This window comes from Pangasianodon hypophthalmus, chromosome 14 (genome assembly GCF_027358585.1).
Source record: "Pangasianodon hypophthalmus isolate fPanHyp1 chromosome 14, fPanHyp1.pri, whole genome shotgun sequence".
Lineage (NCBI taxonomy): Eukaryota > Metazoa > Chordata > Actinopteri > Siluriformes > Pangasiidae > Pangasianodon > Pangasianodon hypophthalmus.
Genome location: NC_069723.1, coordinates 17126594 through 17242591, shown reverse-complemented (window position 1 = coordinate 17242591; position 115998 = coordinate 17126594). Strand labels below are relative to the sequence as shown.

Genomic DNA, 115998 nt, shown 5'->3' with positions numbered 1-115998 from the left:
GCGTTCTCCCCGCACTTCGGGGTTTCCTCTGGGTACTCTGGTTTCCTCCCCAGTCCAAAGACATGTGTTGTAGGCTGATTGGCATTTCCCAACTGTCCGTAGTGTGTGAATGGGTGTGTGTGATTGTGTCTAGGGTGTCCCCTGCCTTGTGCCCGAGTCCCCTGGGATAGGCTCCAGGCCCTGCAACCCTGTGTAGGTACAGAGTGTAGGTATAAGTGGTACAGCGAATGGATGGATGGCATAATAATAATAATAAATTGGCTCAATAGACAAATCTATAACACCTTGTGTTTACTGAAGCTGTAAAACCATCAACTTTAATTTTCCACCTATATGACCCAGTTCCACTATTAAATTGCAGATTAGCAGCACTTTACCTAGTTTTATATCCACACACACACACACACACACACAGGCACGCTGAAAACATTACAAACATACATTCAAACACAGCAACAGTTGGGTGAATTTCGGATTTGAGCCCACCCTGAAATATTTTCCAGTTCCAAATGCTTCTTCCTGGATGGTTATCACAACACACATACAGCATAGTTTATTACATATACCTTTTACAAACATCATTAAACAACAGTTAGTTCCAGTCGACTAATTTGATTGGTCCTCAATTGGCGTTCCAAGAGTGCTTATATTCAGTATAACTTCACTAGGAGGTTTCACTGTGTGTGTCACTTCGCTCGCCTATCTTCATCATGTGAAATTCCACTTCCTATTTTGAAAAGGTTACGGGTCAGTCCAGCTCAAGTGGTCCAATAATTCTAAAATCGGTTGCTTGACCATTTTTCATTTCTCTGTTTTTTGAGTGATTACATCTATGTATCGGCATTGCAAAACCACCAGATTTTTTTTCCTACTTGGTTTAACCATGACGGCCACCTTTGTATCATGGCACAAAACAAAGTTTGGTTATGCAGCTGTTTACAGAAGCCTCAATATCTCGGCTCAAGGTGGTCTTAGCTTCTTGGAACAAAAACTGATCTCTAGAACATATTACAAGGTACATATATAAACATTTTGCTCATTTGTTCCTTAGACTTAGAACTTAAGTCCTAATGTAATGCTCAAGGTTTCTCACAGTTCCATTATTAGGGTCAATTTATAATGGGAAGGGTTCGAGTCTCAGTCTTAATTTTTTTAGGGGGTACCTAGGTAAGTATAGCGTTCATGCAGAACATTTCAGGTTTGTGACTTCTCTTTTTTTTATGGGGTGAGAAAGTGCAATTTTTAAAAAAAATTCCCCTCACTTTTGGGTTGAATATCTTTGTGATTGAAAAAGAAACATGTATGGAGCAGAGTGAGGACTATGTATTTACCAACTGTACATTCGTACCAACATGATAGAGCAGGGTTCTTCAAATCTGGCCCTCGAGGTCCACTGTCCTGAAGAGTTTAGCTCCAATTCTAATCAAACACACCTGAACAGTCTAACCAAGGTCTTCAGGATTACTAGAAAATTACAGGCAGGTACGTTTGGAGGTTGGAGCTAAACTCTGCCGATTTGAAGAACCCTGTGATAGATCATGCTTAACTGTTGCCAGTATCAAATGTAGTAAATTTTTAGACCTCATTGACAAGCATAAGCTATTGTATGTCAATCATAAACATAATTACTGTAAAATACTGTTAATTTTTATTATTTTTATGTTTGTATCTTGTACATCTGTTCATTTGTCAAAATGAATGAATAAAGTAGGCTTTTCCCCAGATTTGTACTAGCCTTAGCTCTGTAACCAGTGGAATCTCAAGCTCAAAATTTTTACAGCAGAATGACACTATAGAGGACTTATTTCTGTGAAAATTTCAGGTTTGTATCTGTAACATTTGTATAAAAGCAATATCGCACTCAAAACTGGGTGTTTATACTGAATATTAGCATGGCTGTGATAATTACTGCATTCGCCCTGTGTGCCGATATTCAGTATAAACACTCTCTTGGTCACAGGAGATTGGTTATTTATAAGATAATTACTTCGCAAAACAATGTTATTCAATGTCAGATAACATATTTTGTACAGGAACTGCTCTGTAATGATGTTCATAAACAGTTATCATTACCATTCCATATTTAACCACACCAGACGTCAAATGAACTCACACTTTAGTTTGATTAATCATATTTTATTGGCTAGCAGCTACTATGGTGAGAAACAGGATTGGCCAAATGTACACTAAATCATGCATTTCCCCCATTTTTGTTAGGAAATTAGACTGTGAGCATAACGATATTGAGATAACAGGAGTCATCATGAAGTACAAGAGGTTTACCGCAGGAGGAGAAAAAGAATTCCAGATCAGGTTTTATAAGATTAAATGTCATTTCCTCCCTATTATTAACATCTTATTGTAATAATTTTTCAGCAGAACTGTCATAAAGTTATTTTATGGCGACACTATAAATATGGCCGAAATACATCTGTGGGTCGGGCTGACCAATTTAGTTGTAAAGATCACACAATGGTTTTATTTAGTATATTACCTTATAGCCCACTTGCTGCACAGGAAGGAGTGTGTGTGTGTGTGTGTGTGTGTGTGTGTGTGTGCACTGCTCTGCTCTGTGGCAGAAAGACAAATAAGCATGGAGCTATTTCACTTCAGTAAACAGTAATTAGACAAAATGTGCCGAATGGATGACTTTTATTTTTGTTAAGTATCGGTATCGGGATATTAGCCTTGGTGTTTTCTTGGTATCGGATCGAAAAGATCGAAAAATTAGTGGTATCGCCCACTGCGTAGCGTCAACGTTTCTTGCGCGAGACCGCGCGTATGTACGCCGCGCGTGCGCGCACTTCTGCGCATGCGCGTTTCAGCTTCACGCCTCAACTTCTCATAGCGTTTTACAGTGGGATTAGACAGCAAACAAATCGTGCGTTCGCAAATATCAAGAATTAAAACGAAGGTAAGTACCGGGTGGAAAAGGCTTTGTTGATTTCAGCTGCCTAGATATATTGGTGATATATATCTACAACGCATTTTGTACAGGATATAGGCTCCGTGCTCTATAAATGGCTGAATGACGACGTTAAATAAATTGAATAATATCAGATCCAGTACAGAACTGAGGTAACACAGCTACAGCACCAGCTGGCAGCATTAGAGAGTCCCTGCATGCGCAGTGTGTGTTTTCTACTGTAAAGTACACTATGTCCTCATGCACGGTGGATCATAAACACCTCCAGTCTCATGTCAGCTGTGCTACACTGGCTGTGTTCAGCTTTTAGCCTTTACTTCACTGTTACTGTAAGATATGGTTCATATTTGCTTTGCTTTGCATTTATACTAAATGAGCATTTGTGCAAAGCTTTTCCTCTCCACAAGCTCGAGATAGGACCTGAAATATTATATAACACATATAACATATTATATAACGAGAGATATTGTCTGAAATTGCATGACTTATTTACTTTACCATCTCATTTCTGTGTGTTTGATATTTATCTGTGTATATTAGGTCACACTATCAGAAATAAAGTTACTAAGGAAAAGCTGCTTTGGTGCTACTATCAAAGGGACATGTTTTGCACCTTTAGTCCTAGCTTTAAGCTGGAAACATGAATATACTGTAGTGTGCATTTAAAAATCATTTAAGGTACATTATTGGACCTTGAGGACCAAGCATAAAACTTGACCACAAAAGCTATTATTATTATTATTATTATTATTATTTAAATAAATAAATAAGGGTCCCTGGAGGAGTACTGGTTAGGCCACAGTGCTCTCACTGCTGTGGCCCGGGTCCGATTCCCGGCCAGGGAACCAACCCCAGTCACAGTGCGCCTTCAGTACCGGTCCCAAGCCCGGATAAAAAAAAACTGGGGAGGGTTGCGTTAGGAAGGGCATCCGGCGTAAAAACTGTGCCAAAATCAAATACACAGACCAGCGATCTGCGGTGGCGACTTCTAACAGGAGCAGCCGAAAGAGGAACAGCATATATACATACACTGTATGGCCAAAAGTCAGTGGACACCTGACCGTCACACCCATATGTGAGCCTCCCCTAACTGTTCCCACAAAGTTGGAATCACACAGTTGTATAGAATGTTAATGCTGTAGCATTAGGATTTCACTTCACTAGAACTAAGGGGCCCAAGCCTTTTTCATCAAGACAATGCCCCTGTGCACAAAGCAAGATCAGTGAAGACATGGTTTGCCAAGGTTGGTGTGGAAGAACAAGTGGCCTGCACAGAGCCCTGAACTCAACCCCAGTGAATACTTTTGGGATGAACTGGAATGCAGACTGCACAACAGGCCTCCTCATGCAACACCAGTGCCTAATCTCACTAAAGCTCTTTTGGCTGTTTGGGCAAATCCCCACAACCATGCTCCAAAATCTAGTGGAAAGCTTTCCCACAAGAGTGGAGGTTAATATAACAGCAAAAGGGAACCAAACTCTATATTAATGCCCATGGTTTTGGAATGGGCACACATGGGTGTGATGGTCAGGTGTCCACATACTTTTGGCCATATAGTGTATATTGTTATTCTTTTTGCACTATCTGTTATATCTGACACTTTCATACTAGAACTGTGTACTGGTTGGCACTGCACTGTCTTTTACTGTGCTTATTGTCCTGGTTTTTTTTAATAGTTATTGTACTGTCTTGTGCTGTTTGCACACGTTTGCATGTGCACTTTATGTTGTAATGTGTAGTCTGCACCATGGTCGTTTCACTGTGTACCGTACCAGCTGTATATGGTTGAAATGACAATAAAGCCACTTGACTTGACTCGACTTGACATGACTAATGGTACAGCACATGCACCTTCTCAGGTAAAAGATACATACTCATTGTACACACGATGCATCCTAGATGGTACCACTCTGGTAACAAGCAAACAATTTTTTGCTTTATTTCAACCTTTATTCCTGAGAGTGCAGGACATTTCAGTGATTAATCTGTAAGATTTAAGATAATATTAACAATGATGTTTAATAATATTTCATAGGTGTTCAAAAAATAAAGGACATCTAAAAATTGTGACGTGATCAAGTACAAACTTCAGTTAAGCTAAAGAGAAAAAAAAAAGACAAATCCGTCATTCTTGCTTGAACATTTCGTTTGTTTTATGTCACATATGCTTTTTTGAGATATTCTAAAGCTGCACGTTTTCTCATATGAAAACAATTCTATCATTCATTTTATGACATTTCACAGATATTTACTGATGTCCTCTGCTTCAACAGTCTGTTTGTCTTTTCTCTTTTTCTCTCTCTGCAGTCATGGGCAAGTCAATTTTCTCTTTGCCAAAACAAAAAAGCGAGGGCCAGGAGAAACTGACACCTGATGATCCTGACTCTGAATCAGTAGCGGATAAGAATGATATATCGCAGTTCCCTTATGTTGAGTTCACAGGCAAGGACAGTGTCACCTGTCCCACTTGTCAAGGAACAGGAAGAATACCAAGAGGTAAAAAAAAGTGTCAGGATTTGCTTACTGTTAATTAGGAAACCAAATACTAATAAATGGGCTGTTTGTTTTTTTTTTTTTTTTTCCAAAAGATTACTTATTTATCCCTGGCAATTATATCAGGTTTAAATAGCTAGTGGTGCTTAAGCTAACTATGGTGCCTATTTTATTATGTTGATGTAATAATACTTGTATCAAAAGTTTGGAAACAGAGGGGTGTAAAGACATTTAATAAGTTATATCTAGCACCAGTTTATGTAAATCAGCAGCCAGTATTGAACATCAACACTGAAAAAAGACCTGACACTGTTAGACCAAAGTATCGCCAAAGTTTACTTTGGATCTCAAGTTCCTCAAGTGTCACTTAACACCCTTCTAGTTTCAAGCCTTCAGTATGGTGCACTGTAACCCTAGCCCTTAATATCCCATGAGCTTGGTTAGTGGCAAACGGAGAGGGTTTAAGCATAAGCAAATTAGCTCATGGTGTGTTTTCTCTCCTGCTCAGAACAAGAAAATCAGCTTGTTGCCTTGATACCATACAGTGACCAAAGACTGAGGCCAAGACGAACGTATGTTTCACCAGGACACTCCACAGATCTGTTAGCTTTTTAAGAAAAAGTCTGGTTAAAACAGTAAGGCCTTGTCATTTGTCATACCTTTTTTTTTTTGCAGAAGACTGGTCGAAGCAAATTCACTTTCATGAAAGTTTATTAAAATGTATTATTATATATTCCAAGATGCACACCTCACGGAAGCCCCTTTGATAGCAGAAATCTACTTATTACAATGTCATGCATATAACATTCTACTAACTCATTAACTCTTCCTGTACATTCATGCTGTGACTGGTTTCAAGAGATAAAACTGATTGCATTATTCTCTTATTACAGTGTAATCACCTGTAAGTGACTGTAATGAGCAAACCTGTGTGTTTACAGTAAGCTGTACGTGAGCTTGTCAGTGGTGCTTTGTCTCCTGCTTTCTGGCCTGGCTGTGTTTTTCCTCTTCCCCCGCACCATTGATGTTGCCTATGTCGGTGTGAAATCTACATATGTCCAGTTTGATACAGAGCAACGCATCGTCTATCTCAACATTACAGTGAGATCTTTTGTTTCTTCTGTTTCATTGATGGCTCGGGTCAACCTGTTAGTCGGGATATTATTTGTCGGTATATTTAATTATACTGCATAACATGCACCTGAAAGGCTTTTGGGTAGCAATTTTAAAGGATTCATAATGCATGCATTAACATTTAATAACATATTTACAGGCTAATATATAAGTGTATATGTATATGGGAAGCGTTTGTCAGTATCTGCAGGATAACATAAGATGTCAACGTTAGTGTTAATTAATAAATAAATAATATGTAATACCATAATATTACTAGGTTAATATTTAATAGTATACGTAATAGTTAATGCTTAATATTAACTAAAGAAATTTGGTGATCCGACTGTACTATTTTTATAGAATTTTTCAAATCCCTTATGAATCCCTTATGAATACTGTTCATGTTACTGTGTGAACAGTAAATGTGCTTTATTAAAGACAGTCTTGTACAATTATAGTAATGCTACTCAGAGTTTTTGCAAAATATTCTCATGCGTTCCCTGTAGATACTGAAATTCCACATGAATTGAAGTTAGCCTAAGTAATGTATTTTATTTGGATAAGTGATTTGTTCAGTTGCATCAAAATGCCAGTTGAGGGAATATCTTTTGGAAGAATGGTGTTCATTGCACAAGCACCGTTCCAGAGACTTGTAGAATCTTTGGCAGGGTGCACTGAAGCTGTTCTGGTGGTGTATGATGACCTTAGTAACAAACTTAATGTTGTTTTTTCCCCCCTTTAATTTGTCAACCATCTGATTAATTGTTTTTCTGTGCTATGAAGTTAATGTGAAGAGGGTGAGTGCCATTTTAAGCTGTTTGGAATCAATGAAGTCAATTGTTGTCTCATTTCAGAACACACTGAACATTACTAATAACAACTACTATCCGGTACAAGTGGCAAACATCACAGCGCAGGTGCAGTTCTATAAAACAGTGATCGGAAAGTCACTTGTGAGCAATTTGACAAGCGTAATGCCCCTGGATATGCAGCAGGTGCGTAGATTCTTCATTCGTGCCATGTTTTCAGCTTTAACGTTCACACTAGGTTTACTTTCACATCCACATGCAAATATGACCAGCCTCAAAGAGCGCTTCATGCTCTACAGGCTGTTGTTTAACCCTTGAAAGTCCAGCTTGTTATTCAGTTAATCATATTAAAGCATATTATTCAGTACAGTGAGACAGCTGCTGGGAGCTTGACGGGTTAGAGAGGCTGGTGCAGTGCTCACACGGCTCAAAGTGCAATACCTAAAAGGTGGAATATATAAAGGATTAACTTAATCCCTTAAAGTAGCAGCTTATTAGTCAGTTATTCATCTTAAATCATATATGAGGTGGGAAAACAGTCAGTCTGTGTAAATATGTGTAAACCCTTGCTAGGTAAATGTGATTTCCTTACATATTAAATGTCAGGCTTTGGTCAAGTTGTTGTCATAACATACCTAATCAATTCAGCTTGAATCAGATACAGGCTGTCAAAATGTCTACATCTTTAGTCTCCCTTTTCACTTATGGGGTAACCAGATTTTTAAAATGCTAGAACTTTATTTGTGGTAATTTTTAGAACTATATAGTAGAAAGTGTTAAAAAAAATCTCACTGTGTTGAGGGTTTTCCCTGGCCCCCACACATATTACAACTACTAGGACGGAGTGTCCTGTATCCGAAATGAAACAGCTAACAAGTGTGTAGTTACAAGGGTGAGGAATGCAAGTCTGGACCAGCTGACAGGTCTTCTGACTTTAAGATGTTAAATTATCCATCCAACTCACTGTATGCTTTAGGTTATGGGTGTTTTACTCTGCCTGTGGCTACAGTGATTGTGTCCTGTTGTCTGTTAGTCATCAGTTTAAGGAGTGCCTTTACATGTTGTTTTTTAGCTCCTGTTCAGAATGAGTCATCAACCCCATCATGAAATCAAGATAACAGTGGAATGTATATTCACAGACCTAGCAATGAGTCTACTGATGAGATTACAGGAATAAATACAATGTAGTGTATTCTGACGTGTACTTCCTCTCAGAGAGGTTTTACATTTTAAGTACTGAAATACTTTGAGTACATTTATTGTTCGTTTTTACAGCAAGCATCTGACCTTTTGCCTTTCCTTACACTCTTATTGCCTTAACATTGGCTATCTAATCAAATGGCTCAATGCTGTGTAAATACTGTAAGCACTGTTAACAGCTTGGTATTGACTGTGTCTGTTCCTGTTTAGGTCGATTTCTCTGTTTTCACAGTCATAGCCAATGAGATGAGCTACATTTAGTAAGTACTTTGAGTTTGGACATATGATTTTTTACCAAGGCGCATGCAGCATACATTACTTTGTTTGTGTGTGTGTGTGTGTGTGTGTGTGTGTGTGTGTTAGTTAACATTTTTCTTTGTCTTTCAGTGACTTTTGTACCATGCAGTCCATAAAAGTGCACAACATTGTGGTCATCATGCAGTAAGTACAGGTTGTTCTGATATATTTCCATAAAGACTAACTGCAGGGAGATCACTACTGGTCATTAGCAATCTTTATACCACAGTAATTTTCTATAACGTTAGCTCTGATAGTATTTCCAGCTCCAAGGCACATCACATGTTTATATTAACATGCTCATTCTAATAGATTATCAATTCTATAGTAACAAATTACAGAGGGACTTGTAAAGTGGAAGCTCTGCATAAACAGGTTAAAATTACTATTGTGAAGTTTTTGGGTGGAGACGTTCGTATAACGCTTATGGAAGGAGTCTGAAAAATGACAAGCTGTATTTTTTGTCTCTTTTCAAGAAAGAGAACAAGAGAGGTTGGTGAGGGAAGGATTGTTTATAGCTGTTATAATATAAGTGATAACAGGAAAGCACTTGTTCCATGGATGTTCCACAACAACAGATGTAACTAAAAATGGATTAAAAAGTATGCTTTTCTTTAATTAATGTAAAATTATAATAGTGGTATAAGAGGAATAAAACACTTCGGGATGTGCTGTTTAGGGAAAACAATAACTTTTGCGTCACAGCACTTTGTCGTTGATGACATTTCTAAGTGCAAGACTGTTGGGTTTTATTCCTTACATTAATTATTAGTGTCAGTCATTTACACCAGTTTTAACTTGTCTAATCATTATTGCAGTATGATCTTATTTTATGCAATAATGATATCACGGAAGCCTGGAATATAATAATGAGCAGTATTTATAAGCTATTTTTAATTAATAAACCAATTTTTTATTGTGTTCTATCCTGGCCAACCTTTAAAGGTTCATGATTAGCTTTGAGGGTGTTTTGATAAATGGTGGCAGGAAAAGCAGTAATTATGGTCAGATTAATGCAGGCACAAGTTTAACCGTGACACATCACAGGTTCACCATGCTTTAACGTATTATGCGTCATTACAAGTTCTAACATAATCACAATATGTAGCAAGATGCTGCAATGCTTTTTGGAAACTCAGCTTTGTACTTAAGCTTATTTTATACCTTCACCTTATGATGTGGTCTGTGTTCCTCAGGATGACTGTCACCACTGTGTACTTTGGCCACGCTGAACAGGTCTCTCAGGAGAGTTACCTGTACGTGGACTGCGGCTCAAACACCACCAGTCTCAACGGACACATGACAGTGATACAGTGACACTTTAGACCTTGAAACCCAGCTGCAGCATGCACTGTGGCCACACTGGAGGATATCAGCGAGTCTCCCTGATAAGTTTTATGTGCTGTGCATGGTCATGTCAGGAAGATGGCAAAGCTTCAGCCAGAATGTTCTCAGACTCGTTTATGGATGACTTTTGTAGATAGATGTACTTTAGAAGGAATTGTTTTGACATACGACTGCAGTGATTTTCTGGTCCACTGTGGTCTCACGTCTGTGAATACCTCCGTTTGTCCAGGAAGAGTTTGAGATGTAAAAGGAACACACCACACGTTAGCATCAATTACTTCTTATTGACTGCAGTCACATAAAGCTAGGTTCTATAGGTTTTATGAACCACTAACATTTTTTCCTTTCACTATTTATAATTTTTACATACAGAGCAGTAAGAATGGAGAGAAAATTATTTGCTGGATAGACATTCGTGTCTAGACAGAGACTTCTTATGAAAACTAAGCTGCCTTTTTATACATTTTACAAATATTTGTTTAATGGGAAAATGGGAAATTTAAAATTCAGTGTCATCAGTGATATGGGGGCGGCGGCTATTCGATACACCAACCAGATGTAAAATGATACAAAAAATTCTGCTGAGGTACCGTAAATACTATTACTGGAAATGTGCAACATGCTAAATTGTTATGTGAAGCTGGGATGTTTTGATTTTTTTTAATAATCAGTAAGGCTATTTTTTATTTTACCACTATAAAAGAAATCTAAGAAAAACACCGAACAGCTTGACAAATCTGACAAAGGATCCTTATTTCAACCAACATTTAATTTTTTTTGAGATGTCATTTTGCTTTTTTCTGTTTTAATTGATGTAAAATTATAAGAATGTTCTAGTGAAGAAATTGATTGTTCAATTTCCATGCTCAGATTATTTGACTGTTTACTTTCTATTCAGAGTTTGCAAACTGCAGAATAATTATATTTCAGAAAAACAATTATATCTCAGTCTATAGTTTGATTATATTAACAATTATTTAAAGCTGTTTATTTTTCCTGCTCTCCATTTTTGTTGTGATTAATCTCCATGGATACAGCATTGCCAGACATGAATATTAATAGGCATTGCACAGAATTGAGATGTGATTAAGACAGCATTGCAGGGGTAAACTGGACGGGATGGAATAAAAATCAGAAACGCTTTATAGTTGTGTTTAAAGGGATTGGGTTTGTTTTGGTGCTAGTGTGCAACATTAAACAGTACATCAAAACATACAGTGCAGTAGAAAAGTTGGGTAGAAAAGAATTGTAGAGGGGGTCTTCACATTTGAATATGTTACAGTTTTATGTAACACGTGTTATGTTTGGATAATATGTGATATATTACAGATAATGTGTGTTACATTCTAGACAGTAGTGAGTTTTGTGTGTGCATCCCTCATCCCCTCATTTACACCTTTCCCTATCCGCTTCTAAAAATAAATTACCTTCTTGACTGTAATTGATTTGAAAGATTTGGGTGGAAAAGAGCTAGTCTCTATTATTCCACTAGGGAGCAGAATATAGCAATAAACTCAGCTACTGACAAAATGTGCTAGTGATCAGTAATTCTTTAGCAAACTATTTTTTTATTATGTCTCTTTCCAAAAGTATACAATTTGGTGGTTTCACAGCATTATTAGGGCAATTATTATTACTTTTTTTTTTTAATTATGGGCTGTTTTCTGTAGATTCACGACATAAACTCCCATTTAAATCCATTTCAATGGGACAGTTCATATATTCACCAGGTTTTGGCTTTTTTTCTGATCTTATAAGATCAGCGTCATCTTCTAAAGGTTCTACCTTCTAGTCAGTCTGAGGGTGAGTCAGTTAGCACGTTTGACTCACACCTCCGGGGTTGGGGGTTCGAATCGCACCTCCACCTTGTGTGTGCGGAGTTTGCGCTTTCTCCCCATGCTTCGGGGGTTTCCTCCGGGTACTCCAGTTTCCTCCCCCAGTGCAAATACATGTGCTGTAGGTTGTCCGTAGTGTGTGAGCGTGTGTGTGTGATTGTGCCCTGCACATTCAGGGTGTCCCCCGCCTCGTGCTCTGAGTTCCCTGGGATAGGCTGCAGGTTCCTCCGCGACCCTGTGTAGGATAAGTGATATGGAAAATGGATGAAAGGATGGAGGTGTTGGAGGGGTGAAATAGAGCAATTGTTATGTATGAACACCGGATAACTGCCAGGGTTCCTTGTCACTTGGGTCCTAAGGGATTGTCAGTCATTACTAAGGGCAGTTTATAGTACAGTCACTACGTAACCTTGTGTCGAAGGTCTGGGCATGTGGGTGCACACAAGGCGGTCGTGCACCAGCGTTTGGCTTGGATCTGGTTGGTGCAGGTAAGCATTCGGGTGCAGCACACGCTGCACCTGAATGCTGCACAATCAAGATGTGATTTTTCAAGATGTGATTTTTTTCCACATCGCTGTGTGAAGTCTGAAAAGAGCTACATGAGAAAATACATAGTTATATGTATATAGCTGTCAGGGAAATGTGTATATTTATATAATGTAGTGGTTATAATGTACTAGATTAATGGTGTTTTCACATATACAGTAGTTCTTTTCAAATTCATGTCTAATCAAATGTTTTTTGATGCAAAACATGTGCATACGACACATGAGCACTAGATGGCACCATTTCTTCCATTTGAAACCTTTTCTTTTTGTGGGAATATACTTAAATAACAAATAATAAATGCACATTTTCTCTGTGTTCCTTAATAATTCTTGAATTGGTGTAACATGCCTGTGTTAGTAGACTATGTATAGTAGGTTGGTGTATGTTTAAAAGTATTTACACCCCCAAGCACAGTAAGGAAGAGGTCTCCTGAGGGAACAGCTATGGCATCTGTTACTGTCGTTAGAGAAATCTCTTGCTTCCTTCTTCACTTTCAGAAGAGGTGCCTGTTTTGGTTCCTGTAACAACACCTGAAAAAACAGCCGGTGTTCATAACCTACTAGCCAAAAGCCCAGGAAAAGTTCTTTATTAAGGAGCTTTTCTACATACTTGGACACAAGACCTGACACTGTATACAGAGAGCTTTGCCTGAGACATACCAGTATTAAAAGTTTTTTTTTTTTTTTTAAATCTACAATGTAAAAAAATATTAGTATAAACTGATGATGCTGATGGTTGTTTGTCTTGCAGTACTATAACTATGTACTATTATGGAATAATTATAGAATAGTAACTATGATATTGAAGACTTTCCCAAGATAATTTCAGTACAGGAATCATTATTAAAACATGAGCAGCATCAGAGTGACTTTATGAGAGTCACTTTCTGTGACAGTACGCTCATCTTACATGCAGATCATTTTTGTTTTGTTTGGGAGAAAGAAATACATCCACTCTGGTCTGAAAACATCAAGTTGTACTCGTCTTGAGGAGGGGGATCATTTGGCGCACATCTGGAAAAACCATTTCCTTACATCTGGGAATGTGATTTTTTCCAAATAGACCATGAAAATTTCATGAGAGCTTTTAACCATGTTTGTGGACTAAAGCTCATGGAGATATTGTTAGTGTATGTATGAGTGGAGAATGTCATTGGCATTTAATTATGTTTTTATACACAGATCATTACTACAATTTGATATGTTTAATGTTTTAATTTGTGATGAAATGCTTATCTGTAAAAATAAAGACCCAACACCATACTGACACATATTTTTAAAGTTTAGGAACCAGACTGGTGTAAATGAAATTTGGGGGGAAAAGTCATATCAAATAAAAGCTCATTAGAAGATCTATCACTGTCAAATACAAACCTTTATCAAAACTCAAAACTGTCATGTACGCTTATGTAATATATAGAGATCACACTCTCCACACTTTTTTTTGTCCTATTCCTTCCTCTCCATGGTTCAGTGTCATTCCTCCTCTCTCCTGCAGGTGTGCTGTAGAGCAGGGTGGCACATCCAGAGAGCTGGACACCATTCCCGGACCCTCACTCTTGCCTGTTCCTTGTGTGTGTGAGTGTTTGTGGATACAAGAATGGCAGGGTTTAATCAGTCATCTTCACTGCTCTGGACTTACCTCTGTGTGGCCATGCTGGCTCTTCTGGCTGGTGTGTGTCTGGGAGGATCTGATTCACCCCGTGGCGTCTCCTTACCTTTTGTGTTCGACCTGAAAGCAGTGTGTGATCCACCATGCAGACATGCTGGGATCTGTATCCGAAACAACACCTGCTTGTGCTCACGGGGCTACGAAGGAGAGACCTGCCAGTATGGTGATGTTTCCCTTTTTTACTCATTAAATGAGTGCGGGAGGCTGTGAAGAGTGTGTGTGAGAGTGTGAGTGTGTGTTTATGGGTGCACAAATGTATACAGCTTCTATTTTGGCTATTTAATACCATAAACAGAACTTTTCATTTAATTTTCTGCGTATTGAAACAGTTATATGCTTTATAATCTGAAGACATTAAATGTAATAGTATGATTTCAGCTAACTGCGAGCCAAAGTGTAAAAACGGGGGTGAATGTCTCCGACCTGGAAAGTGCAGATGTCCTCCAGGACTTGGTGGAAAATATTGTGAAAAAGGTATTTTGAAGGTTTCTACAGTAAGCTCTCACTGTTGTGATTTTAACCTCTGGGAGAATGAAATGTTTGAGGGTAAAGATTTCACATTTACAAGAGAAAAGGAGCAGAAAAGAAAAAAGAGGGACGTACTGAGATTTGGTTAAGGTGCAAATGGAGAAATTAAGAGAAATATAGAGAAATTAAGAAAGATGGATGGATAGCTAACCTTGGAGATTCTGTCTTTAACAGTTGCATGTGATGGTGGCTGCTGGAATGGTGGAGAATGCGTTGCAGTGAACGGGCAGGCCAAGTGCATCTGTCCCTCCAGCTGGACTGGATCCAAATGTCAAGAAGGTTGGTTGATTTTCTCTACTGATATTTCAAAATCAAAATTTATTTTCAATACCATGTGGGTTTTGTGGGAAATTAAGGAGTCCTGTTTCCTTCATGAGGAATGTGCCAATTCAAATTATGCCTTATAATTAAAAGTTCTCAAAACTTTTTCATGGGAATTTGATTATAACACATTTAAGATTTATATCTGGTTTTATCTTAAGGATGGAATTTAACAATCTACATTTTCAGGTCTTTGAAATTTTCGGTAATCCTTGTTTAGCAGTTTTGGCAGCAAAGTGATATGAGATAAATGATACTTTAAACTTTAAAGCTTTGAACTTTAATGATGAAATGAATAATTGTAGGGTTGAGGCCTATTTAGGATTGCAGGGATTTCTAAAAGAAACAGTAAAAGAAAAATACAGTATGAGAGCATCTAAGTGTGTGTTTCATGATCGAATGCCATTTTGAGTGTGCGTGCTTGTTCTGTTTCTACAGCAATCTGTCCTCAGGGTTGCCAGAATGGAGGCAGCTGTGTGGCTCCAGGAATCTGCAGCTGTCCAGAGGGATGGCTGGGGGGAGCCTGTCACATCGGTGAGCCAAACTACACACACAAACGCACACACACATCATGAAACCTCTTATATTGACTGTTCACATCAAGTTTTATATATATATATATATATATATATATATATATATATATATATATATATATATATATATACATATATATATATATATATATACATATATATATATGATAGATTGATATATATATAGATATAGATATACTGTATGTATATTAACATATATTGTGTCTTTGACACACTGGATAAAATATTTCAACATGCAATAGTTATATATTTCAACCTCTGGTGACTCTGTTAAATAATATTGCTGCACTGTACTCCTGTTGATGGGAGCTAGCCAGACTGTGAGCTTGTCTGCTTTCTTTGGTCTTTAGAAACTGCAATGCTGATCTCAGACCAGTTTCAGTTGAAGCAGCATGTTTGCAGTTATGAATATTGTATTCTCTCCACAGCTGTGTGTAAGAAGCCGTGTCTGAATGGTGGGAAATGCGTGTCTCCAGACAAATGTCGCTGTCGCACTCCGTTCTCCGGCCCTCAGTGCGAGGACAGAAAAAAACTCTTCTGATCTCAGCACTTACACTCCCTCAGAGCTGGAGACTTGGCCAACATGGTGCTATTCATTTAAGTTTGTTCATTCACTTGTACTTTTTACATTTGTAAACAAATTTATTACATTATGTTATATGTATGCTGTGTGATTTTATGACATTAAATAAATTAAAACACAAGTTCGTATGTGTGTGTGTGTGTGTGTGGTTGATTACTTGTGTGGGGTTGATTACTTGTGTGGGGTTGCTTTAAGATGTAATGAACATTCAATTTAATAGTATATCAACTCCACTGTTACTACTCCATTATTACTAAGTGTATCCACATTTTGCCCTAAATGTCATGCCAGTATTTGTTGAAATAGAAGTATATATAAGAAGTATATCTACGTATATATTTATTTACACCACAGCATTGTTGAATTCTCAGATTTAAAGGTATCATGAATTTCCTATAACAGCAGCTCTCACCGAAAGTATATATTAAACCTCTTAAACTGCTCATTCTAATATGTCATTTTTTCAGTAGTAACAACTCATTCAAAGGGACTTGCATGGTGGACAATCCACTAAGTCTAATAATAAACAGATTTTTTAAATGTGCTGTTATTAAACAAACAAACAAAAAAAAAATGTTGATATGTTGAATCTTTCTGTTAGGAGATTTATGGTGTCCAGTGTCAGCATTTTATAACATTTAGTATGTTTTCTGCTCAGGGAAATCTTCAGAACAAAGGGCTTTGCACCTTACAGTTTCTCTGTAACATGACAACATACATTTTTTTGATACATAACTGATTTAACTGAGCGTATTTGTGAATATTCAGCAACATTAAATGCAACTATAAATGGTTAAAAAGCATTACTTCATAAATTAAAAATAGAAATCATTGCCAAATCATTGTAAGGGGAATAAAACACTACTGTTATAGGAAAATAATCTAACCAGTATGGATTATATTCCTATACCAGCATGCGCTATCATGTTTTATTCTTTACATATGAAATACCTTTATATTTTAAAACCAATAAAAAAATTCACACAAAAACACCAAGATTACAAATGTACATTAACATTTATTATATTCCAATATAAAGTACATATACATCAAATAAACCTAAAACAGAATATATTTCTCTAAAACTAATGTTTTACAAAATAAAACAAATTTCACAGTAAAATAAAGATTGTTCCATTAATTTCTTTAAGAAATGTACCTGTATAAAGGAAAAGCTCATCAGTTTGTTACAGGTCACTGTTAGCTGTAAAAACACCGTGTGCTCTCACACATATACGTCCTTACGCTTCTCTTATACAGTGTGCATTATACGGCTTAAAAAACTGACGACTTTAACAGCTGAAAATGGAGAATAAGATAATACACTCAAGAGAAGTACACTTGGCAGACACACTTTGTTGAGTGCACTCACCTAGTGACAAAACAGAGCAGAGTAAATCTACAGAATTAGATGTGTGATCATAGCAAAAAGCAAAATTTCAAGTGTTAATCATTCTTTTCTTGGCTGCTGCCTGAGATACACATTCAGAAACATATAAACAGTTACATACACTTAAAGACATGGACTCTCTCTCTCACACACATATTCACTCCTGTGGACTTTGTCTGAGGTGGGTATAGACACTGTCTATAAAACCATCACCTCATATGTTTCTGGGATCCTGTTCTTCTTTCATCATCTGGTCTGGAAATACAGAGTTCAGACTTACTTTATGCTCCATGTTCATGATATAATATCGAAGTGTAGCCTGTAATAATAATAATAAGCTAGAAACAGTGAGGAAGTTGAAACTCGGCTTACTCTGGCAGCGCAGGTCGATCCTGTGTATCCTGGGCGACACTGACAGAAGTTTGGAAACACACACTTTCCTCCATTCTGGCACTTGTGCTTGCAGATGGCTGTAGTTAATGACACAATATGTCTCATCATTATGTGTCAGAAAATCATCAAAAGGCCCAAAAGTAAAAATCCAATACATGAGAGGTTAAAAATAAAATGTAATATATTACAGTTTAATGATCAGCAAGATATCAGTTAGACGTACGAGTCTGGCACTGTAAGCCTTCCCATCCAGCAGGGCAGTGACACGTGTTGGGTCCCACACACTCTCCTCCATTTTTACACTTCTGTAAGCAAACCGCTACATACAGAACAGAGATTATGCTTAATGTGTACGCTTGATATGTTGTAATGCTATCACAACCTACACTGTAAAACATTTTCTGTAGAGTACCGTACAGCAGACAGTAAGCTCCTTTAAAACTTACAGTAAATAATGATAAACATATCTACAGAGAACTGTAATATCCTCAGATAATTCCTGTTCTTTTTACAGTATATTACTGTATGTTTCCAGTAATATACTGTAAATTTCGCAAGTAAAACACTTGTAAATATAATTATAGTATAAAATAAAACACAATGCAGTATGTTTACTCATACGACTCATACAGGATACAACTCAGCAGAACGTTAAGGGTCTTCCTCAAGGATCTGACCATGACAGCCTCTGCTATACTGAGATTTAAACACACAACCTTCTGAACTTTAACGCAGAGCCTTAACCACTGAGCCAGCACTACAAGCTCAACAAGCTTGCACTGATTCAAGTTTTTACTAGCACATAAAGCTAAATTCAAGGTCAACACAAGAAGAATTTTTTCCATTCATACCCCTGCCAAAAACGATAGATATCCCACTATGCATTGCATTTTCTTGTATTTTATTGTAAATCAGTGCACTGTTTTAATTGCCTAATTGTTTAAAGTACAATCCTGTAAAATAATAAAACAGTAATTTGCTGTAAAATAAATACTGTAAATTTACAGCAATTTTTACATTATATTAAACATGTTAAAGACTAGAAGACGTGTCATATATATATATATATATATATATATATATATCACTTACGGACATCACAGATCTTCCCCCGCCAGCCAGAAGCACAGGAACAGGTGTTTGGACCCACACACTTTCCTTTATTCATGCACATTGGATCACACACACCTATGCGCAAACATGGGCGAGAGTGAATTTAAAAACAGTCCTAGGTAACCAGCTTTCTGACAAAAATAGAACTGTCGCATCCATATATAGCAGCATCTTATTATACAACATTGTGCACATAGATGAATGTAACTTAAAACTTAGCCTTTTGTGCTTTATGTCCATGTAGAACATTTACATTTAGGGCATTTGGCAGATGCCCGTATCCAGAGCAACTTTATATTTATCTCTTTTTTTTTTAATACAACTGAGCAGTTGAGGATTAAGGGCCTTGCTCAAGGGCCCAGCAACAGCAGCTTGGTGGTGCTTAGATTTGAACTCACGACCTTCTGCTTAGAAGTGCAACATCTTAACCACTGAGCTACCTCTGCCCACAGTGCTAGAATATAGCACTAACACATTCCTGGATCACAACTGTAGTGTTTACAAGGCCAAATCTGTGTGTGGCTTGTGAGCAAAGCAAAACCTCAATGCCATAATTCCAAAGAACACTTGTGGAATAATGTGGAACAGCAAGTGAAACAAAAAAGGCAGCACAAACTCTAACTGAATTACACACAAAGTCAGTGGAAGAATGGCTTAAAATGAACAGGAACTCGAAACACAGATGGAATTCTTACCTGACAGGATCGGCACTGTTTTTGAGGTATAACCAAGTAACAATTAACACATGCAGATATCTTTGTCTGGGGAGCTATATTATTATAATATAGACTATAATATAGTCATGTAACACTCACTCATTTGACATCTGTTGCCAGTGTAGCCTTCAGGACAGGAGCACACATTGTTCCTCATGCACTGACCGCGGTTTTTACAGGGAGGGTTGCACACAGCTACAACACAAAACACACCACACTGCATTATTCCTTTATTTGTATTATTCTGCAGAACAAATTATCCATTAGACAGACAAATTAAACAGGTAATAACACCTAATGACACATATAAGCAATAAATAATAATAATAATAATACAGTAATATGAGTAAATATTGGCGTCACAGTGGCAAAGCAGGTAGCATTGCCACTTCAGAGCTCCAAAGTCCCTGATTCGATCTTGAGCACAGTTAGAATCAGTGCAGAGTGTCTGTGCATGTTCTCTCCATCTGTGTGGGTTTCTGTTGGGTTCTCCAGTTTCCTCCCACCTCCGAAAAACACGCCAGTCGGTGGATTGGCTATGTTAAATTACCCCTAGATGTAAACACGTGTTCACGGTGTCCTGCAATGGACTGGCGTCCCATCCAGGGTGTTTTCCCGTCTCACACCCAGTGCTCCTGGGATAGACTTTTGTAAAAGTATCACAGGTATCAAGGATCACAAAACACTCTGGCAATGTACCTATCTGGCACTGTGATCCATAGAAGCCACTAGGACATGCACAGATGTTAGGCTTGATGCAGGTGCCACCATTCAGACACACAGGCTTACATTCAGCTGAAAGACAAACAGATTAGAAATTATTATTGAATAGTATTGAGACACGGGCTAGGTTGGTATTTAAGTCACCCTAAACATTATATAATATATTTTTACAATCATTTCAGAGGAATTGCTATGAGTGTGTAGAAATCTGGCACCAGGTTACCAGGGGAAGGTTGATGGCTACCTTTGAGAAAGAAAGTTTTGTGTGACATAAACTAAGCCTGATAATAAATGAAAAAAAAACTGCTGTTATTTAACAATGAAACAGAAAACGATTGATATGGTAAAGCTTTCTGTAAGGAGATTATTTAACATTTTTGTATTACTTCACATTATCTCTAGTGTAATAGTCAAAACTGTTTCCGCCATTGAATATTTTTCTATAACAACATTAATTCCTTACAACACACATGTACTAAAGGATAAGAGCAGGTACCTGAGTTACAAGTTGGTCCATACCAGCCAGGCTTGCACTTACACACTTCAGGAGATACACATTCCCCACCGTTCTCACAGTGCCGGGTACACACCACTGTCACAGACGAAATCAACGTGCAGTTTGTTAAACTGAGTGCAATAATCACAAAACTGGATCTTGGAGCTTCATTTGATCAAATCAAGACAAAAACAATCTCATCCAATGACGCATAAACTGAAAATATACAAGATTTTTAAGGGTAAAACACTGTTTTTTGAATGCACCACTTAAATAAATAAAATAAAATGAAACATCTGCTCACTAATTTCACACCGTGGCCCCACATAGCCATAGGAGCAGGTGCACAGGTTTCTGGACAAGCAGCTGCCTCCATTTTGACACGGCGGATCACATGTAGCTGGAAGACAAAGCAGAGAGAACACTGTGAAATACTTTCCGCTATACTGAACACACAGCAATGTACATGAAGCAGTGCAAAAAATTACATCCTAGCAAGTCAAGATATCTTAAATATCGTCAAATTTAGCTAGTATTTTCTATTATAAGAAGCCAAATTAATAATATAAGCCAAACATAAGAGTATTCAATTAATTTCTAGACATTTCTTTTTTACTAATTTCAAGTTTGAAATAGTCTTGTTCTATTCTTGTTCAATTTAGCTTATTTTAAGCATTTATTTCTAGAAAGAAGCAAAATTATCTACCCATAGAATAAGAAAATTTAAAGCCTGAATTTAGTAAAATGTCTAGAAATAGGTTTAATAATTTTATATTTGGTTTATTGTAATCTTATAATCGGAAATACTACATAAATTGGACTATATTCAAGATGTTTACTTAGATGCTATTTTTGCAGTGTGGAAACTATATTGTATTGTATAAATTCATTGTAAATTTCACTACAAAAACTAATGCATTAGAATGCCAATGATTGAGAGACAATAAAAAAATATCTAGCATGAAATCCCACCTTCCTCACAGGTTGGTCCACTGTAGCCTGTAGGACACTCGCACACGTTGGGCTTTACACACCTCCCTCTGTTCTTGCAGTCAGGACGACAAACAGCTGATAGAAAGAACAGATTTTGAGATTATGGTTTGATATGAGGATCGTGTGTTATGTGTGAAGCTTGCTGAAGATAGTATCTAATGGAAGAAACACAGCTCACCAATGTGGCAGTTATATCCAGTGTATCCTTCTTTACAGGTGCATGTGTTAGGCAGAGTGCACTCCATGTTCTGACCACACGGGTAACGACACATGGCTACACACAGAGCACAAAACCACAATCATGCATGTTATAACATTCTTATGAACTAAACCTGGGCATGTTGTGGAAAATAATCAACAATGGGATGGTGTGATGAAGTGTATTCCTATTACACAGCAATTTTCCAACGACTGCATTTTTTTGTTCATTATAGAATGATGTTATACTTTTTTCCATTTATTTTTATTTAATATTTATAGTTACATTTACATTTCCTTTTATCACTTATGTTATAGCAGTTACATTCCCTTGCCAGCCTCTCTTTTTTTCTCTCTCTTGAAGATAAAATGCAAAACGAAATGCAATTTTTATAGAGAACCCAGAAACTGTAAAGTCCTCTGTCCTGAAGACTTGCCTGTAGTGAAAAACCTACTGACCGTTACAAAGCACTGACACTGAAGACACTGCTAGACAAGGAAAATGAACATCACTCAAGCATATAGTCATCCACTGACTTTAATGGACTTAAAGGCCAATCATTAGGAGGAAGAGCTAACCTTTACAGGTGATTCCATCCCCCCTGTATCCGTTAGGACAGCGGCCACACCTGAAGTGTCCAGTGGCAGAAGGCTCACAAGGCACACCAGGAAAACAGGAAGTGTCATTGCAAGTCCTGCCATCTTCAACAACCACAGGCTCTGAGTCCTCCTCATGAAGCTGCCCTCCAGAACCAGAAACTGTTGCAGGACTGTTATCATGGTTAACAGGGCTTAAAGAAGTCTTTCTATCAATGAGTGATGGTGTCTTCTTGTTGGATAGAGGCCTCTCAGCTATAACAGAGGGTTCTGTGGATTTCTGAGATGAGGAGGAAGTGGAGAATGATGAAGAGAAAAGGACATCAGGTCTGTCCCCTTCGCTAGTGCCCGGTGTTAGCCCTGCAAAATGTTCTGAATGTCAGAAGGCCAAGCCTGAGGAGCTAAAATATTCAATATTAAAATCAATAACCTTGATCTGAATTATAAAGATAATTTCAAGGACACAATCTGTTTTTCACTGGTCTGTTTTCTGTGACATAGCCACCACAACCATGTCCTATTTTATCTTTCCTTACTGTTTTCTGGTCTTGATGTGCAGGTTTGTCCGTTGCCCTGGAGACCTGGAGGACAGGGACCACAGATATATCCAGCAGATGTATACACACTCTCAAAGCACAGGACTCCTGGGTAACAGGGTTGACTGGAACACAGGCTCTGAGCTACAGAAGAAAAATAATTGATATAGATGACACGCAAAATAAGAAAAAACTTTTTAAACGTATAACCAAATTTTCATTGCATTCCAATCAGAAGGCAGATGTACGGTATAGGCAGCATTTTTTTAGTAGTCAAACAATCCAGAGATGAATGCAAGTCTTATTTTGGCCAAATTGTTTGTTTTGCATTGAACACTCATATTGTTGATTGTATGTTTTAAATACCTTGGTTGAATATATCAGGTTATTTAGCATAAGCAACATGCTAATCCCTATCTCAGTAGCCACTAATGCTACCTTGTCATATAGCTAACAAACCTCTGAAGCAAGCTGTAATATAGTCTACAAGGTCTTAATATATACGTGAATCTACCAGACTTTCAGGTCTATGTTTGAATTAGCTCTCGTACCTGGGCTGAGGTTGGGTTTGAATTGTCTGAGGTTGACTCCTTGATCTTCTGTACGGTCTCTCTGTCTCGCTTTACCTTTCAAACCAGTAAAAGCAATTTCCATTAGAGGAGGTTCATCTACTACTACTATTACTACTACTAATAATAATAATAATGATAGTGATTTAGAAGTCATGATACTAGACAAATAATAATAATAATAATAATGATAATAATAATAATAATAATAATAATAATAATAAACTTTATTTTATATAGTGCCTTTAAAAGTAGCTTCTCAGGGCACTTTACATAAAAAACACAATCATGTATAAATACAAACCATAAAAAATAAGCATACATATCAACACTCAAAAAATGAATTCAGCAGTCAAGTAAAGGCTAACCTAAAAAAGTATGTTTTAAGATAAGATTTAAAAGTACCTAATGTCTGTGCATGTCTGATATCAGCTGTGAATTCCATAGTTTCGGAGAATAAGAAGAGAAAGCAATATCACCCATGGAGCGTAAATGAGCCTGAAGGACAACTAAAAGAGCAGACTGAGAAGAGCGAAGGTTGTGTTTTAGGGTGTATAGTGTTAAAAGCTCAGACAAATACCGGGGAGCCAGTCCATGCAGAGCTTTATATATAAGCATGAGAATTTTAAAATCGACTTGAAACCTGACGGGAAGTCATGAAAGGATTCCAAAATAGTAGTAATATGATCACTTGTCCTTGTCCTATATTGTAATTTGTTTAGTGTGGATTTATTTACCCCAGAAAGAAGTGCATTACAGTAATTGATGCGGGAGAAAAACGAAAGTATTAATCAGTGTTTCAGCCACAGAAATTGTTTTTTTTCACAGTCACTGAGCTTAAGTACAAATTGCTCAAAAGGGAATGTGAGACATTCGAGGTATGAACTCACGGATGCAGTTTTTCCCGTCCCCGGTGAAGTGATCAGGACAGGGTCCACACACAAATGACCCTAGTGTGTTTTTACAAGACACCCCAGGGAAGCATGGAGCTGACACACACTCATCAACGTCCTCCTCACACATCACACCTGCAGTAAACACAGCATCAGAAAGACCTAAACCAACCTTAACTACAATAGCAAATGTTTATCTCACTGATCAGTATGTCTTTCTATAATTATATCCACATAGAATAACAACTACAAAAGATTTGTAAGAATATGAGTATGTACCAGTAAAACCTGCTGGGCAGAGACATGTGAAAGTGTTCAGGCCATCCACACATTCACCCCTCTGACACGGGTTAGATTTGCAGTCATTCACATTAACCTGACATCTCTCTCCCTCCAGACCAGCTGGGCAGACACACAGATACTCGCCGCTGCCAGGAGGGAAGTTCATGTTGGTCACGCATGAGGCTCCGTGATAGCAGTCACAGTGGCGAACTGAGACCTGGGAAATGTGTATGTGCTGAAATTACTCAGATGCAGTACGAGCAGTCTCAACAGCACTATTTTTAATCTGAAGTTTAAGGCTAAAAATCACTGGCCTTAAGCTGTTGGTTATTTAGTTTCACTACTTTGACATAAGTGAAGTGAAGTGAAGTGACTTGTGGCCAAGTATGGTGACCCATACTCAGGATTTGTGCTCTGCATTTAACCCATCCAAGTGCACACACACAGTAGTGAACACACACACACTGTGAACACACACCCGGAGCAGTGGGCAGCCTTTTTTTTGCTGCGGCGCCCGGGGAGCAATTGGGGGTATGGTGCCTTGCTCAAGGGTCTCACCTCAGTCGTGGTATTGAGGGTGGGAGAGAGCGCTGGTCATTCACTCCCCCCACCTACAATCCCTGCCGGACCCGAGACTCGAACCCACAACCTTCAGGTTCACCTTCGGGTTGCAAGTCCGACTCTCTATCCATTAGGCCACGACTGCCCAGAAAGTTCCCTTATATTAGTCACAAAGATTATTGTAAAATATGGTATTCTTTTAATTCTCTTATTCTGTTGAACATCCTGCAGAAACCTGAGCTGGATATGCATATAAAATATAATATTGGTGAATTCACATTTTAGAAAGCCACTTGCCACCCTCTTGTGGTCATGATATGCACTAAAAAATGTTACGCATCACATGCAAGTATTCAGACATGCATTTATTTTTAATATGCAGCATATATAGAAAAATGTATTGTTTTGTTTAGTTTATTAGCTTCCCTGTGCTCTTGGAACAAATGCTCACAGAGTGTACCTTAACTGAGTGTGGGTTTGACAGTACACTATAAGTAAACTATACCTCACCTTTACAATAGCCTGTGTCTCTGCATTACAGTCATCTATCACAGCCAGTTCAAAGGTCACAGGGGAGGATGACAGGGCTTTCCAGATGAGCAGGCCGGCAGGAGAGAGAACAGCATCTTTGGGTCCAGACAGCAGCGTGAATAGAACAGCAGAACCTTCTGGATCAGTTGATACAAACTGATACACAAAGTTTTCCCCGTAAAATGTCTGCAGGTGGGTTTGCTCTGAATGAAACACGGGAGGTTTGTTTTCTGGAACACAGTGTGACAATCCAAAAGAAAAAACTTATATGCTCAGGTCTTGATAATGATTACATCACTTACAACAAAGAAGCATATGCGTCTTCACTTAAAGTGATTCCTACTCATTGTGTATAGTCATAAATATTGCATGACAGGAAGAACACAACATAAGAACATTATCGCAAGGTTACAATGACAGGAATGAGTGGTCTTTGAACACCAACATCAGCAATCACACAGATGACTCTTATTTAATCTAAACTGTATACAGTACAGTGTCTTACTCTCACTAATGGACCAGGTGTACTTGGAGAGATCAGGTCGACAGATGAGACAGGGGCTGCTGGGACTGCGCTCACTTTCTCCATAACACTGACCATCAATGCTACAGCTGCTGTTCTGAGAAGGCGGAATACACATCCAAATGCAAATATCATTAAGAATAAACAAAAGAAACGATACAAATTGAATTACAAAACTGAATCACTTTAATAAGCAGCTATAAATATTTTAATAAACTCCATTTTTATGATTTCTTCTGATTTTATTTACTCTCATTCTTGTATGTCTTTAAAATAATGTACTTTATAATTTCTTTGGTTTTTATTTACTCTTATTCTCGGTTTTCTCTGGTTATTTCTTAATGACTTATAGTTTATCAATTGCTGTCCATTTTATGTCCCTATGTGAAGCTTAGTATTCTCTTTTATCATCTTATTAATCTCCTTGTGAAGCATTTTGAGCTGCGTTTTCTACATAAATGGTGCTATACAAGTAAAGATCATTATTATCCTTTACCAGACTTGAAGATGCCATATGCAAATACAAAGAATATCATTAAAAATGTTTGGGGGTTTTTCAAAATCTTGTAACAAATACTGATAAAGAGAAGGAGAACCCTCTATTATATGCATACAGTATAGAAAAGAATAATGTGGTTATTATGTAACTGATCAGTGCAAAGACATGGGCCAAAAGGCACAAAGTGCTAAATTGTTTTCAAACACACATAATGGTTCAGAGGAATGCCTTTCAAGATTTTAAGTAACTGATGTGCAGTGAAGTAATTTTCCATGTTTAGTAATGATTGCAAGCAGGTGTGTGTGAGTGTGTATTGAAATAAATAATAATTGTTTAATGTCGCAGCTCCACAAAAATGTCATTAGACAACAAAATGTACAAAAGCATCCACACTTTTATACCATTCAAGAAATCCAGATTGTATGAATATGAAAGTTAGAACAGCCCCCTTATACATGGTCAACCCATGACCTGGTGAACCCGTGTTGCTTGGCCTACATTTGCGTAATCAAACATACAGCATACCAAATGCCAATATTTTACAATGCACAAATATTTGTCTGTGTTTAAGTAACTCAGATTTTCCAATGATGTTTTCAGATCACTTCTGCATATTTGACCAGTTTGCACAGTCAAATGTTTAACGTTGTAAGCTATAACAGTTTAGCAAAATGTATATCTTCAATATATCTACATTTCTACAAAGTCACTCTTCGCAACTCAATTTCCTGAGTTCCTTCCAGACCTATTTAAGAGCTATTACTACATGTAGCTTTAAATTAGGCCACTATAGACTGCCACAAAGACATACGACTAATACAATATAGCTAGCACTAAAGATCTTATTGTGTAGAAATCTTATTATGTAAATCTTACACTTACACACCTTTAAAGTGCACCGAACCCCACTGCTGAGTGTGCAATCTTGACACGTGCCATCAAACAGTGTGAATATCTTGGCATTACTGAAGCTGTAGCCATCATTAGAAACCTACACAAACCAGAAAGAAGACAAAATAGCTTGAAACAGGTTGATTGTTGCCCCTTTCAGTGTAAATACTATTCCCCTAGTCTCCTATACACAGAGTTACTAAAAGTTAGTGTGTGTAAGCACAGCTTGATAACACCTACAAAAACGTGCAAGCTGTGTCTTTCACATGAGCAAAATAGCATGATGTGTACGTTGTGTATGTGCCTTAATGAATACGCAATTTCAGGCATTTCCACTTTAATATGCAAAATACAGTGTGGTGTTAACATAAATCCATCACTTTTACATGTGTAATGTGCTTTAAGTTCAGGATAATTAAATTTGCAGGTGTCCTTTTTGTCAATTGAAGACAAAAGTCTTGATGAGTGAGTTTGTCTAATTTTAGATGCCTTAGTGTGTCAAAACAATGTTTCTTATTGTAAAAGGTTAATACATTATTGTCGCTGAAAAGCGGGCTTCATATTACACATTCACGACATGTTCACTCCTCTGATGCCAACAGCATATCAAACACAGACTTTCAACTTTTTCCAAGTCACAACGCAAACAATATAAGATGATTAAGTTAATATTAAAATGATTAAGTTAGAGGAGTGAGAACTGGAACCATCCATGTCTCTCAGAGTATAAAAGGTTTGACAGGCACCTTGATTTGCCAGCGAGTGACAGGTGGGTGATGGACACCAGCAGACTGCACATCTTCAACAGGGAGCTGGCACTGCAGGGCAGAGGAGCTGAGGAACAACGCAGGAACCATCAGAGGATCACCCAGTGACCACTCACCATCTATTGTCTGTACAAAAAGGAGACACTGTACACAGAGATACATCCAACTATATAAAGCATGAACCAAAAAAGAGTGGAGAATGACGTCACCTTCTCCTTCATGACTTCACATTTGAGCTCAGATGTGTTCCTAAAGCCTTTCCCAAGAACTTTGACATTGGAACAGGAGCTGTGTTTAACATCACAGAGTCCTCCACCTTCCAGTTCAGTGATCTCTGGGGTCTGATCTGCAAAAAGTTTGAAGATGTTACTGTTATTGTTTTCCAATAACAGCATCTACTGATGTGCTTTGTTCCTCTTATTCCACCATGACTCGTGACTTTTATCCATTTATAGTGACAATTAATGTTGTGGAACACCTGTGAGACAAGTTAGTTCCTGTTATCACTATAAACTGCTATAATTTTATAAATACTTAATTTAAATTTTTAAATTAAGCAATATCTTTTTATCAATCAGATCGAAGAATTCAATAGCGATGAGGTATCAATATACTATAATGATTGCATATAATATAATATGTAAATAATATAGCAGTATTTTGTGTGCTGTGGGAAATCATAGTATTTGTACTTGCTGGCCCGTTCTCCAAACATGTTTAAAGAATAGATTCTAATGCTAAAAACATTTACAGCAGACATTTTTTTCATACATGTTTACCCCTTCTGGACTCACCAGAGACCTGGCTGCAGTCATACGAGCCAAACCCAGGAAAACACATGCAGCCACGCTCGGTGCATTGTCCATTGCCACTGCAAAGATTCGGGCACCTAAGGAAGGCGAGTATGTCCCGGAGCTCATCCCTTCTCCCCTCTTCCTGTACCACTCTCCTCTCACACTCATTCTCCAGAAGGGGCACAGTGGCTCCCAGCCAGGCTCTTTCATCCTTCAGCTGCTGGTCTATCACACACATCTCCATTGCCTTCTCCATCACCTCATCCAACAGGCCAACACAGCCAAGCGCCACAGTGGAGTTACGCAAGGCATCACCACACAGTCGCCGGGCATCCGCCTCTGTCAGGCCAGACTCAGTAGGCCACGTTGGTGCTGGTAATTCAGGATGGGTGGATAGAACCTGATCTTCAGGGAAGAAATAGTTAAAGCCCTCTGGCTCTGACTGGCTTACACTCTGATAGGCATGGGACGACGGAGCTTGTTTGTGGTTCTGGCGCCTCCCTCGACTCCTATTGTTATTCTGGGTGCCAGTATCCTCTTGCTGCGCCTTGGGATGGTTTCTGGCACTATCTGTGAAATGCTTGATGGGTCTGATATACTCTGCTGTGACGTCCCGAGCAGGGATTATAGAAGGGGAGCGAAAATGGGACAAATGAGAGCAGGGGAAAGAGCTGGAGGGAAGACGAGCTCTAAGGTTTGATTGGCGTGGTTTTTTCTCACAGTGGCAGAAGTGGCGGATACTCATTCTGCTCTCATAGGCTGGGATTTTGTCAAAAAAGCTGCTGCTTGGTGCGAGCCTAGGGAACAAACACATGAACATCATTCCTTTAAAATTCCATTTTCACTGCATGGCACAGAATGATTTGTAATAAATGCCATTAAATACTGCTAATGACCAACAAGGCAGGAAGATCATATAAACAACTGGTTCTATAGAAAATATGCTTCTTAACACTATTCTTGCGTGATATAAAAAGTGATATTTTAATGTGATATAACATAACAGCGTAAAATATTCTAAAATGGTCAACAAAAGGCAGTGTGATCATGCTTGCAAATATGTAACAATTTAACTCAATTTAAATGTATAAAACATAATAAAAAGTACGATGATGGTTGGGACATGGTGTTTGTACCTTAACTTACCAGTTTATTACTGTGAATCAGACAAAACGGAAACCCAATCCTTGCACATTCAAATTTTTCATGAAAAATTTTTCATCAGGTTCATAAAAAGTGAATAAGAAGTCTTACCTCCATGTGTTAATAAAGGAAATGCTGTCTTCTAAAGTTTCCCCTCCTGCTCTGTGGTAGTCATTGAGTGGTTGTCCATCAAAGGTTCCACAAAGACCCTCAGTGTGGCTCCGATCAGAACCGGGGGCCATCACAGTCAGGCTCATGCCCCAGTCAGCTACATCCGCCCGCACAAACGCACCTGAAGAGAACGTCAGCTAGAGAAGAGAGAGTTTATAACGTATATATTCATACATCTACACAAGTGCTGCTCTTTCTGCTGCACAAGACCATATGACGTATTAAAACTGTAATACTGTATTAAGATAATTGAAAACTATAATGACTCTAGCAACCTAACAAAACACAAATTACAATATTGGAACTCACAATTGTATACAAGAGTTATTACTAGCACTACCCTATTTAATTTTTTAGTTTAGGTAACAGTGCCTTACAGTGACTTTGCGACCCTGATAAGACTCAGTGATGCGAATGCCGCTCTTTGCCAGGTCTCCATTCTTCACTACGAGGCGTGGCTTTGTTTCTCCAGCCAATCCGTTACACATGTCAAAGGAGATGACCTCGGCTCCATCCCTGGCTGCAAAGCCACACACACAGGACGTGGGGTGGGCTGTTATACTAGCACACTCCCACTGGCGCACGTGCACTTCGAACAGCCGATTTGTGCTCTTGTACAGCACAAATGTGCCTATATGGAAGTTATCATACCTCCTAGGAACAAGGAACAGGCAAGTGCTTACTGGTCAATGCTTCCAGTACCTTTTTAGATCCAAACCATGTGGATCTGGCTTTTTTTTAACTCGCTCACTTACTCACTTACTCATGCATGTTCTTGTCTTTTGTAATATGTTGTAGATGTATTACTGTACCTGCCATCAAACGTTATGATGTGAGGATCAGTGAAAATGTAACAATAAGCAGGTAGGATATCCTTTACGATGATCTAAAAAGAAAAAAAAAACATAAAAATATACATATATATATAAAAATAGATCATTATGTATATGAGCAATATCTTTTTTAATACCTGCACACTTTCTGGTGTATATCCATTCCAAAGGAAATCGGTGCTGACTATAGGTTTGACGGAAATCTCAGTGCTTCTGTCTCCATCCTTGCTGATATCGGTCACCGCGCTGTAGTGAAGCAGCACCTGGCTGCACACTCCCTCATGGCAGGGAGCATGAGACAGCTTCACCTCACAGGAGGACAGAACCAGATCAGGACCCAGCACTTCCTCATCTGAACAGAAAATAAATTAGAAATGGGCACTTCAAATTTAAACTTCAAAGCAGAAGCTTGTAAATGACTTTGTCCTTGTCAAAATAAACATTGTTTTCAAGAGATAATTAAATGCAATATGTTTATGTGGTTGCTAATTACACACCCCAAGCCATGCAACTTCTTTATAAATCTTTTTCAACCAGTGGACACGCTTCTTTCACTACATGATAAAGTTGATCCCACAGGTTACTGCAAGTGACTGTTATGGCTGAACATTTTCAGTACTACACTTTGTTTACACATGCTGTGTCGTGTGATGGCTTGGTTGCGATTTGCAATTTGGTTGCAAATTGTATTTGAAAGTTGCCTCCATATGTCTAGCTTGTGTACATAAGTGTACATTCATTGCCAATTCTTAGTGTGCACAGTAGAAACCATAACACATAACAGTGATTCAATTTGCTGTATTGGTCAATGCAGGTTTTATTTTAGTCACTGATGGTTTGAACATTGGTTATGCTGATACACACGGCTTGTTAACAATCTAGTAAATAATGTCAGTTTCGGTAACCTTATTGTAAAGTATTGTCTACTAATTTAAATGCCACATATGAGTGATTATCAAAAAGATCTCTACAACTCAACGGAATAAGCAGCAGAAACGGAATTTTCTGTAAAACACCATAGTTACAGTGAATGTATGGCAGTGTTATAGATATATGTACCTTGGCTGCTGGTGCTGAGCTGTAATGGAAGAGTACATGTCTCTGAACGACAGGGTACGGGAACAGTGCTCTCTATGACCAGCTCATGCTCCTTTCCATCCTCTAAGATGGAGGAAAGTTTGGGCTGCAGCTACAATCCAACCAAAGCAAAGAAGCTATGTAGTTACATGTTGTGATGAATAGTCTAACCACATGGCAATCAAGAAAAGAAAACAGGATGTCTGTGAACATACTCGAATCCCTGCAAAGAACTCCTCACTCTCCGCCGCATGACTCCGTCTGTCTGGGGCATCTAGAAAGAAACTGGAGCAACTGCAGTAGATCTGTACAAAATGACAGAAAATCTACGTCCATATACAACACGGTAAATAGGATAAATAATACTACTAATAATAAAAGGTATAAATGGGGTCATGTTTTATTTGTTGCAGTAGTAACTGGTAGCCTATTTTATTATTTATGCACCACTGTACATAGTATATGGGTGTATGTAATTAATATTATATAGCATATATTCACTTTGCTATGCTATGATATGATGCTATGTTATGATGTACTGTATGTAAACTGTATACGTTGTTCTATAAAATTGTCTACCCTGTCGCCAAGCCGTAGGTTGATACCATCCAGCTCGATAAAGGCTGAAGTCTGTAAGGTTGTCTCCTGCCTGAGTTCCTCTTTGTTTCCATTTGGGGAAAGACGCCACCATGTCACCACAAATCCTAGAGAGCTGTTCCCACTATGGCCATCAAACGTACACTTCAAAAGCACACTGGGGCCTGAGAGCTCAGCCACGATCTCTGGTACTGATAGAGATGGAGGTTGCTTATCTGTCGAGAGAAAAGGAGAGTTAGATGAATTAAGATGTGCCCCATCAAGTGCAAATAAAAATACATGTTAATGAATTTATATTATCTACACATATGGGAAAACCTGTCAGATGTCAGCTGAATTCTGGCAAACAGCCAAAAAAGAAAAAAATCATGTTTTGACCCATTTTTTTTAGTTTTAAAACTTGAATTTAAAGAAATCAGAAATATATTTCACCAAACCACCTGTGCTTTATTAAGGTGAAACCAATAATTGTAATTAAGAGTCCCTAGCTTGAGTCAAAACACAGGAGAGCAACATCAAACAGGTGTCATCTATAATCAAGGCTGCAACACAGGCGAAAGTGGAAAAACCATAATGCAGAAACAAGAAATAAGAAAATGAGGCTCATACTTTAAGATACAAATATGCATGACAAGACTTCACAACAAAACAAAGAAACAGCTGGATATAAATAGACAAACTACACCAAAACTGACACAAAACAGGTGGACACAATTGGGTAACAAGCCATTGACAGGACAGGGGTGGAGACAGGACTAGTACAGAAACAAAAACATAAACAGAAGGTGCTTGTCACCATGAAGGGGCAATCCATGACAACAACATGAAAATGTTTCATTTACTTTTAAATCTTCTCCAGATTATGTTCTTGCAAAGATCATGCTGGATAAGGAGGCAGTTTAACAAATGCGATGGTGAAAACAGTCAGTCTGCTTAAAGACGTCTAAAACCCTGCTAGCTAAGTGTGATTTACTCGTACAGTGATGTCACGCTTTCACCAAGCTGTTGGATAGCTATGAGCCGTTGTAAAATAGACATATGCATATTCAGTTTGTAATGAGATACCATCTGTCAAAATGTAGGAATAACTGTAATGTGATTAGGAAATATCTCCTATTATAATTGTAATTAAGTTACAGCCTCCATATTCACAAAACACAAAATAATGAGGAACTCAAAGTCATTGTGGAGAAGTTCTGCTTGTACAGTAAGTGAGAGACTCCACTGGGCCCCACTGATACCAGCTGAGTTATTACTCAATTCCAAGGATGCCATGGCAACATCGCAGGCTAACACACACAACACATAAACACATGTGCTAAGCTCATTAAGTAGACATTCTGCAGATTTGGCATCTTTGACCGTAATTATTTTGGCTTGCATGAAAAAGAACCTCTAGAAAACACAGTGCTTCTAAAAATTAAAATGTACACAAGAAATCATTAAACCATAAAAATTTATTTATAATACCATTCTCATTAAAAAAACAGGATAGTGCTAGAAAGATCAGCACTGAATTAGTGGACACATAAGTAACTGGGCTTGGTATAATGTCAAGGAATAATTTTTAATAGCATAAGAGAGACATTATTGCACAGTAAGTTATGATAAACTGGCATTGGGTTTACCGTTGCAACTTCCATCTCTGCTCCTGTGCTCTGGTTCACAGATTGGTTCAATGGAATCGGACATTTCTGTACAAATAAAATTCAGGGAAATGCAATAACAAACATATGTAAAGTACTAATAGTGAAAAATAATGCTCATTAATATACAGCATCTGTATAATTAGGAGGCAGGATGACTTGCCCTCAGCACAGTAGGCCATACATCCCTGAGTAGGCCGGAGCTGATACACATAGAATTGCCCGCAGTTACGCACGGAGACAGGCATTCGAAACAGACAGCACTCCTTACTGGGTCCACTGAACAACTGCCAGGTAGCACAAGCAGTTAGCTTCTTAACCTCCAGGGGGTGCGGGAGGGTCTCCCCTTCAGCTAGAGAGAGCCACACTGGAGCTTGGGTACCACAGTGATTCACCTAGGCAGATCATAGAAAGTTATAGCTTTTAAATATACACTATATGACCAAAGGTTTGTGGACACCTGACTATCACACCCAGATGTGCTTTTTGAACATCCTATTCCAGATTTAGTCCCCCTTTGCTGTTAGAATAGCGACCACTCTTCAGGCAAGCCTATCCACTAGATTTTGGAGCATGGCTGTGGGGATTTGATCACTCAGCCATAGGAGCATTAGTGAGGTTAGTAAAAACTAGGTTCTTGTGCTCTTGGCATAAAAGAATTACACCTATGATTTTGGATTTGTGTGAAAAGGAACAAAGGGACCAAAAAAGACTAAAAGCTTTACTGTTCTTTTTTGCTCATGTATCATTGTTACTTGGAAAATGGAAGCTCCACCTAAATAACTACAATGTACTTTAACTTTTAAGACAAGAACTCTAAAGAAATTTTCCAACGTCTGTATGTAAACATACAGCATGCCATGCTTCCGATCTTTGGTAAATGAAACATATTTACTGTACCTCCACACACTTGGTGGGCATTTGAGCTGGTTTATCAAAGATCTGGAACTTATACCAGCCAGGTGTCAGTGAGTGGTCACAGATGAGCTTCTCCTGCCGGCCAGACTGGGGAAGCTGCTGAGAGCTAAAGCTTGTGCTCCGGTACGGGTTCTGCAAAACCATGTGACCCCCTTGACTGCACTCAGGAGGTTCCACTGAGGACACACACACAGAAAAATCATAGCATCATATATTTATTCAGAAACATCATTCACTGTTTCCCACACATCTGACATAAATATAACCTAAGGACAGGAAACAGTGTTATTAATACAATGCAAAATCTGCAAGTGAATTTTGGATTTTTATGTTTACCTATGATTAAAAAAGCTAATTTATATGAATGTTCAAATGTGGTTTGAGATGATTTACAGATATCTGATGTATGAAAAAACAGAATGATTACCGAGAACAAAAAAGAAAGTGAAATGGAAAACATTTTCTTCCGTAATGTTACATACATACTGTATTGGTTGACATGATACTGATATTAATAATTGCTAAAATATTATTAATAATATTAATAATCAATGGTTATTTACCCATTAAAAATTTAGTTTTAAAAGTGATACTAATGACTTGTCCAAAATGTGACCAGAGATATGAACCAACAAAGGTAGAAAAATGTTTGATTTCAGGATTTTTAAAAATATGATTACAACTATTGAAATGGTCAGTGGAATTATTAACCCATAATTAAAGAAAAAGAAAGAACTGTTTCTGTTTGTGTTTTATTCCTATGTTTAACCCTTGGTGTTCTACTCAACATCAGAATTCCATGACAGTGTAGAATTTAAAATCAAATGTTTTGCATCAATCAAATAGTTCTGACAAAAAAAAAAAACAATTTTAACAACTAACAACTCTTGAAAAGTTGGACTGCATAAAATCTTCAAGATGAGCACTCAAAACCATGATGAAAACAATGACAGCCATTCAAATTCAGCACAAGGCAAGTGAAAAAAAGTAGGGGTTGGCATTATAGCAAAAATATTAAAGATATTTGCATAATACTTCAGTTTAAATATCGGACAAGGAACAAGAAATTAAAAACCAATGCCATCTAATGGAATTACTTAGTACTGTAAAAGCACCGATGACACCCGCAATACTCTCAGAATAGTGTGCAAAAATTTAATATATCATGATTTCAATATCATATTGTCATATTCCCCAGCTCTTGATAAAAGAACACTGCACAAATGTCCTTAAAAATGTTTTTAATATGTCATTTTTCAATGTAATGTGGTTCAAGATGACAGCGAGAAGACATATCTAGTATGGACCCATGATATGATTCAAGCAGCTAAACTGACTGTTTTGAAGTTAGATTTACACTGTTTGTACTTACATATGTATTATAAACTGTGCACTAAAGCTGAGACTGTTCTAACAGATCTAAACACCATTAACCTAGAAACATTTGCAGACATGGGTGAAGATGCAGTTCCTCGAAAGTCAAAGACGGTCTCCATTCCCAACACTTCTACCCCTACTTCCAAAAACATCTTACCTTCTTTCAACTCCTTTACAAAAAGCAGTGCTGAATCTCAACCACGAAGGAGAAGGAGGTCAACAAGTGACATCGATTCCAAAGACGTCCCTCAAGCATCTGCCAGAAGATGTGCTTCTCAAGAAAGCACTCCCACAAAGATGGTCCAGCTTCATACAGTATGTTGCCGTTCTAAGTCAGAATCATATGCCAGCCACAAGCCAGATTCATTGTGTGGTGGGATCACAGTCTTCCCCTGTCCTACTGAGGTCTCTAGACCTATTGTGATTTGGCAGCGAGAGGAGAGAGAGGAGATGAAGAGGATGGCCCAATGTAAGAGAGAACAGGCAGCTCGAGTCACTAAGTTGGGCCTGGACAGTAACGTACTAGCAAACCGAGAACAGTATTCACTGGAAAATTACCTCCAGTCTGTATCCTATTCAGTAATCCCATCTGAGCATATGTCACTTGGGAATATTGACCTGGAAGTGCCTAACAATGAGACAGCTTTGGAAATATCACAGAGCAAAAACACTGATTCATTCCTCTTAACAGAAGGTGATGTATCAGAAGTAAAAGATGAAGTCAGTGAAAATCTTAGGCCATTTGATCTATCTCTGAACAATGGAAGGGAAGGTGACCAACAAAATGGGGAAGATGTTCTTACAGATCTTAATACCAGTAATCTAGAAACATTTTCAGACATTGGTGAAGTCATAGTTTCCCCAAAGTCAGAGACTGTCTCCAATCCCAACACCTCTACCCCCACTTCTAAAAACATCTTACCTTCTTTCAGCTCCTTTATAAAAAGCAGTGCTGAATCTCAACCACGAAGGAGAAGGAGGTCAACAAGTGACATCGATTCCAAAGACGTCCCTCAAGCATCTGCCAGAAGATGTGCTTCTCAAGAAAGCACTCCCACAAAGATGGTCCAGCTTCATACAGTATGTCGCCGTTCTAAGTCAGAATCATATGCCAGCCACAAGCCAGATTCATTGTGTGATGGGATCACAGTCTTCCCCTGTCCTACTGAGGTCTCTAGACCTATTATGATTTGGCAGCGAGAGGAGAGAGAGGAGATGAAGAGGATGGCCCAACATGAGAGAGAACAGGCAGCTCGAGTCACTAAGTTGGGCCTGGACTGTAACATACTACCAAACAGAGAACAGTATTCACTGGAAAATTACCTCCAGTCTGTATCCTATTCAGTAATCCCATCTGAGCATATGTCACTTGGGAATACAGATCTGGAAGTATCTAACACTGTGGCAACTTTGGAACTGTCACAAAGCAAAAACACTGATTCATTCCACTTAACAGAAGGTGATGTATCAGAAATAAAAAATTGAAGTCAATGAAAATCTTAGGCCATGTGATCTATCTCTGAACAATGGAAGGGAAGGTGACCAACAAAATGGAGATGTTCTTACAGATCTTAATACCAGTAATCTAGAAACATTTTCAGACATCAGTGAAGTTATAGCTTCCCCAAATTCAGAGACTGTCTCCAATCCCAACATCTCTACCCCCACTTCTAAAAACATCTTACCTTCTTTCAGCTCCTTTATAAAAAGCAGTGCTGAATCTCAACCACGAAGGAGAAGGAGGTCAACAAGTGACATCGATTCCAAAGACGTCCCTCAAGCATCTGCCAGAAGCTGTGCTTCTCAAGAAAGCACTCCCACAAAGACGGTCCAGCTTCATAGAATATGTCACCGTTCTAAGTCAGAATCATATGCCAGCCACAAGCCAGATTCATTGTGTGGTGGGATCACAGTCTTCCCCTGTCCTACTGAGGTCTCTAGACCTATTATGATTTGGCAGCGAGAGGAGAGAGAGGAGATGAAGAGGATGGCCCAACATGAGAGAGAACAGGCAGCTCGAGTCACTAAGTTGGGCCTGGACTGTAACATACTACCAAACAGAGAACAGTATTCACTGGAAAATTACCTCCAGTCTGTATCCTATTCAGTAATCCCATCTGAGCATATGTCACTTGGGAATACAGATCTGGAAGTATCTAACACTGTGGCAACTTTGGAACTGTCACAAAGCAAAAACACTGATTCATTCCACTTAACAGAAGGTGATGTATCAGAAATAAAAAATTGAAGTCAATGAAAATCTTAGGCCATGTGATCTATCTCTGAACAATGGAAGGGAAGGTGACCAACAAAATGGGGAAGATGTTCTTACAGATCATAAGACTAGTAATCTAGAAACATTTTCAGACATCATTGAAGTTATAGCTTCCCCAAATTCAGAGACTGTCTCCAATCCGAGCACCTCTACCCCTACTTCTAAAAACATCTTACCTTCTTTCAACTCCTTTACAAAAAGCAGTGCTGAATCTCAACCAAGAAGGAGGTCAACAAGTGACATTGATTCCAAAGACGTCCCTCAAGCATCTGCCAGAAGCTGTGCTTCTCAAGAAAGCACTCCCACAAAGATGGTCCAGCTTCATAGAGCATGTCGCCGTTCTAAGTCATATACCAGCCACAAGCCAGACTCATTGTGTGGTGGGATCGCAGTCTTCCCCTGTCCTATTGAGGTCTCTAGACCTGTTATGATTTGGCAGCGAGAGGAGAGAGAGGAGATGAAGAGGATGGCCCAACATGAGAGAGAACAGGCGGCTCGAGTCACTAAGTTGGGCCTGGACTGTAACGTACTACCAAACAGAGAACAGCATTTACTGGAAAATTACCTCAGCACACCAACAAAGGAGAGCAAGGGGAGCAACTAGTGAGGACGTCTTGAAGCATGATAAAGATGTTTATAAAAAAGAAAATCAAATTGTGCATTATATTCATCTTGGTATTCTTTTGTTCCTCTTGGGTTAAAATCTTTTGTTATGCTGGTTGAATAATATTGACAACACTGATTCACCTTTTGCCTTGTATAGACAAAAGAACGCATAAATTAAACTATTCTACTGATTGAATTTCAAATATTTTTTTTAAAAATAAGCTATAGAAGGCAAAAACTGAGGTAATTACTAATTACAGGGATAATTTGTAAGGACAAGCAGTGATCTAGCTCCCAGAGAAAGGTTAACAATGGAAAATTCTTTTGCATAGGGGACAATGCAAACAGATTTCTTTTAATTCTACAGAACTTTTGATGAAATGAGATACAGAAAAAAGTAAAAACCAACATAAATAAATTAGTCTTAGTTAGGTACTGGTGGGATGAACATCATTTTCCCAAAACATATTCCCTCAGTTGATGTGCTGAACATGGTGGCGGAGAGCGTTGTCTAACAACGACCTATAGGTGCAAACAATGCCAGTAAAATAAATATCTCCCACAGTATAACACAGCCACTAGTTTTTCCTTTAATCTGTCACTCATTTGTATATGAAACTTGCGAAACGTAAATGTGACAGTTAAGGTTGAGGTTGGAGGTCCTTTTAATGATGACTGCAAAGATGGATCACATTACTTCTGTATCATATTGTAATGACCAGGCCTGCAGTTGGCTTGCCCACCAGAGGGAGACATGAGCAGTCTGCCAGTTAATTATTCTCAATCAGTCTCACCTGTCCCTGGCTCTATTTAAGGGAAGCTTGCCACTTGCTCGGTGCTTAGTCTTGATGTCATTTTCTGATGGCAAGACTAAGCTGGTATTGGTAATTTTGAAAACTAGAGCTGTACTCTAGCCTTTCCTCTGCGCCAGGTTGGCCTTGCCTTGTCAACCTAGCCACTCTCTCGATTTTTCAAGTTCCTTCTCTTGAGAACAACCCAAAAAAAAAAAATAAAAAATGCTTTCTACTTTTGAGTGCTGTCTTTCCCTTCAGCCTCTTTGAGGAGAGAAGGTGTTTGTTTTCTTTTTTTCTGTTGTTTGTCTTCAGTTTCACTAAGAGCTCTGTTTACTGTCCCACCTGCACTTTGGCACTGCAGTAGATAGCATGTTGGGTTCTGAGTGCTGAGGTCCTGGGTTTGTGTTCTGCTTTAGGCAGGCACGAACATTAAGCCAATAAAAATATATTTACTGGGTGATTAAAATATGACCAACTGAGTTAGATTTTCTACTAAAATTTCCTCTTGCACTCTGATCCATTAAGCCAACTCTGGCCAATTTTTCTGTCACTCCTGTGGGAGTGAGGTACTGTTGCACATATTTTTATGTGTGTGTATATGTGTGTGTGTGTGTGTATATATATATATATATATATATATATATATATATATATATATATATATATATATATATATATATATATATATATATATATATATATATATATAATATAATATAATATAATATAAAAATGTCTGAGTGTAACTGATGTAACAACATCCAGCAAATGCAATACATGTGATAATAAATTAAAAATGTAATTGTAGATTATTTCCTGGTGATTGATTGTGTGCATTGTCAACAGCTGAGTGCACTATAACATGCTTGAGGGTCTAAGCCTACTGAGTTCTCGCAGAACTCTGACATGGTCAAATACAGCACTATGACTGTAACACTTAAACCTGTATTGCATAAACAAGCAAAGCATATCTAGTAGCACGCCATATAATATTCAGAGGTAACATTTTCATATGCATTCCTGTATATAAACTGCATTCCTACAGAAGAGAGCTTTGGAGATGACTCATGTTAATGACCTTTGTGTTTTTGAAGGACATCTGTAGAAAACATAATTATGCAAGTTATGCAGATGAACAAAGTATACAGCATGTATTGTTTTAATGTATACATTTCTGAGGAAATAGCTTTTTTTCCCCAACTTTTCTTAACTTAATTAATTTGAAATGAATTTAATTACATCACTTTAATGTTTCAATCTGTACATAATTTTAAAAAATCAGGTTGTTTTACATAGTTAATTGCTATATAAAACAGGAATTAACTAAATGAAGATTTAAATGCCAGTTTAATTTATTTTTCCCCTTGCACTTTTAGTTTAATTTTTCCATGCAATTGTCAGCCATAACCAGGAATTGACACAAACAGTAATTTGAGACTGCTCTTTTCCTCCATTATAAGACTTATTAAATATCACTGCCGATGAAAAAGATGACACCTTATAATAATGTAAACCAGTGGGATACTGAGAGTGCCTTCAGAGCTCACCATAGCAGATGAAACATAGAGCAGATGCATTTTAAAGTGTAGAGGACATGTCTGAGTAGGCCTTACACATGGAAATAAATGTTAGCATATTCTCTGAAAACAGTCTCTCCTGTAATTGAGCTACACATGTTATTAGGTTTGGTCAGGTTAAAAAGAAAATTGGTTACAGACATCTGTCCAACATTATTGTGGCAGATTAAGAGCTGATGAGCTTTACCATGATCACTACAATTAGATATAACAGTAGACTCAAGACTTTTGCTCTCACAGGATAATCAATATATTCAGATATACAAAGTTTTACTCCTAAATGTTATAAGCCAAATAGTACTTCCTGCAGGTACACTATAAAATCCCATTAAAAAAAAAGTCCCCTTGTGGGGTGTTCCTGGTATGCAGTGGTTAGTATCTACCAAAAGTGGTTCAGGGAAGGACAACAGGTGAACCGATGACAGGGTCATGGGCACCCAAGACTCACTGATGCCTTTGGGGAGCGAAGGCTAGCCTGCCTGGTCAAATCCCACAGAAGAGCTACTGTAGCACAGATTGCTGGCTACAGCAGAAAGGTGTCGGAACACACAGTGCATTGTAGCTTGGTGTGTATTGTACTGTGTAGCCACAGACCAGTCAGAGTGCCCCTGCTGACCCCTGTCCACTGCTGAAAGTGCCCACACTGGGCACGAGTGCATCAGAACTGGACCATAGAGCAACAGAAGAAGGTGGCCTGGTCTGATGAATCACATTTTCTTTTACATCATGTGGACAGACAGTTGCATGTGTGTCGCTCACCTGCGGAAAAGATGGCACCAGCATGCACTATGGGAAGAAGGCAAGCCGGCAGAGGCAGAGTGATGGTCTGGGCAATGTTCTGCTGGGAAACATAGGGGTCCTGGCATTCATGTGGATGTAACATTGACATGTAGTGCCTACTTAAACATTGTTGTAGACCAAGTACACCCCTTCACGGCATCGGTATTCAGTAATGGCAGTGGCCTCTTTCAGCAGGATAATGTGCCTGCCATTACTACATGCACTGCAAATAACTGTTCAGGAATGGTTTGAGGAACATGACAAATTTCAAGGTGTTGACCTGGCCTCTAAATTCCCCAAATCTCAATCAGACTGAGCATCTGTGGGATGTGTCACAGATGTTCACCAAGCCCGCCTCCAGGATCTTAGGTGGCCCATATAGTGTCTATAACATGACTGACAGGAGGTGCATCCAAACACACACAAGCATTCCAGACCGGAAGTTCCAGCCTTTTTTTTTAATTTTTTAAATTAGGCTATGTTCTACATACGTAAAAGTATTGTTACTTGTAAAAGTAAAAAAATAAATAAATAAAAATAAAAAAACGACTACTGCACCTCTAAGGCTGCTTCTACTGTACGATTGTGGTCAGTATAATGCAGAGAGCAGACATGAATCGCAGATAGGGAATGAATTTCTAGGTCCTGGGGTAAAAGCAGTCGATTTACCAAGTCTGAGACCAAAGACGGACAACAAACAAGTTATGGCAGTCATGAGATCAGTGCAAGATTCATTTCCAGAACAAACTCCAACTCCTGTGGTGGAGCCAAGTCCACATAAAAGCTGAGAAGTAGCCTTCATGACTCAGAGCAGTTCAGAAGTGTGACATGAGAATGATCAGTTTCAGTGCGCAGATGACCATGTGCTGTCACGACATAACGGTACATAATCATAATCATGATCGTGCATTGCATCATTTTTATCCTGTTCTATCTACAGTAGAGTAGTACTGTGTTTAGACTTACCAGACCGCGCGCTGTCAGCGGTGTAAACAGCAGCAGCAGCCAGGCAGATAAATCCCAGCCAGATGGCTCTCATTGCTCTTCCTAGCAAAGTGGAGTGGAATGGCTGCTCTTTTCGACGCTTCGTCCCTCAGAAGCGGTGTTCAAGAAGCTCAAAGAACAGTCAAGTTTGTCCTCACTGGATATTCCTAAATCCGAACTAAAAAACCCCTCCTTATTTCGCTCCACCTCAGCAAAGCCGCTGTGGGTATCAGAGCGCGCGCAGCTCTTCATCTGCTCCCGTCCCGCGCGAGCGCCTGCGCCACTTCATCCCCGGCGCTGAGAGAACGGCGGAGGCGAACCTGGATGATGTGGGGCCCAGGCACAATAATAAATGCATGGGGCCCTTCTGTTATGTCTTCATGTTACCCCTAATTATGCATATAGCCTAATTATGCAATGCAGATTTAAAAGTGGTCAAAACACATCTAACAGAACATAAAGTATTTTTTACAGCTTCATGCTGTGTTCTAGAAATAGGAAATCAAACCTCAGTGAGGAAACAATGTCCATCTTCAACTATTTACAGTACGTTGTCACCTTAAAAATGCTGCTTACAAGCCTTAGCTAAAGCTAAAATTAGCTAAATTAGCTAAATGCTGCATTATTTTAGATTATTTCAGATTATTTAATAATAGTGATGATTATAATTAATATAGTGAAGGCAAGAGTGAAAGAAGGGGGGGGGGGGGGGGGGTTTCAATATACAGAGGTTTATTCAATTTGCAGAGGTAACTAGTATATGTGGTTTCATAAATGTTTTTGATGGAAAAAGGAATAAATATTTAACTTCCCCAAATTCCCAACAATTTTATAGCTAGAGATAGATTCTAGCACTCAGTATGAGACATTCGAGGTCATTTTTCATTAATAATCACTGGCTTCCACATCACTCACTAACATTCTCCACCTGTTTCACAACCTTCAAGAAACAGAATGTTTAAATGGCCAGTTTAATGTGTCTAACTTCCTTTTCTCTCCCTTGTGTCTCTTTAGTTGGACATCAAAACCTCTCACTACTGTGTAGTTAGGTTGTTTCTGAACGCTAGTGGTTCTCTTTTCGGCCTTTTGGTAGTGCTAGTACCATCTTTGAAAGTGACCTGGAGCAGTGACTCTTTCTGTCCTAACAAGCGGCAAAAGGATTATGAGGGTTTATAGTGTACCTCATGTCACTGAAGGGGCTCAGAGGTGTGTGATGTTTGTCCACCTGAGGCCACATTCTCAGGACAGGTTCACGCTGCACTACTTGTAATCACCTCGTCCTGATTATCCAAACAAACTGATTACCCCAACAACTGTGACTGTTTTCCCAAGGCCTTTCCTCCCCCACCTGGCTATTAACCCAATAAAAGCCAGGTGTGACCTTTGACCTATTGACAGAACGGCCTGTAAAGACACTAGTTGTGTTTTGGTTTTGCCCAACTCTTTATCTGCAGGTCTATATATTCAATATAGTATATTATCATCAGTAAATACCGAATAAAGATAAATGCAATGTAATTATTGTATAAGTGTTCTTTTTTTAGTGTAAAGAGAACACACACACACACACACATCTTGTGCTTCCCTCTGCTGGTTTAATTTTGTTCTACATTGTGCTTTTTCCATGTGAATTTGAGTGAATGGTGCATAGTAATGAAACGTTTTAAATGTCAATTTCCTGAGACTGCACTATTTTTATTGCATAATGAAATAGTTTCTTGTTTCTTCACTGTCTTCCATCATGACTTGTTTTCTGCACAAGGCTTCTAAACTAAAGCCTCCTAGCAACCTCTCTTTATTGTTCCAATGCTTAAAACTTGCACTCCAACACAGCAACCCGCTCTCCCTGCTGTGTCACACACATGGCTGACGAATGACTGAACTGGGAATGGTAGGATAAACGTTTTTGATTATTTTTAATATGCAAATTCAGTTTGGATAAAATGCAGTTATTGCACAGAAACATGTTTTTTGTTGCATTAACACGTCTGTCTGACGAGAACGAAAGTGTACTGTAAATATTATAACCACCTTTTAAAGCATTAGTATTACTGCAGTCTTTAAAGATATAAAACATCTTTAGTCACAGATCTGTACTGCATTGTATTTTATTTTTTATTAATGCATTAATGTGGGCTCATTAGTTACTATATTGCTAAGAACTTGTTCATTCTTGTATATACACTTTATATACAGTATACAACACAGTATGCCATAATACAACATCCTTTATGACAATTACTCTACAGAAACATTAAAAACCACACACAGACAGGTGACATTAAAGGGGAAATATGTTTGCTTTATGCTGTGTTTTGGGGTCATTTAAAATGGTGATAATTGTGATATCTAGTGATAACATATTTGATCTCAGGACAGGGTACATGCAGTGAAATCTACAGATATAATGGATTCAGAAACGTCGTTCACCTTCAGTAGAAAGCTCCTGTTCACTGCCAGTCAAAATTTAATCAAAAGCCGTAGTAGAAATCACACACTCATACTACCAACTGCAGCTGTCAGGCACACAGACTTGTGGGAAATAAAGCCACCTGACTTTAGCCCAAAACTGTACCGCACTCTAAGCTTGCCTCGGATCAAGAAAAAAACACTCGACCCAGCTATATTAAAAGAAGGATTAGAAGAATTATCTCAAAGCCTTCATATAATACCTACTGTCATGCGATCCAAACAAGAACAGAAGAGGAATATACCAGTGTTCATCACATCATACAAACCACCTGGACTACTGGAATTACAGCTACAGTTTGTGAAGTTGGGACAGTTTCCGTGTGGTCCCTACAAAAACCCGAAGCCTCATGATTTCAGACCTGTAAGTTTACACTGAGCATATCACTGTACATCTTGTATACTGTAGATCACTCACTGACCACTAACACCTGTACCCCTGCACATTCAGTTATCCAATCAACCAATCATGTGGCAGCAGATTCAATTTCATGCAGATACGTGCAGGTATTTTTTCTTGCATTGCACTGCTGCCACATGATTGGCTGATTGGATAATTACAAGAATGAGCAGGGGTAAACGTTTCCCCATTAAAGTGGCCTGTGTGTATATATACAATAGAAATATATTTATTGTATATCAAGTAATTATAGACTTTATGTTGGAAGTCTTTTAATAACATAATTCACTTTTTATAATATGATCCGGTGGCTTAGTGGTTAGCACATTTTGCCTATTACCTCTGGGGTTGGGGGTTTGACTCCTGCCTCTGCCCTGTGTGCCCAGAGTTTGCATGTTCTCCCCATGCTTCAGGGATTTTCTCTGGGTAGTCTGGTTTCCTCCCCCAGTCCAAAGGCATGCACTGTAGGCTGATTTGGCATGTCTAAATTGTCCGTAGTTTGGGGACGTGTGCGATTGTGACCTGTGACGGATTGGCACCCCATCCAAGGTGTCCCCCACCTTGTGTCCGGAGTCTCCTGGGATAGGCTCCAGGCTCCCTGTGACCCTGTGTAGGATAAGTGGTACAGAGAATGGATGGATAATTTGATCTGACTATTACTGTGTATTTTCTCGATGTAAAAAGTGCTGGTACTAAACATTAATCTAGAATGTTTTCATGTATGAAATGTACATATGTCATAACAGCAAGGACTATGACAAATTGTAATATGATAATATACGGGTAAGTATACAGTATTTGTGGTGTAGCACTAGATGGCAGTGTTTAAGAGGCCTTTGCTGTTTGTGTGCTACTGCAGTGTGATGAAAACTTGCCAGACATGGTGACTTCCATAGCAAAGGATCCTGGAAATTTGAACCTTAAGACTCCGTTCTTGGGAGCAAGTGAGCTTAATTTATTCCTATGTATTAATCTTTATTATTGTCATTAATACAGCACTGTTGGCAATGCTATACTCACCCCAATATTTGTAAAATGGCAGTCCTGTTCTTTTTTTATTTTCTGAGTAAAGATTAGACTGGTTAGAAATGGTTCCAACCTAAGATGCATCTAGTAAAACATGTAGGCAAAGATTGTGGTATGAGAATATAATAAGCATGTGTTTTATTTACAAATTTGTAATATTAAAAAAAAAATCTCAGGGATCCAGCCTGAGGCAAATCCTCCAAAAGGAGAGCCAGCCAGGAACATGATCACCTTCAAACCAGCAGAACCCAAATGGGATGCAGGACTCATACTACCGAAGTCCCCATGGCCACCCATGTCAGCTACTTACACAGTGAGTGGAAATGTGTAGCATGTTTGAGTGTTCACTGTTCATCAGCTAAATTTCAGTAAAATTGTTCATTTGAAGCTCACACAGTTATCAGTTAGAATGGAAGCATGAATGACTACATCTGGCCATACAGGGCAATCTGAACAATGGTTTGGATAAAATGGTTCCATTTACATCATAACTTATCATCTGCAATGTGCTTCTTTTGCTTTAAGCTAAATCTATGAAGCTAAGAGGTATTGGGAGTTAACCACCAATTGGCATCATGCAAACTTGCTAAAGTTTTCATATTCTTAAACTGTATTGAGAGAAATAGTGTCTTTTGTCCCTATACTTTACATGTATAGTGCAGTGCCAGACTTCTTAAATCCAGAATCACTCAATTTTGTTTTAATAATCTATCTATTTTACATATAGAATGTTTCTATTATTTTTTTTTTCTATTACTTAAATCCATTGTATGCCATCCATGTAGTGCCAGAGAAAAAACAAAATTCACTCGCTTTAGAATAATGTAAGAATGGTTATGAAATGTGAGTTTTTTTCTACCTTTTCCAGAGGCATCGGTGCAGGAGAGGGGTGTACAGTGCGTTTATGGACCGTGTGGAAGAGAAACTCACCAGATCTTGGATGAAATAAAATGTTCTAACAGTCAAATAGTACTTTGAGTGAAGGCAGAATAAACTGGTTTTCATCAAGTATTCCTGATGTGTTAACTAAACTGTGATTCACTGGTCTTACAGGATTTGTCAGGAAGTCCTTTCTACCAAATACATTTAAGGTGATGTTAGTATTTGTTTATGATTATGGATACAGTTATGCTCAACATTTAGATTTTACTTTTCAGCAAATACCCATCACCAATAAAACTCATGCCTGTATAGCATGCCTGTATGTTTTCTCTGTGCCTGCCTGGGTTTCCTCAGAGTTCTGATTTTTCCTCTCGCATCCCAAAAATATGCCAGTAAGTGAAATAGTAAATTTGTGTGTGCATTCCCACCTTACACGAAGTGTTCCTGGGATAGGCTCTAGACCCAACACCACCCAGACCAGGATAAAGCAGTTACTAAAGATGAATAAATAAATTTAAAAAACCACCCAAAAATATTGTAATATGTATTTATCTATATCTATTTATATCTTCATCCTTTCTATCTAGCTATCTACTGTATATGCTGAAAAGTATGTCCATGACCATCACACCCATATGTGCTTGCTGAACATCCCATTTCAGATTTAGTCCCCCTTTGTGGTTATAAAATAATAAAGAAGAGCATTCTGGGAATGCTTTTTACTAGATTTTGGAGCGTGATTGTGGGGATTTGCATTCAGCCCCATGAGCACGAGCGAGGTCAGGCACTGATGTCGGGTGAGGAGGCCTGGGGTGCAGGCAGCGTTCCAGTTCATCCCAAACCGTGTCTTCATGGAGCTCGCTTTGTGCAAAAAAAAAAAATACAGTGCATGGTGTCATTTTAAAGTGTTGGCATAAAAACATATTTTTGGCTTTGGTGTATAAATGAATAAATAAATGAATGTGTTAATAGCTCTCTGCGAAGGGTGTTTTTTTTTTTTTTTTTTAATTTTTTTACACAAATGAAAAATATAAAACATTGCTTTCACGCATCCTTTATTTCCACACTAATGCTTTAGATTTGAATCATTTTCATTCTTAATCACACAATGAGCTGCTCATCTGAAAGCCTCCACACTGCAGCTCTCTATGCAAAAGCGGCCTGAACTTGCACCTGCACATTGCGTCATGGTTTATGAAGCGCGTGCTTCTCAGCGACCAATCATTTCAAAGGTAAACAAATGAGGAGCTCGGTGCTAACTGCCCCAGCTCAGTGTGTACGTGAGCGCGCGCGCGTGTGTGTGAAGTGTCGCTGCGCAGTGGAGTTTGTCCGAGCGGCTGTGATGAAATAAAAGGAAAAAAAAAAGTTTGGTAAACAGTAAAGTCCGAGTGGTAAGTAGAAAAATATTGACCCCTGACTTTCTGAATTTGCTCAGTTTACTGTAGTATAAAGCTAAAAGTAGTGGGTGTAGTGGAAGGCTACATACATGAGGCTAGCTGGTCTTTCTGTGCTGTGTTATGAGTCAGGAAGATAACATTTTAATAAGAGATAAATGAATAAATCGGTGCTTTTTGCAAATATCACTTTTGCTCTCGCTTTAAAAGTGACCTGTAACATTTTGTAAACATTGCCAGCTATTTTATTTTATTCATTTATGTCACTTTGTATTATTTAAAAAAAAAAAAAAACATGGACTATCTTATGACAAGTATGACACTACACACTTGTTTTATAATCCATATATAAACTATTCCAGTATTAGAAACTTTGGGTTTTAAATATATATATGTATATGTATATAATATAGTGTGTGTGTGTATATAATGTATGTTTATTTACAATGGCCACCCTTATTTATTTTACTTCAACTTTCCACCAACAGTATGCAACCAGTTACACTGATAAACTGTGGATCTGAAACATTTTGTATATTAGCACTTTTCCATGTTTTATTAAAACTGTATTTAGATCCAGCTTGAGATCAGAAAGTAACCTTGGTATAAAATACTGAGAAAATGGAAAGTGCAACTGGCAGATCAAACTTCTCCAAGTCCTCCAAGACCTCTTCAGAATGACTCCTATAACTACAGTGAAATTAATAACTATAATAACGACTGTATGAGTAGCAGTTGATATCGACCATTTCTTTAAAAAACCAGACCTCATGGCCCTCACTTTGAGAACCACAGAGTTATATATTAGATGACATCATTGTTAGATTACTGGTTAGTTAGCTAGTTAACTAGCCAAGCTGGGGTTTGAGGATCCTCAGTCAACTCAGAAATCTGTTATATTACTAATATTAACCTTATGTTATCTGACCATTTGATCAGTTATTTATTAAAATCACTGGTGTATTTTTGTTTCTGTTCCTTCTTTTTCCTAAGAACCTTTGGGAGTAAAACCAGAAGTTCAGTTATGGATCTTTACTTTTGCCTTCTCTTAATCTGACTCCACACCACATGAAAATGGGAAACAGGATATCTGATCAATCCAGTATATTTTCTAATCTTCCTTTCTGGAAGTCTCTGCACATTACTATTTTGGGTCTGGACTCTGCAGGCAAAACCACTGTCCTGTACAGACTGCAGTTTAATGAGTTTGTGAACACGGTGCCTACTAAAGGATTTAATGCAGAGAAGGTCAAGGTGGCCCTCGGCCGCTCTGGGACGGTGACCTTTCACTTTTGGGATGTTGGTGGCCAGGAGAAGCTGCGTCCGCTCTGGAAGTCCTACACTCGCTGCACTGATGGCGTCGTGTTTGTGGTCGACTCGGTGGATGCTGAGCGGATGGACGAGGCCAGAACTGAACTTCACAAGCTTGCACACTCGATGGAGAGTCAAGGTGTTCCCATGCTTATTATAGCAAATAAGCAGGACCTGAGGAACTCTATGACCCTGGCAGAAATTGAGAAGATGCTGGCGCTGAGTGAACTCGGTGCCTCTACGCCATGGCACTTGCAGCCTTCGTGTGCTATAATCGGCGATGGTTTATTAGAAGGACTTGAAAGACTGTATGACATGATCCTCAAACAGAGGAAGAAGTTAAAGCAGCAGAAAAAGAAGTGATGGGAAATGTTCAGAACGAGAAAGCAATAGAAATTGGTTTAAACAGTGATCATGTGGAATGGCCCTCATTTGACCATGGTATTTATCAGCTGACTGAGTTTCATCAGTTTCATAGTCTAATGTTTTTTTTTTTTGTTTTTTTTCTAATCTTTTTTTTTTTTTAGTTAAAGCCCATGGCTTTAAAGAGATCTTTATTAGACCGTGAGTGGAGAATGGAAGAGACAGTTTTAAAATACTGTGCAGGCTGAACGTTTATTACTTGAAGTGTGTTGAAGGAACATGGATGAAGGAAGTATGAGTGTTGGGTGTGTGCTAGTCGTGAGAAGTGTACGTGTCATTTTTCAGGTTAATGTAGGACCGAGAACATGGGCATCAATTACTTCTAGGATTAACCATCAGCGATTCAGATTTTAATTTACTGTATTTTTATCTTTGAAAGTGGGTCTATAACACTGAACCCCGTTTATTTTCATGTGTGGTTGGGGTTTTCTTTTTTTCTTTTGGAGAAGAAACTTTTTGTCTTTCTCTAACTTTTTTGTATTGTTTACAAGCACTTTAGATGCCATACTTACTTTATGTAAATGTCTGAATATTTAGTGACTATTTTATTAAGCTAAATAAATATTCCTATTGTAAAAACGTCATTATTTTATGCCTGCGCTTTTTTTAAAATTTTTTTGTACTTTTTGTTCATAGCCCTCTAATACTACTGCAGTTTTGAACTGTCACTTCACACAGTAATGTTGACCGCTGCTCTATAGATGCTAATCAAGAATCCTTATTTCAGTTCTACTTTTGTTGGTTTTGTTTTCAGTTCATCACTGCTAACACTTGCAGCCAACTTCTTTCGAGAAGAACAGCCATACGATGTTAACAGAATCTAGCCTGATATTTTAATTTCATTTTCATTTAACTTGTTAATCTCGCAAAACATATGGTGGGCAATAGCTAATTTACAATGGTGTTGACCTATAAAGACAAAAATACAACCTTTAAACATTATATAATGCAGGTTTAGTAACACAAGGTTCTTAATAAAATTTTTAATATAAAAGCAAGTATAGTAAAAGGATTAATGAATTGAAGAACCTTATTGCACTACTATTATTCAATATGTACTGATCTTCTAAAGTAACTGAGTGATGAGCCATTCTGAAGAAGGAAGAATTGCATTATAAATACTAAATGGGAGTCTCTTTTTTTTTTTTTTTTTTTTTTTTTTCCACTCCCCATTACTAATAAACACTAGGTTTAAAGTTTCGGTTTAGCCTTGGACCACCCTAACAACGTACTATTCACAACTTTTGAACAATCTCTGGCAGAGGGCCAAAGGACACTGACTTTCCAGCATTGTGCCAGCCTGTCTATGAATCAGTCTTCACTTTTGTGCTTTAGCACAGGGCATGAGCGTAACTTCTGAACCAGAGGCTTATCTCAATTTCCAGTCAGCTATATCATCAGATCTCACTGCAGGTGAAACTGTCAGAGCCCTGATTTTAGCCCAGTGTCTCTCAAACCTTTAATGACCATTTCACATATTTCTTTTTTGGATAAATCAAAGTTAAGTTAAAACAGATAAAAGTTGAACTGATTTACAAACCAAAAATATTGTTCATGCCGCTTTAATCCGTTGAGGTTTGGGTATTGAAAGAAATTGACAATTTGTTCCGCATTTCATTTCTCACACTGCTGTTTGAAGGAAATGCTGTGTGTATGATGGATTTTGTGGTAATACATCGTGGGAACATTAGTATAGCAGGTGGAAGTTCTGTGCCGTAACCTAAACAAACAATCTGGGCAAGTCAAACTAGTCTGAGCTGGACTTTGTAACATGCCACTTTGCTTTAAATAAAGTTCATTTATAGTGCTATAGATAAGAATCTTAAAGCTTGACTAAAGAGATAAGGCTTAACAGCATGAAAAATATAGTTACTCAAGAATAAATGTGTCAATCTTTCATAAATAGCTTCCAAGAGTCATATTTTCTTTCGTCATCTATGTCAAGGCCAAATTACTTTTTACCATTTGTAAACCCTTATTAATAAAAGACCAAAATGCATTTGTTAAACAAGATTTTTTTTTTGTTGAAATTAAGTTTATTATATAAATAACCAAAGTATATCAACCTACTTGCTTGCTACTTCAGATTTATACTTCTCTATTTCCTCATCAAAACATACATAAAGGTAGAAATCCAAAGTCATTGTTTATAAAGTTTGTTTGACAGTAATAGTGTCAGAGAAAACACCAAACATGTCAGTCCAATGAGAAACAGACAGCTTTTTTTTTTTTTTTTTTTGGTCGTCCTGTTCAGGCAGGATAGATGAGAATTTTTACCCTTGCATTATCTTCTTTACAAGAGGGAGGAGGTGGTATGTGACAGGAACTGTGTCATGAGTTGATTTTCAGGTTTCTTGGGGAAAACTGCAAAACCCATATATAACCCATAGGTACTAAAGAATTTCCTGTGTAGTGAGCACAACTAAATTGTTTGGAAACAAAAATAAATAAAAGGTTCTCTGCACTTACAAAGCATAGATTAAGTAAGGAATAAAACATGATGGGGCATAATATAGGAAAATAATGACAAAGTTGGTGGTTTTCCAATAACAACACGTTTTCTTACACTAGTGATTTGCCAATTGATTAAAATTTTCATTAATTAATGAACACCACATAATATCTTTTATTCAACTGTAGTTGTTTAACTTTAACTTGTTTCATTACATTCGTTTCCACAACAGACATTTTTTGTCTGGAAATAATAAATTAAAAAAAAAAAAAACTGTTACAAAGCACTGACACTGGAGACTCCTTCCAAAAACGCTAAATGTCTCCTCACAGAAAACTTCATATCAAATGATTACATACATTAGACGTTTTTAAAATAGGGAAATGTGGAACATCCTTCATACAAGTCCCTGTATAATTTGTTACTATAGAGATAACGTGCTATGCTGTTATAGAAAATTAATCAACATCATCTGATCGATCATAATCAAGCATTCAACAGTGCTGTGGATAAATGTTTATGGACAACACAGCCCTTGAAGTTGTTTCTCTTCAGATAAAATCAAAATGAACTCCTTTCATTAAGGTCCAGCAAGGCAGACCTGGGTGTTGAGCACTTTAACAGTGAAGCTCTAATGGACTAAGCTGTAATCTTGGTGATAGCACTGACTTTATAACTTGCGTACGATTAGCAAATGGGCGAGGCTCCAAAAGGGGCGCAATAAACACTGAATTAATCATTGCCTAGAAGTCTTATTGGAGATAACCAAAGGCAAAGTGCAGCGATCATAACATTTGGTGCTTCACATCCTCGTCACTCTGTGTCCTTACTTGGTTTAAATTATTTAAAACAAGTGGTTACAATAAATGACAAAATGTGCATGGTGTGTGTGGGGTAAATGAATAGGTGGGAGCTTACAGAGAACAGCCAACATCCTGTATAATCAGCCAGCTGCTATATGGACAGATGGCAAGCGGAGAGCAGTCAGCTGTTTAATGCTAACAAACTAATTTTCTTCTTCCTCTCTCACATTTGAAATTTGAGCTCATTAGAGAGCAAATAACTAGTGTCCATGACAAAATAAATGATGTGCAGGCTTACTGTGAAAATAATAAAAATCTTTATATTAATAAAAACCTTCCAAGTAAACCAAGAACCACTGTACAAGTATCTGGCAGAATACTAACTAAACTAAAAAAATTATGGGAGAAATAAAAGTAAAGTGCAAAACTAATTCAGAGTAATGTTTGTTTTTGAAACAAGTACATAAAGTACCTTTTTTTTGAATAGGTTATGAAACTGGCCATTTTAGTTACCGTTTCTAAACTTATGTACAAAGATTCATTTTTTCATATATATAATATATATTATTTATATTTTTGGCCATTAGGGACTTTAGGCTTGCAGAGGAAAATTTATCTGGTTCACTCTTGTGGTCCTAATTTTATTTATTTTTGTTTATGGTTTTGTCTAGACTGAGTTGAGTCATGAGTTAGTCAAAGTTTCACTCCAATCCAAAGCCCTTGAGTTGCCATCTCTGTGTAGCTGCGCTCAGGTCTGGAGTGGGTACAAACCCCTGCAGCTCATATTGCAACATGTTTATCCACCTGACAGAGAGTCCGTAAAGAACACTGTTGCAATCTAGATGTGAGAAAAGCATGAACAATGAGTGTCTATTACAAAATAGGAAACAGTAATGATGAAACTGACAGCAAGCTGGCTTTAATTAGAAAATCGAGTGACTAAGGAATTGAATGCGACACTAAGATTTCTAACCCGGGGTGAATAGGATGTAATAAAGTCATAGGCAGTTGGTGTAGAGTTTTAGATTTGTCAGTGTTGAGCCTCAGGATGTTCTAATGGAGACCTTTTTATCAGAACAGGACAGGGCATTGTGTGTGAGGAATTTTTGTTTTACTTTTCCAGTGAGCCAGGTGTTTCCTTGTGCACATGCCAGACTTGTCTCGGTGTATTGTGTGTCCTCGGCACCTCAGCAGATGGATAATCACGAGCAGGAATCTTGCCTAGCTGGGTAGAAGTCTTCCTGCTAGTCTCGGTATAAAATTTCCTCTTACCAGATCTAATTTATAGAAGAGTTGTGCTGAATCAGCAGTGTGAGAGAACACAATGATCTAATACTTAAGAGACAAACAGTACGTAATGGATAATTGGACAGGAATGTTGCTCTGCTGGTGTGAAACAGTGTACCTCTGTCTGTCTTTGTCCATTTAGAATAAAGCAGACCTTAGTTCTTCAGTTTCATCCAACTACCATTAACTGTAATTCAGTAACCCTCCATGGCTTATCCTTAGATTTTGGTCTACACATTTGCATTACTTAAGCCTCCAAACTGCCATGTAAGGATTCATAATGTATATAAAGCTTGTCTACTCTGTATATTAGTGCTAATACTAATATACTGTATCATTTGTTTTTGTCAGATTGACAGCCTAGCGTGAAGATTACAAATGTGTAAGGTCACTGTGGTTGGCTTTGCAGCTGTCTGCTGACAAAATTCTTTTAATCCAAGAGCTCAGGGAATCTGTTTGACATCAAGAGCCAGATTTCACACCAATTAAATTTTACTGACCATTGGAGATCTCCTGAAACTTTTTCTAGTCTAAAGAAGTGTGAAAAACGCTTGAGGCAGAGTTTCAATAGCTGCCAGAAAGTTTTAAAAAAAGCCTTTTCCTCACAGAAATGATATCACATTACTCATTTTCACATTTACTTGTTGGACATTCATGTCTAAATTCATTCATCTGCTGTTTTAGCACAAAAGCAGCTTATTAAAGGAAAAATCCACACTGAATGACATGCATATTAATCTTTATGATTAACATGTGATCTTCAGTGGCATCCAAGATTAACTTTGTAGTGAAATTGTAGTGAGTTGACGTTTTCATTATTTTTAATGTCTCTTCTCAACAGGTTGGTCTATTTTCACTTTGGTTAATGGTTTCCTACATTACCCACAATGCTGCTTGACTAATTGCTGATAGTGACACCAGTAGAAATTAGTAGCCCTTGCTTCATCTCTACGTAAAGAGAGCACTGCAGCAGCGCTTTAGTCTGTCCAGCTCTGTCCTGTCATCTGTACACTCTTCTCAAACAGGTCAGCTTCCAAAGCTTCTAGTTTCATGCTAATGCTGCTATCAGTATGTTTTTTTCATCCTGTAGATTGCTAACTAGCCGAGCCAAGTCTTTGCTGTAACTTTACACAGATGATTCATATAGCTGCACTGCATTCTGGAACGTTTGCTGTGTCCACTACTTCTACGCTGCATCTCTCATTAATATGACATTGAACATCGCTGGAAAATGGTGAGAGAAGCAGCTCTTGCTCTTTTGTTTTTAGGAGCTAACAGCGAAACCTGTGTTTTTTTTTTTTTTCTCTCATATTAAATACATTGTAGCTATGCTAGCAGTGTCTCCCTGTGATGTGAGAGCAGCACAAGACTGCTAATAATAACACATCACCAGCCAAGAAATTAATATTAATAACTGCAGTGAAACAAACAAGAAATCTATGTAGTTACAAGAATAATGTCCATCCAGACCAGCCAACAGATCAACCTTTGTAGCTTAATCTGTATGAAAAAATGTTTTTCCCATTTACTCTCATACTGTACCTCAGGAAAAAAAACACTTAACTATGTCACCCAGATGTAATTAGACATGCACACAGATGCTGTTTGGGTTGCATTAAAGGTAAAGTGGTTTGGCTGTGTCATGTCCTGAACTAGTCCCATATTTCTGTTTGTGCTGCACAAGTTCAATGTTCAGACTGCACCCTCCTTCACTTTTCCTTTTTACGAAGAGAGGATGCAGGTGTGTGCTGCTTCCTCTCACTAATAATGTCCAACATTATGGAAAAGTGCAATTCAGCATGGTTATTGAGAGTTGTCAACAGTATTCATTTGTATGCCTTCTGATCTGAAATAAAAAAAATAGCTGAATAGACTGTGACTGTGGAGATGAATTTAGGCTACTAGATTTTTTTTTTTTTTTTAGATCAATCATTTACCCAATCATTTTTTTCACATCACTAAATATAATGTGCATATTTTGCAGAACTACTTGACAGAACACCTGCCATCTAAAAGAGCATGTTACTGGAAGTCTTGTGCTTAGCATATGACTCAGACCGGTATTAAATTTTCTACAGACCTACCTTTTCTTGGAAATGCTTGTTAATTTACCCCCGGTCATGTAGATAGGAGGTCTGGATCTGCCTGAATTCAGTACAGGGTTTTCTGTTTACATTTTCACTCTGTTGATTTATAAGGGACTGCTTTGGAGATATAGGCACTAAAGGTTTCATTAAGCAGTAAACAAAAATTATAAGTCAGACTTTTCATTAGCAATGCAATTACTATTTAGTCATTTTAAAAGTTTCCGAGGATTTTAGGGAGTAAAATGAGTTACGTCAAATCCCTTAACTTTCAGTTAAAGATGTTACACAAACCCCCCATCCCCTATATAAGTTGCATTTTCCCCGGTAGTCCATCATGTTTGAGTTTATCTGTTTAAAAGCCAGTAAAAAGTTCAATATAAACACAGGTATGACTCAGTCCAAAACCAGAGTTCCCTCAGTCTGACTCAGTAGTGGGTGGTTCGGTCTGATGTCTCTGGTCATTTTTAGGGTTTAAGAGACATGTAAGAGGAAACAGTGTGTCCATTTGTGTTAATAATGTTGATTAACAGCAACAGTAAAACCTAAAGTACATAATTTTCCAGAATATAATTAACAAAACTGAGAACTGAATAACTAATTAATCCAAGATTAATACTACTTTTTCCCTGTAAAACTGCTTTGTGACAATGTCCATAGTTAAAAGTGCTCTATAAATAAAACTGAATTGGATTGAAGTAGGTACATACCTGTACTTTTAGGTATGCAGCTACTGATTGCATACTGTCTGTTTTAAAGCAGCTTTTTTTTTTTTTTTTTTATGAAAAATGTCCACCAGAGGGCCACTGCTGACCAGATATACAGTAATTTGAATGGTGGCTCATTCTGAGCAAAGCCATGACACTGACAGGTACAGCAGTGTTGCTCTGGTTTTAAACACCTCAGTGTCACTGTTATGTTGAGAAACAGTTGCCAGACATGAATACCAAGCCACCAGCACTGCTGTGGTCAGAGACTGCCACTAATGAAGTTAATTAGCATCTAACTGTACACCTACAAAGTGGATTAACATAGTATATGTTCTGATACGTTGTAAGTGTAGACTGAGATGGTGCAACGGGTAGTGTTGCTTCCTCCTCACCGCTCCAGGGTCCCCCAGTACAATCCTGAGCTCAGGTTACTGTCTGTGTGGAGCTAAGCGACCATGTTCTCCCCATGTTCACCTAGGCTTCCTCGGAGTTCTCTAATTTTCTTCCAAAAATATGCTGGTAAGTAGATTCACTGCTTTATTGCCCATATAGTGTTCTATGATGGATTGGCGTCCCATTAAGTGTGTATTCGTGCCTCATACCCAGTGTTCCTTAGGTAGGCTCCGGATCCACCGTGACCCTGACCAGGATGAAGTGTTTACTGAAGATGAAAGGTGAAAGAATGATATTAATTACATTAATGCTCTAGCTTTATTCAGCTAGAATGGTTTGCTAATACACCAACGCATTAACCTATTCCACTTACATAAATCATATATATTACATATTGTAAAATTTAACTGGTCTAGGTATCTGTAGTAAAATGTTGACATTTGAGTTGACAGTGAACATACTGTATGCCCTTTTAGAAAATAAAATACCATTGTACACACAGCATTATAGTTAAAACGATGAACTTAAATTTCTTCCAGTAGATGGGGCCATTGTATCTTGTTAGAAAATATTAGCGACAATTCACTAACATGCATTGAAGGGCACAGCAGGAGTTTTTGAAAACTTTTTATACCATCCACATACATTACTTTTCAACACTGGTTCTCCGGTGCTTAAAAAGAGCGACTATATAAACATGTAGGCTACTCTCAATGACGAAAATATGGGTATAAATCTGGTTATTGATGTCATCATAAAGAATCTAGATAACGGAAGTACTAATGCACTATTAATTTTGATTGATATCAGTTCAATGCACATAAGTGTGTGCCATTAAATCAAGATATAATAAGGCTGTTTGATGCGGTTGATAAACTACATTATAGTTTTGGTACTTCTGTGAACATTAAACAGCTCCTGTGTGAAACACATGGGTTAAGAGTACTATGCTGAGATAATACTATATATCTAATACACTTAACGAAAGGTAATGAAAAGGTATACGATGCATGATTATATAAAATGTTATGGTATAACAAATGTACAAATTTCCCCCCTTGTAGTGATAATCAGACTCCATCACACTCTCCTTCCTGTCTCTCTCTCTCTCTCTCTCTCTAACACCTTTGCTCTCTCTAGTGCTGCACAAACAACACATGAACGAGAGCGTTGGAGTGGCGGGCGGCCTGCTTGATATGCACGCTCACAGCCGCGCGCTAGGACGCCGCTCTCTGCCAAGCGCGTGATTAATTAACATCCAGCTCGTAACCCCTGAATTAGCGCCGGAGCACACGGGCTAATGAGCTCACTGTGATCCTGCAGGTTACAATGACTCCTCCGCCACATCCATCAGACCCAACTCTGAACGACAGAGATGGACGTGACACTGGAAGAACGACTAGGCCTACAGTATGAGAAACGACATGTGTGTGTTCAGCAGGGAGAGACAGACAGATAGAGAGTCAGAGGGAGTGAGCAGATCCTTACAGCACTGTCTACAAGAGGTGCTTGAATTCTGTTTACAAAAGTATTCTGAGCATTGACTTGGTTAAAGCGCCACTCACACTGTCCCCCTCGCACCTGGAGGTTAAGCAGAAAAAAAAGCAGCTCACTTTTGCACACTGGCTCATATCCGAGGTTTTTTTTTTTTTTTTTTTTTTTAAATTCTTGACTGAGTAAATGTCTCCCACAGTTTAACTTTAGAATGCCACTGGACGTAGCGCATAGCATACAGCACCATTTTTGAGACCCAAATGTCCAATGTTGCTATATCTAGAAACTTTGCTCACAGATGAGGTTATTTTGTAGATAACTTTCGTGACTTTATTTTGAAAAAAGAACCCACTTTTTGAAGAGACATTGAGTATTCTCCTGACTATGGCTCACCAGCACCCATAACACCTGCTAGATTATGAGTCCTGAGATAAGCTTACCAAACCACAAAGAGTGCACCTGAAACATACACATCCCCATTACCAGTAATCACTGATGACTACTGCACAATCACTGATCACTGTTTGGGATTTAGACGCCACCCCTGTCCTGGTTTTTCGTTGGTTTGTTACAGGTTGTGTTCACCTGTTTGCAGTTAACCCTTAATTAGCAGGTCTATTAAAACCTTGTTTGATGCTTCCTACCTGCTCTTTGACCTTCGCTATGGAGTATGATTATTGTACTCGCCCTAATAAACACATGCTGAGCATACATACTTGCATTCTGCCCTTCAACAAATGTTGCATTCTTTTTCCTAATCAGAAAAATCAGTTATGAAGCTTTTTTGCTTTAGAAACTTTCAGTAAGTTTTGCTTTAATTAAACTTACTTGTGTGTTTTTGATTATCCAGTTGTTGCAAAGTAAGCACGCAGGTTCTGTAGCTAAAGGTTTCCTGTTACCACATTATCCTCTGCTGTATTGGACCCTGATCGGTTCAGAGAGTTGAGCCTGTTTCATCAGTAATGGAACTAATTCTAATTTTTACATTTCAATTTAACTTATAAATTGAAAAAAATCCATCCAAAATGAGTTAATACTTCACAAAAATGACTTGTTTGGGTTTAGAAGCAGTTTAGCTTATGTACTGATAAATTTCATATATATATAATATAGTACACAGATAGTTTAATGTAGATTCATTTGAAGACCAAAACTACTTTGAAGATAATAAAATAGTTTAAATATTTTAAAATATTGAGGATCTTGCAGTGCCGGCTCAATGTATAGCGAGCGGTATAAAGTGAGCAGGTAGGGTCAGTGTGATTTAGTGTGGTCTCTCGCTGGGCACAGGTCTGTCACTGCTCTGGCACCAGGCAGACCACAGAGCCATGATAAAGACGTTGGCACACAGACTGAGGCTCAGGTGCAGTCACAACACTTACCGCAGCGCCCACAACAATCTGATCACCTCTCTGCTAAGTGATGGCACAGAGAGAGAGAGAGAGAGAGGGAGAGAGAGGGGCCAGGTTGGTACACACTATAGGTTTGCTTTGCATTTAAACACCATAATCCGAATGCAAAACTATTCCTTCTGTACATCAAATGCTTGTTTATGCTGATGGACAGATGCTGTACCCACATTATACCTAAATAAGTGAATAATATTAAAACCACAGCACTGTCAATTTTTCAATTCTGATTGGTCAGGAGATGTTGATTAATTGTCTAGAACAGCAGCTCTGGTAATAGTGGCCACTACAAGACAAATCACAGGTTTATATTGATATGCTTGTTCTAATATGTTGTTGTTTCTATAGTAACAGCTTACACATTGCTCCACATAAACAGATTTTCTGTGAGATGTTTATTTAACATTTTTGGAAGGACTTTTCAGTGTCTCCAGTAACAGTCAGAGGTAAAGATGTAACTCTGCAGGTTGCAGTTTCTCTGTAACATGACCTTTTTGTCTTGTTAACTTCTAGAGAGAGAGGAAAAAAGAGACTGGTAAGGGAATGACTGCTTCTCTCTTATAACGTCACTATAAATGAGTAAAGCATACAACTTGCCATTCTTTAATAAATAAAAAGTTGTAATCCTTGGCAAGTTGCTGTGGTATAAGAGGAATACAATGCTTCTGGACAAGCTGGTATTGGAAAATAATCAACTTCGGGGTGGTAACAGTAATTGCACCCAGTCTTGGGTTACTTTCCTGTAAATGCACAACCCCAAGTGTTGTATTCCTCTCATACCACAGCAGTTTGCCAACTCCATAACCATTTTTATTTATTAAAGAATGACGCATTGTGTTTTATTCCTTATTTAACACATTATACTGTATATTATAAATGAAGATGAACTAAACAGTGTGGACTATGACATACAAATGTCTGAATGCATAAATACAGTAATTATCTTGGTAGTATTAGTAAATATTTTAAATGTTGGCAACAACTGATAAAAGTAAAACAGACTGTAATTAACTGTTTAACCCCACTTTTAACAGCTGAGACTTCACCTGACTGGCTTAATGCCAAACCACTGTATTAAGTAAGTGTGTGTGTGTGAGTGTGTGTGTGTGTGTGGGCTCTTTGTGCATCTAAGCATGTGAACAAGTCCATAACCACCCCCTGGGATGCCATTAATCTGTCCCAGGTCTGACGGCCATTTTTGTTCGTGTTTGCTTGGTGTTAGGGAGGGTGATTGTGTGTGTGTGTGTGTGTGTGTATGCGCGCTTGTGTGCGGGGGTGGTTGAGCTTGCTTCTTTAAACGCACAATGCCGTATTTATAAGCCTGTATTTATAAACACATTTGCATAGATCAAGATGAAAAAGTTGTTTGAATTGGGGGGCCATTTGCATTTGGCGAAACATATGGCGTAGCCGCGGAAGCCACGGGCCATGCCTTCATTAAGCCAGCTCCGTTTCATCAGCGCCGCGCGCATCCCACTGTGCTCTCCTGCTGAGCTGCCTTCTGTCCCCAAAGGTTCCTCTGACAGGGGACAATATGTCCCCAAGGTGAAACGCACCCTGCTCTCAATGATTATTTAATCTGACTCACGCATCGCTTCTAAAAGGGATGGGACAGAGAGGGACAAAGTGGCTATTTTTTGTGCTTATAATTAGCAAGGCTTGGGCTACAGGTAAGGGATCACGTGCTGTCTGGTAAGAGCGTGACTGCAGAGCAGTATGCAGTAGAGGAAATGTGTGTGGGCATGCTTGCGCTGTGCTGCAAATAATTCTCTTCTACTGCTTTACAGACATAGGTGAATAGATATGAGAGAATATTACCTATTGTCTTGCAGTTGTGGGTTAATCACTCACTTGTGACTTTTTGTTGCAAGTTATTTTCGTGCAGCAATTTTTTTACAAATGCGAGTTAATGACACAACTGTCACTTTTTTTTACCTTACTTAAAAAAGTATTACTTATTAATATCAAACAATTGCAACTTATTATTGGTTTCCAATAATCAAACCACAGCCAAACCCATCAGTGTGTAACCAAGCAATGTAACCTACCTGAAGTCTTCTTTTCAGCAGGAACTGGCCACTCTGGGAGAATGTGTTAGGCTGAACAGAATAACCTGTCTGCGGTGTTGGTGTGGCTTGGTTAGAGGTAGGAGATAGCCTAATTAGTGGAAGCACAAAGTTGCTGGAACTGACCTAGAGATAAAAAGTTGCGAATGTGAGAGATTAATTCAGAACTACAGGAGGAAAAAAGTTGGAACTGTGTGATATCATCTTGCAATTGTGAGATAAATTTGCATAATATTTTCTCATGTTATGGAAACAAGCTACCATAAATTTATGTCTGGTTATATGAAGTGGTCAAAATTGATATCTATTTCTGTATTAAGGGCTTAATTTTACTAACCTCATTTGGATTAAAATACCTTAACCTTTTTTCTATTTCTGGGTTACCAGGTTTGGTATCAAAATTAAAACGTGTCTTCTGTTTGTACTCTAATATACAGTACATTATACTGCAATGCCTTCAAACTAGTTAAGTGAGCATTAGCATCTCACAGTAGAATCTTATCTCTTTTTTCAAAATATTCAGTTGTGTTATAAGCCTTTCAGCTGGCCTGCCATATCTCACTCAAGTCTCTTAAACTTAAGATATGATGAGCAAGTATAATTTACACTGTTACACAATATGGCCAAAAGTATCTGGACACCTGACCATCACACCCTTATGTACTTGTTGAACATCCCATTCCAGATTTAGTCCCCCTTTGCTATTATAATAACCTCCACTCTTCTGGGAAGACTTTCCACTAGATTTTGAAGTGTGGCTGTGGGAAATGTGATCATTCAGCCACAGGAGCATTAGTGAGGTCAGGCACTGATGTTGGGTGAGGCCTGGGGTGCAGTCTGCATTCCAGTTCATCCCAAAGGTGTTCAACTTGGCACACCATGTCTTCATGGACCTCGCTTTGTGCACAGGGGCATTGTCATGCTGGAACAGGGTTGGACTCCAGTGAAGGGAAATTGTAATGAAAATTACAATTGTAATGAAATGCTACAGCACGCAAAGACATCCTATATGATATTTATAGCAATGGTTTGGGGGAAGAACCAGATATGGGTGTGATGGGCAGGTGTCCACATGCTTTTGGCCATATAGTGTATCTAATTAGCTATTGTTGATAACTAGCCAGACTTATAGTGTGCTTCTTTGCTGCATTTAGCAACAGTCTGTTGGCTAAACTGTAAGCATTTGGTAGTTATCTACCAAATTTAAAAAAGAGCAATTTACATGAAATAGACCTGCTGTATTAAGACATGTCTGATTTCGCTAGCAAGCAACAATTTTATTTGGATATGCAAAGTATCCTAGCTAGCAACTATGTGACAGAAAAGTTTAGAATTGCTTTAAATAATGTTATACCACAACACCTGAATTCTCAAATCTGATTGCTCAAAAGGTTCATACTTTTTTTTTTTTTTTTTTAAATAACAGCTGCTCTGACAGTAGTGCTGACTGCAAGGCAAATCACAGGTTTATATTAATACACTTGCTCTAATGTTATCTCTTAACAACTTGCAGAGGGACTTGTATGCTGGATGCTCTACATCGAAGACTGATAATTAAACAGCATATTATTTTAACAAATAAAAACACATAATCATTGATGTGGTGAATCTTTTTGTAAGGAGCTTTTTGTAAGGATTCTCCAGTGTCCGTGCTTTAACAGTACGTTTTCGGATACAGGAAAGTCTTCAGGACAGCAGTTTCTTGGTATGACAAGCTGCAGTTTTTTTTTTGTCTCATTAACTTCAAGAGGAAAAAAAAAGGCTATTGAGGGAACAACTGTTTATGGCTGCTGTAACGTAAGTGATAACAGGATGTAACTTTTTTGAACACATTTCACAATATGTAACTATACACATTCTGCAACATGTAAATGTAACTATAAACAGTTAAAAAGTAAGACACATTGTTTATAATATATATAAAGAAAAATGTAAGACTTAGCAAATCAATGTGAACATGCTGTTATAGGAAAATCAACTTTAAGGTGGTAACAGTAACTCCACTTGGCATTGGGTCACCACACACCAACCCGTCGTTGATTATTTTCCTGTAATAGCACTCCCTCTCATGATTTGCTACTACTTTACCTTTATATTATGGTGAAATAAACACTAACTACCTCTGTAAACGTTTGTACCTCTCAGGACAAACGCACATTTACTGCTCACTTATTTACTCACTAAAGCATCCAGATTTATAGCGCCTTCTAGTATCACATAATTCAAAGCCTAGGTACAGACATAGTCAGACACACACACCAGAGACACACACTCCCACAAAGCAGGTTGATGTGTTTTGACACATAATAGGCTCTGGTCAGCGCTTTTCATAAGCATGTTATTCTCAGCATTGAAATCCAATATGAGGGCAGATATAGTATCCGTACCACACGTCTCGTCCCAGGTTTCTAATCCTGGCTGTTTTTCTGGCTATTTACATAACTGATCACATTTTCACCCGCCACTGGACTGAGGCCCTGCTGACTGAAATAGCAAACACTCCAGAAATATACACTAAAGCCTTGAGTGTGTGACCACCCTGGGTTTGAGGAACAGAGTTGTACAGTGTTGTTCATGTGTTGTTCCATTTCAAAATGAACACTTACCACACAGTTTGATGTCAGGCAGAATATTTAATTATGGGATTGGAGAAAATGTGTTACAAAAATATTCCGAGCAGGGTTTTGCAATGCGCTGTTTCAGAATCCAAATTAAGTTTTTGTTCATAGTCATTCCGATGAATCTGTTAGACAGTCAGCGCTTGTGTTGGCTCCTTATTCGCATTAGCTTGTGAATATTGAACATTCTACATTCTTTCCATAATGACTTCTCTTAATATGATAACTTTTTTAAACCAGATTGAGACATTTCCAGTTTCTGGCATAAGGGATAAAACATGACCGGGCATGTTGTAGCAGGAATATAATCAATAATGGGGTGGTGTGATGCAACTTAACTCCAAGCAGAGTTGATTATTTTCCAATAACAGCATGTTGCAAAATGTTTTTTCATCTTAAAGTTGGCAAATTGCTGTGGTATAACACTTTCAGTTATTAAAGAATGACATCATACTTTTTTTTTTATCCATTTATAGTTGTGTTTGATGTTGTAGACATCCACAAACCAAGTTAGTTCTTGATATCACTTACATTTGAGCAGCTAGAAAAGTTATTCCCTCACCAGCCTCTTTTTTTCTCTCTTGAAGTTAATTAGACCAAAAAACAAAGAAAGAAAGAAAGAAAGAAACAAACAAACAAACAAACAAAAACCTGCAGACTTTCCCCTGTCTGGAAATATTTTATGTCTGATTGTTATAAAGTGCTGACAATGGAGACTCCTTCCAAAAATGCTGAATCCTTGTAGCATCCTTTTATTTGACCAATTGAGAATTCTCAGAATTGAGAATTCAACAGCACTGTGGTATAAATAAAAAATAATGAGAAGTCCAAAACTGTTTACTGCTGAAGCCCTGGAGAAAGAGTCTTAATAAAAACTGGGTTTCTCAGTTAAGTACACTTTCATATCAAAATAATAGTTTAACTAATTGGCCAATATGATAATTCTAACTGAGTCAAAGCTGCACTTTTTGTTTGCATTATTGGTGGGGTTGGGCTGTGGTGGCGACCAACCATTATCATCGTTAAGTTGGGAATTAAAATATGAGGGCATGTGAGATGGTTGTGTTATTAAACCACACAATGACGTATTCCAACTGGGAAAAAGCATAGAGTCCCTTAAATAAGTAATGATTGCCAAGATCAGAGGAACCGTACAGTACAGCAAATCAAGTTAAGCACAAGCTTTGATAATGAGTCTTAATAATTCAAAATGTGTAATTATCACTTTACAGGAAAGCACAACAGTAGTGGGAAGCTGGAGGGATTTTGGCAATTAGTGGAAGATTGGGGTCACCCAGTCCGACCCAGTCCTGAGTAAAGGAGGCAGCATGAACAGCAGGCAAGCATCAATATTGTGAAGAGTTGTAGTGTTTCGAAAGAATAGTTCAGGAGGAAATCACCCTGATCTTACTTGATCAGTCATAGCATGTTTTTTGCTTCTTCAGTATTTCTCTGAAACCACAGGGATAACATAGCTAACAAATAATCAAACCTTATGAACACCAATAAGCATCATGGAAACTGCACACCTGCTTTACTTCACACCATTTTGTCATATAAGCATAGCATTAATGATAGTAATTTTTCATAGTATCACAGTAATCATAGTAATTTTATGTATATTGTTACTTGGCAATTACAGCTGATGTCACTGACAGGCCCAATAGTGTTGGTCTTGTATTATTGCATCTTCTAATCATCTTATTAGGTATCAGATTAGACTAGATTGTTCTGTTAAAAGGGATCAAGACCTTTTGACTGCCTTGTTCACACTGCAAGTATTGTGAAGGGCAGATTTAAGCTGGTCATATGATTATTATGTGACTGGTACTGCTGTATTTATTCAGAGGGTGATGTTAGGGTTGACTAGTGTTGATAGCAAAGTAGCCATATAGTGAAATAGTCAGTGTTACCTCTGATCTTTTAATATCATCTAATATCTGACCCACAGCAGGAGCATTGTGGCTTTATACTGGTGTTGATAGAAGGTTCTGGTACTTCATTGCTCCTCTTTGTCTGGCTTTTGTCTTAAGCGAGGGCTCTTATTCTCCATATTTCAGCCGGGTAAAAGGTCCCACATTTGCAACTTGAATAATTGAGATTAATCACCCAGCTAATCACTGTATTTGTCTTCCATCCATTTGTGTTTCACAATACACAGATGGAAAAAAAAAAGGATGAAAAGAATCAGCGTCCCTATTAAATCACTATCTTTTAACAAGCAGCGCTCTCCTTTCATGCAGGAGGGCATTCAGTGGAGCCACTTGGCACTCATTGTTCGGTTAAATGAGTAATCATAACATCAATGAGGCAGTGAAACGCGACGCGGCGCACATTGACAACCTTTGCGCCCCTTTCAGGGAGGGGAGTTAATTTGATCACCATGATCTGGGCTCCTTTCAGGCACACGCCACCACAGCCAGCAGCTGGGAGGCCTAATCCCCCAAAAATCACACACCACAAATGCTCTGAAAAGGAGAAAATATGGGATCCAAATCGCCCCTTTCAACACTTTGCCATGCATCTATCTAGTGGGCGCTAGACCAGCGTTAGGAGCCCTATCCTGCTCTCATCACTGAGTATCACTCGTGCAGTGGCGGCTGAGCCAGAATGAGCCTGCGAACCTTAATTGCCAGATGGTGAATATTTATCTCCCCCTTCTTCACTCAAAAGTTGCATTAATTGCAGGGTGGCCCGGGGGCTGAGTTTCCCTGATCAGAGTGATAGAAGCCCATGACCCTGATTAAACCCCCCCTCTTTTGCCCTCACACATGAATCTGCGGCAAAGGTGGCGCTGGCTGTGTGCAGGGTGGTGAAGGAGGGAGTGGGAAGTTTGAATTCTTACCCCAGTCATTTGCCTATTGAGCCACCTGGGCCTTGACACTGGCGGGTGGGGGCGTGGAGAGGTTGTGTGCGCGTGTGTATGTGAATAGCTACAGTGGGTTGGCACAGGGAGGGCTTAAGGGGTCTCGGCATTCTCTGAGCCCTCTATCCTCATCTTCCCCCACCTCCTTTTTTCCCCTCCGGCATGGCTTGCTGCCCTGTGGCAGCTCATCTCTCTCTCTCTCTCTCTCTCTCTCTCTCTCTGAGCGCGTCCTCGTTTACATATCTCCCAGAGATGTAATTGAATTAAATGAAGCTTCTGGAGGGCAGCTGTGGCAGCTGCTGTTTGTGGCATGTCAAAAGGGCCGCCACTTTAAGAGCACTTACATATGCTCCAAATTAGCAGGTCAGATAGGCACACGCGCTCGATGACAGGGGCACTGCTGCCAGCGCAACAAGGGGCCCTGCAGCTGTGGGCAATTCACTCTGAAGGGCCTTTATCACAGGCTCATTATCTGTGTGTGTGTGTGTGTGTGTGTGTGTGTGTGTGTGTGTGTGTGTGAGGGACGGGGTGACTGTTTGTGTGTCAAGGCTCACAGGTCACTGAGGGAATTAAAGAGTATAAGATGGCCTATTAGGATGCTAATAATATGTGGAGGCGTTTAGGTCATGGAGTCAGGGCATAAGTTTCAATATACAGAGTTTTAGCTGAGATATTAGTAAATAAGCTTTTATTTATTCCTAGCTGTTGATTTTATATCCATTGTTGTAGATTTGTACAATTCTGCCTAATTTTTTTTTTTGCACATTGACGTACTAATCACTAAACCCACTTAAACAGGTTTGACACTGGTTAATCTCAACAAACTATGGAAATCAAATTAAATTCTCATATTTTACTTTTATTTGAAAAAAAAAAAAAATAGTCCTGCTTCCAGGAAGAGAATCTGTTCATTTCATTTTATAATTCATTCATTCATCCTCAATAAATGCTTTTTCCTGGTCTGGTGGATCCAAAGACTATCCTGTGAACACTGGGCATGAGACAGGAATACACACTGAGTGGCACCCCATTCATTCACACCTAGGGGTATTTTAGTGTAGCCAGTCGTCCTACTATGTTTTTGGCAAGTTGGAGGAAACTGTAGAACCCAGAGGAAACCCACACACACAAGGAGAACATGAAACTCTACACAGACAGTAACCTGAGCTCAGGATTGAACCGAGAACCCTGGAGCTGTGAGGCAGCAATGCTACCTGCTACGCCGCTGTGCTGCCATGACCCACCATCACATCAACAATTAGAATGTCAGTTTTTATCAGGTACGCTCATGATACAGAGCTCGAAGTAACACAATTTAGTGATGTTTTCAAGTTCAATTCAATTTTGTTCATATAGTGCTTTTAAAAATGGACAAATAATATTTATGAAAATACAGAAGCGTAAAATGTGATTTTCTTTATTAAATCCACGACCACCAACTGTCTGTCAGATCATTCATATTTATACATCTTGGATTTATATACAAGTTTAGCTTCTCTGGTGTCCTGAGTTGCCAGGTCGGTGTGACAAAAGCATCCCAATCAGCCCAGTACCGAAACTCAGAATATGCTTCTTCCAATTTAAATAAACTGTGAAATTCTAATACGTTTTATTTTTTTCGATCACGTCCCAAAATGGTCTCATATTAGAGATTTGAAAAAAATAAATAAATAAAATAAAAATAAAAAATAAAGAATAGCTTTGAAAGTGAGCGAACCAGTTTACGGCTGTGCTGGGTGGTTTGTGTGTAAGTATAGTATATTATTTGGATTTAACAGCAATATGTTTTCATAAATTAATGTAATGCAGGGGTTCCTGACCTGGGGCCAGTCACCAAAATTCACATGACTCCACTGCCTTTTAATTTTTTTTTATTTTATTTTATATTTTAAAGTAATGGGCCTACTACTTTGAAAATAATACCACAGAATGTTGGGTACCTTTCTTATTTAAACATTACAATTGTTTCAGTCCTTAATTTCCAAAGGAAAAATCACACACCAAGCATCTCTCTCTCTCTCTCTCTCTCTCTCTCTCTCTCTCTCTCTCATATATATATATATATATATATATATATATATATATATATATATAATTAATACCTCACATAGAATGTACTGTGGTACTTTTACACATAAGCAGTGTTTATTGGGTTTACGCTGGATTGGCATTGCGTTATGGGTATTAATATAGTGAACTACACAGATTAGGATTAGGAGTGACTGCTTAAGAAATTTAGGGGGAAAAAAAAGACTGACATGCCAAATAGTGCAATATGTAGTATCAGTATTCTTTTCTTAGTGAATATTTAAAAAACATTTACCATTTTACTAGTATGTGGAAACTTCAGAGGGCATAAATAGGTAAACAACTCACAGAGTACTCTTCAGACAATGAGTGTGGCAGTCTGGGAAAACACATTGGATAATGCTGAGGCTAACTTTTGGAAACTAGGCAAAAATGCTGAAAGATTTTAGTTATTCTGCCAGTGATCTACAGAGTGTCCCAAAAAGCGCCATACTGTACATAGGGGACTATGAATCCCAGCACCACATCGGTTTTGCCTTCGTCAGTGGATGTTCGTGGACATCCACTTCTCAGTTCGCAACACTTCCAGTCTTTTTGAATTTGTTAATAAATTTGGCAACAGTGTAGTGTGTGATGTGCTTGCCATGTTTCCTGTTAAAGTCCATCGCAACCTTGTGACAGATTCCCGATCCAGTCATGAGAATGATTTTAATACGTTCTTCTTTTGTCAAAGGCATTCATAAGGTTATCTGAAAAAATATATATGATATAAACTAAGTATGAAAAATTTTGGAAGACATTTTGCTGAAAAGTGCTAAAAATTTCACTTTAAGACAAACATTGACTTGGTGCTATGCTTGCAAAGATCACACTGTGTAAAGCCAGTTTAACAAATGCAGTGGTAAAGTCAGTCTGCCTAAAGATGTCTAAAACCTTGCTAGTGAAGTGTGCGTTTCTCACAGTTGATCAAGTTGTTGGTTAACTAGCAAATGGACATAAGGCCTAATCATTGCAGCTTGTAATCAATCAATAATTAGATTCCGTCTGTCAAAATGTCTGCAATGCTCCTGCACTGTCACATCCTCAACAAACTGGTGTAGAACGCTTACACACTCTGTACAGATGACAGTCTACAAAGTTTTAAATGGCCTAAACGAAATTTAGTTGAGAGAATAGAACTGACCGAATTATTCAACGATTATTTCTCCAGCAATGTTAGTGTGAACAGAGATCAGTCAAGTAAATGCAGCGAGTGACTTTTACCTCAGGTAATGAGAGAGGCTGTTGTGGGCGATGCTGATAATCAAAGTGAGAACTCATTTCTCATTGTAAACTTATAATTCTTGAAAGACATAGCAGTAATGTTGTTTTTCCCTAAGTAGATTAGGTTATAAATGTAGAGGTAGGCGGGACATCTTTCAGTGGAACCGAAATGGAATTTTTAAATGCAATTTTTCACTTTTGGGGGTAAGCACTCTTTAAATGTTAAAATTTTATTTGTATGTGTATATATATATATATATATATATATATATATATATATATATATATATATATATATATATATGTGTATATATATATATATATATATATATATATATATATATTAGGGCTCATGATCCAAAGCATACCACATCATCTGTCAAACATGTGGAGGCAGTGTTATGGCATGGGCATGTACGGCTGCCAATGGAACTGGATCACTGGTGTTTATTGATGATGTGACTGCTGCTATCAGGATGAATTCTGAAGTGTATAGAGCTATACTTTCTGATCAGATTCAGTCAAATGCTGCAAAACTGATAGGACAGCGCTTCACAGTACAGATGGATAATGACCCAAAACGTACTGCGAAAGCAACCCAGAGCTTGTAATTGGAATGTTCTTAAATGACCGAGTTAGGCACCTGACCTCAACCCAATTGAGCATGCTTTTCATGTACTGAAGACAAAACTGAAGGCAAAGACCCACAAACACGCAGCAACGGCAAAGGCAGCTGCAGTAAAGGCCTGGCAAAGCATCGCAAGAGAAGAAACTCAGTGTTTGGTGATGTTCATGGGTTCCAGACTTCAGACTTTCACTGCAAAGGATTTGCATCCAAGTATTAAAAATAATCCTAATACATTTGATTGTTAGTTTGTCCAATTATTGTAAGCCTGTAAAAATGGAGGGACTATGTAAAAAAAAATGGCTGTAATTCCTAAAAGGCTAATGCAGTATTTTGTTAAACCCCTTGAATTAAAGGAGAAAGTCTACACTTCAATCATATCTTGATTGCTTCATTTCAAATCCATTGTGGTGGTGTACAAAAGAGGCAAAATTACAATATATATATTCATTCTTTACAATAATGTTAAATACACATAATCTTTATTAATATAAATTAAATACACATACTAATTTGTATATGTACTTATACTTAAATCTGTATATGCATATATTTGTAATATAATCTATCTATCTATCTATCTATCTATCTATATATATATATATATATATTTGTAATATACTGAAATTTATTCTCACAGTTTTCCTAAAAAATGTGTTTTGTTTCTCCCTATGAGATCATCTTAAACAAATATCTCTTATTCTGTAACTTAACAATTGAGTTTACCCAAATGGCTTACGGAAAATGACTGTCCTGACTGAAATGAGTGGCCTTTAATCACTTTAGCTGTGTGAGCTGCGGTAATGAATGAAATAAAGATAAATCACCATGTGAAGACGTAAATGAGTCAAGGGAGTCATTTTCAGTTAACCATTTCTGAGTCTCAACAAGCTGCTGAATTATGCTCTGTACTGTAAGCAAAAGACATTACAGAACATAATGTGGGAATGTAAATGTGTTTTTAGACCTGACACTCTCTGGGTTATACTTGTGCTGCCAGATTTTGTTCCCAAACTCCCTTAATCTACTGGGAAAATATTTACACGTCATATAATTTGTGGGAAAGGTGTTAAATCATTGCAGTTCTCATGTCAGTTCTTGATATAATGAATCTAATCGTATATATCACACAGAGGTCTCACTTTGAATGCAGATGAGTACTTGCTTTGCTCAGGTTTCCAAGGTGTTGCTGCGATATTTGAATAATACTTGTCACTGACTAATCAGCTGTTGTGAACAATTACCTAATGGCATGTCAATCAAAGGCTGTCAGTCAAAAAAGTGTTTTGCAATTATGTTATTTTTATTCCGAACTGGGTGATGTTTATGAGAAACAGGGCCTTATGTAATTGCAGTGAGCGTTACCTAAGAGCTGTGCCGTTTGATTAGCCACCAGTGTGATTGAGAGCAATAAATAAACTGGCTCGGGATACGAGAGAGTTGCACAAACAACACTGTGTGTGTGTGTGTGTGTGTGTGTGTGTGAGAGAGAGAGAGAGAGAGAGAGAGAGAGAGAGCAATCAACACTACAAAACTTTAATAAAAGGTCAATATGAATTTGAGTACAGGGCTAATCTTCACACAAACACTAACTCAGTATAAGTAAAGAATAAAACACTTCTTTTTAACACGTGCAGTTATAAAAGACATGGTGGTGTGATCAAGTTGTGATCATGTTCCTATAACAGCACATCCTGAAGAGTCCATGTTGGTTCCTGTTGTCACTTACACTGTAGCAGCTATCACAGTTGTTCCCTCACCAACCTCTCTTTTCTCTCTCTCATTAATAAGACTAAAAAACACAAGTACTTTTGTTACTGAGGAACGAGGAAGAGCAAAGTTCTGAAAACTTTCCTGTGGTGTAAAACTTACTGATGGTTACAAATCTCTGACACTGGAGACTCCTTCAGAAAAAGTTACCATATAAATGATTAAATAACAGCACATTTTATTAGTCCTTAGTCCTTATTATTAAGCTTAATAATAAGGATTATGTGGAGCGTCCACCATAAAATTCCTTTTGAGTTTCTTCTATAGAAATGAAAACAGATTCAAACAAGCACATTAATATAAATCTGTGCTTTGCCTAAAAGTTGGCTGAAATGGCAGGTAGTGGAACTGAATTCAACAGCGTTGTGGTATAACTTTAATTAATGACCATTGTCTAATACAGAATTTGAAGTTAAATATTTGTCTCCCACTTTATATTAAGTGTATGCAATAGCTGTGTAATTACACATAAGCTGTACATGTAACTACACAGTAACTACTGAGGATTACAGTGTTACAGGTGGATTATAGCAGTACATCTTGTGTGTGTTTTAACTTCAGTGTTGGTTTGTTGGAAGAAGTCTATCTGTTCAGATGTAATAAGGGAGGGTAATTGGAGTTGTATGACAAAACTGCCATCCAACAGCATGTTACAACATGAATGTGTGGTGGCCTGGGAAAACCCTCCACATAGTGAAACTGACATTTTCAACTATACGTATTTCTGAAAACTACAGGATTCCCTGAACTGGAGTATGTTTCTCCTTTACATGTATCTCAACAACAAGTAAGGTTACAGCATATTAAAATCTAAAAACAAACAAACAAAAAGATTTCATATTGACTGGCACAGGAACACATAGCTATCCAGGAACTTGATCAGAGCGTGACATTCACTTGTGAGTCTGAGGAAGTCGCACTTAGCTAGCAAGGTTTTAGATGTCTTTACACAGACTGACTGCTTTTACTGCTGCGTTTGTTAAACTGCCTCCTTACCGAACATCATCTCTGCAGGAAGACAGCCTAGGCAAGAAAGTAAATAAAAGCTTTCCCACATCTTCTTGGTGAAATATATTTAGGAATTCTTAAAGATGAGGAGTCAAAGTATATATAAAGGTTCTTCTTGTGTAGTTGATACACGTGTATATGTAGTGCGCAACACAGTTAACATTATAGTTGTCTGTATGGTGAATGTGTATTACAGACACAATATAAAGTGGGATCAATTTGATTTGAGAAATTTCTAACTCTTTTGCAAAATGCCATGCTGAACTTCTATCTGCTCTTTGAGAGGTTTTTCAGGTTGATGTATAAAGTTTAAAGATCTTCCTCTTTTGTGTTCCTTCTGCTCTGGTCAAAAAAAGGAAAAAAAAATCTGTGACTCAGCTGTTTGCACGCTGCATTATAAAAGAATGGCAGTGGAGCGGCAGCAAACAGCGCCGTTAAAAATGCATGAGCCGCTACCCAGCACTGCTCTCACCGCGTCGAATAGAGCTATCACGGGTGCCTGTTATCTCCAGAAGCCCCAGGTAGAAATGGTAATGATACCACTTAACATCGCTGCACATATGGAGGGAAAATGGAAATGCCAACAGCACCTCAACTATAAAGAAAATCAAATTGAAATATTAATCCGCTGATTAATATAACATTATGAGCGCCCATTCTCTTTGTTGTTTAACAACAAAGGGTTGCAAAATAAGCAACTGCCTAAGAGGTAAGGGGTTTAAAAGAGTCCCACTGAGGTGCTAAAATCCCTTTCAAACATCATTACCACACATAATGTATTCACTTCCACAGTGCTGAGATTTTGATATTGATGTTTACTCATTTATTTTTTAATTAATGTTCTTTGTTAATGAATTCTTTGATGAGAGGCGTTTTGTAAATCATTAGCCCATGATAAAAGCACCTCTGTAAAAACTTAAATCGTAACGCATACAGGATGACCAGTTAAAGTTTTTATTATTATTATTATTTTTTTTAAAGTCAGTCATTTTTGTGTTTGTCATAAAATTCCTATCACACGGAAATCTGCTCTGGAGTTTAGGGACAGGCAGCACTGCCAGCAGCATTCTTAATTAAACTAACTCAGAATCTCAAATGAACTGCTGTGAAGAGAAGGTTTAGATCATCATGGCATGGTAGAAAAGTTCATGTCTCTCTCTAAAGGAGTTTGATCTCGGTAAGAGTAAAGATTGACAAATTAATAGCAAGTTCAGTAGATTGTCATATAGTTTGAGTGCCATGAGTTTGTGTAAACTACTATTTAAAAGTTCATTTTGATGCTGCAAAAACTGTCAGGACATTCCCGAATCTCATAACTACACACCTTTTGAAGCAGTTTTAATGTAATTTCTGATAAAATACTGAACAATAAGAGGAGTTTAATCATCTGATCATAACTGGAACCTAATTATTTAAGTAAAACATATGTGTAATCAGTTCTTCTTTTTTTCAATTTTTTTTTTTTTTTTTTTTTACAAACCCATTGTCTAATACTGTATGCAAACCTATTGTCCAATTGTGGATGATTGATTTCTTTGAATCATTTCATTCTTCATTTAGTAGTATGATGTAGTAAGATCTGTATGATTACCTGTACACGCATACACAAAGGGAAAAACCTTTGGAATTTCTGATCCCACAACTTGTCCTCAACTGCACAAAAACCAATCTGAACTTCTGCAAGAAACTTGGAAGGCACCATAAAGTTCTCAAACGGATGAATACATTTTGGAAAGAGCACATGAATTTTGTGTCGCTCATGCGGTGTCAAAACATGGCCTTATGCCATTTCATATTCAGCGAGAGCAGAAAATGTGCATTTTACTCTTTGAAACAAAGAAAATGGTTTGCTTCACCCCACAAATGACTGATTGTGTTTGCAGTACCTCACTTACACTATGGTGCTATTTTTCTTTCTATCCTTCAAGCCAGTCTAAATGAAGCCAAACTATACAACCCTAAAGGCACATTCATCACCCTGCGTGGAGAAGCTCTGTGCAGATGTTACGCAAGTAACTGATTGCTCCCACTTTCACAAAAAAAAAAAAAAAATCGCAACTAGAATTAGGCCTTTTCATCGGCAAATATATTTCACTTGTGATTAATTGCAAGACTCAAATCCAGATCATTTCTACACAAGAGAGAGCATTTTGGCTTTGTAAAAATGATATAAAGAAAATGCAAATCGTTGGTGTTCTTGGCACCAAACATATGCCTCCACGATGCCAACAAGCCTGCCCCTGACGCTCCCAGCTGGAGGCTTCTAAGACTTGCTTTTGGCAAAGGATTTTTTTTCCCCATCCCGTTTTGCAAATGATCGGCAATTAATATGCCAAGCATCCAAGCCCTATTCTGCACCTGTTTATGTGTAAGTTTAAATGTGTATGTAATGTGTGTAGGTGCAAATGCTTTAGATTCATTATAATATCTCTGGGATTGTGATTCATACAGCACAAAAAGCCGAGCAGATACTGAAGACATTACTATTAGGATAACTACACTCTGGGAGTGTGTGTAAGGGTTTGATGAATATCAAGAACAGTCTTTAGAGTGCATCAAATCTGGGACATTTTAAGCCTTGATTTTTGATGTTATCTTAAAGCTGTTGTTATGATTTTCAGACTCTGTGCACCTGAGAGCTGAAACAAAACCTTGGAGCAGAACGAACATATTTACATCTTTCCAGTCAGCCATTTTAGGAAGTTAAAATTGTGGTAAATGCAAATTAAACAAATATTCAAATGTTGTTCTTGCTTTTAGTATGATGGGAAATCAGCTTGGGATAATACCTAGACTCCCATTCTCAGTTTTTTTTTTTTTAACAATGTTCATAGAGTCCTATATATGTAGTATTCATAGGGATCAGCACTTCTACAAAATGTCATGTACGACACACAGGCCAAGCCATCGGATAGTTAAGCATTCTTATTAAAATGTAATGAACACTTTTACCGTGAGAACTCTATAAGAACAGGACACTCTAATCTCAAAGCTGATATCATGAAGCGCTCTAACGGAGTGGTTTCTGTTCATGACTCTCCTTTCTGGCTCATCTTCCTCGCCACACAACTTATGATGGATAGGAGGCCTTAATGAGCTTCTTACAAGCAATTAAGTAATCAGGGAGCCCTGCTGCTCTGCGATGAGGCTTTAGAGAGCGCTGACAAACGGTGGGCCGTCAGCGCTCCAATCAACAGGACACAGAGCTCAGCTCCGCCACCAATGCTATTTTAGACAACGAGCTAATGAAAACATTCACACATCCACAGATTTATCCGTTTTAGACAATAAGGCCACTTGCTTAAAAAGCCATAATATATTTTGTTATCTATTGTGGTAAATGTAACCTTTATAGTAATACTGTCATGTAAACTGACTCACAGCCATACTGATAAAATGATCAAACTAAATGTTAGCTGTGTTGTAGTTAGTTCTTAGAACAAACTATCCATTTGAGAACAATGATGTGTTAACCTTAAAGCGAAAATGGTATTTACATAACTTCCACTCTAAATGTTCAGTCAGCCATGACATGTTTTGTGTCTGCTGTGTGCTTCTTTGGTTTTTTCACTGAAGCTGAACGCTGATGTAGCCATCAGTTTAGCATTGCACAAAACACATCAAAATCATCACACACTCACCTTTAATTGGGTCACATTGTTTAATATCTCAAAGAATCTTGTTTATGTGACTGGTAGTGATTTCATCTTAAAGCTGAATCACTTTCTCAAGTTTGGATGTGAGACGTGATTCGGATAATAATATAGTTCTAATTTCATTTATATATTTATGTATTGACTTTAACTTTACTTCTTTATGAAATTGTTAAATAATGTTTGATTATTTAGGCAAGGCGTTAACTTGTTAGCATTATTAGCTTCGGAGTCCCAGGGGGAAATTATGTAAGTTAGATTTTTGTCCAAACTACGACTTTAAGTAGTCACTGTGGGTAAAGTTGTAAATATGCAGTCTTTGTGCTAAATTGCACCACTAATGCTAAGCTACTCAACTAGCTTCATCTATTTTCATAACTTTTCCTCCTATTATAAATATGTAAATAATGATGTGTCAGAATTAATTTAAACCTGGGCCACGTGTACATTTTGTAAGCCCTTGAAGTGGCATAACCTAAAGCTATCATGTTTTTAACATATTAGTATAAATGCAGATAAACTGATTATGATAGTGACTTCACCATATCTATTTTTGTTTCATAATGACAGAAAAGTTTAGTCAATCATACCAGAGCTTCTTTACTGTAGCATAAAGAAGAAATCATACAGGTATCTTTTTTTTTTAAACAATATTCTTATCTCCAGTCTCCCATGTTTTGTCTACGCTCTCCTTCAACTTCACTTTTTCAATATGTTTGGAGGTCGCTATGCTAGGTGATGCATTTTAGCATTTGGACTCAATCATTATATTGAAGTCTAACCACCACAAGTGTTTTTCTGAAACATTATTAGACACACAAAATGCATAAAACATTCACATCCATTTTAACCAGCATTTCACATAAAACACAATCCCATGCGCATTTCTTTTTATCATAAACATGCACTGAAACCTGACATTTCCACTTTCTATACAATGGAAAATTTATTTTAAATCATATTAATGATATAAAGATTCTGATGCCTGTAACTGCAAAGTATTTGTACAGCAAAGATACTTATACATAGAATAATTAGAATAAATGTCTTATTCACATTTTTACATGAACTGTATTGTAAATCCAGCTGGCCCAACGTCTCCATTCCTCATGTTTCACGGACACTGTTGTACATTTGTGCGTTCATTTTCTTTGTAATAATTAGCTGCAGTGGCACAGACAGCACGTGAATTGGAAGGATACTTGCTACACACTGATGCGATGCACCTGGTATGAATGTTGAATGTTGGGTAGTCGTGTGCCAGGGGCTGATTTAATATTATATATGCAAGTTTGCTCAGGCCAAATCAAAAGAGACAGTGGCTGTGTTTGATCTGCAGTCTTTGAGTTAATAGATGTTAGAAAAACTACTCAAACTGTCCTTTCACAGGTCATGATGGAGAGGTAAAGGGCAATGAATAATCAGAATTAATTGTGAAACTTGCAATTACAACCTGAATGAACATTTGTGCATTTTGTAGCTTGAGAACTCGTATTAACTGTTATTCTCATGGCACACGAAGACAGCCTACAGTATATTGTACTTCATTCATGGTTCATGTTGCTCCACTCTTTATTCCTTCTCTGTAACATAATTTCTCTTTGACAATATCTTCCATGCATGATGTTTAAAGCTGCGTTCCCAAATTAAAAAGTGGCACGTCTTTCTTTGTAATTAGCAATATTTGGTCTCAGGAAAACTCCCTGGGTTGCAACAGTACAATTCATACTGTGACAAGGAGAGAAAGAAGTGCATTTTAATTGCAAGAGCAGTCGTGTTCCAAATGCAGCAAGCTCAGGGCTATGACACACGACGATCCACTTTGAATTCTCAGCTCCATGTTTCTCACCCAAAGGAGACAGGCTGAGCATCCCTGGGTGCAATCACACCTCAGCCTCTGCGATGACTTCCTCACGTATTAGAACGCAGCCCCCTACACGGCTGCAGCTGAGAGGCGGGGAGTTATTGGAACACGGCAGGAGAAGTGTGCACTGCAAAGCAAATATGTTGCTTATTAATAGGCTGGTTTGGTGAGTAGTACCTGGAGCAGTGCCGGGAGGGAGCGTGGGTGAATGCCAGAAGTGCAATGTGTGTGTGTGTAAGGGAGAGAGGGAAGAGAAATTTTGCTGAGGGAGCAGATTCGTGCCATAGTGGCATACCACACACACACACACACACACACACACACACACACACACCACAGCCACAGTATGTGTTCAAATAGATAAAAGTACTCCATATTCTGTGGATACACCTTTGCTCACAAAAAAACAATGCACAAAAAAAAATGCACACGCACAGAGCAAGCCAAGATAAACTAAAAAGCGGAAGAATTTATGACACAGTGACAAAGATGTGCTTAATGAGGACATTTTCCTTTGGTTTGGACGTGAGTGGTAGTTAAAACCTGACCTCTACGCTGAATAATTAATGGCAAATGTTAACGAAACATTCAATCAAAACATTTGTTAAATGTTTCATGTTTATGTGGTCACAGTATGACAACAACAAAATGCTGGCCAGTTCTGTGTAGCACTCGTCCATATGGCTGACTGCCACTTGGAGCTCTCTCTCTCTCTCTCTCTCTCACACACACACACACACACACACACACACACACACACACCACCACCTTTCTCTCTCCACACATGCATATTCCTCACAATCTCAGTGTGAGGCTTCAAACTCTGTGTGTGTGTGGTTTTGTTTGTGTGTGGGCGCTTGTATTCAATTTCTATTTTTTTCCTTTCACTTTTTCTCTTGCTCACTTTTGTTCAACATTTTTTCTTATTGTTATTTTTTTGCACTCCACAGATACATAGTGATACTGGATTCAGTAACGGTGTAGTAACGATAGTAGATGATTGCGTTTTTTTTTTTCATTAGCTGCAGCTACTTGGCATTTTCATGTGAGAAATTTCCATAGATACAGGCCCTCGTGTGTGTTTAAATAGCTGTTCTGTAAATGATTACGGAATATTTTGGATCCCAGAGTGACAGAGAAGCTCTGTGCCACAGAGCTGTGCTCCTGATTCCATGCAGATAGCGCAAGCTAATTATGATCTAATAACTGGCAGACCGTCCAGCATTATTACAGGAAGGCAAGGTTAAATTAATAGCTCATCATCTGCCCTCAGAATCAGTCATTTTGTTATAATGATCATAATTTAGACGTTAAATCTTCATTACCTGCCAAGATCTTAAAGGAGGGCTGTCAATTTGCGGCCTCGATGAGAATGAAGGCCGGCATTGTTCAAGTCAGGGTCTGTTTTTCAAAAGGGAAAAAAAATAATCGAGTTAACAAGGTACACAACACGACAGCAGAGCCTCACTCAAGAACATTTTTCAGCTTCTGTGGCGTCCAACGTTCTCCTAAGAAAGCCAGATGTTTGCTAAGTAATAACTGCTTTGCACAGTTTGTTGTGTTCTTTGCTAATTTACCCACACTGGCAATAAAAGCAGGGCAATTAACTTGTGATTTTGGATTTGTTTTTCCCCTAGTCCTCCCGCTGAACATCATCAGACCTGATCACGTTTTACATATTCAGATTCAGAATTTTTCAAGAAATATCCAGTGGGCAGAAACTATCAATTACTTGAAGTGTAAACATGAAAAATAATGCTAATTTGTTCTTAAGGAGTGTGGCATTGCATAAATTCTATCACAGGCAGCCTATCCTGGTGGAATTGTTATCAAAAACAAACACATTTTCTGTGCTGTAAATAAAAAAAAAATAAAAAAACAACACAGACCAAACTGTAGCTTCACACGGCTGAACGCTGAAACACAGAACTGTTAATTGGAAAAGCGTGAGAGACGTTAAAGCTTAAAGGAAAGAAACAAGACCAGAAATCCACATCTCTCCCCGTCTCTCTCACTCTCTCACTCATTCTCTCTTGGTGCCTTTCCGCTTTTCTGTTTGTGGTGTCATGGTGTGTTGATTCACAGCAAACAGCCCCAGGCTTCAGGACAAGAATCAGACACAGACAGAGACATGGTGAGAGATTCACTGATGAATTAGAGTGAGGTCCAGGAGATATAACATGTTACACAACTCAGACTCACACCTGCAAATTTGTGACAATTCGGACAATTCAAATCACATGAAAAGAGATGATGTTTGAGGTTAGTACTGGAGGAGGGATTAGTGCTCAAGGATTTGCTTACAGAGTCATTCTTGTGGAAGTGATCGAAATCCAATTTGTATGGATTTTTCGTGGGATTGAGGCCCAGTTTCCTGAAAACACTGTAAAATTAAGATCATATTAGCTGGAAAGGGAGAAAGTGTTCAGTGTGATGCTCACTCGACCATTTAACAGTGGTCTGCATGCAGAGATTATTACATAATAAATAATAAATATTACAATATAATATATAACTGAGAGAAATGGACTTATTAGCTGTTAGATAAATTGGCTTAATGAAGTGGAAACGTGTCTGAGTGCACTAATGCATGTGCACATGTGCAGTCAATGTAGTTATTTTTTCTCATTTATTTATTTATTAAAAAATAACTGTATATTTTGCTTATATTATATTTATATTTATAACAAAATCCTTATATTCCTCAGATGACAAAAAAATAAAGAAATCGGATTAAGCCCTTTGCAAACAATTCGTTTCATTTTTTTTTTTTTAATTGTAATGCCATATATTTCTTTCAGATGGGAAAACCTCCACTTACAACACACACTGTTAACTGTTGTAATCTCTCAGATCTTTCTAACACCTTGTACAGTACCTTATGTGTTGTGTGATACCATCACTACTACTCAGTAGATAATAAACATTTTGGACATAGAGGAATTATTGTACTATATAGCTCAATGAAAAATATAATTTAGGCCATAACCTCTGATCTGAAAATGCAACTTTGCAAATTAGCAGCATATTCTGTCACTTTTTTTACGTGGCATAACTGGCATAACAGGTGATGTTTCTGTCACTGTCGTGTTTGAATGTAGTGTTCCACTTTTCTGTGCTCAGAGTGGGGTCCAGGGTCCTTTGGGGTATCATGAAGCATAGCCAGGGGATGCGTGAATTTAAAATTTTGTTACAGAGTTGGAAATCACGGCCTGTTATTATTACTATTATTATATTTATTATTGAGTTATTATATTTATGAGCCTGTTTGACTGGTCAATTTAATCCATTGGGATTAATTGGTCCAAATCTCAGTAACTCAAAAACAAGTAGCCTGTAAATAATATGAACTGAAATCTAATTTTAATAAAAATAAGTTGTATTACAGTTAAAGGGGTCCATTGTTGCCAAAAGTGAGAACTTCTATTCTATTTCTCTGAATGTCACTATTGTATTATTTTCACTACTGACTTTTCGAACATGTGTACACACTATATAGCATTATATGTTGCACATTTTTCTATGTTCTATTACATATGTATGATGAAAATCAGTGTATTCTATTGTTTTCTAAATGATATTCACTTTTTATGATGAATTAAACAGTCATTGATAGTGGAGTCAGCACCATCAATCCAACATCCTGGTTGTGAGGGATCTGTGATCCGTGGCAGAGAGTGGAGCATAAATCAATCGAGTGTGTCTGCCGTATGGATGCAGTCGGTGCTGGAGGTGCCATCACTGAGCCTGGTGCAGAAAGGGCAGATTTGAGTACATCACATCCACATGAATGAACCTACTGTGCATATCAAACTGAAACGTAGGCTGAGAATCATTTACACTGCCAGCTCATTACAAGACTGACTATGTACTAGCAAAGAATGTATTGTATTACATGCAGTGTATATAGCAAGTGAATGGGAAGGGCACTTTAGTAAGATGGCTGCTTTATTCTGATATTATAAGGAGTTGATCTCAAATATTTACAGCAGCAGGCTTATACGGATTGTGAAGATTAAATCGAAAAGGATGACACACATTTGCGTAACACACAAATGTGTGTGTATTGTGTATCTGCATGCTCACAATAATGATTCAAATTTTTATTAGAAAATTCTTGCAAATGCTTGCAAAAATGGAAAATTTATGTAACAGATAATAGACAAAAGGCAGGAAATGGAATAGGCTCGGCTGCAAAATTGCTCAATTCTCTCTAAATTCAGTCCAACAGGAACAAAGAAACAAACAAAAAAGGCCCAGAATCATCATGATTAGAAACTGTCAGTTCTTGTTCTCATACTCATTCTCGTTTTCATTCTCTCTCTCTCTTTCTCTCTCTCTCTCTCTTTTCTTAACCACCTGACATATAAATAAGACCTTAAAATGGACCTCTCAAATTGAGCCCTGGCTAAAACAACCAAGTCATTTCACCTCCCGACAACAATTGATCAATTGTAATTACCGACCTGCGGATTGACCCTGTAGTCCGTCTGCTGTCCCTGGAGGGACCCTACAGAGCGAGTGAACCCCCAGTAACAGGTAGACTCTGTAGGACAGTGCAGGAGACGGAGGCTTTTAATTGCTCTGTGCAGTGCGTAATTGAAGGTTCAAGTGTGTTGCCATGAAGAGTGTGACTTCACTTGGCCTTGTCTAATTAATCCCGTCACACGATCCTTCTGCCTTCAATTTTCACGTTTGGCGAGGTGAGAATAAAGCTGGAAATATAGGTTTGTAACTGTATGCCTCTTGCTGAGCCAGATGCACACAAATAAAGCCATATGGAGGAGGGAGTTTGTGCTGGGATTCCAACTTGAAGTGTTTCTTTGGAGACTCGAAGAGTTAAATATAATATATAGTAGCTATATATAAAACTTGCCATGATTTGGAATAAATTCAAGCTGCTGCTGCATCAGAATTTAGATTTCTGTGTTGACCTTGTGTTGAATTATTAAATAGGCTTTAAAGCTGTGATGCCGTATTATTTCACACACATCTTGTAGGACATATCCACAGTTACGCTTGTCTTTAATATTGTGTAGTTTTACACAAAATGCTGCTGATCTCACTGTGGTGAAAGTGCTGGATAGTGCACTTATTGTACAACACCGTGTCGAAAGGATGCGTAAGGGATTGCTTGTTGGCAGACAATGAATGAACTGCTTTAGCAGGAGAGTAGAGGGGGAAGGTTAGCTCTCGAAAGCAAAGCACAAAGCTTGGAACTGAATAAATATCTGAACCATTTTCTAGCTTGGATTCCTATCTAACAATGCAAATCACGAATTGAAAATGTAAAACCGTTGTTTAAAGTCTTTATCAAATTAATTAAGGATACATAAGTGAATTCTTTAATCAGCAGTAAGGTATTATCATGACATACTTTATTCAGAGTACAATTAACAATAATACTACTCTGTAATATTTGCAAAAGGATCAAGGCTGAGGAAAGTCATTATCAGGTTTAAAAAAAATCTTATTTTTATATTTATTATTAAATACTACTGATTATTATTATTATTATTAGTAGTAGTAGTAGTAGTAGTTGTAGTAGTAGTAGTATTTCTTTTCTGTAAAAGGAGTACTCTAGTTTTTTTTTTTTTTAACCCCAACCTATAACACATATGTGTGATTACCACGTTTCCTGGTACTGTGAAAATAACAGTGCTCAAAACTGACCTATAATAGAAGTCTTAAGGGCAGCTGTTGAATTGTCAACAGATGTCTATAATACGTCACTGTATAATGCAAATTAAAAACAACATTCTTAGAGTGAAACAGTCATAAGTGAATGTCTTACTAATTCTTTTATTAACTTTTGAACACAGGTGCAATACAATAAAAATTCTGGTTACTTGCTCTTTCCTGAGCAGTTTGTTGTATCCATGTGAGATCAGTCCAAACCTGAGGTACTTTTGTGCACCTAGCACCATGTCTAAAAGAATTAATTAGAATTTAGAAAAAACTTTCATGAATTCATGAAATAATTTGACAAAAGTATGTTTCTCCTAATGGTTCTTCGACTGCTCTAATAAAATGGCCTTAGAATTAAACAGGTTTATGGTTCTGATCTTTTCTTGGCGCAGGGAATCGGGTCAAAATTCTTTTCTGTGGTAATCACACATTAGAGGTTTAATGCAAAGATCTCACAATCTGTGTCCATGTTGCGTCTGTATCTGTTTAGTGCTCTAAATATCTGTATCTGTATTTGAAATTAAAAATGAAGTGGTCATGGCCTAGACCCCGAAGGTGTTTTTTTTTTATTTTTTTAAATTAATTAATTATTTTTTTAAATAGAGATGTGTGTGGGACTGTTCTTTTTAAAATCCTGCTTGTGCTGTTATTATTTTTGTTTGTATATGTCTATGTACATTTCAAATTAATTTAGTTGGTTCTATTTCTCAAAATATAAACAAATTATTAGCCTAATTTAAAGCCCAATGACCCTGACAGTTACTATGAATGAATGAATGAACACTGTAAAAGCATTGCTATAAATGCATCGTTCTTTCCACATTAATGAGCAATGTCTTTTCTTTCTTCATATCTAACCCTCACTCACATGAAAGTTAAAACGTTTTTTGTCTAGTCTCAACCAGATACCCATTTTCTGGTAAGCTCTTTAATAGACAAATAAACAAATAAATAAGTGTGCCTCCTATTTGTATCTGTAATGGTATCTGTTCAGAGCACGTTATTTGTTCATTCCAAATAAGGTATTCATATTTGGCATCCGTATCACACATTTACTACAAATGTGGCAGATAGATTTTAGGAATTTAGGTTAAAAGCACTAGTCTATTCTTTTAAAACTGTTTATTCATAAAATTTAAATGCAAGATATCTGTGTTATTCATTAAATGCAAGATATCTGAGTTAAATATGTAAAAATTCAGTTATTACAGTTTTACTGTAATACCAGATGCAGCTCACTGAATCAGTGAAAGCTTGTCTCTGAAACATAAGGCTGAATTCTGAGCCAGCAGAATGTGAGACTGGTCTCTTTTCAGCAGCTTGGGTCTTTAGCAATGGCTAAGCATTAGCCTCTGTTGCTTGCTGTCACTCTCCATACAGCAATGAAGCAGAGCAGAAGCTGAACAAATAACCCATTAGCCACCCAGCAGGTTTAATCACAAGCATGTTGGCTAACTTTCACAAGGAGGAGTCGATATCAGCACTTCTTGCTCTGTTTATACAGTTACATATGTCTACATCCACAAGACCCCGAGCTCGCGCCTGAGCAGAGGCCAGTGGCAGAGCTGGAGAGCAGGAGCACCGACGCCACCTGACTTCCTTCTGTTCTGTTCGCAGCACATCTGAAGATGGCAAACGGCACTGTTGCTCACACCCCTCCTCGATCGGCGCATCGTCGTTGGACCCCTGCCACCAATCACGAGCCAACCGAGTTAACAGACACTTCCGCTCCACACACAACGAACCATCTGTTTTTAAGGCAAAATAAATAATGAAATAAATGTCCCTCCTAACACCACACCACGTGTCCTCTTTCTAAAGCTGCATAACAGCGAGCTGTAATTTATGAGGGTTTGTTCTGACATGGCTCTACATCAGCCGGTAGTGTTTTGCTTGAATCTGGAGTGCTGTGTGTGTTATTTTGCTTGGATTAGCATTTCCAGACGTTTTATCGTAATTGACTTGGCCAGGCTTCTTAACATGATCTTTCCCTATAACTATGACGGGTCAACGTGTAGAGCTGCAGACTCCTGTAATAACCCAACAAAGCTCAAAATGAGCTGTTATAATTCTGCATTAACAATAAGACTGACAGAGACCTACAGTTAACCCTCTCGCCTATATGCTTGGATTGTATTATGCCTCATTTCATACTTCATTTTGGATCATTTTTTTGTCTGTCAAAGTAGTAAATATCAATGTAAATGGATAATAAGGTCCAGTTTCATAAAACTAAATTATACTGCAAGTTATTGGAATAATTATTTTTTTGGAACTAGTAGTAATAGGCATCTAAGACACGTAAGCTCTTATTTGATTGCATTAACAATTAAAGATCTGTCTTTGTTTGAAATGACGAAAACCTTAAATCCACTAAGGCCTCACTTTCCTCCAGCATTCAAGTTTCGCACCTTAAAGTTCCAAATTATTATTCAGTTATTCAGTGAAACTAATAAGGAGGTATGCAATTACAAGAATGAGGAATCTTATACCACTCTCCTTGGTGTTTATAATTATGTATGATATAAATAAATTATAAAATATTTATGATATAATAAATTATAGACACACTTTGCTTTATCCGTGCTACAAATATAAAAATTGATGTGTGATGTGTGACCATTTTCACTAATATGAGGCTGTCGTGATCCAGCCTTCATAGAATAAAATGTTAGTATGTTGTTTTTCTGAGTCTATATTGAGAGTTTTTATTTACTTATTTACTTTATGAACCCGAGGAGGATTGGGCGTGATGCACCTTTATCCATTTCCAGAGGGAGGTGTGAATTGTGTCTGTCTTCAAGTGTTACAACTACAATTCTGTTGCCTTTAGGGGTAAGACACATTCATTTTTGTCGTTAAGGAGTTAAGTTACATTGTAATAAATGCATTATTTATCAGATTTGACACAGAGGCCATATGTTAGAAGAGAGATCCAATTTCTCTGTAAAAACTAAGCAAAGGAGAGAAAGAAATGTCATCATTCAAGGAACCTGTTTCTAGGTTATTTTTTAAAGGCTATTTCAGGAGCTGGTTATAAATGTACCTTCCTAAATTTACCTCGGTTACATTAGTCTCAACGCCACCCCTATTAGTGTATTTTCCAAGCTCCTAGATGACCACACTTCATCTGTGGAAATTACACGGGTAAAGCACATGAATTGTAGTGTTTTAACTTTTTATAAGCAAGAGTTCATTATCTTTTCAGTTGAAGTGGATTTTCTGTTCCAAGGTTCATACCTGGGGAAAATCTGAAGCAATTCATGAAGGTTCTTTTAAAGTACTCAATCATGTTGCACAAAGACTTTTTAGGTATCATATTTCCATACCTCATCCCCCCCCCCCACCCCCACCCCCACTCCCCACCTCTAACCCCCTTTTCTCTTTGCCTCTTTCTTTCTCTCGAGTGACAGATGGGTTGGCCCACCTCTCTGAGGACGGTCTTAGGCAGACCTGTGTACGCCTGACAGGATGGCACAGATCAGACGACATTGTGGAAGGTGAAGAGCCTTTTCGTTCGCCAACATCACTGTGTGATGCAAGGCGAAGGGGGCCAGTGGCAGCCTGACTGGCTGGGACGGATTCAAAAAGTGCGAGACCCTGTTTTGTGTACAAAACGATGGCACAGGCAGCTGGCAGTGAGCATATGACTGATAAGGTGCTGTTTGTCCTGTGTGCTAAATCACCACTCTGTAATGCTAATCTTTCTAGCAAACTACTTTCATGCACTTGAATTGAACAGTAAAGCTGTTTTGCATTATACTGTTCAGTTTTTCCTAATCTAATGACCCATACTGGGCATTTACTATACAACGATTAATACAAGAATATCTAATCTAAACTACATACCCAATTATATAACCAATACTGTAGGCACATTGTATGTAAGAAATTGTTTTATTCCTCATACTACAGCAATTTGCCAGCAATTAATTTTTTTTTCCATTAATGAACAACACACACTATTTATCATTTACATTTAATGTTGTGGAATGTCCATGAAACAAGTTAGTTCCTGTCATCACTTATAGCAGCTATAAACAGTATTTCCCTCACCAGCCTCTCTTTATTCTCTCGAAGGTAATAAGACAAAAAAAACACACCTTGCCATGTTAAGCAGCCATCAACAGGTGTAAAAGTCCTCTTTCCTGAAGACTCAGGCTTTCCCGTGGTGAAAAACGTACAAAGCACTTACACTGGAGATTCCTTCCATAAATATTAAATAAATGTCTACTTGCAGAAAACTTCACCATATCAACAAATGAGTTTTTTGTTTGTTAAATAACATTTGTTTTGAAAAGTAATTTATTATTATCATTAAATTATGTGGAGCATCTGCAATACACATTCCTGTGTTACTATAGAAACACAGGAATGTGTATTGCAGATGCTCCACATAATCTAATGATAGATAGATAGATACATAAACCTGTGATTTGCCTTGCAGCCAGCACTACCATCTGACCAGTCAGATTCAACTCCGTGCTGTGGTATAAATCACAATCAATTGATTCTTTATTATTTTATTTATGATTTATTTTTAATTCCTTCTGTACTTGTCTAAAATGTACTAATTCTAAAGTACATTTGAATGTAAAAATTAAATCAAGTTATTTTAATTCTTGTTTGTCAATTATCTGGAAAACAACTACTCTGCATTAAATTCAAACAGAAAAGTCTAGTAGTGCTTCAGTAATCAGTTTCAGTGAACTCACATGCGTTACATAGATTTTTCTCTTTAAAAATATCCTGCTGATGTAAACTTCAAATCCATGCAATTCACAATCACAGTCACACGATGCTTCTCTGGATGCGTGTGACCCTTGGCTACAGAGATGCACTACAGCCAATTTCACCACTATATGAGCACACATCAAAAGCTATTCATCAGTGTCATGCATGTCTCCATAAAGCCCCAACCCTGTGGGGTTTCGTCTGCCGTAAAGCCGCCAAGTGAGCAACGGGCAGCAATGTAATGAGTGTCAACCAGTGGCAATGCCTAGAATGAGTCTCTGCTCGCCGTCAATTACTGTTCCAGCACTACGACGCTCTCTGGAGTCAGCAACAACTCCGCCGTCTTTGATCGGCTTGCTGAGAGCAATTATCAACCGAAGCCTTGGCGTGTAAATCCGATATGAGATCAAAATGTAAGCTTGAGCAAGCAACGGATGCACGGAGGAGGCCTTCACATCAATAATGTTGCGTTTATTAAAAAGCAAGACGTTTGATCGTGAGGTACATTCACAACAAAAAGTGTAGCGTGTACAGAATAGGTGTGAAAGCCAAAGTGGAGATGATTAGCTTGTAAATTGTGTTCTGGTTGAGAAATATATTTACACAGTGTTCATGCTTTTAAGATTAATATAACTCTAATCTCTATGTTGTATAGCTTAAGCAAAGCTTCTTCAGTTGACCTAAATAATTTGACTTTGCACTGTGGATTACCCTGTGAATGATTTATGTATTTTCACTGTCAATGGCTGGCTATTGATGTGCAGTAAGTGCTTTTTCTCAGGTTTTCTTATGTGCATTAAAACTTGTTGAGGTGCTTCAAAAACATTTGGTTACACTAAGGCCCATTTGGTTTCATTTGACTTGTCAAACATTGCCAACTTGGACACAAACCATTTCCTATGAGCAAACATGGCATGCTGTAAAGCAGAGAGAGACAACGTGAGCCTCGGCAAACACGGAGGTGGATGGATGGGCACGCCGTGCCGGGCTAAATGGCTTAACACCAGCCACTCTACTAATGGAGCTGACAGAGCAAGCAGGCATTTGCTCATTGTAGAATGGGGAGAATGGCAGAATTACTGTCAGCCCAGTGAAACATATGGTCAAAGTGTTTGTTAAATACACATTTTAAGAGATTGGGTGAATTGATTATGCACTCAGCTGTTGATAGAGTTTCTGCAATGTTGGATGTACAAACGATTGATTTTTAAAAATTTATAGCCTGTATTTTGCTACAATAAACATAGGAAAAATTAAATTGCTCACATGAAATAGGCATGGTGGCATTACAGTGACCAGAGAGCAGTGTTTCCATTTTGGTAAGGAAACACCATTTGTAAGGGATTTGACTTTATGACCCTGGTAGCAAACCTGAGCAATGAGGGAAGGAGAGTACAGTGGAGAGACTGATACATTCAGAGAAAAGCTTTCAATAGACTTCAGAAAATAAGTTTTAAAAATCAAAAATAATATTTAATGTATATTTAATCTAATGATAAACAATTAATAATTTATTAGCATTTCTACTCCAACAATCCTAAAGCTGTCATAAAATCTATAGTGATGTATCTGGTACAATGTCTTATTATATAAACTATGGTGTTATATATGTTTTGGTGATGCAGGATGTTGTGGTGAAATTATTGCCTATATAACCTGGATGCTATCATGTCTAACACTTGTGATTAATACAGTGGATGTATGACACACACACATACACACACACACACACAGATATATGTATATATATATATATATATATATATATATATATATATATATATATATATATATATATATATATATATATATATATATAAATATAACTTCCTTTGTGAATGGAAACTATGAAACCTTTCTTTCATCAGGATTCCTTTATTAACTCCTCAAGGTCCACAAACTAAAACAGGATTTTGAGGGTGGAGAAGGTTTTGCATGATATTTCAATCTGAGATATTTGAATTAACCACCATCATTTGTGTCCTCTTGAGAACCGTGACGATCATTTTACCAGACAAATTTTACCACAGCTTTGTGCTAATACATGTGCATGTCTGTCTGTGGCATTGCTGTTCAACTATATTCGCACAAAATTGGGGCTTTTTTGAAAAGGAGAGATTCCACTGTGATTTTTTACAAAAGACTTTTAGTGTCAGGCTCCATAGGAGAAGAAGGAGAAGAAGAAACAACCCTATTTGACATTAAACCCTAAAGCAAATTAATCAGTCACCTTGTCACCTAAGCTTGAGGATTAGTGCCATTTTAAAAAGGTGTGTTAACACAAGGGTACATTTGTAGTCTCACCTTTCTTGGTTTTCTTGGTTTTGTGGAACTTGAAATGATCCTCACAATTTCTTGCCTTTTTTTTTTTTTTTTTCAAAATAATGTTTTAATGCACAAAGTTCTACATAGGCTTGCTTGAAATGAATCATTGCTTATGTTCATTACCCAATCTTCACCCAGTATTGTATTTAGATTTTTTTTTTAAACTTCATGTTTGTCTACATAATGCCACTAACGTGTCTTAATCAGGTAGCCACTGAAAATCTTACAAGTGGTGAATGATTAGCTCACTCTGAGACTTCACTCCCATTCCCACTGGACTCGCAGCCACAGAGACAAAGCTCAGGGTTGATCTGAAGTGTAGGACACACCACTGGTTTGCAAGCTGGGTTTTTCCATGTGAGCCTGTCAGGAACACTTTTAACAGGACCACAGACTGTCTTTTAAATGAGCTATTTGCTAAACAAGGAATATTATCATGTTGCACAGAACTGGAAATATCTACTTGAAAGTTCCAAATATACAAACATGAAATAAACAATAAAAAAGCTACAAGAGCTCATGTGTTTTGATTTCTGTTACACACACACACACGTACGCACAGCTGGATGGAGCTGGATTGGAGCTGAGCACAGACAGTATCTTTTAATCTAGTTAAATCATAAGCAAGTGGCACCAAGCATTAAAGTTTTTTTTTTTCATTCACTGTCACATTTGAAAAAAAAAGTCCATTCAGAACCCTAGACTTTACAAATTGTAGGTCCACATAAAACTGTCCTTTCTAAACTTTTACTTAATAAGACAGAATGCTGAAATCTTTCTTAAATTTAATGTGGTTCAAGTTTAAATTAGATATTGATTTTCCCTGGACTGTCTTTTGACTAAATGCATTGTGGTCGGATCTCTAACCATGAAAAAACCCAAAGCTCGTAGACGTATAATGGCAGATTTTTCCCATCAAAAAAGGTTTCTTAAAGCTGTAATTTTAGCTAAGCAACATCCCTAAAGCTCAAGCATGTATTATCATTATCATGCCTATTTACGCTGACTTCTGTGTGAGTTTGTGTTGTAGTGGAACAGCAGCCCAAAAATGAATTTGATTGTTTGAGGAGTGACAACTCAATTGTATTTCAACACCGTTTTATTACAGAAGTGTAGCTATTGCCAGTTCCTCCTCAATGCTGAATATATTTTTACATTCAATAAACACTGACTTTTTTTTTCTGCTGTAAAAAAGACAAAAACATGAATGAGTGTACTGCAGGGCATAGCTGCCATCTGTTATGAAACAACTACATGTATCCAATCACATGAAAAAGCAGCATTGATGTGTAGTAACCTGAATATACATGTTCATATGTTCAGAGATTATGGAGGAGTCAATGGAAATGAAACATTTATCTCAAACCTTTGACTATGAATTCTTAAAAAAAAATTTTTTTAATTGTCTACAATGTACATATTAATTATGATATAGATATGGCCTAGGAATGTGTGAAATTATGAAACAATAGTTTCCTTTAAATAATGGATTGAAGTGGATTGATTGGCATACCCTGTAAAATAGATATTTTTTTAAATCTCAGAAATGAAAGAAATTAAATGACAACAGCATAGGGTCAAACCAGTTTTCAAATCTTAAACAATCAGTCATCAGGAATGTTTATTTCTCTATTTTCTCCATGTTCAGGATGGACCTGATCGTCCAAAAGAAACAAATAACACAGACATTTGTAGTTCCTCTGTTGTAGTACTTCATCACTTATTTCTTAGTAACAGGTAAGTGCATTTTATGGGATCTTGCTCACCCGTTGAATTGTGAATCACCTCAAACGTGTGCTTGTTTCATTTCACGGTGGAGAGTTTGATAGGCTTTATTCTGATACAAATACACTGAATTATTAGCTGCTACTCAGCATGACACCAAGTAGATGGGTAATGAAAATAAATGAGCACTCCACAAATGATTTAAAGAGATCTTAGTAAAAGAGGTTGAGATTTATTCACCCACATTCTCCAGACTAGAAACCTGTCTAAATAGATGAACACATATTTCCAGAAACAGCCAATTTCTCCAGAGTTTGCCCTGTGTGAATCTGGCATGCTCAAATTCCCCTCGATTTATTGAAAAAGAAACAAACATCAAAGGAGCGACTACCGTAACTAGGACAGTAGGGTTTACACGCTGCCCGTCTCTGTCCATAAAGTGCACTCTTTGTCCCGGGGAACGACGGAGACGACAGAAAGAGGAATCCGGAGAAGTCCTGATCTCACACAAAATTCATAAGAATTCTAATGACTGAGCATTTTTTGTTGGATTTCATATGAATGGAGTTGTAAGAGAAGCTATGAGCGATAACCCCTCCACCACTGAAACGTTCATAACTTTTCATACTAGTTGTGAATTCTTACGAATTTTAAAAGGTGAGACCAATGTGGCAGAGTCTGTGCTTGATGATCAGTAGACGTAGCCTTCGCTGTAAGGGTGGGGGTTGCAGTAGGCTCCGTCCTGAACGTATGCCACGCTTTCGTCGTAGTGTGACAGTGGCACTGTCTCCTCTTCGTTGATCTGCCTCTCCATGTCGGTCTTCAGCACGGGCCGCTGATTGTCAGGGAAGGCCATGGAGAACAAGGCCTCGGGGTCGCACACAAACTTATACACGTATCTCTCACCTGCCACCTACAGAGCAAAAAAAAAAAAAAAAAAGAGGAGATCAGTTTCTCTTTATGGTGCTGCTTGAACATGGACGTGAACATATTTTACTAGCTTTGTAATAGATTTTTGCAGAAAAGGTAATACATATTACATAAAATGTAATACATTTTTTCATAATGCATTAGCTTTGTCACATCCTTTACCTTCTGCATGATCCCTTTCTCGTAGTAGTAGCGTAACGAGCGGCTGAGTTTGTCGTAGTTCATGGCAGGGCGATTCTTTTGGATCCCCCAGCGTCGTGCCACCTTCGGAATAAAAAATGGCCATAAGCACAAAAGAAGAATTCATTAATTCTCAACCGCAATCGGTCTTTATCATGGAATAGTCTCTAATTATATACGACACATATTATTTTAGTCTCTAAAACTCCTTCAGGTGGACATGCTGTATGTATCATTAGAGATGTGCTCATTAGGATGAGTGAAGCATGGCAGATGTTATGGCACCTGTCTGTATGCCCCCTGCTTCTTTTTCAAATCTCCCTCCCTCTATTCTCCCTGAACCTGCCACAGTCGGCCTTTTTTCATTCACGTCGTCCACCTGCCTGGTCAAACCCTGCAGCCCTGGGTCACCTGATGGCATGAATTGGCCCCCTGTCCCCTACAGCTGCCCAATGGGCCTGTGCCAGCTTCCTCCACACACACACACACACACACACACACACACACAGTCTAAAGGGAGCTCTGCTGTGCTGGTAGCAGCTCACAAACGCAGCACTGTTAGTCTCCTTGAAAAACCTCAGCCAGTCAACATAGCTTTCGCTTTCGAAATATTTAGCAGTCAGCTCTCTGCTGCATGTTGTGTTTGGATGGACATAAAAGCTTGCTGTCTATTAAACAAGGCCTGGCCTTCTTTATGGCCATCAAAACATGGCCATGAGTTCAGACTCAACATTTAACATGGTGGTTTGAAGGAGGAGTGAAAATAACTTGATTTGACTAAATAGGTTTGGCTTAAATTTGGTAAACTGGATGAAGAAACCAAGTGATGAAGTAAGTCACAGCATATTAGTGCTGGAGCACCTGATTTAACACCAGCCTTATCTAGTACTAATGTCAGTGAAATGTAATTAACGTCATTAATGCAGTGTTTAAACGCAATTTTCTGAACAACAATGCACCATGAATAATTACTTAACTAAAAATAAACAACTTATTTTTTATGTTCTGTTTATGTTCAAAGTGATCAGTTCTTTATTTTCTAATCCAAGTAAAGCATGACACTTTCACATGTCTGCATACCTGACATCAGGAGGATTCCCACAAAACTGTAACATGAATGTTGTTTATATTGCTAATAATTGTGGCTAATCACTAAATTGTTGGTTTATTATTCAATTATTTATTTTAAAGTGTATTATAAGGAAAGTACATCTTTGTAGTTGAATACATTTCACAATCATATTGCTATACATAATGTGTAATTTTTCTCATTATGAGATTATGATCAAACAACAATAATATTATTATGCCTATTTCTACACTTTTTAAATTTTAAGCTTGAAATGGTGGTAGATAATTTACCTTCTTTCTAAAACTAAATGCTAGAAAATAAAGTAACATTTGCTGCAGAGCCAGTTTCAAGCTTGAAGTTAAAAATGGCTAGAAATAATTGGTCTTAATAATCTTTAATAGCTCTTAATGAGAAATATTATATAAATTTATATTATGAAAAATATTTTCACTTAATAGGACATCATCTGTTGCAGTGAAGTACTGAAGATAGGATTAACTTTGGTTGCAGTACCTCCTCAGGTTCAATGAGTTTGAACTCCATTCCTCGGCCAGTCCACGCTATGAAGTGGGAGTTGGAGGGGTCATCCAGCAGGGCCACCAGGAACTGCCAGAGCTGCAGTGAGCCACGCCTCTGATAGGTGGGACCCTCACGGTAAAGCCCTGCCTCCTGTTTGATGTCGCCTGCAGGCATGAAACAGCTGATCAGGTCAGGGTTTCAAGTGTGTTTTAACTGAAGAGTACAGTAAATCTCACAGGTCAGAATACAGGATGTTTCTGCCACTTAATCTCCAAAATAAAGCAGGTCTTAATAGTGGACAGCAATAAAGCAATGCAGATTTGCTTCATTTTAACAGGAAAACTGGAGTTTAGTCATATATAATGTAATTATCCATAATACTAGGAAATAATCTTTCATGTAGAGGATCCCTAATGCTAGAAAAATGACAAGTAATAAGTAATAATATTAATAATAATAATAATATTAATAATAATAATAACATAATAAGTATCAAATGATAAGTATCATATGGCAATATCTCAAAATATTTAGTGTTGACAGGCAAACAGTGAACACATGTAAAATAAAATAAAAATATTTAGTTATTTAGAAAAAACTTTACTTTTTAATGGTTAAATATTATTTAAAGGAAAATTAAACAATCTGTACTGAAATTTACTTTATTAGTATATTGAAATATATTTAATTTCTTATCAATTACAGTTAGTAACACCTGGGCTGTGAAAACAGAAAAGTGTACCCTCTGGACAAACAAACAAACAAACAAACAAACCCCTGTAATGTTTATGCTTTTAATGGGAGTGAGATTTTACGTTTGTTAATTTTTAAGATATTATAGATAGTTGAATCTGTCTGCTTTTTTACATTACCACTTCATTTGGCATGAAAATAATGCAAATGAGAAATTCATTTCTCAGAATTTATTTCACTGCCTGTGTAAAACTGAAACCCAGCAGCTATTTATGACGTTATATTAATAATTTTAGTAATATACATTAACAGTAATTGTTTTGGACACTGACTTTAATTGAATCAGTTTAGAATTATATTATCCTAACTATCTCTTCATAGATGAAAGCACAACATGCCAGAACCCATACGCACGCACGCACGCACGCACGCACCCTGACGTCACTGTTCCACTAGTTTGCATGAGTGTGTTTAATCACAAAATGTTAAGGTTACTAATTTCCAGGCAGTAAGAAACTGAAGATCCGATTTCATCAATAGCAGGTGTTATGCATGAATAGATTGCAGCAATTAGTGCTGTGTGTTAGGCGTGTACATATGTTTAGATTTATATTTAGATAAAATATGTGCTGTTATAATACATGAAAAAAAAAAGCAGATGGCTTTCAGACAGCTTTCAGTTACACGCAGGTGTATTCTCAAACAGCAACAGCATTCATCTTAGAATCCTTCAATAAATAAAACTGTGTACAGGTGAATAAATCTACATTTCTGATACATTTGGATAATAGACTGAGATCTTACTACCTAATGTCTACAATGATGATTACATTCCAAAATAAAAGTTACCTTCAGCCTTTTCTGGTACTACACATGTGTCATCATAGAAATGCCTGGCGCCTTTATCAAACATGCAACCTGCAGCAACAAGACATGTCTTATTACTATGGACAGATGAAACACACAGGACCTACTTTACTTTTAGATATAACAAATGTTAAGCTTTAAACAATACCTTCAGTTCTGTTTGCATGTGCCAAATAACCCTCTTGTCTCAGGTAAACCGAGTGGCAGCTAGGCACTTCTGCAGAACATAAAGAAGGAAATAAAGAAATAATTGAATAGGAATACATTTCCAATGCCATGAATTAAAATATAACACAGGCAAATAAAAGGATCAAACACCTGCAAGCATGTGGCACTATATTTTTCATTTCGTTATCTCGTATTGTAATTCAATCAAAGCAAAGGTGCAGTTTCTAAGTGAATGCTCAATAAAACAGCTAACCCTGTTCATTTGAGCCTATAAAGATCTTTCAAGGCCTCATCCAAGTAATGGCCCTGTCGAGGAAATTACTGTTAATTAAATTAGCCACTGCCCTCCCATCCTCTCTACAGCACACAACAAACATGCTCTTTTTATGGGACTAAATTCTTCTAAATGACAAGGTGAAGACATAAAACATGCCAGTTTTCCACCCTTGAAGTAAAATTAGTTGTAATGAAATTTCATATAGGTTTGGTTTCGTATAGGCTATACAATTTTGAGTATATACACATACAAAATAGAAAATATAAATATCTCAATATAATGTACTATATACTGTCATGAATATAAGCATCAAATAATAGATTCTGAATCTGAATTATAAATACATTTTCAAATTTATTTCCCCAAAATGCAAAGCGACATGTCTGTTTCTCGTGAGAGGGGATTAGAGCATGTGTCCTGATTCACATAACCACTACAGGAAGCAGCTGAGGGCCAGACGCTACATTCCTTCCTGACAGGCTGCTCCAGTGTACCTCTACGTTTTTTTTTTTTTTTTATGAATGAACAGCAAACGCCACTTCATTCATGCCAGAGCTGAGCCAATAGCCTGGGGGCCCCGGGGGAGAGATTATAGGGGCCCTTCTCTCCTCCCTGCTCCAGCCAGGCCCTCAGGAAATGAGACCAGAGCCCCTTTTCTCTACTAATGCACTAATTCTATCAGTCACCCCATCCCTCACACAGCCACGGTCTGCCTTTAGAGAAAAAAAAACAAAAAAAACAGCATTTACCGGAACAGTCTCAGACTCTTTCCTGTCATACTTGTAGGGAGGTTAGTACTCGGCTGAGGGGAGGTTATTAGCAAATTTAGGCTGACTGTTCCCGCTAACCAAATGCTAAACATCTGTGTGCTATGTATAATTAATTCATTTGTAAAAATGCACTCCAGAAGAGGGGACATGCTGAAACGTGCTCTGGTGAGCACAAACACACACACACTGAGACAAGGAAGAGTTGGGTTAAAATGTGACTAAAACCAAAAATAAGATACCATTATACTGTATTGTATTCTTTCTATAAGGTTTGCTTAATTTACACACATGACCCTGTGTGAAAAAATCTTACTCTAACATCTACAGAGCAACGTCTTATTCCTTAACATATAACCTATTAATATGTGCTTTTTTGTGTTTATGTAAATCACCTGAGTCATAGGTGAAATCTCGTGGCTCTTGCTTTATCATCATAGAAGGAGGGTAAGATTGAGGCAGGGGGGCTCCCACCATGAGTGGATGCTCAAACAGTGGATCTGAGTATTCCTGCTTAAACCCTTGGGACTGGAAGGGAATGCTGGGTTCAGACATTTGTCTGTGGTACAAGGGACGTCCGTCTCGCCCCATCGCAGCTGGAGAAGGGAATGAATGACACGGCTCTGACAACTGACGTCGGAACCTGAGGAAAGTCATTACAATAGCAAAGTCAGCATGGAAACTGGACTGTTTACATAAATTACAACTGAACTTTTTTCATGAATGTTATATTGGTTATCTGTTATATTGGTTATCTGAATAAACTTTTTCCCAGTGAAAATCAAGAAAAAGGCCACAATACTCATCTCATAATTATTAATAATCATCCAGCATAACTCATACTTTAGTCCCGTCCCTAGGGCAGAAAACATAAACTTCTCTCCCTCAGCTACTCGAGAGCTCAACTCATTGCTGAATACTATTTCAATTTGAAATAGAAAAATGTTTTTCTGCATTGAATTGCTTCTGTATATTTGCATTCAACTCAGATTGGATCAGCCTCATTTAGAGTTATTATTAAGTTATACTTCTACATCTCTTGTATCACATTAGTTATTATTTAATGTGGCATTTTTAATGTCTTCCTGTTGTCTTGTGCTTTATTGTTGACTTGCGCACACACAGAGCCATACCAAACCCACCAACATTGTTGTGCGGAAATTAAATTAAAAAAAAAATCATCATTGTTCCCACTGTCCCACTTATTTAGGATAATGACATTTTTTCTTACTGTCCTTCTAGTTTGTTGACATTAAATAATTAATGATAATCTTCTGCCATCAGTGTTTTGCAAAGTATCTTTATCCACTAAACAGTTTTCACATTTCAAAAATTTCAATTGTTGTGAAAGACCCAGTTTACAATGTCAAATGCTTTCTCTGCTTCAGAAAAAAAGCTACGAGACACTTTTTACGGTCAATCTTTTCTGACACTGATTTCATCCATCCAGTACTGTTGTGTTGTCCTGTCTAGTTAGAGTACAATGTCCTGTGTATTAATTTACACTATATTTTGTACTCATCTTACACTTTAGGTAATCCTGTGTACTGTGCTACTGCATGCTCCTGAAGAAATCACATTTTATATGGAGGAATGACAATAAAACTCAGTTGCTTTGACTTCAACCGATACTATAATTGATTTGGTTTTTGTTTCAGTGTGAATTGTTAATAATATATTAATGATAATATTTAAAGAATGTGTTCCTTCGATAAATCTTAGTTGTTTTTAATGTATAACAGGAGGTATGACTGACCCCAACCTCTCGGTAAGTACTTTAATAATTATTTTCACATCTTTAGCAATAAGCGGTAATATACCTAGAGGATAGTATTGGACGTTTGTCTGGTTTATATAGTTATATAGGTCAATATAGATTATTGCTGACTGTGGTTCCCAGAAATTCTGATAAGAAACTGACTAATCCTGGAATCCTGGGATCAGAAACTGCTTGCGGTAGATCAAGCACATCTCTCCAGTATTTAATAAGCGTCAATAAATCTTGAATTTTGACTGTGCATAATGGCATTTAACCATCATAACCGTTTAAACACTCTATGTACCAGGTACAGGTATATATCTGATATGACCTATATGTATAAGTAGCTCAAGCCTGTTTTGGCTCAGTATTTGCATAAATACCTGTGGTCAATGTTGTAGGTGGTGTCGGGGAGGGGCTGTGGGCCGCTGAGGTGGGGGTATGTTCTGTCTGGTTTGGGGGTGAGGCCAGCACTGGGAGACACATGGTGCTGATGGGGAGACACAGGCGTGCTGCAGGGCGTAGTCGCAGGACTGGAGCCCTTCATTCCTGCTGCATGCTTTTGCTCGTAGGCACTGCAGTCATCAGGGAATGATAGGAAATTGGTTAGAGCCATAAAGATTTGCAGAAAAGAAGCTCTATCAGGATAAGCTGATGGAAATATATGTAATTGTGTACATTAGCTGGAGAACTTTGTTTAACTACCTTGCACATGAGAACTGCAGCTGACATCAACACTTCAACTTTGACTTTGCAAATGCAATTATGTGCCATTCAGACTCATTTAAACATAACATGCACATTTCTACCATTTCATCCTTCAGCTCAAAAGAGAACATCGTTCGCACTGAGCTCGCTAGTTTAGCTCAGGTGTCATCAAGCTAGTCGTATTTTTCAGCACTGTGTTCGTTTGAGTCCAATTTACACTCTTTACAACATGGAATGTCATGAGTGTATCATCAAATCAATGGAAAGATGACTGTAACCAGGCAACCATGTTTCATGTGGATGGTTGTCCAAGTGGAGAGAAAATTAGGTACGTGCATTGTGATGTAGTAATTGCTCTTTTTTTGCCCTTTTGGTTTTAGATGCACCTGCTGTTTTGTTTCACCTTGCACAATTTCTTCTGAATGAAAAATTGGGAATTGGGGGTGGGGGGTTGTAAATTATGAATATTGCACCACTTCACCCAGACTGGAAACTTGAGGCACAAGGATCTCAGACATGAACAACATAGGATTGTACCCATGTACTGTGCAATATATACTAAGTAAATATTAGGAGACAAATTTGCAACATGCAATACACACAGCAATAGACTACATTATGTTGCGCACACACAAATGTGAATCACACTACGGTTGAACAGGACAAAGCAGACATGGACTGTGGGTTTCTATGGCTGCTGAAGAAATTAATCAGTGAAAAATTAACAACAGCAAGAAAAGCCAGCAGGACAGTTAAACAGGGGGAAAAAATAAAGGATTCAAAGTTCTTTAATATTGCACTTACATATTGTGAAGATGATGGGATATTTAGAAATTCTGCCTGTCTCTTATAGCATTATCAATGATCCAGTTACTACACAGAAACTAATAGAAAGTGTATGAAGTCATGAATGTAACATCTAAGGGGGAGTATAATGGGTTAAAGGAGCACTACAGTCTTGTGGTTTTCATTGTCCTATAATCTTTTGTAATGTTTTTCACAGAAAAGGCCAAATAGACCTCATTCTGAATCTTATCTGAATGCTGTATTGGTGAATTGTGTGTGTGTGTGTGTGTGTGTATTTGACCATACCTGATATTGTACATGCATTTCTCTCCATAGTGGAGCTTGAAGGGTCTCTCCTGACTGCAGGCTGATCCCAGATTAGCACAGGGGCTGTGGGGCTCACGCTTTATCCTCAACTGCAGCCCGTGGAATGCCACTGTATACATGTGATAGAGAGAAAGAGAGAAAGAACCAATGAACATAATGAAGAAATTAAAAATTCACTGATAAGAGCTTCAGCTACCAACAAAGTGCTGAAACACCCTAAGAAAACCAATTTAATGAGCTGTTAAACCACATGTAGTAATACAAAAAGTTAACCAAAGATGAAACATAATTAAATTTATTTCACTGTGTCTAAGAGTCATGTCATTTCCTGGCGTGGGTGTGACACACTGAAAACGCATGCTCTCTTTTAGCTATATGCAGATATCGCCCAGACAAGAAGGATATCATTGATCATGTGGCTCTCTCTCGCTCTCTCTCCCTTCGCCTTCCCACACCATTCCCATTTCTCATGCCTTAAAGGGCTGTTAAGAGCTGAACGACTGCTGATGAATCTCCTGTCCTTCTGAGAAAAGATCAACGCTAAGTCAGTTAGCCTAGCGAAGCAGCTCTTAGTCAGTCTGTACAGCATTGAGAAGTAATGCGGCACCACTGCTGCCACTCACTGAGGGCGGATTGGGCTACACCTGGAAAATATTCATTTTCATTAGTTATCAAACCACCTGGACATCTGTCTATCCATCCAGCTTTCCACCCATCTATATATCCATTCCGTAATGGATAAATAAAGGTTGGAGAGTCTATAAAAAAAAATCCTCTAGCAGCTGTCCTCACCATAGTGGAAAATCATAGAGACTAATTCCCAACCCCCTGAGAGAATTGACCTTTTATGATCATTGATCGGAGGTTAAAAAGGCAAAGATAAAGACCTCTGACAATGTCGAACAGAGTAACACTCGTTAAGCAGTGGCTCCATTGCCGTAATTATGAGGGTGTAATGAGGGTGGAGATGCGTTATTACAACTGATGATGATGGATTCTGACTTGACCAGCCACAAGGTTTCAATTTCACTAGCTATTTACATTAAGTCTACTTTTTCTTTTTCTGAGCAAACAAAGCATTGTGTAACAAACTGTCTATCACAATTAAAGGGTAGATAAAACACATGGGCAATGGATAACATAATGCATTTAAAATTATGCTGATATTGTGATAATCAGTACCAGCAGGTGTATTACTTACTGTAATATCAGTACATCAAAGCACTAATCATTTTATTACCACTGGAAAAGAACAAAAAAATTCAAAAATCCAATACTGTTTTCATTACAATAATATTTACAGATAATTTTCTATGGCCCAAAACAAGAACCACTTAAGGTACAGAAAAATACACCATTATAGATTTTAGTCTGAGGAACAAAAGTATATAAATCAATACAAAATGTATTTGCTCTTCAGTGAAGCTAAACCCTATTTTCAGCGGGGGACGTCATGCGTGCGACTCTTTCAAGATTGCAGCAATTACAGACACATTGATTTCTCTTAATGGATGGCATTATGAGGGATTTGTCTGTGGCATTTGCTGGTATTATTCATTTCCTCAAAATGTGGATGATAGTTTAAAGAACTATAAAGTCTCACAGATTTCCCATTCACATTAGCACATTTCCGATTGTTATGGAAAACAGAATATAGTCACAATGTATAACGTGATTAATAATAATAATAATAATAATAATAATAATAATAATTTTAGTCACATGTAGGTTTTCTGTAAATATATAACAAATGACTAATTATTGCTTTGCACTCCTGACATGGGTTTCTTGCTTACAATATTAGAACAGAATAGTCAGAAAATCATCAGACATGTTGATAAATGATTAAGGGCTGTACATATTTTTTTTTATTAATAATAATACAGTTTTATTGAGGCAAATCTTGCATTTATTAAAAACCATGTTATTAAATAAACTGGTAGATAATGAGAGTATGAAAGGTCAACTGAGGAATCATAAGTTCTTACAGATACAGAATGAAAACTATTCTGTTTTCATTCACTTTTTTTCAGCTGTTACATAGTCTTTATCCTGAATGCACTGAGTAAAATATTGAGCCTTTCTTATTAAAGATAATAACACAGTGTTATAAAGTGAACTTCTAAGCTGCATATCAGACTGTTTTTTTTTTAAAGAAAAACTCCCTACAAACCCAAACATCTACATTTCCCAGCACTTAGGTTTAGTTTCTCTCAAATCCCTCTAGTTTATTCAGATTCATTTTGTCTCTTTTATAGCCCTGTGCTTTGTGTGGTTGTGTGCTAAAGGAAAGTGAGCGAGAGGGGCCGTGCCAGCGTGGACACATATGGGAGGGCTGCATGCTAGGCTGCCTGTTCAGGAGCGCCACAACCGCGCCCTCGCCCTCCCACCATCTGCCTGTCCCTCCTCTCCTGCCCTGCTCTTCCCTTGCATGCATCCACAAATGCCAGCTAACAGCACTGAGCCGGCTCAATGACACTGCACTACAGCGCACAGGGACGCAAAGTGGATGTGTATTTAAAAATATACATCCGGTACACAAACCACCAGCTGATTCAGAACAGTAAGTGCACAATATCTACTATTGTGAAGAATTATATTAGGCGAAGCACTATTTTATTCTGAAGTGAGGTCACACAATAAATCCCTGGCCGTTATAAATGCTGTTATTGTAATCTCACAGTCCTAACTGTGTGTTTCACGCTTTACACCCAAACACTGAGCCAAGAACTCCTGATTTAACTCATGATGAGGAGAAATACAGCCGGCTACAGTACTCTCATAAGCAACAGTATTGTGTGCTGCTTGGTGAACTTCCGTCACAAGACAAAGCCCCGTTTTTTTCAGCGTCCTCAATGCGGCGGTGTGTTTTGGCTTCTCTTTAAGACATAAGCTGGCCTCATACCCCACTGTGCCACACTCAGTCCATGCCACTTCCGATACTGGCACTGAATCTGCTGATCGCCCCGAGCCAAGTCTACTTCCTATGGCCATTTAAAGTAGTACCGGAGCTAGCCACACACACACACACACACACACACACACACACACACACACACACACACACACCACACCACACCACACCACACCACACCACACCACACAACCTACAACTCAGCCTTACATCTACTTACAGAGATAGCAATAAACTGATATGAAATATTTTACTAAACAATGCAATACATATCTACTACAGTTTTATAAAACCTGATCTGAAAACCTTATTCTGTTTTTTTTTAATATGCTAATTTTATATATAGCTTTTGTTGCATGTAAAACAGTGAGTGATTATTTTACTATTAAGTGTCAAATCATGTTAAACCTTCAGTAATTTTAGAAAGGTACAGTACAAAAAGCAAAATAAAAATTTATTATACTTACGGTTTTCACCCTGAAAGTCAGGAACAAACTGCTCATCGTTGTCCGGAACTTGAGCTGAACAGAGAAAAGAAAAAAAGACGAGAACAGGACCAGATTAGTTTCTTTCCTCCTTGCCTGTGGCTAACTCGAAGAGTTAACACAATCTGTATTTAAGTCATTTCCTCTATTAAGCTCCAATGATTTAAACAGTAATGAATCAAAAATCGTAATCCTACGCATGAGGACATTTATTCATTTATAACAAAGGAGACATATCCTCTAATTATGTCAATAATCTAATTTAGACTTCATTTGCTGAACAGAACAGGACCCTGCGTGTGAAACACATCCTAAATCTCTGTCAGTCATGTTCTGAGATAAAATTCTATGAGTGAGGGTTAAATCATCACATCGAAAGAAATATTATGTTTTTGAGCAATCCAAGCACCAAAATACTCATAACACTAAATCTTCCTTTGAGAATATATCTGCAATGTTTTCTACTCTCTTTGTTTTGATGAGTGTTTTTTTTTTTCTTTGAGGCAAGACAGGGGGACAGCCATGCACCCAAAAAAACACCCATTGTTCACACCGTCTAATTGGGACACGTCCCCACTGGTGAATGCACCTGTACCTGCCGCGTCGGCTCTCCTCCAAACCAAGCATCTCTCCTCCACTGCTGCCTAATGCTAAAATAATGAATCCTTCAGTACAGACAGCAATCACGCTTGTTCATGTTTATGTTCCACACATTTTACACTTTGAGTGTGTGTCTGTTTCCCACAAGCCCGATCTGGTGTAAAAGCCAGTGAGGCAAAAAGCAGTATGAGACCTCTGAGCGCCAGGCTATTAGCACGTTCATTTTGGAGTGATAAATATGGATTTCCATTTTCACACCAACAGTAACATGTCAGGACACACAAATATAAATATACAAATACACTGCACTTTTATTTGGTTTAATGAGGGCAATAAGTTAAGTTTTTGCTTTCTTAACACACACACACACACACACTCACACTCTCGTGTCCACTCTAACACATATTGCATGCAAAGCAGTTGACAGATGACTTATCTTTATGGTACAAGCCTGTGTGGTTATAAAGGTGTTTAAAAGCTCAAACAGCACTTCAAATATGCACAGCAACATCACCATTACGAAATGACCACCCATCTGACAGATTGCTCCAATTTTGTAACGAAAAAGGAGCTGATAACAGTCATGTCTACCATTTAGCTACTATCTTAGGATGAAATAAGAAAGAAAGGAGGCACAAAAGACAAAAGAGTATAGGTTAATGCAAATGAGAGGGAGATGAAGAGACAGGGAGAAGGAAGAAAGCTGCAGGACTCAGCAGGGTGAATGAGAGAGCCTGTGAATGAGACAGCTGATCCAGGCAGCACTACTGAGGACGGCCTGGGAGTTGGAGCACTGCCGTCATTCACAGGGAAAAAAAAAAAGAGGCACACAGTGAAAATGCAGGCCTCGAATGGCTCAATCATTCCACACAGATGCACAATGGTACAAACACACTATTACAACTTCTCCGTACAATTCACATTAAAGCGACACTGGACAAGAGTCTGCCTTTATGACATGAACCTACAACCAAACTGACTTGACATGATAAATTATTTATAATTATTCCTACCATTTCAGAAGATGCTTCCCTGCATGACTTAGATAAAAATATCTTTTACAAACACATCTATATTTCCTAAAGGGACTTAGAGCTGGCTGCCCTGGCAAAAATGACACACGCATGTCAAATGACCACCCAATCACCTCTTTAGTCTCTCACATCGGAAATACTGTCTGACTCTCATACGTCTTCCTCTTCTTTCCAATTACCTGAGACGATAAATCTCTGAAATGATTCCAGTAGTTCTTCGTTTTGGTTCTAATGGACAGGAAGTCGTCTATTAAATCTAGCTACAATTTGCCTACAACCTCTGGCCACCGTGGCTGACTGATGTAAGACAGACTGAATTGGGTTTGTCACTATAATATCTACAGCAGTGGACAGTTCTTCTTTTTTTAATCCCCATCTTCCTTCCTGAGGCACTAAAATATTTAAATGATGTCTTATTCTTTTAAAGGCCCTGAGGTGGAATCGCTATAATCACACTGGCACTGAGGAAAGTAAAGTATCCTCAAATCTATTCCTAAGCGGGCTTCTCATTCGAAAATTCTTTAGCTCTACGATTTTCAAACGTGTTAAAGAATACATGACGATGGTCTAAGGTTATCAAATATTGAGATTCTTTCACACCTATGTGTGCGCGGGTCATATTTTAGTCCATTTGATGGTAATGATAATGTCTTTATACACATTTTATTACACTGAACATTTGTGAAGCACACAATAACTGTAAGGTCTATTACTGTAATTCACCAAGTTAATAATAAAATTAATAATAAACGTGTATAATTAATTTTATTCCTAAATGTCATGACTTAATTATAAATGTCCAATTATATTTCTTGACGCCAATATGGCAAAAAAGTGAAATCATAAACAAAAAACAAGAACATTAAGGTAATTGCTCATTTCGTGTACAGCACAGACCCTAAGCAACAAAGACGCAGATTGTGGAAATATGTCCCTAATGCAAAGCACTGGTCCTAGTTTTACAAAACTACTTTGCATAATTTTAATGTGACAATCTAGTTTGTTTATTTAAAATATGCACATAAAAGATGAGCTTGACCTTCTGGGTCAAACTGCTTGGAAAGATATTAGAAATCCAAACTACAACTTCTTGCAGGTTCTGATGCATATTCATGTATTATAAACTTCTCAAAAATATTTAAGGCAGTACTAGAATATAATAGTATAAGAAATAAGGGTTTTTTTAAAAACCCTCAAATCTGTGAATATAATTAACCATTTCAAAAAATAATACAAATTATTGAATTCTTACAAATATAAAGTCCAATCCTGTAACAAAGCCTACAAAATTTAAAAAAAAAAAATTCTATTAAAGTTTTTGTAAAGAATGGTCTAAACCAGCCATCTAACTTTTTTTATCCAGAATGATTTTTCTTAAACAATTTTGTGTTAAAAATCATACAAATATTTTAGTTTTCATAAAAATCACATTCACAAAAAAATAATGTTAGATTCTTTTAGTCAACTGATAATAAATAGACATTTTCCAATCATATATATTTAAGATTAGCTGTAATCAATACTTACTACTATAGTTACCTATCCAAAGATTTGGAAATTTTACCTCTTAAGATTTTTTCTGAATTATATACTAAACTTTTTCAAACACAAATAGCTACAAACATGTTAAATTGCCAGAAATATTGCAGGACAAAACATACACCACTAACCTAAAGGCCGGTGCTGCAAGCAAGAAGGAAACAAGACGCTGGCGCTCAAGTCCTGAAGCATCCCGTTACACCATAACAAGCATGTCTTTCCATCAGAAAAAATCAATCAATTCAGAAAAGTAAAAAAAAAAAAGAAATTGTGGAGGCTGCGGCTCAGACTGCAACCCTTCTGAGCATTTTCAAAAGTTGTCCATTTGTCCAAAAAGTGAAAAAACACTTAACATGCAGCACTGACAGCCGTAGTTCTTTAGGAAGATTCATATATAGACACTATAAGAGGATGTAAGGGAGAGAAAGACAGAAGCAGAGAGAGTGTGTGCATGTGTGAGAGAGAGAAAGAGAGAGAGAGGGAGAGAGGTGGTGGTGGTGGTGGTGGTGGCTCGGCTGCCTTAGCGTTTGCCAAAAGCGGGGGAGAAGAGAGTGAGTGCGATCGCAAGTTCTCCTGGTAATTTGTGATGACACTCGCAGTAGAAGCTCCTCGGTCTCCCTCTAGACTCCTCTGCCTCTTTAATGTATGCATGACACATGAGGTGCCTTCGCCACACACGCATTAATTGGACTGCATATTAGGCATTGTAACTTGAGGCATATTGCTTTCCCCTCCCCCACCTTATCGCTCTCTCCTCTCTTTCTCTGTCTTTAACACAAAAGCGCTTGTTGATCATCCAACTAACTATAGATAACTTCAACAAGGCCAAGCTTTTAACAAAACACACAAAAAAAATGCTTACCTTCTGCCAGCCAGGTCTCCTGAAGTTGGCTGAGATCTTGGAAAAGCTCTGCAACAAAGGACAGGCATGCAATCAGAAAAATTACCGCAGTGACGATCTTCGCTTATTTTACTTCAGATGTCAGTTTTTGCCATTCTAGTTCAACAACACACACCTCAGTCTGGATCTGAGAGCTGGAGGAGCATGTTGTGAAGCTTCTTCAGAGGCATGTGGTTTGTAATTGAGATTTTACAGCACAGAGTGCAGGTGGAAACAAGCAAATTGCATTTTGTGAAATGTTAAGAAGCCGTGAAATGAAGATTGCCTCTTTCAGCCACCCCCCTCTACATGTTCTGTGCTTACCCTCAGTGTCCAAAGCCAGGTCAGAGTTAATGAATTTCCTTTTCTTGTCTTTTGCCAGTCTGTTACTGCATGCCTTTCCCTGTGGATTTGAGGAACAGACAAACAAATCCATTTATCCCTAGATGAGCCAGGATGCTCAGACTGTGGTGTTAATTTTGGATTGAAATGAAAGGTTTTTTTTCCTCTCAAGATTTTCACTCTAAAGTTCTATCACCTGATGTGTAAGCTGTTTGATGAAATGTAATATGAATAGCCTACGTTTGTGTGCATCTGTGATACAGACCAGGCAACATGCAAACTTGCAGCCTACTTACATGTGCATGAATGAAAGGCACTCTCTGGTCGTAAAGTGTGTCCATTCTGCAGCAGTTTAGACTCTGACTCTGACTCTGGGAGATCTGAGTGGAGCTGTTAGCTGGAGCTGTGCGTTCAGTGCGCCGTCCGATCAGCGCCTGAGCTGCTCTGAGAGGATGGCTTGAAGCTGCTTTAGTGGAGAGGGAGGGAAATAAAAGCATGAATGAAGTGCTCGAACCCGCAGAGAAGGTCCGCTTTCAGATGCTCCATTCACTAAGACGCATACGAGCGTGTAATCTGCGTGCGTTCTGCGCTCCAGACGTGAAGTGCGCCTGAGCGTCAGCGCCGTTTAATGTCTAATCTGTCCGATTCATTTCATACAACAGGTATGAGCAGCAGGTAGGAGAAAGTAACACTTAAATTACGGCTGAATTAACACATTCAGGTTTGAATTCACTCTTGGAACACCGACTAAAAGCCACACGTTTGCGTTTATATTGCGCGCAACTGTGTTCGTGTAATTATCAGACACAACGGACTTTCCAAACTCAGCGATAGCAGCGGAAATGTCGCACTCACCTCTGTGAAACGCACCGCGTTGTATCCACAAGCTGAAGCGGGAAAAGGCGCTCAGTCTCCGCGTTCTCTCTGCACAGATTTCGGCGATCAGACCCGCGACTTCTCGGCCTCCCTTCAAAGCCGCGCCGCCGCTGCGCATTCTCATTGGCTCCGAGCGCCGCGCCGCCAAACCCCGGAGCGCCCCTTCTGCCCTCCACAGTCCTGTTTACACTCCTCTCACACGACTTACACCCAATTTACACAGATGTACAGCAGAAAAAAACAGGGTTGTCATGATCATCGGATTTTGGTTATGATTTGTGCCTTTTTTTTAGATAAAAAGTTTACCTATCTAACCCCATCTATCTGATTTATTTATTTTTTTTAATTCCTTGGACAGCCCTCTGTACACGCTCATAAAAACAGTACTAAAGTGTACTTTTCCTCATCCCTGGGGTGGCACCCTCTAGGCTAAATCTAATATAGCTTTACAATGTAGGCCGGTCTTTTACCTCTAGATGTGGATTTAGCATACCTTCAAAATATTGAATGTACATAAATAATACAGTAGTTAGTTTTTAGAGTCAAGTTTTAATAGCTAAACGATACACAATATAGGTACAGAAGATATACCCTTGAGGGTACCACCCCGTTGACAAGGAAAGCCACAGTTTAGTACCTTTTTTCCCAGGAGTGTGTATGCCTTTTCTTACAGTTTGTCTTGGGAAACCCATATGCACACAGCAATGTCCAAACACACAACTGCACAAGGAAGGAGAAAGCAAGAGAAAAAGTTAGGACCACTTCCAAACTCTGCTTGTCTCCTTTGTTTGAGGTGTGCATACTGTAGCTGTTGAAAGTAGCAAATAACTGCGAAGAGCAAAACCCATCAATCCTCCAGCCTGAACTCACATGCTATGCCTTATGTGTAGACATTTAAGGAATAGTTATTAAAAATTGACACAATGTTCACCCTTCACAGTAAGTGATCAGCCAAGATGCTGTATATTTTATGTCTGAAGTTCTTCTTTAGCTTTGCACTTGTGCTAAGAGGGTAATATAGCTAAGCAG

At 38.0% G+C, this 115998-nt stretch overlaps 6 protein-coding genes across 14 annotated transcripts; 4 read left to right on the top strand and 2 right to left on the bottom strand.

Annotated features, from left to right (window-relative positions):
• Nucleotides 1-2754: 2754 nt before the first annotated feature.
• On the top strand, nucleotides 2755-11334 carry tmem106ba (transmembrane protein 106Ba). The gene is made up of 8 exons (XM_026934865.3): nucleotides 2755-2914; nucleotides 5235-5423; nucleotides 5929-5992; nucleotides 6362-6521; nucleotides 7391-7531; nucleotides 8756-8805; nucleotides 8933-8986; nucleotides 10039-11334. Exons 2-8 carry the CDS (start codon nucleotides 5237-5239, stop codon nucleotides 10157-10159), a joined length of 777 nt encoding a protein of 258 aa, XP_026790666.1. The 5' UTR covers nucleotides 2755-2914; nucleotides 5235-5236; the 3' UTR covers nucleotides 10160-11334.
• Nucleotides 11335-12089: 755 nt separating this feature from the next.
• Nucleotides 12090-16361, top strand: seraf (Schwann cell-specific EGF-like repeat autocrine factor). Its single transcript, XM_026934866.3, has 5 exons — nucleotides 12090-14407; nucleotides 14623-14718; nucleotides 14947-15051; nucleotides 15532-15627; nucleotides 16079-16361. The coding sequence occupies exons 1-5, from the start codon at nucleotides 14173-14175 to the stop codon at nucleotides 16189-16191; spliced, it is 645 nt and encodes a 214-aa protein (XP_026790667.1). The 5' UTR covers nucleotides 12090-14172; the 3' UTR covers nucleotides 16192-16361.
• Nucleotides 16362-17246: 885 nt separating this feature from the next.
• Nucleotides 17247-44793, bottom strand: vwde (von Willebrand factor D and EGF domains). 6 transcript variants are annotated; one of them, XM_053239888.1, is made up of 36 exons: nucleotides 44459-44793; nucleotides 38383-40157; nucleotides 38019-38088; nucleotides 37618-37875; nucleotides 36066-36259; nucleotides 35329-35560; nucleotides 35148-35213; nucleotides 33502-33734; nucleotides 33138-33227; nucleotides 32905-33034; nucleotides 31983-32197; nucleotides 31825-31898; nucleotides 31390-31666; nucleotides 30953-31149; nucleotides 29699-30495; nucleotides 29114-29250; nucleotides 28884-29030; nucleotides 28133-28237; nucleotides 26730-26844; nucleotides 26204-26454; nucleotides 25130-25349; nucleotides 24848-24985; nucleotides 24363-24389; nucleotides 23940-24014; nucleotides 23389-23532; nucleotides 22835-23212; nucleotides 22236-22331; nucleotides 22037-22132; nucleotides 21369-21464; nucleotides 21065-21160; nucleotides 20545-20640; nucleotides 19945-20040; nucleotides 19109-19204; nucleotides 18240-18335; nucleotides 17996-18093; nucleotides 17248-17878 (listed from the first exon to the last, which is right to left on the bottom strand). In XM_053239888.1, exons 5-36 carry the CDS (start codon nucleotides 36225-36227, stop codon nucleotides 17870-17872), a joined length of 5085 nt encoding a protein of 1694 aa, XP_053095863.1. In that variant the 5' UTR covers nucleotides 36228-36259; nucleotides 37618-37875; nucleotides 38019-38088; nucleotides 38383-40157; nucleotides 44459-44793; the 3' UTR covers nucleotides 17248-17869. The 6 variants fall into 6 exon arrangements, 5 of the variants coding, with proteins under 5 accessions (XP_053095863.1, XP_053095864.1, XP_053095862.1 ...); XM_053239889.1 differs by lacking the exon at nucleotides 38019-38088; XM_053239887.1 differs by lacking the exons at nucleotides 38383-40157; nucleotides 44459-44793 and having other exon boundaries at nucleotides 38019-38158.
• A 1513-nt stretch (nucleotides 44794-46306) lies between these two features.
• Nucleotides 46307-50381, top strand: si:dkey-30e9.6 (uncharacterized protein LOC564083 homolog). Its single transcript, XM_026935107.3, has 5 exons — nucleotides 46307-46367; nucleotides 46851-47309; nucleotides 48205-48289; nucleotides 48548-48684; nucleotides 49240-50381. The coding sequence occupies exons 1-5, from the start codon at nucleotides 46350-46352 to the stop codon at nucleotides 49318-49320; spliced, it is 780 nt and encodes a 259-aa protein (XP_026790908.3). The 5' UTR covers nucleotides 46307-46349; the 3' UTR covers nucleotides 49321-50381.
• A 126-nt stretch (nucleotides 50382-50507) lies between these two features.
• arl4aa (ADP-ribosylation factor-like 4aa) lies at nucleotides 50508-53107 on the top strand. The gene is made up of 2 exons (XM_026934618.3): nucleotides 50508-50644; nucleotides 51641-53107. The coding sequence occupies exon 2, from the start codon at nucleotides 51716-51718 to the stop codon at nucleotides 52319-52321; it is 606 nt and encodes a 201-aa protein (XP_026790419.1). The 5' UTR covers nucleotides 50508-50644; nucleotides 51641-51715; the 3' UTR covers nucleotides 52322-53107.
• A 43495-nt stretch (nucleotides 53108-96602) lies between these two features.
• Nucleotides 96603-115109, bottom strand: etv1 (ETS variant transcription factor 1). 4 transcript variants are annotated; one of them, XM_026935102.3, is made up of 13 exons: nucleotides 114949-115109; nucleotides 114390-114559; nucleotides 114076-114154; nucleotides 113734-113781; nucleotides 109681-109734; nucleotides 106279-106408; nucleotides 104862-105053; nucleotides 103115-103362; nucleotides 101656-101724; nucleotides 101490-101558; nucleotides 99942-100111; nucleotides 98339-98440; nucleotides 96603-98159 (listed from the first exon to the last, which is right to left on the bottom strand). In XM_026935102.3, exons 1-13 carry the CDS (start codon nucleotides 115091-115093, stop codon nucleotides 97938-97940), a joined length of 1698 nt encoding a protein of 565 aa, XP_026790903.1. In that variant the 5' UTR covers nucleotides 115094-115109; the 3' UTR covers nucleotides 96603-97937. The 4 variants fall into 4 exon arrangements, with proteins under 4 accessions (XP_026790903.1, XP_026790904.1, XP_053095958.1 ...); XM_026935103.3 differs by having other exon boundaries at nucleotides 114390-114556; XM_053239983.1 differs by lacking the exons at nucleotides 114076-114154; nucleotides 114390-114559; nucleotides 114949-115109 and adding an exon at nucleotides 113888-114056.
• Between the last annotated feature and the right edge of the window lie 889 nt (nucleotides 115110-115998).

Coding starts and splice junctions, on each gene's coding strand:
- tmem106ba (XM_026934865.3), top strand. CDS start 5,237: ATGGGCAAGTCAATTTTCTCTTTGCCAAAACAAAAAAGCGAGGGCCAG. Junction 5,424..5,928: donor AACAGGAAGAATACCAAGAG/GTAAAAAAAAGT, acceptor TCTCCTGCTCAG/AACAAGAAAATCAGCTTGTT. Junction 8,806..8,932: donor AATGAGATGAGCTACATTTA/GTAAGTACTTTG, acceptor TTTGTCTTTCAG/TGACTTTTGTACCATGCAGT.
- seraf (XM_026934866.3), top strand. CDS start 14,173: ATGGCAGGGTTTAATCAGTCATCTTCACTGCTCTGGACTTACCTCTGT. Junction 15,052..15,531: donor TGGATCCAAATGTCAAGAAG/GTTGGTTGATTT, acceptor CTGTTTCTACAG/CAATCTGTCCTCAGGGTTGC. Junction 15,628..16,078: donor GGGGGGAGCCTGTCACATCG/GTGAGCCAAACT, acceptor TTCTCTCCACAG/CTGTGTGTAAGAAGCCGTGT.
- vwde (XM_026935082.3), bottom strand. CDS start 44,531: ATGAGAGCCATCTGGCTGGGATTTATCTGCCTGGCTGCTGCTGCTGTT. Junction 23,213..23,388: donor CACATCAAGACCAGAAAACA/GTAAGGAAAGAT, acceptor AACATTTTGCAG/GGCTAACACCGGGCACTAGC. Junction 21,161..21,368: donor GGGGCCACGGTGTGAAATTA/GTGAGCAGATGT, acceptor CGTCTGTGACAG/TGGTGTGTACCCGGCACTGT.
- si:dkey-30e9.6 (XM_026935107.3), top strand. Junction 47,310..48,204: donor AGCCTCATGATTTCAGACCT/GTAAGTTTACAC, acceptor GTGCTACTGCAG/TGTGATGAAAACTTGCCAGA. Junction 48,290..48,547: donor GACTCCGTTCTTGGGAGCAA/GTGAGCTTAATT, acceptor AAAAAATCTCAG/GGATCCAGCCTGAGGCAAAT.
- arl4aa (XM_026934618.3), top strand. CDS start 51,716: ATGAAAATGGGAAACAGGATATCTGATCAATCCAGTATATTTTCTAAT.
- etv1 (XM_026935102.3), bottom strand. CDS start 115,093: ATGAGAATGCGCAGCGGCGGCGCGGCTTTGAAGGGAGGCCGAGAAGTC. Junction 101,725..103,114: donor AGATTTCACCTATGACTCAG/GTGATTTACATA, acceptor TATGTTCTGCAG/AAGTGCCTAGCTGCCACTCG. Junction 98,441..99,941: donor AACTCATTGAACCTGAGGAG/GTACTGCAACCA, acceptor TTTATTCCGAAG/GTGGCACGACGCTGGGGGAT.